This window comes from Thalassophryne amazonica, chromosome 19 (assembly GCF_902500255.1).
Source record: "Thalassophryne amazonica chromosome 19, fThaAma1.1, whole genome shotgun sequence".
In the NCBI taxonomy this organism is placed as follows: domain Eukaryota; kingdom Metazoa; phylum Chordata; class Actinopteri; order Batrachoidiformes; family Batrachoididae; genus Thalassophryne; species Thalassophryne amazonica.
The window spans coordinates 3,807,921-3,948,036 of NC_047121.1; the positions used below are offsets into that span (position 1 = coordinate 3,807,921).

At 41.5% G+C, this 140,116-nt stretch overlaps 4 protein-coding genes and 1 long non-coding RNA gene across 5 annotated transcripts in view; 2 read left to right on the top strand and 3 right to left on the bottom strand.

The window, feature by feature from the left end:
- Positions 1 to 3,835: 3,835 nt before the first annotated feature.
- On the top strand, positions 3,836 to 73,269 carry rock2a (rho-associated, coiled-coil containing protein kinase 2a). The gene is made up of 32 exons (XM_034195023.1): positions 3,836 to 3,840; positions 13,084 to 13,165; positions 13,283 to 13,383; positions 13,526 to 13,663; positions 22,919 to 23,179; positions 23,648 to 23,792; positions 23,961 to 24,099; positions 29,290 to 29,381; positions 34,532 to 34,691; positions 34,820 to 34,874; positions 35,538 to 35,626; positions 35,783 to 35,831; positions 36,155 to 36,290; positions 39,166 to 39,257; positions 39,892 to 40,138; positions 47,867 to 47,973; positions 49,499 to 49,658; positions 50,293 to 50,453; positions 52,322 to 52,506; positions 52,588 to 52,657; positions 53,078 to 53,181; positions 53,798 to 53,984; positions 54,417 to 54,510; positions 54,683 to 54,777; positions 55,845 to 56,036; positions 61,986 to 62,154; positions 63,447 to 63,517; positions 63,594 to 63,682; positions 63,796 to 63,874; positions 67,127 to 67,394; positions 67,558 to 67,771; positions 72,307 to 73,269. The coding sequence occupies exons 3-32, from the start codon at positions 13,294 to 13,296 to the stop codon at positions 72,308 to 72,310; spliced, it is 3,942 nt and encodes a 1,313-aa protein (XP_034050914.1). The 5' UTR covers positions 3,836 to 3,840; positions 13,084 to 13,165; positions 13,283 to 13,293; the 3' UTR covers positions 72,311 to 73,269.
- LOC117531845 lies at positions 45,777 to 65,327 on the bottom strand. Its single transcript, XR_004566746.1, has 3 exons — positions 65,237 to 65,327; positions 61,916 to 61,922; positions 45,777 to 45,786 (listed from the first exon to the last, which is right to left on the bottom strand). It is a non-coding gene; the product is annotated as an uncharacterized LOC117531845 (long non-coding RNA).
- A 5,327-nt stretch (positions 73,270 to 78,596) lies between the features above and the next one.
- Positions 78,597 to 98,802, bottom strand: slc66a3 (solute carrier family 66 member 3). Its single transcript, XM_034159830.1, is given in 8 exon segments — positions 78,597 to 79,003; positions 82,825 to 82,866; positions 84,483 to 84,603; positions 87,545 to 87,602; positions 87,688 to 87,757; positions 92,343 to 92,422; positions 96,109 to 96,303; positions 98,726 to 98,802. Coding segments are annotated over 8 exon segments (744 nt in total). The 3' UTR covers positions 78,597 to 78,902.
- c19h2orf50 (chromosome 19 C2orf50 homolog) lies at positions 98,292 to 107,830 on the bottom strand. The gene is made up of 2 exons (XM_034159831.1): positions 107,558 to 107,830; positions 98,292 to 99,024 (listed from the first exon to the last, which is right to left on the bottom strand). Exons 1-2 carry the CDS (start codon positions 107,786 to 107,788, stop codon positions 98,899 to 98,901), a joined length of 357 nt encoding a protein of 118 aa, XP_034015722.1. The 5' UTR covers positions 107,789 to 107,830; the 3' UTR covers positions 98,292 to 98,898.
- An 849-nt stretch (positions 107,831 to 108,679) lies between these two features.
- Positions 108,680 to 140,116, top strand: part of LOC117500687 (CAP-Gly domain-containing linker protein 4-like) — a 147,069-nt gene continuing 115,632 nt past the window's right edge. The window contains exon 1 of the mRNA XM_034159449.1: positions 108,680 to 108,756. The gene's annotated coding sequence lies outside the window, so the exon portion shown is untranslated. The remainder of the gene's footprint in view (positions 108,757 to 140,116) is intronic.

Below are 140,116 nucleotides of genomic sequence, written 5' to 3' on the forward strand. Positions count from 1 at the left end.
AAAAGTCAGGTTTTGCTGCCCCCTATAGACAGAGCCCTCAACTGCCTCTGAAAATTTGTAGTTTTCGGGACTCTTTCCATCATAGGGGTATTAATCAAATGAAGCTGGGCTGTTACTTATGAAGCGTATTACATTCACTGGATTAAAAAAATGAGACCCCTTCTCGTAATTACTGATGCAGTGAGATATTTCAACTTTAACAGCTAATTTTTTTAAGATGTCCAATTTTATCCTCTTCTAGAGGCCCTAATGCTTATTGTTATTGTCTGGTGTCTAATGTAGCACCATCATGACATTTAAGAAGTAGAGTAAAAATACAATGGAACCTTAAGTGCACATTAATATGCTGTTTGAGGGTTTCCAGCCACATTCCTAAATAGGTTTTTCATGACTGTGTAGCAAAAATGTATAGGCCAAAGGAGCATGGGACAGAAGTTTGTCAGATATGCACTTGTTATTCCCGGAGGGGACTTTGGCTGTGCTTTCTCTGAACGTCTGTATGATGCTGGCAGTTGTCTTGGGGCGTTTAAGGGTGCCATTTGGCATGGTCACCTAGCTCCACCTCGTCCACCATTTATCCCAGCTACTATTTTTAAACTGCTGGAATTTGATCACAACATCGACTTTCTGTTTAATCCTTGTAAAACTCAGATCAACGCTCCATGTTAGTTATTCCACATGCTTTGATAAGATATGTGCCCCCTCCCCAATAATATGTGGGTTATTCCTTTCAGTTTAACATTCCTGACTGATTCATCTGTGTGGCTTTTTATAGCATTGAGAGAGGAAGAGAAGAGAGAGAGAGAGAGAGAAAGAGAGAGGAGAGAGAGAGAGAGAGAGAGAGAGCGAGAGAAGAGAGAAGAGAGAGAGAGAGAGAGAGAGAGAGAGGAGAGAGAGAGGAGAGAGAGAGAGAGAGAGAGAGAGAGAGAGAGAAGAGAGAAGAGAGAGAGAGAGAGATAGAGTCATGTCAGCGGCAGGTTGGACCATAAAAACAGAATACTGGAATACACCAACCCTGCTTTAAAAACAAACAACAAAACAACTCTGCTGCCGTCTGTTTCTCTGCTTTTTCAACTGCTTTCTACGTTTTATATGTTGCCTGGAGATAAATGGTGAGGTGCTGTCTGATGAATGTAAAACATCTCCTACTGATAAGCCTGAATAGAGCTTCGTATCAGCTCAGGATGGCGGTGTTGTTGGAGGTCATTGTAAGTCTGACTCCGTAGGTTTGCATAAAAAACTCCCTGTATATTAAACTGGAGTATACAAACTGGTCCTGCCTTTTATAATGACTTCAAAGGACACTTTACTGTGAACTAGCAGGAGCAGCCGTGGTTCCCTGGAACATTTTCACGTACATTAACTTAAACATTCTGGTTTACGCTTCCCCGGACATTTGGTGCTTCATTAATATTTATAAATTGCTGCTTCAGCTAAAAAGCAGCTGAATGCTCTCCAGTGTCCTGGTGGTATTTATTTATTTATTGCAGTACTAATGGAAGAAAATTGAAAGTGATACTTGCAGCTATTTCTTGCAGAAAAATGTGCATTGATTGAATGGACTAGTCACTATTTGTACAATCACCTCCACAATCTACTTATTATTGCTCCATTGTTTCTGTGCCAACAGTGATAACATTCTACACCTGCTGCCTGCAGGACTTTACCAAATTTTACATCATCACTGTTCATCATATTTCATCAATGAAAGCCCCAGACAGCTTATTGAATAGTAAATCCCCTCGGCTGCTCCATTGTTTTCACTCAGGGTCGCCACAGCAGATCCAAATTGGATCTGCATATTGATTTGGCACAAGTTTTTTGTCTGATGCCCTTCGTGATGCAACTCCACAGTTACAAGGAGAAATGTGGCAGTGGTGGGGTTTGAACTGGAAAGATTCCACACTGAAACCAAGCATACAAACCACTTGTCCACCACCCCTGCGCTTTACTCAGCAAATTGAATATAGAATTTAAATGGCGTGTTTTGGCATATATACACAGCTACAAATGTAGGAAAACAGCTGTCTGACTAAGCAGATTTAACTATTATATATTATTAAATGATTATTTAACTATTATATAAAATTTAAATTCTCTCCATCTGCAGTGCTGCTTGAAAGTTTATAAACCCCCTGAGTGTTTTACATGTTCAAAAATTTTTTTGGACATCAACAACAACAAAAAAAATCACACTTTAAATATTAAATTTTCTAAAATGATGCCCCTTAAATTTACAGTGAAATGTAACCTCTACATCATCGATTAAAATAAAAAAAAAAAAAATCAAAAAGCCAAAATGATGGCGTGAATAAGTAAGTGCAGCCTTTAATATAACATAAATAATCACTTTTATAATCCAGTTTTCTTCACACAAGTCAGGGGATGAACACATGAACATTTCCAATGTGTGGCTTTATTTACACCAATTATGAAGAAACTAGCGTGTTTGTGGGGATCCATGGGCTCTACATTGGGTCGTGTTTATAAAATAGGTAGCTGACATTTTTCAAGGGTGGCAATAAATTGTGTGAAGTTTCTATAATGAGGTGAAATGGTGTTTGAGTCCATGATGATTTTAGAACCTTAGACCTTAACAGTTTTTAGAAGAGGAACTCAACCCTTTTATTTCCTGTTAATTACGCAATTTGTAATGTTAGTTTACTTAATGTATTTATAAATCGTTTAGGTTCTTATCATATACACACTGTTGTTGTTGTTTATTTTATTATTAATTCTGTTTTGTGAATTGATTTTTAAATAGATCACAATGGAAATAAGTGTTTTCACTTTCTTGTGTCATCCATGTATTTTTAACGTATTTACAATTATATTATGTACTTACATTGAACTGTGATTTCAGTTCTCATGGTTCTGCTCTGTAGTCTGCAGGCTCCTCTTGGACTGTCTGAACTGTTGCTCCTTAATACAGTCTGTTAGGTGGTAGCTGCTAGTGGTAGTATTTTATTATTTTCTGTGTTATTTGTGTTTATATTATGTGCGTTCTTCCAGACGTTTTGTTGTGAGGCCCCCATGTAACTTTGGCCTGCTGGTCTTCAGCCCAGGTGAACCTGTCCTTTAGTCTGCCCCTGGCGAGGGCTAATGACATCCCCGAGGGTGAAACCACAAGAGTGCACCAGAGAAATAAACCAACATTAATATAAATAGCAAGGTTGGTGGATAAGTGGTTAATGCACTTGGTTTCAGTGCGGAAAGCTCCCGGTTCAAATCCCACCCCTGCCACATTTCTCCATGTTATGTGTAGTTGCATCTGGAAGGGCATCCGGCGTAAAACCTGTGCCAATTCAACATGCACATCCACCTTGGATTTGTTGAGGCGACCCCGAGTGCAAACAAGGGAGCAGCCGAAGGGACTTACGACTACTAGAAAAGGATATGAGTGATTACATTCATACCAAACAGAAAACTATACAACCAATCCAAATGAAACCCAAAACCCACGAGGACGTGCACCTGCGCTCACAATAAGACATTTTGTCACTCAGTTGCTGTTACTTTATGATTCACTTTGATTAGCCTGCCAATCATAGGTGCACAATGAGACAGAATACAGAACATAAGATAGTAAAATTAAAAATAAAATAATCAAAATGTACAAAAAATTACGTTCACATTATTAGTAAACAGCACAATTTTGATTCACCTCTAAAAGGCTTATTTTATACAAGTGCTGACTGTTCACTGAATCTTGTGCTATGCTAATACTGTAAAATTTGGTTTCCTGGTTTCTTAATTATTTTACCAAATGCATTGAACATGTATTGAACAGTTATGATGAAGAAAATTGAATAAATCTCTGTAAAAGGCAAGTGTTTGCTGGTTGTTGGAAAGCTTATAATTTGGGAACTACTGGGCGTTGAAGAAATTTAAGCCCACAGTTGGAATCAGCACATCAATTCAGTAGTTTTACGCTATGAATAAACTACACCACACAGAGCTCATACCTCCTCCATGCAAAATCCTTAACAATCCTTAAAACTTGGCAATTGCCAGGCATAAAATATATATATGAATGAGTGAAAGCACTCAGAGATTAAAAGTGCCCGAGTGAAGAATAAATAAGCCAAATAATTAGGTGGACGTTAAACATTTTACGGGGTAATATTGGAGAACTTCAAAATAGAATTCTTAGAGAGTAAATTTTAGGCTATAAAGAAACTATACAACTCAAGTGCTCTTCTTTGTTACAGTCTATAACCACTGTGTCCTTAATTTATTTTTCCCCTTCGCCCTGTTGTTCCAGAGTTGTGTTTTCCCTTGGCGGGCTTACAAACTGCTGATTCCAAGGGTGAGCACAAATTCTGTTTTTTTTTTTTTTTTTTTTTATCTCTTTCTTCTTCATCTAGTACGATCCAACTTCTAAGCATTCTAACCAACCAACACTTGGTTTTGTTGTGTCCATCTGTCTGTGTATTACAGCGACAGTAATTGTCTGTTTTGCTGTTTGTATAGATCAGTACTCTGTCTGCAGTGTACCTATATTAAATCAAATAATGTAGCAACTAAACAAATGTCCAAAAACCTTAAAAACACCACTTGAGTGAAAAATTGGGTTATAGTGCACTTAACAAAAGCATTTGTCAGCAGAGAAGACCCTCACCTTATTTCAGAGAGAGATTTTTTTTTAAGTTACATAAATGACAAGTCAATAGTGAAGTGCTCACAGTAGCATCTCTTTGGTTTTAGTCCCATTTCCAGTTAAATAGTAGCAGGCTATAATGCAGGAAGCAAAGATCCTCTGCTGCTTTTTCTACAGTTTGCATGTTCATCTTCTTGTTATAAATTGTCCCATCCTCAGCATCTCTTTTTAGCTCTTGCAGCTGCTGTGTGGGAGCTAAGAAATGGGTTGCGTCCCTCTGCATCAGTCTTTTGCAGACCCAAGATATTGGGATGTAAGTTCATCTCAAAACCCTCTCATGTGAGTTCTTCAGAGGGCGTTGACCTTGACCTAACTTTTCTGGGTCAAACCAGAGAAGGTTCATATGTCAGTCGTGTGCTCACATACCTGTTCCTCTGCAGTATTGAACAGGAGCCGTTTCTCCCTCGGGGCAGGTCTCTGGTTTTAGTCACTCAGCAGTCCACGGTTATCAGCTGCAAGTTGTAATGCAGGAAACAAATGTTCTCTGCTGCATTTTCATTTGAATTCTGTTCATCCTCTTGTCATAAATGGACCCAACTCAAGATGAAATGCTGGAAAAAGTCATATCATAGTTATAGAGACCAAAATGATCATAATTAGCAGTATTATAGAATATTATAGATAGTATTTTTAGAATGTAGTGAAAATATGCAAAAATGGTCTGTATAAAAAATAGGGCAACCACAAGTTGGTGCAGTATGGAATCCAGTTACAACACAAAATGATTATTGCGTGTAAATAATTCCCTGGATTAAGGCGGGGTATTGATAAGGATCTCACGATATGATGCAAATCGTGATACATGAAGTTAGATACATATTACAGTACTACACGTGTTTTATTGCAAAGAAAAATAAAGCTGAGACTCCAACTTGTGTACAACATGGTTAGTCTAATATTTATGTCACATTAAAATGATAACTCAGCATAAAAAGGTTTTGTCACTTAAAAAAAAGAAGATAATCTGCATTCTGTTTGTATTTCCACATCAAAATATCCTTGATATTTGTTGTGTACAAGGTAGCCTAGTGAGAAACACTCGGGTGACACCGTACTGGCAACATTAAATAATTAACATCTTTCACTGAAGTTTATATTACTGGAAAAGGAGCCGCACACATAAAATAGAAAACAATTTTTTGTAAAACCATTTCAGCAGTGTGGGCACTGGGGGGGGGGGGCGAGGGGGGGATTACATTACTGCTGTCTGCTTCCAAGAACCAATTTTTCTGCTCTGTAGCTTTACAGAAAACTCACCTGCTCTGGATTCTCAAGTTATATATTGTAAAACGCTTGACAGGACGTGTGTTTTGGAGGTGCAGCTGACAGAGAGCAATCGGATCAAAAAATAAAATTCTCAGTGTGTGCCGTACAATCACAGACACAACAAAGGCCAAATTAAATACACTCTCAGAAAATAATGCAAATTAAATACAGGTGAGACTGCTGCTTTGACACATGACGGCTCACCTGCAGAGAAAAGTAAAAGAAAAGAAAATATTCACCTCTCACTCTGCTCGTGGTCAGAACAAAAGAAATGCAACGAATTACAGGATTATATTTGTTACTGGTGTCAGACATTGCTTTGGCCACAATGTGACTCACCATCTGACAGTTCATGGTGTTTCTGGTTGTCTGCTGTTCACTCATTGTTAGTGTCACATTGACAACTTGCTCAAATAAACTGCTGACAGAGACGGGTCTGATTCCCAACACGTGCTGGTGTCAGTCAACGGTGTGAAGTGGAATAAAATCATACCAAGATTATAAAGTGCAGTAATCAGGGATCCATAATTGTATGTGTGAGATGTTGGTATTGGCCGATTAAAAACTGAAAAACTTCCTTTGTTTTTCAAAGCAGCTCCATGGTGCCCCAACTTCAACAAAGGACACCAGCTGAGGGGTATATGCGATTGAGGTGTGTGTGTGTGTGTGTGTAATGAGCCTCATCACAGAATCCAACAAACATATAAAATGTTCATATAAATTATTTGTGAACATAAGGTCGCTTCTCGAACCTTAACTTTTCTAGCAGGTGACTAAGTTCTTGCTTCAGTTGTGTTGTGATGTTCAGTTTGTGTTGGACCACACGAGTGAGAAATGACTGGAAGCAGTTTCATGACACGGCGCTGCGGTGGGTTGGATCACTTCCTGTGCTGCTGTGCTCATAGAAGATCCTCGTGCGTGTGCACGTGTGTCAGAGCAGGCGGGACACCCCCCACCCCCCGCTGTGTGTGTGTGTGTGTTTTTTTTCCCTTAAATAGTAGTTTTGTCTGAGGTCAGTCCTTTCATGGGGAAGTGAGGTTTCGATGATGAAACTGTGTTCCGCTCACAGCAGACTGGCTGCGGCGATGGAGAGAGCAGGAACACATGCAGATAAAATGGAGGGAGCGTGGCAGAAGAGGGGAAAGATGAAGGTGAAAGACAGATGGTGGTAGAAGAGAGACGAGGCTGAAGCGTACCCATTTGGACCAGTGGGTCAGATTAGTGGTTGGCTGGGTTTCAGGGAGGTCCTCGCTGAAAGCTGAGGAATGTGTTGTTGACTCATGTTGATGGATAACGTTCTCCATGTGCACCGCGTACTGTCCTGACCTCGGCTTTGTCTGTTTCTGTCTCTTGCAATATTATGTCTCTGCATTGGCCCGAGTCGCACTGTGTTCAACGACAAAAGTAGCAGAAACACTCTTTGACACTGAAGTACACAGACACATGGATCTGATTAGACTCCCGGTTGATTCGGTGGAGGGGAGCGTTTTTTCTGTGTTTTATGTGGGGTTGCAGCTTTCTCAGTAAGAGGCGGCTGCGTGTTGACATAAAACAAAATGAAGACAAATTCAGTCCGTTACACATCGTGCATTCACCCATCACCATAACACTGAACCACCTGCCCACTATTGTGTTGTCCTCCTTTTTTGTCAGCAAAACAGCCCCGACCATTGAGATGTGGATACCATTGTGCATTGTGGGAGTTCTACCACAAGATGATTGCTATTAATAATTACAAGTAAATAGTGCTGAGGTCATCTCCAACACCACAGTTTGATATGATGTGATTGACCTATTAACAGATTTAATGACACAACTCTTCTCTGGTTTATCAGAAGTGCTGATACAAACTTTTCAGATAAATAACTGATTGTGCAGCATCACTGTTTAGGGCTGAAACAATTACTCAAATTCGTTCTATTAAAATAGTCTCCATCACTGTCGTTATGTGGTCTGCTCAGGTCCAGTATCATTCGGACACGTCCAAAAGCTGCGTCGACATGTTGTCTGTCTATCTGTCTCACAGCACGGTGATGACACAGACAGACAACAGCAGCACACACACACACCCCTGAGGTTTACACACATTACAAGCTTTGCTTGTCTTTCAAACTCCGTGTCCTCTGGCTGTGACACGGCCAGTTAGCGCGGCTATAGCCAACAGCTAAAACAGAGCTGCATACCCGCGGCAGCTTGAAATCAACACTAACGCTGTGCTGTTATTTTTCTTCAGATACACCTAATCTCTCTTTTTGAGGATGGGCTGACATTAAAAAAACGCTGATGAAACCTCCTTAATTCTCATTCAGTCGCAGTTTCCACATAAATACACAGTCATCATTATTCTCGCTCAGAGGATGCAGACCGGGGTGAATCCAAACTGAGAGAGGATTGACCCCACCCTATCGCCCAATACCACTCCTAGATTATGTCAGGTGACACATGAATCAAATGGGTTTAGTTTTGAAGCCAATAAGCCAAAGGTTCTGAGCTTTGAGCCAATAAAAATGTTGGAGATGTTATGATTCTTTTTGGGTATGACAAGAATGGACAGGATTAAGAAGGAACATATCAGAGGGACGGCACAGATAGGACGGTTTGGAGACAGTCAGAGATGCGAGATTGAAATGCTTTGGACGTGTAGAGGAGGGACCCAGGTTATATAGGGAGAAGGATGCTGAGGATGGAGTCACCAGGCAGGAGGAGAAGAGGGAGGCCAAAGAGGAGGTTTATGGATGTGCTGAGGGATGACATGCAGGTGGTTGGTGTGACAGAGGAAGACACAGAGGACAGGGTGAGATGGAGACAGATTATCTTCTGTTGCAACCCATAATGGGAGCGGCCAAAAGAGGGGAAAAAAGAAGTTTAATAGATACAAACGTCTTTTTCACAATCAGATTTCTATTTATGTTGCACAGTGGCCTTTTTTTTTTTTTTTTGAGTGCAAAATGTCCATGTTTTCTTGCGGTTCAGTTTGTCTATTTACTAATCCTAGATGAGTAAATAGACTAATCCTAAATTGGCGGCGCGGTTGATTAGGGGTTTGCGCTGTTGCCTCACAGCAAGAAGGTCGTGAGATTGCTTCCTCGATGGCGTTTGTATGTTTTCTCCAGGTGTTTGTGTGCGTTCCCTCCAGGTGCTCCAGCTTACTCCCACATCCACAGACATGCAGGTTAGAGGAATTGGGCACTTTGAAGGTCGTTTGGTGTGAGTGAGAGTGTAAATGCGTTTGTCTGTATGTGGCACTGCGATAGACTGGCGTCCTGTCCAGGGTGAACCTCACCTGTCACCCAGTGACTGCTGGTATAGACCCCAGCTCCACCTGTGACCCTGAATTGGAATAAGCAGGCATGGAGAATGAGTGAATCTTGGGAATTATCATGTATTTCTTTGTCCGTGGGGATGATGGTGATATATATCAATTCATTTCATTTGTATAATCACATAAACCTATTCTAGACATCAGTGTTTTTTATCAAGATAAATACCACTAATCTATATTTTGTTGCTGTAAAATATCTCCAACCAGGGTATTTTGAACTTTCGGTAGTTATTCCTACTGATATTTATCCATGGAGTTTAATATTCACATGCTCATCAACATATCATCAACTCCTCTTTTATTTTCTACCAAATTTATTCTCCAAAATTATCCAGTGACTTTGAACAAAGTAATTAAGACAGAGATGTGATGATATACACTCTTCATAAACTAATGTGATTTCAAAATCTGTCAAGAGCACTTTGAGAATAATCACAAGGACAACCATCCAGGCCTACCAGAATAGAGAACATTTACTTTAAAAAAACCACTTCTGTACAACTCAGAGGACGCTGTCTTCACACACTACAGAGTATTTCTGTGTGTCATTTCTTCATGTAAATGTGGAAATCATAGCTTTCAAATATTTTTCTCCACCAATATATCATTGATAAATCAGCAAATGGCCTCAAACCAGTTAGAAATTTCATCAGTGGAGTTATATTATGATGAAATGTTATGAAGGTGTATCATGTAAGAGACAAAGACGAAGTTGATCACAAAGAAGACGTCTCATGTGCAGTCACCGATCACAAACATCAAGGACTCACTCCAGTACTTCAGAAGTGATATTGAGGATGGTATTGTTTGTCAGTATTAAAAGGAAACAGCCGAAAGACAAAGAAGAAGTAATAATATCTATGCAAAATTCACAGTTATCTGATAAACATACATTTTTCAGATGCAGCAAACTTTTGCCAAATTCACTTGAAAACCCAGCACAAATCTTGCGGGAGCAGGCGGTCAGCACTTTGCTTCGGGCAGCTAAAAATAAACACTGCGGGAACAGAAGCGACAAGATGACTCAGTCAAAAAATGAGAATAGTGTAAAGTATGCGTGTCTACCAGACTCGCTGCGCTGTGTTTGTCTCTCTCTGTTCGCTGTTTGTGTTAAATTAGAACTGTCAAATGAAACTGTCTTTAAACTGAAAACAACCATATAGTAACGCTATTCCTGATCAGTGCGTCAAAAGACTTACAGGCCATCGTTGCGGGAGTGGGTGGGACTGTAACACACGCGTTGCGGGTGCAGGCGGGAATGGTCAGAATTTTTGCGGGTGGGAGTGAGACAGAGAATATAGTCCCACGCAAGGCTCTACTGCAAACTCCACACAGACAGGGTGGGAACCGATCCCACAACCTTGCTGTGAGGTGCCAGTGCTGACCACTAAGTCACTCCTTAACATTTTACAAAACTAATGGGTTCTTACCTGAACATTTTTGGAGCTCTTTCTGGAGCAAAACATAGCTCTGTGAAATGTTAATATGCTGAGATTGAAAAGTTACACAAATTGGCTTTTTATAAACTTTTATCTGTGGAGGATTTGTTGTTTGATATTTATAGTCCGTGGACCAAGCGGGATTTTTGGTACCGCTTAAGGGGACTAAACAACACTTACAATCCAGCCTCAGTGTACCATGACCTAAACAACAAGCCAATACCTGGCTGAGGTCCCCCACCTACTATGCTGATACAGCATGGTGACACATTAAATAAGCACATACTGATGCATTTAGCCAATTTTAGTGGTCTCCCTGTTTCGTGGTGGGGGTCAGTGTCAAGGTCAAATGCAGTTGGCTTAAGGGAGCTGAGATGAATGATTTACTGTAGGGGTTCGATGCAAATTTAAAAGAGAAATTTGGTCCTGAGAAGGCAAAATATCCCACAAAAGTCGATTTTATATCCATTTGCATGTTTGACCTTGACCCTGAGGTTTAAGAACAAATGTAACATGCTAAAGGGAATCAGGATACATTTTTTGCTGTAGGTGTACAATACAAGCATATGCTCTAGAATTTATATTTGAGAGGAAAAAGTGGTATTTTGGGGTAAGAAAGTTGCTGTCTTTGTTGTTACCTCAGATGACCATGGAAATCTGGGTCAAAGTCATATGTGTAGATGTCACATTTGTGCCCATTTACAATATGATACCAGTAAGTAATGCCTCAGAAAGGAGCAGCTGGGAAATCTTCTTCAACCCACCGTCATCTCACACTGTCCTCGTCACTCCCAAAGAGAATCATAATATTTATAGCTCTGCCTCCTGTCTTGTAGACTTTCGCCTTCACTCTTGCAGATATGCTTCAGTTACAAATTACTCCAGCCACCTTTCTCCATCCACTCCATCCTGGCTGCACTCTATCCTTCACCTCTCTACCACACATCTTGCTCCTACTGACTTTCATTCCCCTTCTCTCCAGAGCGTATCTCCAGGCTAGACTCGACCTGCTCTCTACTCTCACTACAAATCGCAATGTCATCTGTAGACATCATAGTCCATGGAGACTCCTGTCTGATCTCATCCATCAACCTGTCCATCACCATTGTAAACAAGAAAGGACTCAGAGCTAATCCTTGGTGTAATTAAACCTCCACGTTGAATGAGTCTGTCATTCCTACTGGACATCTCACTGCTGTCACACTGTCCTTGTACATGTCCTGCACCACCCTAACATACTTGACCTTTCTAACCCTAGATTCTACTACTCTTTGCCATAACTTCATGCTGTGGCTGATCAACTTTATGCCTCTGTAGTTACTGCAGCTGTGCACATCACCTTGTTCTTAAAATGGGAACCAGCACACTTCGTCTCTACTCCTCAGGCTCCTCTCACTTTTTAAGATTTTATTAAACAATCTGGTTAGAAACTCCACTGCCATCTCTCCTAGACATTTCCATGCCTCCAGTGGAATGTTGTCTGTACCAACTGCCTTTCCACTCTTCATCCTTTACCAGTCATACTGCCAGTGTTCAAAGTCCCGACTCTCACTTCCACCCTTCTAGTTTTCCTCTTCTCCTGCTGTCTCTGGACACATTCTCCTCTTCTTCTTTTTCACCCAGCAGTAGCCCAATGTCTGCCAGTACCCTTTTGGGCAACGACACCAAGGGCGACCGACCAATCTGGAATGGAAATTCGATTTGTACTCTGCCTGTTTGTGCTGGCTTGTTTTATGCCAGATGCCCTTCCTGATGCAACCCTGGTAATTTATCTGGGCTTCATAGGTGTTGGAAATATTCCTCAGAGATGTTGATCCATATTGACATGATGGCATCACACAATCATCCATTCAGCCAGTCTGTCCATTCTCCTCTGACATCAACAAGACATTTTTGTCCACACAGCTGCCGCTCACTGGGTATCTTCTCTTTTTTGGACCATTCTCTGAAGTTGTGTGAGGATTTAGGGCATCCAGTGTAAAACCCAACATGGACATGTCTGTACTTTTCTTTTTTTATGCAATAAAAGCGACAATGTGATGACAGAACTGTGTTAGTTGTGATCACTTGTTGATCTGGCTGTTTTGTTCTGACAAGAATGACTGTTCATGTTAAACAAATTAGTCTTTAGACCCATGTGACTTGAATCAGAAGTCAACTTCCACATGTTATTGTTTCTGCCACATGTTCATTTGTCCCTTCTGCTTCATAGATTTTCTGGGAGAATCCTGTAGTTGTGGTACATCATGCAGAACGTGTACTGTGAACTGACATTTTATATTTCTATGCATTTCACTCATAGCCGATGGATGATGTATGTTGGTATTCCAGAAAAAAACTGAATTGTGTTTTCTGTTTGTTAGTCCTGATGATGAAGTGTTTTTCTGTCTCTGCAGGATTCCATCAGTGCCCTGGTCCTGGACTTGGATTATCCTGCACTACGCAAGAATAAAAACATTGAAACCTTCTTAAACAGATGTAAGTATTTTTATGGTTTGAGTGAGAAGGGGAAGAATATTTATTTTTCTTTTGGAAGTTGCTGCTTTATGTTTACACATTTCCTTTTCAAACGCATTAAAACTCTTTTTACATCAGATGAGAATGTCATGGGACAAATGCAGGACCTCCAGATGAAATCTGATGACTTTGACAGGGTTAAAGTTATTGGTCGAGGTGCATTTGGGGAGGTTCAACTGGTGAGTTTTTTTTTTTTTTTTTTTCCTAAAAGGTAACATTTCTCTCTCTCTCTCAAAAGAATCACTGGTATAGTACATCTTGAAGGTTGCTGACCTGTTTCCATGGCATTCTAACTAAATAATTGGGTATATCACCTTTCAGGTCAGACATAAGGACTCTCGGAAGGTGTATGCCATGAAGGTGTTGAGCAAATTTGAGATGCTGAAGCGCTCCGACTCTGCTTTCTTCTGGGAAGAGAGGGACATCATGGCTTTTGCCAACAGTCCTTGGGTTGTGCAGGTACAACATTTAAGTCTCTGCTCGTTGTAATTAAACATAAGGTGCTGCCAGACTCTCTCAAAAGATATTTGCTGTCTGCGCTACTCCTTTTGTCATTTGTGATGTGGTTTGCTCTTTGTAAGCTAGGTACACTCACCTGCCACTTTATTAGGCACACCTTGATAGTACCAGGTTGGACCCCCTTTTGCCTTCAGAACTGCCTTCTTCATGTCATAGATTCAACAAGGTGTTGGAAATGTTCCTCAGAGATGTTGGTCCATATTGACATGATAACATCACTCAACCAGTCTGTCCATTTGCCTCTGACCTCTGACATCAACAAGGCATTTTCATCCACACAGCTGCAGCTCACTGGATATCTTCTCTTTTTTTGGACCATTCTCTGTAAACCCTGGAGATGGTTGTTGGTGTAAATCCCGGTAGATCATCAGTTTGTGAAATACTTAGAGCAGCCCATCTGGCACCAACAAACATGCCACGGTCAAAGTCACTTAAATCCCATTTCTTCCCCATTCTGACTCTGTTTGAACTTCAGCAAGTTGTCTTCACCACATCTAAATGACTGAATACATGGAGTTGCTGCTGTGTGATTGGTTGATTAGCTGTTTGTCGTAACAGGCAATTGAACAGGTGCTCCTTAATTAAGTGGCAGACGAGTATACGGTATGGTATGCAGGGTTCTAGCTAGCGCAGACTTGCGTTACGGCCCATTACGTTATAATTTTGGGCCGTTACGATTTTCAGTACAGCGTCGATAATCAACCGTTTCTGCAGCGCGACTCCAGTTTGAAGCGTGAATCGAAGCAATGCTTTGATTCAATGGTTCGTGGCTCTTTGATTCGCTGCTCTTCAAGAAGCAGTAAGTCCGCTTCTTCACCCCTCTGAAAGCCATTAAAATATCATGAGTCACTTTTGTGTGGATTAAAGTCATTAACTGGGACTCTTGTCTTGTTGCAATCAACAAACAAGAATCGTCCTCCGTTCCGTTGTCACAGCTTTAAACGCTGCGCGGCTCTCTACCGAGGTCCGCTCGAAATTAATAACTTCAAAACGAATTGCTGCTTTAAATAAAATGACACCTCTTACAAACGTTGCAATACAGACAAGAAACTACAATCGACTAAAAGTTTTTTCCTCCCAAAATGAGACGTCCTGCATTCTTTATGAACCTGACCTGCAGCACAGCTGCAAGAGCTCAGCTCAGAGGTATGGAAAGACATTCATGCCAATAATGTCTGAAAGGAAATGCTTTTGACAAAAACTAACAGATTTTATTTCTGTTTATGTCCAGAGATCAAGGATCCACCATGTAGAGTTTGTGTCCAGAGTTTAAGGATCCAGTAACCACTTTCATATTTATTTACTTTAAGACTCAATAAAATGTTGTTCAATTTCAACTTAATCAGCTTATAAAGCGCCAAATTAGAACAAAAGCCGTCTCAAGGTGCCTCACACAGAACAGTTCAACATAAAAAAAAAAAAAATTAAAATACCTAATTAAAAACAGAAGTAAAAGAATAAAACATAACAAAATAAAAACTACTCATAAGAAAGAGAATAAAAATAGGTTTTAAGTCTTGACTTAAAAATTTCCACGGACTCCGACTGTCTCACTGAGGGTCATGTACTGGTAACCCAGAATGAGATTGTCCACTCAACAAACTTCCCCAGCCTTCTGGACATGATGAAGGGACTTGGGCTGTCGTACCTGGCTTTTCCCCTTTGGGTACTTAGCGAGAACCCTGGTATGTATATGGTAAAATAGAGTGAGTGAACAGATAACAAGTTACTGAAGTTCAGAGATTCCCAATTTCTTATCTTTGAAGGGCCAAAAATGAATCTGGATGGAGGTTTACAGGCAAAGAAAATACTGATGTGTGTATTATATGCATACAGTTTCTTTATAATTGCAGTGTTGGCCTGAATATAAGATAACCCTGGTTATAAGACCTGTATTCAACACTTATTGAAAAAATGAGAGGGAGCAAGTGCTGGCTCAATTTAATTAAAGGGTAGTGCAGAAAAAAAAAGTTGTGCAATAATAAGTATTCACAGTGGAAACCTTCTGTGCTCACCACTTGCATTGTGACAAAGCAGTAAACTTCGATGGTATCAGATGAAGCCAATGCAGAAATGCAGTTCCCTGACTGGCCACTTGAGGCTGGCTCCAAAACAGAGCACTTTCCCATAGGAGTCCATGTTAAAATGTCCAACTTTAGAGCAGAAATAAACAGGTTTACAGCCTGGTACAAAAAACAGTTTTGGTGTCTACAGATAGTTTCTGCTTCCATTGCAGCTGTACAGGGGTGATTCCCCCCCCCCCCCCAAAAAAAAAGTCTCAGCTTAACATGTCTTAAGCACTAAAGTTTAAATTTGGGGGTGTGGTTGCTTTGAGAGACAGCAGCTGAGCTGAGTGTCTCGTCTCATCTTAGCTCTGAGTCAGCTCGATGTAGCTGGTTGTGGAGACTATATCTTCTTGGTTGGACTATTTTATTATTGACTTATGGAATAATGCGGTGTGTGTGCGGTGAAACGTCCCAGCGGATCATCTAAAATCTCTCTGTTGTAGTATTCACGCTGAGTGAAATTCTTGTCAGATTTAATATTGTATGCTAATGGTGTTTACATGTTTAGTAGTCACTGATAGCTTCAGTCATGACATCCCGTTAATGCACAATTACTGAGAAAATAAGCGGCTCATAACTTTTAATGCCCACATCAAAGTAAACTGATAGAACCACTACGCAGTCCCCAAATATATCATTTAATAAACACACAAACGCAGGTTAGGTGGTCTGGACGGGGTACACACACACACACACACACAACCTCATTTAAAAAAATCTGTGGGTTTAAATCTGTGGGAGGTGCTGTGGGAGTATGGAGTGAGGGGGTCATCCAGGGCCATCCAATCTCTGTACTCACAAAGCTGTGCTCGGCAGTAAGTCGGACTCGTTTCCAGTGGAGGTTAGCCTCCTCCAGGGCTGCACCTTGTCACCAATCCTGTTTGTGATATTCATGGACAGAATATGGAGGCATAGTCGGGGGAGGAGGGTTTTCAGTTTGGTGGGCTCAGATTCTCATCACTGCTTTTTGCAGATGATGTGGTCCCGTTGGTTTCATTGGCTGGTGACCACAAGTACTCAAAGGATCGGTTCACAGCCGAGTGTGAAGCGGCTGGGATGAGGATCAGCACCTCTAAATCTGAGGCCATGGTTCTCAGCAGGAAACTGATGGATTGCCTACTCTGGGTAGGGAATGTGGTCTTGCCCCAAGTGAAGGAGTTCAATTACCTCAGGGTCTTGTTCTTGAGTGAGGGGACAGTGGAGCGTGAGACTGACCGGAGAATTGACTCAACAGGGACGGTGTTGCATTCGCTCTACTGTACTGTTGTTATGAAAAGGGAGCTGAGCGAAAAGGCGAAGCACTCGATCTACTGGTCAATCTTCATTCCTACTCTCACCTATGGTCATGAGGGTTGGGTCATGACCGAAAGAACTAGATTGCGAGTACAAGCAGCCGAAATGAGCTTCCTTAGGAGGTTGGCTGGTGTCTCCCTTAGAGATAAGGTGAGAAGCTCTGTTATTAGTGGGGAGCTTGGAGTAGAGTTGCTGCTCCTTCACATTGAAAGGAGCCAGCTGAGGTGGTTCGTGCATCTGGTAAGGATGCCTCCTGGGCGCTTCCCAAGGGAGGTGTTCCAGGCACGTCCATCTGCAAGGAGACCCCGGTGAAGACCCAGGACTAGGTGGAGAGATTATATCTCCACACTGGCCTGGGAACGCCTCGGGATCCCCCAGTCAGAGGTGGTCAGTGTGTCCTGGGAAAGAGAAGTCTGGGGTCCCCTGCTGGAGCTGTTTCCCCTGTGACCCAATCCCAGATAAGTGGTTGTAGTTGAGTAATAAGTAAGTGAGTGACTGACTGCGTAAACTGCACTATACTGCTCCCACTACTCCCTGCCTGTAAGTTGTTTGATTGTGATCATCTTGTGTAATTATCATGTGTATTGTCCTTATGTATTTAGTGTATTGTACTTATTCTAAGTTTTTTGTGTCATTGCACATGCTACTGCAAATGTGCACTTTGTTGAATTGCACAGTTTATTGTTCTGTGTAGCACTTTGATCCTGGTTGAAACCTTTCACTTCACTGTGTACTGTATACTGTGGTACATGGTTGAAATGACAAAAGCTACTTGACATGGTGTTGTAGTGTATTCTTAACTCTTTACCATAACGTCATGTTGTGGCTGATCAGCCTCATACCTCTGTCGTTACTGCAGGTCTGCACATCACCCTTGTTCTTAAAAATAGGAACTGATACACCTCTTCTCCACTCTGTGGGCATCCTCTCACTTTCCAAGATTGTATTAAACAATCTGTATAAAACACAGCTGCTGACATCAGTGTCTGCTCAGCATTTCCATTTTGAGGCTTGTTCCAAAAAGGAACAGGTTCCCATGTTAAAATATCTATCTTGAGAGCAGAAATGAACATGTTCACTGAAATGTCATCTGCACCAGCTGCCTTTCTTCCCTTCATTTTCATCACTATCTTCACTTCACTTCTCTCCACATCATAAATCAATCTCTCTCCTCTCTCCTCTCTCTCCTCTCTCTCTCTCTCTCCTCTCTCTCTCTCTCCTCTCTCTCTCTCTCTCTCTCTCTCTCTCTCTCGTTTTCTTCATTCATCAACCCCTCAAAATACTCCCTCCACCTTGTCAGCACATGCATCCAGTATCACCCTAACCTGTCGCACATCCTTTCCAGCACAGTCCCTTTGTCTGGCCAACCAGTCCTTTTCTACTTCTTTAGTGTTCATCTTCATGTTCAGCTCCCTATATGCCTTTCCCTCATCTCTTTTCACCTTACACTATGGGTCCTTGTATTATTGTCCACTTCCATCCTCATCTCTCCAATGATCCCACTTCAACTTTGTTTAATCTGCTTATTCCTAAATTATTAATTTGCAGAAAATGTATTAGTTGTCACTGTGGGCCACAACAAAGGGAGTGTGGACCAACTGTGGTCCAGAGACTCCACATTGGGCAGCCTGGTTGAGACAGACCGAAGGATGGAAGAAGTGTGCCGGCATAGTCCACAACATAATCCTTGTTGTGGGGTTGTGTGAATTTGTGAGTGTTATTTGAATTTGAAAACGTAACCACTGTTAAACACAAAACTATGCATTTGCTGTCGTAAATTTATGTGTTAAGACTGTCTCTCACTCTCTTAAGGACCACATTCCTGTAATGGACTGGCATCCCGTCCAGAGGGAGTTTTACACTGTAATCCAGTTTTATTTCGGTGTTGGACAATAATTAATGGACCTAATGGTGCGTTTTAGGGTAAAAATGTGGTGAAAGAGATCAGTCCAAAAAGCAACTTTGTTTTGGGTCATTCCATGCCAAATCGGTCAAATTTTAAAAAATTCCCCACATGACCCCTTCCAAAAAAAAAAAAAATTGTACTTGTTCCCCAGCCAGAGAACTGGAAATACCCCAAGTTTTAATGAGCCAGCTGTAATACTTTAAGCACAGGAGCAGTTTCAAAATCGCAGCATTTTTGTTCTTATTTGAAAAAAGCACTTTCTGGCCAATTTTGGAGAGCAATATAGCCTAGCCAAATTGAAACCCTTCAAACTTACCATTTTAGGTAAAATCATACTGGAAAAGCCATATCTGGCATCAAAACAATGATATCTGGCTTAATTTTTTATCCAACTGTTCTTAAAAACTGCCAAAAATGGTATTTTTTTCTAAACGAGGTCTGACTTTGAGCATGCACTGTGTCAAAATAGATTAATGCCCACGCTTCTCCTTACAGACATAGACTGTCATGAATCAGTTACAACACCAGAATGTTTCATTTTTCCATTTCAGCCAAAATTGTGCTTGTGAGGGAAAAATTGAAATCGTGCAATTTTGATTTTTCGCAAAAATACCCTCTAATTGACCACAGAAATCACCAGGTGAGCAATTGATTAAAAAATTGAAATTTCAACCATGCAATTATATGGATGTAAAGATGATATATACTAAATTTCAAGTTTGGGCAAGAAATATTTATATTTTAATTATTTTTTTACAATAGGCAATATTGTGTGAAATCGCACATTGACTATATGGTGTTAAGTCTTAATCAATGGGCTAGAAATGTGAATATATAGTTATTACATAATAACTATAATAATTATACAGTTATTTTAACTTGGTAAAAAACTGTATTGCTGATGGATGCAACAGCACAGGGTACCCAAATGAATGATAATTTTGACAATTTCCCAGAAAAAGGTCAGGCTATATTTAGAATTTCCCAGAAGGTGGGATTAACTGAACAACCTAATTTCAACCTGGTTTCCCAGAAATAGGTCAGAGAATTTCTGGTAATTCTGACCATTGCCTAATCATATTCTCATCAATCATGGAGGCAAAATGTGCTCTAGGGTTGACTTTGCAAGATGAATATCATCGAAAGACATTGTGTAAGACAGTTGGCTTTCACAGTTTTGTTGATTTGAGTGATGCTGGAGCTCGCAAGTACAGTCTGAATGACAGTGATCAGAACAAAGTTGAGTCACTTCTCCCAGGGTTTTTGCACACATAACATGCATACTGATGACAAATATTATTATAGTAGCTGATTTACTTTTAGCCTTTTTGCGTGTTCTGTGTCTGCAGAAAACACGTTTTCCTGAACATAACCCAAGAACATAGTTTTCGGACATGATGGCTTTGTTTGGTATACATGGTATACCTAGAATAAGAGCGCTTTGTTTGCAAATGTGTGCATTTTAAAGATTATGTAGGAAATATTACTTGTTCACTGTGTATTTTACTATTAAATATAAGAACTGAATCATTCAGGTAAACCTTGAAAGTATTTTTAGATTACATGACATTGTATATCGTGTTGTTGGATCTGTATTCATAAAAATGACTTTTCAGAAAAATTAAAAATATATAAATATTTCTTGCCCAAACTTGAAGTTTAGTATATATAATCTTTACATCCATATAATTGCATGGTTGAAATTTCAAATTTTTTATCAATTGCTCACCTGGTGATTTTTGTGGTCAATTATGGGGTATTTTTGCTAAAAATCGAAATTGCGTAGCTTCAATTTTCTCTCGCAAGCAAAATTTAAGCTGAAATGCAAAATTGAAACATTCTGGCATTGGAACTAGTTCATGAGAGTCTATGCCTGTAAAGAGAAGTGTGGGTATTATCCATTTTGACACAGTGCATGCTCAAAGTAAGACCTCCTTTAGAAAATATACAGTTTTTGGCAGTTTTTAAGAACAGTTGAATCAAAAATAAAGCCAGATATCATTGTTTTGATGCCAGACATGGCTTTTCCAGTATGATTTTGCCTAGGATACTACGTTTGAGGGGTTTCACTTAATTTGGCTAGGCTATATTGCTCTCCAAAGTTGGCCAGAAAGTGCTTTTTTCAAATACAAACAAAAATACTGTGATTTTGAAACAGCTCCTGTGCCTAAAGTATTAGAGCTGGATCATTAAAACTTGGGGTATTTCCATTTCTCTGGCTGGGGAGCAAGTGCAGTGTTTTTCAATTTTTCTGGAGGGGCTCATGTGGGGACCACTGGCTGATTCTCACAAATCCAACAAGACAACAGCCCAATTTCATAGCCTTAACGGTAAGTGCACAATCAGGTGTTACCATTTTAATAATGCAATGTTACCAACCTATATCTCATAAAATAATGCCATTAGGGACATTAGAAGCTATTGCTAAGGACCCTTGGGCATACCTTTATCTGTTCCCTGCTTTTTACAGTTTGCAAATGCATAAAAAACCTAAAAAATGGTGAATATACGTATGGTGAAAAAATGCAGTTTTTTTGCATGTTACCTCGTTTCATGTGAAATTTGCTCATTATAAAATAAAGCTGATATTTATCCTCTCGAACCTTTCAAAGAACTACACCAATCAGTGACATTCCCAGTATTTCTCTGGTCATGACACAAGTTATGAAATCAAAATATCTTCACTTGGAGCCAAGCAGCGGTCATGTGAGTAAAATAATAGGTTTGTAACCAGAATCCAAATTTGTCAATTCATTTGAGAAAACACTATGTTCTAAACATAAATCCTTTGATTTCATAATTCCTGTTTATTAGATTTGACACCTAAATGGATCCCCTACAAAACAGTGCTAGTAATTTGTTTCAGTTTTATTGCTGGAACTTCTGGGAAATTCACATAATCAGGGATGTGGATGTCCCCCAAAATATTGTAGTCTCCGTAGTAGCATACTCACAGAGAGGCAACACTAGGTGCAGGAATGATACCAATATATTTCACTAGAGTGTCTTTGTCTCAACCATGATCTAGAAATTGGAAGTGATATATTTATTTTTAGTACCTCAAGAATGACAATTTGTGCCAAATGTAGTCTCTGTAGAGCCTTGTAGTCTCCGTAGTAGTAGCTCTATACTGGAATCACTTGTAAAACTATGATGGAGGTTTTACAGCAGAAATTTTGGTCCAGTCTTTTGACTCACATTATAGGACACAGAAATAACACCATTTCCAATGCTTTGGTGTGTAACTTTTGGAATAAAAGAGTTCTTCACAAACCTAATGTAGTCTCTGTAGTACCTGTTTTTGTTCACAAGGATCAAGCACTCGGTCTGTCACTGAAAAAAAAAATCTAAATGGTATTTGCTCATGAAATTCTGCATGAAGATCCCTTGGGATGTTGTTATCATTGTGAAACAAACTATTAAGCATTATACTGAATTTCATTTTTCGCCAAAAGTGAAACACTAGTGGTACACCTGATTGTGCAATTACAGATAAGAGTGTGCATATCATGAATGCTTGGTCTTGTTGGATTTGTGAGAATCTACTGAATCTACTGGTACCTTGTTTCCCATGTAACAATAAGAAATATACTCAAAACCTGGATTAATCTTTTAGTCACATAGCACTACTATTATTCTGAACACTGCTGTATACCTGTCTGCCACCTGCTGAACATGTCTGGACATATTGCAGTGAATAATCTTATAACATTTGGACAGCGGTGGACATTAGGAGCAGGTTTGGTTGGAGTTGCTTGAGATAAGCTTAAATTTGTCAGTTTTTCATTTCTGAAATATTTTGAGATCTTCAGCATAATTAATTTGAATAATAATCTGACAATCTAAGAAAAAGTGATACAACAAATGACAGTTTTCTTTGTGACAAACTGTTTTTTTTTTTTGTTTTTTTTTTTGTGCTCGTGTATCCAGTTGTGCTGTGCTTTCCAAGATGAACACTATCTCTACATGGTGATGGAATACATGCCAGGAGGCGACCTGGTCAATCTCACCAGCACCTACGATGTGCCGGAGAAATGGGCTAAGTTCTACACCGCAGAGGTGGTGATGGCCTTGGACGCTATTCACTCCATGGGCTTCATTCACCGTGATGTCAAGCCAGACAACATGCTCCTGGACAGACTGGGACACCTGAAGCTGGCTGACTTCGGCACGTGCATGAAGATGGACGCTGTGAGTTTTCTCACATCAGTGAACCCTCAGCATATATGAACACAGTGCTTCTGAAAAATACTTCATGATCACCAGGACCAGGCTTGACAGAAAATAGACTGCTCTGAGGATGAAAAAATAGCCACACGTAGCTACACAGTAACTGGAAGAAATGCTTAGTTCAGATCATTCATAGAAACACTGTATAGCTGTTACAACACTGTAAAGACTATAATTTGTATAAATGTGAAGTGGTGATGCTCACAACAGGTTGTTCTGCTTGTTCTCCTGAAAAATGTGCATTCATATTTTAGTTTACAGATCTGTTGTATCAGTTTAAGATCTGGGATTGGAAGGATAACTCAATGAAAGCACTTTATTTCAAGCTGATGCATCTATAATTTGTCTTATTTTATGACAAAAAACCCTTTGGACAGTATCCTTCAGGGGCTGTGAAGGTTATTGAGTAGTCCTGTGTTTCTGTTGCAGACTGGCATGGTGCACTGTGAGACAGCGGTCGGCACCCCGGACTACATCTCTCCAGAGGTGCTGAAATCCCAGGGAGGCGATGGGTTTTATGGTAGAGAGTGTGACTGGTGGTCTGTCGGGGTCTTCATCTTTGAGATGCTTGTTGGTCAGTAAACATTACTTACGGCCAAAAGAATTTCACCAGACAGCTGTGGAAAGATTGTGTACTTAACTCCCTCCTCATTTGTGTTGTGAAATTCATTTTGGAACTATATCAAGAACAGTGTAGAGTTGTAGTTTATCATTCCTAAATGTACGGTTTAATCTTTACCAGGTGACACGCCATTCTACGCCGACTCTCTAGTGGGAACCTACAGCAAGATCATGGATCATAAGAACTCCCTCAACTTTCCTGATGATGTGGATATTTCCAAAGATGCCAAAAATATCATCTGTGCCTTCCTCACTGACAGGTGTTATGATTTATAAAAGAAGTTTGAGTCCCAAAAGTCCTGTTCTCACTTTTTGGGATATACATCCCAGAGGCTCACAGTCTACACAGGCACGATAACTTGGACAGTTCATGAGATCGATGCAAACCCGAGGAGGGAATTGTTTTGGTTATATGGTAGTGGTGTAACAGATCACAGCCGATCCATAATCCATACACATAACATCAGCAGTGCGCGTCTGTCTGGCTGTTTTCTGATCACGCAGACCCGCAGAGCCAATAACAGCAATTAAAAACAACCAGCGCACCTGCTTTTCTCTTCTTGTCTGTTCTGCAGCTTGCACACAGAACATGCAGCCCTCAGGTGCAGGGCTGTAACGACAGGGGTGAGGGCTACAGGCAAGGTTTCAAACTACAGACCTTCAACGGTGTATATCTGTGAAAGTGAAAACAGCCGTTAACCCTTTACCTACTGAGGCTATAAATGGACGATTGGTTATAATTTTTTATTGTAGCAATAAATTTCAGAAATAATGTTCTATGTTTGTGTGCTTTGGTACCCTTTTCCAAGAGTACCTGAATTTCAATTATATTACACCTGATTAACTATTTATACACATTATTTGTAAGTTTTAGCATTTAAAATGAGAAAAAAACACAAAAACAAACTTGATTTTTTTTTTCAGTTTTTTAGTGAAAAATGATTATGTAAAGGAAGTTTGGATTTCACATTTTTAACAGGAAGCTCTAAGTGTTTACAATCAAAATAATTAATTTTGTGTGTCTAGAACCCAGAAACAGTGCAGAAACAGTGCAAAAGTAAACATTTTGCAAGGCGAAAATATGCAAAAAGTAACCAATTTTAAAGTGCAGAACCAAACAATATGAATAACAACAAAGTGCAAAACTATATATAAATATATCAATTATCTGTATTAAAATGTGTAATAAATCACTCATTTGATCACTCATTTTGTGCAAAATTATACAATATGAATAAAACAAAGTGTCAAACTATATACAAATGTATAACCAAGAATCAAAATTAGATCTAAACTCCATCAGTCAGTGTGGTACTGTTTGTAACAGTTTCTGTCTGGCTGAAGACAGGCCAGTTTTACAAAGTTTGCACATCCAGCAGGTTGACCTCTTGCAAACCTTGCAAGAACGCCGCCCCTTTGTGGATCGCTGGCAAGGTGGGTTTCTGCTTATTGGCACCGGGCAGTGGCTTGTGGCTGATGGAGCCATCACACCCACACAAACACGCACACACACCTTCACAAATGACACTAACACCCTGCCTTTTCCTCAAAAATGACTACATTTATGTTTGCTGTCTGTCTCTGTACTTTTCTGTCACTTTTGGGCTCTTTTTCATACTTTTCCCTCGTTTCAGAAGTCACCGAATGCACTTTACCGTAATATATGCAACATATAGCATACTGTTGGAAAGCACGGGTTCTTGGCTTGCTGTCAGTGTTGAAATTTTTCAGATTGAGGGCTTACATGAGAACTTACGGTAATGAGAATCAGCGGCACACTAGTGTGAAACTTCCGTGTTTTTCCTCTGCGTTATGATGTCACAGGCTTACGTTTACCGTAATACACCATATATCATTGGAAAGCCCTTGGTGTTAGCTTAACAGTGCACTTTGAATCATTCGGATTGGACAAACTATGGCGGAGTTACGGTAAACAAAAATACGCATATGGAAAATATGGAGTGGGCGCCATCGCCGTAGAGAAAGGGTTAATATGATGCTTTTGTCTTTCACTCTGTCATGTTAAAAAAAAAAGCCTCTAATTTCTTCAGGTTGATGTCACTGCTGTTGAACTGCACACATACGAGGTCTGTTAGAAAAGTATCCGACCTTTTTACTTTTTCAAAAACCTGATGGATTTGAATCACGTGTGCTTGCATGAGCCAACCTTGAACCTTCGTGCGCATGCGTGATTTTCTTCACGCCTGTCGATTGTGTCATTTGCTTGTAAGCAGCCTTTGTGTGAGGTGTGTGTCGTGCGCTCGGCGTTTTTTCATTCCAAGGAAAAAGACGGAACAACTGGAGCAGTGCGACTGCATCAAATTTTGCCAGAAACTGGGCGACAGCCAGGTGGAAACCACGTGTGCTTGCATGAGCCAACCTTGAACCTTTGTGCGCATGCGTGATTTTTTTCAGGTCATTGACCAGGTCATTTCCAAAGTGAACGCTCTGGTGATGTGGGACCGTCGTGTGACTATCTGAGAAATTGTGGAAGAGGTGGACATCAGCACTTTTTCGGCACATTCCACTGTGACAGAAACTTTGGCCATGAAAAGAGTTGCAGCGAAATTCATGCCGATGGCTTCGGCACGAAGCTAACGGCGGAGCAAAAGTGCCTTTGTGTTGTGACATGTCCACCTCTTCCACAATTTCTCGGGTAGTCACACGACTGAAAAACCACCTAAAGCTGTCTGAATCTTCCAAATGGTGGAAGAGGTGGGCATCATTTTTCGGAGTCCAGCATGTCCTGTGAGGCTTCAACACGAAGGTGCTTTTGCTCCATCAGCAGCGGCACGAATTTCACAGCTACTCTTTTCTTGGCCAAATCTTCTGTCACAGTGGAATGTGCCAAAAAAGTGCTGATGTCCACCTCTTCTGCAATTTCTCGGATAGTCACATGACGGTCCCACATCACCACAGCGTTCACGTTGGAAATGATCTGGTCATTTCAGCATGTTGATGCTGATCGGAGCACGGCTCGCTCTCCACCGTTGTGCGGCCGTCTTTAAACCAGTTGTACCGCTCCTTAATCTGTGTGATGCCCAGAGGATCGTCACCAAAAGCCGTCTGAATCATCCGAATGGTTTCCACCTGGCTGTCGCCCAGTTTCTGGCAAAATTTGATGCAGTCGCACTGCTCCAGTTGTTCCGTCTTTTTCCTTGAAATGAAAAAACGCCGAGCGCACGACACACACCTCACACAAAGGCTGCTTACAAGCAAATGACACAATCGACAGGCGTGAAGAAAATCACGCATGCGCACGAAGGTTCAAAGTTAGCTCATGCAAGCACACGTGATTCAAATCCTCAGGTTTTTGAAAAAATAAAAAGGTCAGATACTTTTCTAACAGACCTCGTACATATCTTTATTAATCCAGAGGTTGTAATCAACATAATACACTTGAATTTCAGTTGATCGTTTGGGGTCGTTTTGACCGTTGGGGTTTTTTATAATTATTGTATGGCCTTGCCTTACAATATGGAGCGCCTTGGGGCAACTGTTTGTTGTGATTTGGCGCTATATAAGAAAAAAGTTGATTGATTGATTGATTGATTGATTGATTGATTACTTTCTGTGTAGAAAAGGTTTAAGTATGTGTTCTTGACTGCCAACTTGTGATGTTCATGGTTGGACATGAACGTGATCTTGTGCACAGTTTGATGACATAGCATGGCAGACTACCATGTGCCATGGGCAAAAACAGCCTGAGCCGAAGCATAGCACACTGGTGGTATAACATCAGTGCAACTTTGGTGCTAATGGTAGCACAGGTAGCTGGCCTGCCAAAACAGCCTCTCTTCCACCAATGCAGTCCGGGATGGTATGGTACGGTTCGGAACAGTTCGGTCTGGCTTGACTTGCGTTTCCACCGCCAGCAGTACCCTTTTGTTTAGTAGGCAGAGCATGTAGATATCAACATGTACGTCATCAGGAGGGTGTACGCTGTCACGTGGCCTTGCCCCTCCACACGGAGGCCAAACAGTAATTTAACTTTTTTTCCCCAGTTTTATGTTTTATTTTTATTCTGTGGCGTGCAGAATACTGAAGAGTTGACGGATGTCTGTGGTAAATGCCAATGTGATTGAATGAGGTGCTGTGACTGTTTCAACTTTTAAAATAAGTTAATTGTCTTGTTGGGGGACAAAATGCTCGGGTCCTCTGGTTGAGACTGAGAAATGCACAAAACACAGAGGGACTTCTTTTAAAACGCTACGTTTCTTCAGCCACCACAAGGAACTGAAATATTTCTGGACGACGTTTTCCAAAATCAGGAGGCTTTATGTGGATAAGTTTTCGTGAGGCTGTGATGATGAATCCGACTGAAACAACGCAATAGATCAGATTAAGACTTTATATTTACTCTGTGTGTGTGAATGGTTTTAATATTTAATAACATGTTACGCTGCTAACGTACAGAACACTAACTGTATTCAAGATGGAAACAATATTTTAATAATAGCTGATTTTTTCAGTCCCTCGTGACATTTTGCCGATTTAAAATGTATGTACCTGTTTCTCAGAAAAAAATCATGAAAAAAATCCACACTTCCTCATCGCTTTTTTTTTTTCTGATATCACAGATAGCAAAACTTTTTTTTATCAGTTGATTACAACCAAAGAGCTGGCAAAAAATAAAAACAGTTTATCATCTCCGCTTGCATGCCGAAATCACCTATACATAATTTATTTATTTTATAATCATGTTCTGAACTCTGCCAGTATCGTCAGTGTTGTCAGACTGAAGGTTTTCCTCCAAGGTTAAGTCTCCCTCATTGTGGTCTAAATAAGGCTGAAAACCATCAGTCTGTGTCCTCCACAGCTTCTTCAGAATCACCTTCAGACTGGACTTAAAAAAAAAAAACAATCCAAAAAAGCTCCACATCCTCCGAAAACAGCTCAGCTGCCACTGTGTTTACAGTTGATTTGGGCTTGAATCAGCAGGTGGCGTTACGGTGATGACATAGCAACAATATGGCCGAGGCTGAGGGCTGAAATAGAGCGCAGGCTTCAAACAGCTGTTGTTTATCCTTCACCTGTGCACTTAACATCGACTTTTATTGTTCAGGATTATTTAAAATATTGACATTTTATCATTTTCAGTGATTATTTGTGCACATTTTTTGGTGTCACCTACACTTTAATCTGCATTATCTCAGTCCCCCATCTGCAAATGGGTTCCAGACCTGACATGGGAAGTCACGTGTTGAAGTGGCGTTCCATGCAAAGGGGAGTCATAAATCCAGAAGTAACCAGTAGCCCTCAGGACCTACATAGGACTTTAGTACTACTGATCTTGTCAGCTGCTCAAGTCAGAATTAAAGTCTGCATGTCTCATTATTGGATGTATTATTACAGTATTTTAATGTCTGTATCTGTAGGTCATCTTCTGTTGCTTGTAAAATGTTTTCAGTACACTTTTGCACAGCTCCCCTTTAATTCTCTGTTTTCAGGGATGTACGATTGGGCAGGAATGGAGTGGAAGAAATCAAGCGACACCCTTTCTTCAAGAATGACCAGTGGACATTTGACACCATCAGAGAATGTTAGTATTTCCACATGTCAACAGGGCAGCCTTATCTAAAACTGTGTCCACGTTAATGCAGCATGCGTGCATACTGCACTTTTTGCCTTGATTCCGCCTGTCATTGTTGCACGAGCCTTTTCCCATTTGCAGTAAAGTGCAGAACAGTAAACCTGCCAATTTCTATGCAAAGAAAAGATGAATGATTTCTGGTATCTTTAACATTCTAATTGAGTCGCTTCATAAAACATGAGATTGTATTTAGTTTTTGTCTGATGCAAATTTGTCCAGAACTGTACAAACCCATCCTGGGCACGATGGTATCCAGGACTATAGATGGTCCTCCAGCCTGTAGATAAATCCTTTTTTGGGGTTTGGTTTTGGGATGGATGTTCCAGCCAAAGCTCGACACTGTAAAGTAGGATCTTTTGTTTCCACACTCCATGTGAGTAATTCTGCTGCCTTCACGTATTATGAAAGAGGTGGGGAAAAGGTGTTTGAACAGAACCACTGGAGAACAGCAAGGGTTTTGTCTCTGGTAGGTGGAATTTGGTGCATTGCTGAGGCACCTGAATCTTACTTTGTCTCAGTAAGGAAATAATCTAACATTGCTGTCAAGGTTGCTTGGAAAGCACCGTGTTGCAGTGGCTGCAGACACGGAAGTGGTCGGTTCTCGTTGGATGGATAGACCTGCCTTTAGTCTTCTGATGGTGTCAGATATCACCTCTGTCAACACACGCATTATGAGGTTTATACTTTGACAGTTCTGTCTGTTGTATGTATGACCACATGCACTGACAATGCTAGTTATGAGAGCTGTGTCCAACCCCATGGATCTAACAGTCACGGTGAAAGTGGCTCAGTGCTGCTCAACTTTGCAAAAACTCAGGGGCTATGGACCAGTGGATCTTTGTGTCTGTTTTTATGATGCTCTTGTCAAGTTACCAAGCAAGAAGTACAACTGAATTCTCGCTTAGCCCTGATGTTCCTGGTCTTACTGGGTTTCTAATTTTCTCACACCTTATTTCTGCTCTTAAGTCTGACAGAAATTTTCTTCAGTGTTAAATTTACACTAAACTTCAAAAATTTTCAGAAGGTGATGAATACAACGTAGAAGCAGGGTTCCTTCTACAACCCCTGGCAAAAATTATGGAATCACCGGCCTCGGAGGATGTTCATTCAGTTGTTTAATTTTGTAGAAAAAAAGCAGATCACAGACATGACACAAAACTAAAGTCATTTCAAATGGCAACTTTCTGTCTTTAAGAAACACAGTAAGAAATCAGGAAAAAAAATTGTGGCAGTCAGTAACGGTTACTTTTTTAGACCAAGCAGAGGGAAAAAAATATGGAATCACTCAATTCTGAGGAAAAAATTATGGAATCATGAAAAACAAAAGAACACTCCAACACATCACTAGTATTTTGTTGCACCACCTCTGGCTTTTATAACAGCTTGCAGTCTCTGAGGCATGGACTTAATGAGTGACAAACAGGACTCTTCATCAATCTGGCTCCAACTTTCTCTGATTGCTGTTACCAGATCAGCTTTGCAGGTTGGAGCCTTGTCATGGACCATTTTCTTCAACTTCCACCAAAGATTTTCAATTGGATTAAGATCCGGACTATTTGCAGGCCATGACATTGACCCTATGTGTCTTTTTGCAAGGAATGTTTTCACAGTTTTTGCTCTATGGTAAGATGCATTATCATCTTGAAAAATGATTTCATCATCCCCAAACATCCTTTCAATTGATGGGATAAGAAAAGTGTCCAAAATATCAACGTAAACTTGTGCATTTATTGATGATGTAATGACAGCCATCTCCCCAGTGCCTTTACCTGACATGCAGCCCCATATTATCAATGACTGTGGAAATTTACATGTTCTCTTCAGGCAGTCATCTTTATAAATCTCATTGGAACGGCACCAAACAAAAGTTCCAACATTATCACCTTGCCCAATGCAGATTCAAGATTCATCACTGAATATGACTTTCATCCAGTCATCCACAGTCCACGATTGCTTTTCCTTAGCCCATTGTAACCTTGTTTTTTTCTGTTTAGGTGTTAATGATGGCTTTCGTTTAGCTTTTCTGTATGTAAATCCCATTTCCTTAGGCGGTTTCTTACAGTTCGGTCACAGACGTTGACTCCAGTTTCCTCCCATTCGTTCCTCATTTGTTTTGTTGTGCATTTTCGATTTTTGAGACATATTGCTTTAAGTTTTCTGTCTTGATGCTTTGATGTCTTCCTTGGTCTACCAGTATGTTTGCCTTTAACAACCTTCCCATGTTGTTTGTATTTGGTCCAGAGTTTAGACACAGCTGACTGTGAACAACCAACATCTTTTGCAGCATTGCGTGATGATTTACCCTCTTTTAAGAGTTTTATAATCCTCTCCTTTGTTTCAACTGACATCTCTCATGTTGGAGCCATGATTCATGTCAGTCCACTTGGTGCAACAGCTCTCCAAGGTGTGTTCACTCCTTTTTAGATGCAGACTAACGAGCAGATCTGATTTGATGCAGGTGTTAGTTTTGGGGATGAAAATTTACAAGGTGATTCCATAATTTATTCCTCAATTGAGCGATTCCATATTTTTTTTTCCCTCTGCTTGGTCTAAAAAAGTAACCGTTACTGACTGCCACAATCTTTTTTTCTTGATTTCTCATAGTGTTTCTTAAAGCCAGAAAGTTGCCATTTGAAATGACTTTAGTTTTGTGTCATGTCTGTGATCTGCTTTTTTTTCTACAAAATTAAACAACTGAATGAACATCCTCCGAGGCCGGTGATTCCATAATTATTTCCAGGGGTTGTAGATAATGTGATTTATCTCATCATCTGCTGCTTTTGGGGAAAAAGTCCTTTTTTTTGTTGGAGATGTTGGAAAAACAACACACAGTATACAGCAATAAGAACATCACTGGTTTATTAACACACAGTGGCTGCAGAGTGGTACATGAATAATCATCATATCTCTCTGTTCATGCTCCTGCTGTTCTGACATGAATCTGTCCAGGACAGGAATATTACTCTGGCTAAAGAGTATGCATAGCCATGACAGCTTTCTCTCCATTCCTCTTGTCACATCCTGTTCCCTGGCAAGCAGCTGTAATGTTTTGCATCCAGAGTGCACATGTGAAAGTTGTTGGTGAGAGACGTTGTCTGTGGAGATGTGGTACATATGCCAGTGATGAAACTCTTCCGGAAATGACCAGAAATCCAGGTTTTTGCCCACGTGGTGAACATTTCCAGGTTGTTTTTGGTAGCATACATCAGATTCCATTCATTCAGTTCCACGCCCAAACAGTTGTTGGCAGTTATGCACTGTGCTCGTTTGCAAGCCACCAATAATCTCCAAAGAAGAAGAAGGGTTGTTTTGTTTTCTGAGTTTATTGTTATATTTTTTTGGGACTGCACAGTTGTTTTCCTAACCGGTTACTTTGTTGTGGACATTAAAAGTTATGAGTTGTGTATTTCTTCCAGTAATGATACATTAAGTGGAAATAATGGATTATGCTTCCAGTAGTGGAGCAGATAACTGTAGCAGTTGTTCAAATCTGGTTACAAGCACCAAAATCAAATCAAAGTCAGTTTGAGTTTGTACAGGGGTCAAAAGTTAAAGTTGCTCTAATTTTTGTAAAAAGTGGTGCAAACTATTGGTTGCGTTGATAGGATTAACAAATTGAATCGTTCTGACTGTGTTGAATGCTTGGTCTGTAAGGTAAAGGTCAAACGATGTCTACGTCTATTGGATTCTATGGCATGTTACCTCGTAACATGACAACTAAGTATGACACATGGTGCAAACTATTCCTTTTTACAACCCTATTAACTGTCATGTGGGCTGGAGCCGATGCTGGCGGTCACTGGGTTTGAGAGGGGTACACCCTGGACAGGAGACTGGTCTGTAACAGTTCTAACAATATTTCAGCCTTTACTAGTGTCATACCTCATGCTGGGTATTGACGAGGTCCTCACACTACATACAGCACGTACTACAGTATCACGATACAGGAGCAACGCTGTGATACTTACTGTGATACATTGCAATGTTCCGCATCACTTTTTTGCAAATTTACAAATGGAGCAGAGAATACAGCTTTGTATTGTACCACCTGGATAGTCTCATGTTGACACCACATTATGCCGGTAACTTGGCCAACAGATTGACTGAAAACGCTTGTTTTAAATTTCCACTCCAGTTTATTTAGCAGCTAAACTCTGCCAACAGAAGGCTCTGTATTCACATTTTGTCAGTGGAAAAACAGCAGCTTTAGAACGGAAAGATGCCTCTTGGCTTCTTTACTTGCAGAAAGTTTATCCAAATTGTGGAATGCTTCTGTATTTTCATTCCAGCACCTTTTTTTTAATTTATTTCTTGGAGAATGAGTCCGTATCAGCTCCTGCACATAAACCAAGGATCTATTTTGGACATGCAGTGTTGGTAAACAGCTTCAGTTGTAATATTTGCTTATTTTTGAGAAACTGTAAGTCAAATTGTTTAAGTACAGATAAATATAATCAAGGTGTCACATTGGCACAGTGACTTTCACAGTAAGTCTTTAGAATGCAGCTTCTGCTTTGACATTAAATGCTCTTAATGTGAAGGTAAATTCAGTGAGTTCCCATCAGCCGTGTTACGTTTAAGTTACTGCCTGCAGCCAGGGAAGATGGCAAACATTACACGCATGACAGGAACTTCTAAAAGAGTAATGGCATCTCAGAAAGTGTGGAGAGTAAAAAAGGTAAATGATAGTGGTCCCACTGGGCCATAACGCTTCAGCCATATTAATGTGTCCTGTCCCGTCCTAGTCTGCCAAGTTTTGAATCGGATCGACTTATACTTGGATTAATTTCAGAATTACACACATCTCCTTTGTGTGAACTTCCAAACAGTGGTCCAACATTGTTTTATGGCTTTGACATGATGTCAGAGACCATCTGAAGGTCTGTCTCTGTGTGGTTAGAACATGGTTTAATGATGAATGTGGCAGCACGCAGCACCGGCACACTCTCCCAAACCGGACCTGAGCTATTGGAAATGCAGGAACAGACAAGAAAAAGACCCTTAAAACTTGTGGAAACGTCAAGTTTCTGCTGATACCTGATAGACTGTTTTCTACAAACCTAACAGATTCCAATGCCGGATGTTTTGTGTGTCCTCAGCGGTTGCTCCAGTTGTCCCAGAGCTGAGCAGTGACATCGACACCAGTAACTTCGATGAGATAGAAGATGACAAAGGAGATGTTGAAACTTTCCCCACACCGAAGGCCTTTGCTGGAAATCAGTTACCCTTTGTTGGCTTCACGTACTTCAAAGAAGACCAGTAAGTCCCATCTCTGTTCAGTCCGAATCTACAGAATACACATCCAACTCTTTTATACCCCACATACCCCCGCCCCCGCCCACATACTGTTTGTTTATGGTTTGACTTTTCTTACTTCATCTTCTTAGGCTTCTAAATGCATCGAATAATTCAGCAGTTATTCATGAGAATTCAAAAGGAGAGGTAGGTGCTTTTTATATCCTTTATTTACCATGTGACTGTGTCATCATGTCTTAAGCCCCACGAGAATGATGTCACCACATACTGTGGCACTGAAACATCTGCATTATTATTGTTACAGGGTTTTTAAATGTAATGTAGGATCACGTTTAAAACGCACAAAAGAGGATTTCCAGACGTCTGTGTTCTTAGCCACACGGAAAGCACTTAAGCAGCTTTTAGTGTAAGCGGCTGAGCTCAGGGCTAATCAGCGTTCGATTACAGTTGGACTAAAGTGATTCCCCCCAAACTGGCAAAAATGGACACAGAGTGAACAGTAGAAACTAGATGAGTATTTGCTTGTTTATTCGTAGTGTGCCAAGTATCAGAGTAGGTGGCCCTGTGGGATAGCAGTTAGGCTACCTGTATATTGACGGGGTTTCACTTCATGCTACCTGTCGTTGTCTTGACAAGAAACCTCACCTGGATCATCTTAGTCCACCCAGCTGTAAATGGGAACCAGCCTTGGTTAGGGAAGTAACCTGCATTGGACTAGTGTCCTATCTAGGGGGCGTGGTCCGCTCGGACCTGCTTCATGCAGTAACATCCGGGGTTAAGGGTCAGGTCGAAGGGCCTCAGTAGGCTGAGTGATAGTTAAAAGTGTGATAATTACTTTTTCCTCTACAGTCGGCAGCACTGCAGAAGAAACTTCACCACCTGGAAGTCCAGACGAATAATGACAAGCAGGTCATAGATGATCTACAGCAAAAATACAGGTATAACAGCTGTACCGACGTCATGTTGAACACTGGTGGACCTGACAGGTGTACTGTACCCGTACGTCTTCATGAAACGATGCTCACCACTGCACACCATCTGCATGAAGGTCAAAAAGTTCATACAAGCATCCTGTCGCTTTTCTATTTCTGCAGAGCCGCCACGAGTCGTCTAGACAAAATCTCCAAAGAACTTGAGGAAGAGGTAGGCTTGTCTCTCTGAAACAGTTGTCCAGATGTCTGCTCCAGGGACACAGTCTGCTGGTAGAGATCACTGGAATATTTTTGAATTTTGTCATATTTCTGTTAGTTGATGGTTTTGTAACAAAATGTGCCTTGGGACAGATCCAGTCAGGCTCCCTGGAAGCTCTGATGAACTCAAGCAGCCATATATTCAAAGTCTGCATTAGTGTTGGTCCCTCCTTAGATTCTCAGGACTCTTATCCCAAAAGTCTATTTACAGAATTGCAGCACTGAAACCAGCCCTGCAGAATGTATTGACCGAATATTCTAATGGTTGATTTTTAGGTGAACAGCAGAAAGAATCTAGAGTTGAATCTGAGGCAGCTGGAGAGGGAGAAGGCCCTGCTGCAGCACAAGAGCCTGGAGAGCCACCGTAAGGCCGAGAACGAGGCTGACAGGAAACGCTGCCTGGAAAATGAAGGTACAAAGGCCTGTTGCATCATACGTGGAGTTTGTGGTATGAAATGTTACATTTATGTACTGGTTTCACATTTACACATTAGGTTAGGAATCTTTAGGCACCTCATGATTCAGTACAATTACCATTCAGAGGGGCTGTAATTCAATTACAAAACAATTAATTATTTCCAATATATTATATACCAGCTTAGCCATATTTGCACCTATGTGTGAATTCTATAACCCAAGGGGGGGGGGTCTGTTGGCCGTGTCCCCCCCCCCCCCCCCCCCCCAAAAAAAAAACCGTCTGTGTAAGTGTGGGTTGAGACTGGCTCTGTGTTTGGATTATTACCACTCCAACAAAAACACTTCAGACTCGTATCGGCAGCTTCTCCCTGTCTTTATATTCACATCATCTCTGTGCACACTGGCTGTGCTGCACTAATGCACTTTGTGTCAGAATAATTAAAAAAGGAACACGTGTTGTTGATGGTTTGTAGAAAACATCACACCTGGCATCTGTTCTCATCTTGTACACAAGTATTTTCCTTTTCATTGCACTTTGGGTCCAGTGGGCAAACTGTGTGCACATCACCACAATGTGCCACAACACACATCGAAATGGAAATAGTGGTGGACACCATTTTAGGTGATCTGCAGTGATTAGTCAGATAATCCATTTGGATTATATTAGCTCTTTATGAAACAACAGAATTAATCTGCTTTCAGATGAGCCATCAGCTGCACCTTTAACGTGCTGATGGAGGGTGAAGATAAAACTTGATATTTTCTATAGCCCCAAACAAGCACTGCCTCATGTAACTTCTTTTTCTTTTTGTTTTTTTCTCCCATTTCTTCACACATGTACTCGGCACCTGTACGTGCACCGTGTCCAATCCATTTTTACAAAGACAGTGGCTGTAACGAAGCAAATGTAAAATGTACTGGCATAAAAAGAACATTTTGGATTTAAAAAAATGACGAGTAAAAGTAGGAACACAGGTTTACGCAAGGAACATGAAAAGTGGCGAACACCTGTGTTTTTAATTCCCACAGTTGACATTTGTAAAATTGACTATTGACATTTGGGAATTAATTCAGAATCACTGCATTGCAATGCAGAAAGTCTCCCTCTCTATTATAACATCATAAAAAAAATTATCACTGCAAAATAAATGCTGTACTGTTCCAAATATCACAACTCCAGTTATATGGTGACACTCACATATTTTTGGAAATAAGACTTTCTGAAGACAAGTTTTCTTATATATATATATATATATATATATATATATATATATATATATATATATATATATATATATATATATATATATATAATATTTTTTGGCTTTAATATAGAAAATGTTTTTACTTGAAATTAATGCCAGTGAAAGCACATTTTATAGGCAGCGCCTCATTTCTTTTTCTTTTTAGCTGTGTATTGACACACTCATCTGTCAGTCTTAGAAACAGACACTTTAGGAACACTGTAATCATTTAAGTCTTTTTGTTCTCTCCATCTTTTGACATTACACTGTCACACTTTTTTTTTTTTTTTTTTGGCTGTATGGGAGTTGTTTGATTCTGCTACGTTTATCACCATGAGCTTAAAGGACATGTTGCATGTTTTTTAATGTCCCAGTTAGCAACACAACATCAAAGTATTGTAAGTCTGTCTGCACACATGTGCTCATAATGAGTGGTCTCTGATGTTTTTTTTTATTGCTCTCCCTGAGCAAGTTAACAGATGCATTTCTGGAAAACTCCTCACTCAGCATTTCTTGGCATGTGACATACATATTAGAATGAGGAGAAACATCTGATGGGTGACAGAGTGAAATGAATGCAGTTCTCTCTGATAATGAAGCTTTTGCACTTTTCTTTGGAGGTGATGACTCGGATTTACAGAGGAGATGACACACTTCACCCAAAAACTCTTAACTTTTTCAGTGTCTGTCAGATTTTGGAACGTAATTGTGGTGATGCTGCGGTTTGTGATGCAGGGTGCTGTTTTACTGCTGCTGTGAACATGACTTGAACTGTCTATATCACGCTGTTTTTAAAGGCTTTCCAGACATGCATCTCATATTGGAAACCCCCACTACCGACTACTTCAGTCCTGGGGGACACATTTTTGTCATGGATATTTGGTGCCTCCTACTGTTTCAGATGTATTGACATGCAAAAGTCTAGACTTTGAATACAGGACAACCCTGTTTTCTTCAGATGTATTTCCAAGGGAAAAACAAAAAACAAAAAGCACAGTAGAATGCAGTAATAGCACAGTACTACTGTAACACTAACAAATCTAACACTGATAAATAAAAAAATGTTGTGTTGTTAAGGGCAGCAATTGTGATGCATCATATAGATGTTTCGTCAGAAGCCCTCAGTTCATGTTGCATGGTCACATTGGCCATTGATGTCGAGAACAATTGTATATTTGAAGTAGAAATGTACTACAGTGTTTGTTGTTGTTGCCATCTGTATGAATGTCATGGTCGTACTTTCACACGTTTGTGTGACATTGTGAAGACGATAAGTAATGACAGATTTCAGAGATTCTCATAACGTTCGATAGGCAGTAAAAAAAGTGGAACTATGAAGCTAGTGATTATTAGCACTGGGTAGGATTGTAACACACACACACACTAATGTGTAGCAGAAATGTTCTCATCATTGTGTAAGTGATTGCTGATAAGAAAATGTTTAAAATCTTTGCTTACAGTTTGTATCTGTTCTTCCTTCAGCTGTGGCAGGTTTTATGTTCATATATTTTTTACTCCTGCCCCGTGTTGTTGTGGGTATTTTGCCAAGTGGGATTCGACCTGAATACATGCTGTGAGACAGAATTCATCATGCATTTGCAATCTGTCGCCTTCTGTGTTGTGCAGTCAACAGTCTTCGAGATCAGCTGGACGACTTAAAGAAAAGAAACCAGAATTCCCACATTTCCAATGAGAAGAACATTCATCTGCAGAGGCAGGTCAGTCACTAACCCACCAACGCCATCTTACTCTGTCGGCACCAAATGTGAGCCAGATTTTACTGAACAAATACAAAAGCAGTTGGTGACGCAAAAATAAAATAAAAAACATAACCTTTGACCTGTTATATTTGTGCTTCTTTTTTTTCCTCTTTTTGTTTTAGTGGATTTACGACATGGGTTCTGAATTTGTAAAAAAAAAAAAAAGTGCCATTGTGAGCATGTGCCGTTGTGAGCATGCCCAGTAGCTCTCATATCATGGCGCTGCCTTCAATGTCACTTGTAAGTGGCAGTAACCCTAATGCTCTTCATTACTTGGAATAGTTTGCCCCACGTATTTAAATTCCTCTACTTTCACCACCTGTACTCTGTGAAACCTCACTACTGCACCACGCTTCCTCTCTTTCACACATGGACTCAGTCTTGCTCCTACTGACTTTTTCTCTCCAGAGCGTATCTCCACACCTCCACGCTAGTCCCAACCTGCTCTCTACTCTCACTACAGATCACAATGTCATCTGAAAAGTTTGCTAGACCACGATAGTTAGATATTGTCTGCCCCTCAAAGAAGAGATAAAACTCATTTAAAAAAGTGTCCATTTTTACATGAAGTGCCGTTATTGTCTACCATCAGCTGGAGGAAGCCAACACGCTGCTGCGAGCGGAGTCTGAGGCGGCAACGAGGCTCCGTAAATCCCAGACGGAGAGCAGCAAGCAGCTGCAGCAGCTGGAGGCCAACGTGCGCGAAGCGCAGGACAAGTGCTGCCTGCTGGAGCGCAGCAAGCTGAGCCTGGAGAAGGAATGCATCAGTCTGCAGGCCGCGCTGGAGGCTGAGAGGAGGGAGCACAGCCAGGGCTCGGAGACCATCAGCGACCTGATGGGTGGGTGAGGCAGAACTGGCCGTACTACAATTCTGAACCTGAGCGGTGCAGTTGAACCCAAAGGGGGGGGGGGGGGGGGGGGGGGGCTGACCTTGACTTAGCACTGTAAGTTGAATATACGTACTTTTCATAGAAGTGCAAAGTATTTGGTAGGCGACGGCAGATGGCGAGCAGTATGAGCGTTCCTGTATGTGCTGAGGGGGATGACAGAAGAGGCTTTTGAGTTCGTCATAAGACGTTGACCCTTCTGCACAAGCGTAGCTGGAATCCATCCAGGAAGTGCGCGTGTTTGTGTACCACAGAGGATGGTTTGATATGTGTGTCGAAGCGTTTATCAGCACACGCTCGTCTGCGAGGGCTTCACAGAACCAGAGAGGCCGTGAGTCCAGAGGTAAATGCGTGTGATCTGGCCTGTGCTCACGTTGGCAGAAGGTCTGAGACAAATCACAGTCTGAAAGAGAAACTCTGAGAGAGGAGGAGGGGGAGGAGCTTATGTGGAGCCGGTCAGTGAGCAGATCCCAGCATGCACCTCTGAGACGACATTTGTTTACATTTGAGTGAATCACCGGTAGAACTCTGTCATCAAACATCTGGATATAAGTGTCAGTCTGTTAACACAGCCAGGTCCATAAGTATTTGGACTGTGACTTTTTGTAGTTTTGCACCTCATATTTCACCCCTTGGACTGTAACTAAAGACTTTCTGAAAAAGATATTAAATTTCTGCTGCAGGCAGATGGGAAACTAACCTAACTTAACCTAAATCTGATAAAAATGTTTCTGTTCCACTCCACCGTGAAGCTGTGATCTCAGTCACAGAAGCCTGTAAGTCCTCCAGAGATGACTGAGAGTCCTGGTGGCTTCCTCCTGCCTCCTGTGGACAGATTGTTCACACAGTACCATCCTGTTCATATTCATTAATTGAATGAATGAATTAATTTTATTCAGCACACACAGGTTGAGAACAACAAAAAAACTTAAAATGAAAGAGATAAAGAACATAGTCCAACAATGCACCCATGTGCCCGAAAGGGTGTAGGCAGAAGCAAAAGCTTGTAAACGCCTACCCCTTTAACCAAAACTAAAAAATTATACATATGTATATAAAATTATACATATACTCATCATAACTAATACAAAGTATACATTGATCCATGAATTTGAATAAAAAAACAAACAAAACACAAACATGCAAGCAGCAGTGCACAAAATCAATAAGCAGAATCAATAAATCTAATTTAACATGCCATAACAAGTAATCAAATAATTTTTATAGAGCCTTTTACAACCAACCAAACTTTTATATTATCCGGGCAATTATTACAAATATTTACACCTTTAACAGAAATGTAATGACTTTTTACAGTAGTTCAGATCTTGGATTTCTGAAATAACAGTGTTCCTCGTAAACTGGAGTACCTCATTTTAAACAAATCCTGGACGTGTTGTGGCAGAAGCCTATTTTTCACTTTGAACATAATTTTTTATATTATGATGTAATCAATCAAGTCCCAAAATTTTAAAATATGCAAACGGACAAACAAAGGATTAGTTGGCTCACGATAAGGTTTCTTACTAATAATTCTTATAGCTTTCTTTTGAAGTAAAAATATAGGATTTGTGTCAGTTTTGTAGGTGGTTCCACAAACTTCAATACAGTAGGTTATGTATGGAATAAGTAGTGAATTATATAAGGTAACTAATGAGCGTTGGGGGAGGACATCTTGTGCTACATACAAAATGGCAATGATCTTTGACATTTTAGATTTAACATAATTTGTGTTTTCCAACTTACATTATTGTCAATAAAGACCCCAAGAAATTTAGTTTTATTGATGAGTTCAATTTCAACATCACACATTTGTAAGTTTCTACATGTGTTCCTGGGCTTATTACTAAATATTATACTTTGTTTTACTGAAGTGAAACGACAATTTGTTAGAATCAAACCATTCCTTAAACTTATGTAGTTCCTTCTCCTATCGTGTCCAGAACCTGCCCCAAGTAATCCCCACTACAAAACGCAGTTTTATCATCAGCAAATAAAATACAACTCACAAACTTGGAAACCAAACATATGTCATTAATATATAAAAGAAACAGCAAAGGTCTAAGGACTGAGCCCTGGGGCACCCCACAAGTGCACATCAAAAGTTCTGAATTCATCCCACCCAAGTGAGCATACTGATACCTATTGTACAAGTAGTTGGCTATCATGTGCCCTGATGCTGTACTTCCATAATTTATCCAATAATATGGTATGATCAGTAGTATCAAAAGCTTTCTGTAAGTCGATAAACCCCTACGGTGTATTGTTTGCTTTCAATTGCATTTGTGATATGTTGCACAAAATCAGTTACTGCCAGTGAAGTAGTACGGTTTTTCCTAAATCCATATTGCTGCTCATTCAGTATGTGATGTTTAGATATAATTAATGAATGAAGTAAATGAAGTTTAAGACAACTTGAGAATGTTCTTGTATCCATCCCCTGAGTTGTGTCTGTTAGAGTGATGACGTATAAAGAATAATCTTACATTTAGTTATCATTTAATTATTTATGGACTCTGAAAACAAAGGGACTGTGTATATTTAAAAAAAAATTGGGAGTAATTCTGAAATGGTTAATCTGAATGTTTCTTTTTTTTAGTCCCTTTTGACTAAAGCTGAGAGTCTGCGCTAAAAACGCATTATGATTGTTTAATTTAAACTCTGTTGTGGTGGTTTTTGTACAAAGATACAACTGAATGGTTAGTTGTCATATTACTATATTTATAAAGCATCCAGTGGTGTCTTTTTATATTAACTAATTGCTGTTGTATAATTAATCAGTTAATCATTTAAACCATTCATTTATTTATTTGGCAAATGTTAGAAAATAGAAAAAGAATCTTCTCAAAACCTAAAGAAATTTATTCAGATTACTTTTTGCACAAAAGCTTTTCAGAACTGTCACCTGGGTGAGTGAGTGAGCGCAATATACCATGAGGACATTTTTGAGCAAATGAGTCAAAGATTTAGCATACAGGTCAAAGGTCAAGGTTGCGAGTAGTGCAGTCATATGAAGTCCCGTCACCTTCTCCCTTTGTTTGTTTGAGGTTACAACGGATCTGAGATGGATCTGCGTATTCATTTGGCATGTTTTGCACCGCATGTCCTTCCTGATGAAACTCCATATCACATGGAGAACGGGCAGGGAACTGGGAACCTTTTGATCTGGAATCGAGCACTAACCGCTTGGACACCACGCCTGTCCTAGTGCAGTCATTATTTTTCTGGATTTTCATGAGAAGCTGGTTGTCCTCTCTCATATTTTTAAATCCTATAATCCCATGACTCTTCCAAGGCTGCAAGAGATAAAAATATGGTGTGTGTACCGGAGGACAGGGGAAAGTCTGTAATTTTCCATCGGAACCTTTATGACCTTGATCCTCAAATGACCAAAAATAGTTGCTTATATGTCTAAAAAGATTTAAGATCTCACCACCAAAGCAAAATTAAAAGAACCTCCCGTCTATTGATAGACTTTGTTTCGTCCACTCTGGGCCGGCTTCTTGAATTAGACTCCACAAGACTAACACAGCAAGCAACAAGGCCTAAAGACTGACGCTGACACACGGGAACGCCGGAAACCTTTGTGGCACATATTACCAATTCATTCCAGGATTATTATTATGTTGATTTGACTAAATATTCATGTTGTAACACATACACAGTAAAGTGTAATTAGGTTGTCAGCAAAATCCAGAATACTGACAACACACAAATACAGTGAAGGTTACTTATGTAACCTAAAATCAGAGGAACGCCTCCGCCGACTTTATAACAAACGAAGCACACTGAACCTTGTTACTTACATTAGAAAAAATGCACAAAGAACAATGTAGAAACCAGGCTGAGAATCAGATTTTACTTCCTTGGCTGATGGACATGAAATAGGTGCTGCATGTTACAAAAAGGTAGAAATAAAGAAAATAAAGTCAAAGCCAAAATGATGAGTTGCATAAGTAAGTGCAGCCTTTAGTGCAACACAAGGAAGTCATCACTTTTACAGCCAGTTTTCTTCAGACAACTCTTTACATCAATAAATACAAACCGTGTGGTACTGTAGGTAAATCTGTCTGGACGTGCAGTTCTTAAAAACTGAGTGACCAAGCAAGGAGATGAAGGGTCAGGAAAACCACCAGGACACCTGGACAACCACTGAGGAGGAGTTCTAGGCTTCTGTGGTTGCAAATGAAGAAAATTTGCACAGTGCAAATTTTACAGTTTGCATCTCCAGTTAGACACCAACAAAGTCTGTCTGGAGAAACTCAGGTTCCCAAGGCTTCTCTATGATGACAGGCCCGGCACAGGTCTGGTGAATGGCACAGAAACTGAAGCCTTCGATGTTCTATCAGTAGTAAAGTAGTGCTGCGTCATCCCCCCAGAGCTCTTCATAATCTTCATGGCATCAGTCCTCCACCTGATCAAGGACAAGGTGCCACCATTAATTCTCATCGTTTACAGAATGGGTGGAAAGCTCTTCAACCTGAACCGACTGAGAACCAAGAGAAGAAAACCACCATCACTTCACTCCCAGACTTCCAGTATGCTAGTATCGATAGTTGTGTGTCTTCTTTTCCAGAAGAAGAGCTTCAGAAAATCCTTGAAACCTTCGACAAAGGCTACACCAAGCTGGGCCTTTACATCAACCTGAAGAAGATACAGATCGTCTACCAGCCTCCACACCAACAGGGTCAGTCCAGACTTCCTCCTGTGAAACTGCATGGACATGTCCTGAAGAACGAGACCCACTTTCCATACCTGGGCACCCATGTGGGTTCACATTCCGACTGAAATGAGCAGGAACTCCCTTCGGCATTTAACACGACAAAAATCCTTGTCTACAAAGCTGTCGTCATGCCAACCCTGCAGTACAGATCTGAGACCTGATCATCTACCGCCACCACCGGAAGACCCTCCAGCAATTACACCAGCGCTGCCTCAGAAGTATCCTCCACATTAGGTACTGTTCCAACATCAGCATCCTGGCTGAAGCCAAGCTACAGAGCATCGAGTGTGTCATCAAGAACCGGCACTGGTGGGTCACATTGTTAGGATGGATGACGGCCCACGTCTCGAACAGATCTTCTGCTCACAGCTGAGTCGAGGAAAATGGTCCAGAGGAGGGCAGGAGAAATGCTACAAGGACTTCCTGAAGTACAACCTCTAGGACTGCTCCATTGACTGGAAGACCAGCACAGAACACACCAGCTGGCAAGCAATGATCCACACCGGACAGGAAGTTTTCAAAAAAATGCATACAACACAGAGGAGAATGGGAGCAAGAGAAAGAAGATACTGACCAGTAGGAGCTTCCTTCAGCAACCACATGCAGCTTTTGTCAGTAACATTGCCTGTCAAGAATGGACCTGTTCAGTCATCTCCGACTCCATCATCCTTGTCTGGGAATCAACTGAGATACTGTCCTCCTCACCACTGAGGGATTGACATGATGATACAGGTTCATGGTCAAGTGGTATGGAAGAGGATTTTCTTAAAGCCGACCTGAAAGTTCAGCTAGTTTTCCAGAAGGCACATGGGAGAACCAAGCTTAGATTTAATATACTATGAAGCTTTAAGTGGTGACGCAAAAGTCAAAACTTGCACTACGCACAGTTTCGCCAATCACAGCCACAGAAGCCTAGATCTTCTTTAGGGTTGTCTTGGTGGCTTTCCTCACTTGCCTCCTCCTTGCCCGTTCACTCAGTTTTTGCGAACTGTGTCCTCAGATTGATTTACCACACAGTACCATATTCTTTTATGTCATGTTCCAGAAATTAGTTTGCACTGTGAATTTAAAGGGTATAATTTTAGAATTTTTATATACAGAAGCCTGACCTTTTTTTGTTGTTGGATGTCATTCCAGCATTCAGGCGTGTAATAGCTCAAAGCTTCACATTCTTTTTCATGCCACTGTGTGAAAGTAAGTGGAGCGATGACTGGCTGTTGTGACTCACGGTACTGTGGGAACACTGGTGTATGGTTAACGTTGACTGGACAAGGAAAATAGAATTTAAGTGCCATTACATGGCTAATACAGTTTAAACGTACCAAGAAGGACTTAATGTTAGGTGACTGTTGGTGCCCCAGGCTAATATTCAGGGGTTACAGTTCTTCGTCGGTACAATGGATTTATGTCTATGGGGCTGCAAAAAACTAGCTTTACCACATTCAAAACATTCAAAAATCAATTTTCATAATAACGTCTCTGTTTTGTTTTTGTTTTTTCTCCTGGCAGTGAGTCATGTCCTGTCTGTGTGGTGGGGGGGGGTATTTGAGTGTCTCTCAGCGCACATCGAGCAAAGACCAGAGTTTTACAAACATTTAAAAAAAATTCCTTTTAAAGTCTGGTGTGATTGCCTCGCTGTGGTTAAACCAAAAACAGCTGCAGACCTGCGGCACACTATCGACAAACACTAACGCTTTTTTCCTCCCAAAATATGCCTAAAATCTCTTACTGAGGATGGCATAATATAAATACACTAATGAAACCTTCTTACCTCAAACAATTTCCACATAAATACAGAAATTCTAGATTGTTCCTGTTAAGAAACTGCAAACCAGGGGTTGCATCCAGATGGAAAGGGGGTGTTGTGTGGGTGACGTGCCCACAACACCCCTTGATTAAAGGCCCACTTTTGAAGACATTTTTCATTCTACTACTACTTAATAATAATAATAATGATGATGATAGTTTTAACTACTAAAATGTTTAAGTCCGTATTACTCTGGGTCTGTGTTTTACTGGGTCTACTTTTAGTGCTGGACTGTTCAATTGATGAGCCACATAAAAATAAGTTTAGTTAATTTAAGTTTTCTGCATCACTAAAGTGGGATGTTAATATTTTTATTGTTTTTTTTTAATGTAACGTCCGAGTTCAGTCTTACTGGGTCTGTTTGGAGTTCCAGCTTTAAAATTAGGTCAGTCTGGTTAGTAATCTGATCAAACAAACATGTAGGTTGTGATATCAATTTTGATTAAAGGCATAGAAAACTTGAAAATATGCAAAAGAAAATGCAAACGCACACATTAAGCAGAACAACTAAATTGGGGGATCAGGGTTAGAAAATAGTCATCAAAAACCCTCCATATTGCATCCCAGGACATCAAAAACACCCCCCCCACACGCACACCAATTTCAGATCCTGGCTACAGGCTTGAGATTTTAATTGGTGGTGAATGAAGTAGAAGCCGTCCCCTTAAAATGTGTTTATCCTGAAGTATTTAAATAATGTGCAGGTTAAAGTCTTTCTGTAATATGATGCTGCGTTAGAAACGAGCACAGATGGTTACTGAGTGAAATAGAATCTGTCCAGCAGGAGAACAATTTGCTCTTTTCTTAACCGTCTCCACCTGGTTTTATCATAAATTGTAGGACTCGATCACAAAAGAGTTTCTATGGAAAAGGTCGATGGTGAACAGATTATGATTTGTCGTGAAAACAAAATTTCAGTCAGAAGATTTATTTATTTATGTATTTTTGCTTTAATCCCTGCATAATGTTGACCACAGAGTATTACTCACGAGTGCAGGCAATAAAAGTAATAAAAATCAAAAGCCATCTTGATGTGAATTTCATTGTGAATGTCTGTACATGAACAACATATGCTGCTAGAACAAAGAAACACTGAGGCGAGGACTGTTTGTCTCTGAGGCCTGTTGTCTGTGGTGGATTTGGTTTGCAGGACGTATTTCTGGCCTGGAGGAGGAGGGACGCCAGCAGAGACAGGCTCTGTCCAAAGCTGAGACGGAGAAGAGACAACTTCAGGAGAAACTCACTGATCTGGAGAAGGTAAACCGCAATGTTAGACGACAGTCGGATTTATTCCACAATATGTGTGTGAACATAAAGTGTATCTTGGCCAGCGGCCGTCTGGTTAAGGTCACTGTTTAAGGACTCATAAACACTCAGGGACGGAGAAAACTGACCGACACAAGCGTTTCATTAGATGTGACTCAGTCTATAGAGGTTTAATGTTAAAACTGATGATGTGGTTTGTGGTGGAGCTCCACAGCAGAAGACTGAAGGAACAACAAACTGGTGTCACATTTGACGTAACATTGTAACTTCTGTGATCTGACCTCGTCTGCATTGATTTGTTTGGAATAATTTGAACATGGGAGGTGCTTATTGTGCAAGGAGACTGATGCCACATTGTTTTAAACGCAGACCTTTTTTTGAGTTATGTAAACCCAAAGCATGTCAAGCTGACCTGAATTATCGCCGACCAAACCAGATACCACAGTGGTTTCTTGTACAACTGTGGTTAAACAGGATTTGTGTGTGTGTGTGTGTGTGTGTGTGTCATGAAAACTCAAGATATTTCTAAATATTGGTCTGAAGCTTCAGCACCATCTATAGGTTACAGAGTGTACAAACAATACCATATTTATCGGACTGTCTCTCACACCAGCAGATTAGTTGGGGTGACCAGATGTCCTGTCCTGGTCATCATTTGAGTAACTCATTGCCGGGCTGAGTGTCCTGAGTTTTGGTAATCAAAATATGGTCACCCTAATATTAATCACATTTAAAAATGTCATAAAGAGGGGAAAAAATCTTATAAGAATACAAATCATACCTGTCTATAAGTTGTATTTATTTTTGAAACTGTTGCTGCTTCACGCAACAAAAACCAAAATACATTTAATCAGTGGTCAGTTTATAATGCAAACACTGCATTAGTGAGCAGAAGCTAACAGCCCGATTACTGTGATTGTCCAAGACACAAAGAGTACTAAAGAGTAAACCACTTCTTGCCTCAAAACAGACATTTTCATCTAATGTAATTAAATATTTTAGTTTGCCTTACCTTAGCCTAGCTGTTCTCATTGCTGTTTTGGCTGTACCACAGAATGCAAAAACATGGATTGCTGAGTCATGTGAGGGTTTGAGTTTTCCCTCTCTGTTTGGTCTTTCTGTTTTGACAGCATTTCTTAATGTCACTTCTTCTGTTAAGACCCAGCATGTCCTCCTCATGCAGATGTTCTTGTTTTATCACGTTTGGCATCCAGGTTAAAAGTACAGTACCACCACCTTCTGCTTCAGTGTGAATCACAGTACCTCGTTCAGATCAGTACACAGCTGCAGCTTGTCATGCATGTAGATGATAGATGATTATACAGTATTTTTTTCAGGTATAAGTTACTTCAAAATATGTTGTGAGACCAGTGAATAAATAAATAATCATAATAGTAAAATAAAAAAAGGAACTGGGGGTGACGTATTGTCTGGAAAATATGGGGTTAGGGTTAGTAATTGCTCTGTGTTAAACTGCCTTTCTGAAATCTCTCTCGCTGTGTGTCTGTGTTTACAGGAGAAGAGCAACAAGGAGATTGACCTGACCTACAAGCTGAAGGTGCTGCAGCAGGAACTGGAGCAGCAGGAGGTCTCCCATAAGGCCACTAAGGCACTACTGACAGATAAGAGCAAGATGAAGGAAACCATTGAGGGGGCCAAGTCAGAGTCCATGAAGGGTAAGGTGCTCATGGACCATTTTTTTGGGGGGGGGTTAAGTGGCTCATTAATATGAGCAGAACTAGAAAGTCCAATTTTGAAGAGTCATATAGAACCTGTTCACTCACAGGCACTGAAAAAGTGATTACTGTTTGGGGAGTGGATCCCAAAAACCAATATGTGTGAGGGTTGTTATTGAGTGGGTTGCAATATGAAGCCTCACCACTAGATGTCCCTGTAAACTACATGATGCCCCTTTAATAATGGGACAACACATAGACATATTGTTAGTTGGCCAGTCGTCTTTAGTTTTGATATTGTTGTAATATTTATGTGCGACCATTTTTATAATTGATGTATTTTTGGTGTTGTAGTTTACTCAGATCTCCGTTACTCCACCCCCCATCCTCAGAGACATACCGCCCTCCCATATTAGATCACAGTTGTTTAATCTCCCGTCTCGATGGTGTCTGCTGCATTATGATCGTTAAAAAAGACCAAATATTCTCAAAACTGATTAAATATTCTAAGTTTTGCAAATTGTGTAATTTATAACTTTAGTAGATTAAGAGTATAATTGGTTTCTGATAGGTCTGCTTTCTCCTGCTGCCCAGTATTCATTCATTCATTCAGTGTGTATTTACTGGTGTTCAGAGCTGGAGCAGAAGCTGGCCGAGGAGCGAGCGTCCAAACTTCGGCTGGAGAACCAGATGTTGGAGCTGGAGAAGCACAGCAGCATGATGGACTGCGACTACAAACAGGCTCTGCAGAAGCTGGATGAGCTGCGCCGACACAAGGACCACCTCACTGAGGAGGTGAGCGCGCGCACACACACACACACAGAGCTCAGTGCCTGCATTCAGCACAGAGCACAAATGTTTTAAAAGCACGTTATCCTGCTGCTTTAGATTCGATAATCACAGCACATCTCTAGTTTAATTGCACACATCATCAGCAGCGTGTTTGCTGTTTCAGAGTGCAGCCCAGAGGCAAGAATAACAGGCAGCAGCCCCCCCCCAGGGTGAAAACTTAAAATAAATAAATGATATTTTGCTCTCCTTTGTGTGTTTCTCTTTGACACTTGATGGAAACTTCTTAGCATAGTGCTTTTCACATAAGTAAACAAATGTATCTGTGTGTGGGTTTCCTTCCTGCTCACAGAGTGTGACATGGGCGCAGGCAGCGGGACGAGGGGCAGGAACAGCCCCTCCACCCCCTTAGAGCGTAAAGATCCACTTTTGTAAACATGTTTCATACATTTTGTGCATAACTTCTACTGATAATAATTGAGATGCTTTCTGCAACTTTCTTCTGCTGGATACTAAGATTTTAGATACATTTGTAGAGTGTGGAAAGAGCTTTATATACGACACTAAAACCAGCTCCCTCGCTGCTGTATGTTCTGAGATGTGGTCATTTAAAATTGCAAGGTTGAGCTAATTAGCTGAAACTTGCATCTCATGCATCTCACAAATTAAGAGGACATGAAGAAAAATATATCCCACAAAGAGATTTGTGGGAGATACCTAACCTGCATGTCTTTGGAGGAATCCAGAAAACCCGGAGGGAACCCACACAAACATGGGGAGAATATGCAAACTCCACACATAAAGGCCACAGGTGGGAATTGATCCCATGATCTTCTTTCTGTGAGGCAACAGTGCTAACCAGTAAGCTATAAATAAACAGATAAAAATCTTACATCTCAGAACATCCACAACAGTTTGGTTTTCTATTATACTGGATTCACTTTTTGTGTGGTTTAGTTTGTCCTTTTTCAAAAACACAAAACATTGTTTGGGTTCAATTATACTCACTGACAGACAGCCAGAGCGCCGTCTCCACACATCCACAATGTCCACTTCAACTCCAGTGGACATTAGAGAGAAAGACCTTCTCAGGATGAATGGGTCACTCCGTGTCAAGCTAACACAGAATCTGATGATATCTCTCAGAATTTTGTAACTCTTTTAGGTGGATTGGAAACTTTATAATTGTCCAGGTCGCCCTTGTGAAAGAGATGTTGATCTCAACTGGACTGACTTGGTTAAATAAAGGTTAGATTAAATTAAATTTACACTCACCTGCCACTTTATTAGGCACACCTGCACACCTTGAAGTTATTGGGTTTTAACCCCTTTTGCCTTAATTCTTCACGTCATAGTTTCAGTAAGGTGTTGGAAATGTTCCTCAGAGATGTTGGTCCATATTGACATGACATCACGCAGTCGCCCACTCGACCAGTCTGTCTGTTCTCTGACCTCTGACACCAACAAGACATTTTCATCCACACAGCTGCTGCTCACTGGATATCTTCTCTGTTTTTTGGACCATTCTCTGTAAACCCTAGAGGTGGTTGTGGGTGTAAATCCCAGTAGATCAGCAGTTTCTGAAATACTCAGACCAGCCCGTCTGGCACCAACAGCCACACCATGTTCAAAATCACTTGAATCTCTTTCTTCCCCATTCTGATGCTTGGTTTGAACTTCAACAAGTTGTCTTCACGTCTAGATGACTAAATGCACTGAGTTGCTGCCGTGTGATTGACTGATTATCTGTTTGTGTCAACAAACAGTTGAGCAGGTGTACCTAATAAAGTGGCCGGTGGGTGGTGTATGAAAAAACACCAATCAGCCTGTCTGTAGATGTAAACCCTTCATCTTCATTTCCTTTGCTCCTCCAGGTGAAGAATCTGACGCTGAAGATTGAGCAGGAGACCCAGAAGCGTAACCTGATTCAGAACGACCTGAAGGCCCACAACCACCAGCTCAGCTCACTGCGAACCTCCGAGAAACAGCTCAAGCAGGAAATGAATCACCTGCTGGACATTAAACGCAGCTTAGAGAAACAGAACCAAGAGCTGCGCAAGTCAGTTTTGCCCGCACTCCTCTACTCTCACCTTTGTGTTTCAGCAGGAAGCGGAATTTATTTCATATGTTTTGTCCACAGAGAAAGACAAGACACAGACGGACAAATGAAGGAGTTACAAGACCAGCTGGAAGCCGAGCAGTATTTCTCTGTGAGTTTAGAGCTCATTACAGTGTGGCTTGTTTTTCAGTTTGTTCCTGAAACACGTCTTTTAATTCCACCAGCTAATTTTTCTGTCCGCCATACATCATGTTACCGTGACTTCTATCTCTGCTGCCAGATTAGGATTGTGCTTTGTGAGCTCAATCCCATGTGTGTATAATATAATATATACAAAAATAATAGCTAACTGTAGTATTGATGGAAATTGGAGTTTTTTAATAATCAGTTTATCATAAATCTTTCCTGAGAGCAGTTATTCAGTCACCGGTGTGGAAATCTTAATGCCAGCTGTTCGCTGACGTGTGCGTATATATATATATATATAATATATATATACGTGACTCGAGACTGTATTGATTTGTTTGTTTATGTGTGTGTTGTTTTTTTTTTTTTTTTTTTTTCTCTCCAGACGTTGTATAAAACTCAGGTTCGGGAACTAAAGGAGGAGTGTGAGGAGAGGAACAACCTCTACAAAGATGTGCAGCAGTCTCTGCAGGAGCTGCAGGAGGAGCGGTAATGTCCTGATTAGAGGGAAGTGGATCACAAAACCCACAGTTCAGATTGGGGCAGGAAGATACCGCTTTACTTTCCATTTTTAAAAAGAACTTACAGAACAATGCAAAACATTTCTGCCTGTGGTCCTGGATGGAAACAAGGTGTGCAAAGTTTAAATATTTAAGAATAAAGTCATTAGTGTGATTTGCAGCGGCAAAGCGGTGCAGCAGGCTGTTGTATCAGTCCTGTGTGTGTTTGTCTGTGAACAAGATAACTAAGAAATAGCTGGATGAATTTCCACCAAACGTGGGTGGGAATATTAAGTGGGCAGGTAACTCAAAATGATTAACTTTTAGAGATGATTGGACAAAGGCCAAGCTCAACATGAACATGGTGTGAAAAACATATTTTCTGCTGTTTCTCTGCAGCCAATAGGACTAGAGAGGTGATCTGAACTTTATAGTGATCAGCAAAATGTTTGTGATTGAAGTGGTGTCTTGATGACATCACAAGGAAGTCATCTGGATCAGCTGTAGTCCGTTACACCACCATCAAGAACAAAGTCAAGTACATTTAAAAAAAATATTTCACAACAAAACTGTACTTTTTGTGATACTTTCTGCATATGTTTTAGGGAGTCACTAGCAGCCCAGCTGGAGATCACGCTGACGAAGGCCGACTCCGAGCAGCTGGCACGCTCCATAGCTGAGGAGCAGTACTCAGACCTGGAGAAGGAGAAGATCATGAAGGAGCTGGAGCTGAAGGAGATGATGGCCCGCCATCGTCAGGAGTTAGCTGAGAAGGACATCACCATCAATTCAGTGAGTCCCGTGTCCTAAAGAGCAGCTGATCAGGATTATGAACTGCAACACTTTGTACTAATTTGCAACAATTTGGTTGATGGTGCGTTTAGTCAAAGTTAAAGACTGGCTGCTGACACGGGTCACATTCCACCGCGGTCAGCTGTTTCCAGAGTCAGAGATCAACTCGTAATGGTTTTCCTTTGGCTCCACCCCTTTTTACCCCCAATGTCACCATGTGTTGATTTGGCACAAGTTACTTACAGAAAAAAGAGATCATCCACTCAAAAAGCAGAAGAAACAGAGATATAAAATGGACCTGATCACCTGCGTGACAGCTGGAGTTTCTTATGGACATGACGCAACACTATCTTCTAAACATACAGACTCACATCTCAGACAGTGTTCATGATTACTTATAATGCAGCTCATGTTTGTTTTTGCCCCACACAGCTCGAGGAAGCTAATCGCACCCTGACCAACGACGTTGCCAACTTAGCCTACGAGAAGGAGGACCTGAACAACAGACTGAAGGAGGCAGTCGACGGTAACGTGCGCAGCAGCAACACACCAGCAAAATACTGACAGAAATGTTGACACTGACCTGTGTGTGTGTGTGTGTGTGTGTGTGTGTGTGTGTGTGTGTGTGTGTGTGTGTGTGTGTGTGTGTGTGTGTGTGTGTGTGTGTGTGTGTGTGTGTGTGTGTGTGTGTGTTTCAGAGATGGAAAAGTCAAAGAATTGGGAACAGCAGATCTGCCAGATGAGGCAGGTTTTTGAGAAGCAGCTGCAGTCAGAGAGAACCCTGAAGACTCAGGTGGGTGTTTAAACCCAAGCAGGTGCTTCCAAATCAATTTCAGTTTATTTTCTTTTATATAGCGCCAAATCACAACAAGAATGCCTCAAGGCACTTCACACAAGTAAGGTCTAACCTTACTGACCACGAGAGCAACAGTGGTAAGGAAGAACTCCCTCTGAGGAAGAAACCTCAAGCAGACCAGACTCAAAGGGGTGACCCTCTGCTTGGGCCATGATACAGACACAAATTAAAGAGCAATTCACAAAACAAACATGTTGCTGGTGCACAGGACGGTTTCCACAGCAGAAACAGTTCTTCCGAACAGTTGCCCTTTCCTTTGGAAATCAGAAGAGTACCAGTTTTAGACAAAAATACAAAATTTTGGTATTTATTTTTAGGTTGCAGCTTGGGATTTTGCACCCAAAGGACAAGTTTGACTTCAGCTTCAGGTGTCCGTGCTTCTAAAATAACACAGATAGACGTGGTTCCCCATGGGTCTGAGCTTTGTGCACATATACCTGTTCCTTTTTGACTACATGTGTAAGTCTGAGGATGAAGGGCGGCAAACACAGAGACACCTGTGTGACTTCATCCTGAAGAACTGTCAAGATAACCAGGTGTTTAAAAACAGACCTTTGTTCAGCTTTTGTGAAGCAAAATAACAAAACGTAACAAAAGGCGATTGAATGACATCATTAGAAAAAGTCACTCTTTTAAAAAATATTTTATTGTAAATAGGTGGTGACAGTGAAGAATAACTTTGGGTTTCTCTGTAGCAAAAAAAATTAAAAGATTCCTGGTCATACTCCTCCCACCACTGAAGTTCAGTCGACTTGCTTTAGCCTGGATTTTAGTCATTAGCTTCCCACATGCAAGAAATAGAGCCTGAAACAAATAATTTTGTGGTAGATGGCGTTTTAATAATGTGCCATGATGTTCTGCATTGTGGACTTACACTGCCCTCTTGTGGCTGACATGTTTTTGTGTGAATTTAAAAAGTCTGTGTATGAAGGCATTCAGACTGTGGAGGACTAAATATTCTCCCATCAGAAAGTTGACTGAGTTGTTGACTCTTGTGTCTACAGGCTGTCAATAAGCTGGCAGAGATCATGAACAGGAAGGAAGTGCGTGGTGGAGGCAGTCGCCGCGGTAACGACACAGACATGCGGCGGAAGGAGAAGGAGAACAGGAAGCTGCAGTTGGAGCTGAGGTCGGAGAAGGAAAAACTCAACAGCACCATCATCAAATACCAGCGAGAGATCAATGACATGCAGGCGGTCAGTGACGCAGTCAGACACAACTGGGTTTGCCTGTTTCACAGAGAAACGTACCACAGTCTCTCATTTCTCACATAAGTTCACCTTTCAAGACATTTATATCTGCAGGGTTTGACCAGGCGACATATGAGACCTGTCCTGTTTTCTTCGAGAGCCACAACAATGAAATGACTTCTAATATATTTGCCAACTATTTTGACATTCCATTAATGGTCTTGTGTGTGTGTGTGTGTGTGTGTTTTTTTTTCATGTTAAAATTCTCCCTTTTTTTCTTCAAGAATGTGAATATTTTATGGGTTCTTTATTTTCTTTGCTGCTCTCTGACAATTAATGGAATATCTTTGGTTGTGGACAAAACTGGACATTTAAGGACATCATTTGGGGTTTAGGAAACACTGAATGACATTTTTCACCATTTTCTCACATCTTATGGACCAAACAACTAAATAATCAACAGACTAATTAATAAAAAATAATTAGTTACAAGTCCAGTATTTTCATTTTCCGTTATTGTGCAAGTTACATTAACTGTATCATTTTAAGTGTGTTTTGCTTTCTGGAACATGCTGTCAAAAGCTAATTTGGTCTTTTAGTTAGATCCTTAAAGACCTAATTTACCCCTAATTGTTTTGTAATTATGCCAGTTAGGCATTAAGGGGGATTATGTAAGTAATTCCATTGATTTCTGAAAAGCATATTATTGATCCACAAACCATCTGACATAGTGAAGAAAAACTTAAATAAATCCATCTTGTACCTATTGTTGTTATTTTTTAATAACTATGGAAATAAAGTAGACATTGTGCAGTTGAGGCGAATTGAGTTGGGAGGTTTTTAGGCAAAGATGTGCACAAAAAGGGCTGTTCATAGAAACACATCTGTATAAATGTCTTTTTTTATTCATCGGTTTTAGGACTCGACAGTCAGACTTGCTTGATTTGTGAGTGAAGGATGCTCTTGGACTAGTGCTCTATGCCCCTAACTTGCCCGGTGGGGCAAGGTCATTTTCAGCCATCTTTGGAATGAAATCTGGTCAAAAACCAACGTATTTCAGTGATTAGCCACATGTTCTCCTTGAATTGCTGGCTGTCTGAGTGGTGTCCAAAAAATGAGGTGGGCTTCATAGATAATTGGCAAAGCTTCTGGGGAAAACCTGGTCTTGTTAGGAGAGACGGCATCCATCCCACTTTGGATGGAGCAGCTCTCATTTCTAGAAATCTGGCCAATTTTCTTAAATCCTCCAAACCGTGACTATCCAGGGTTGGGACCAGGAAGCAGAGTTGTAGTCTTACACACCTCTCTGCAGCTTCTCTCCCCCCTGCCATCCCCTCATTACCCCATCCCCGTAGAGACGGTGTCTGCTCCCAGACCACCAACAACCAGCAAAAATCTATTTAAGCATAAAAATTCAAAAAGAAAAAATAATATAGCACCTTCAACTGCACCACTGACTAAAACAGTTAAATGTGGTCTATTAAACATTAGGTCTCTTTCTTCTAAGTCCCTGTTGGTAAATGATATAATAATTGATCAACATATTGATTTATTCTGCCTAACAGAAACCTGGTTACAGCAGGATGAATATGTTAGTTTAAATGAGTCAACACCCCCGAGTCACACTAACTGTCAGAACGCTCGTAGCACGGGCCGAGGCGGAGGATTAGCAGCAATCTTCCATTCCAGCTTATTAATTAATCAAAAACCCAGACAGAGCTTTAATTCATTTGAAAGCTTGACTCTTAGTCTTGTCCATCCACATTGGAAGTCCCAAAAACCAGTTTTGTTATTATCTATCGTCCATCTGGTCGTTACTGTGAGTTTCTCTGTGAATTTTCAGACCTTTTGTCTGACTTAGTGCTTAGCTCAGATAAGATCATTATAGTGGGCGATTTTAACATCCACACAGATGCTGAGAATGACAGCCTCAACACTGCATTTAATCGATTATTAGACTCTATTGGCTTTGCTCAAAAAGTAAATGAGTCCACCCACCACTTTAATCATATCTTAGATCTTGTTCTGACTTATGGTATGGAAATAGAAGACTTAACAGTATTCCCTGAAAACTCCCTTCTGTCTGATCATTTCTTAATAACATTTACATTTACTCTGATGGACTACCCAGCAGTGGGGAATAAGTTTCATTACACTAGAAGTCTTTCAGAAAGCGCTGTAACAAGGTTTAAGGATATGATTCCTTCTTTATGTTCTCTAATGCCATATACCAACACAGTGCAGAGTAGCTACCTAAACTCTGTAAGTGAGATAGAGTATCTCGTCAATAGTTTTACATCCTCATTGAAGACAACTTTGGATGCTGTAGCTCCTCTGAAAAAGACAGCTTTAAATCAGAAGTGCCTGACTCTGTGGTATAACTCACAAACTCGTAGCTTAAAGCAGATAACCCGTAAGTTGGAGAGGAAATGGCGTCTCACTAATTTAGAAGATCTTCACTTAGCCTGGAAAAGAGTCTGTTGCTCTATAAAAAAGCCCTCCGTAAAGCTAGGACATCTTTCTACTCATCACTAATTGAAGAAAATAAGAACAACCCCAGGTTTCTTTTCAGCACTGTAGCCAGGCTGACAGAGTCAGAGCTCTATTGAGCTGAGTATTCCATTAACTTTAACTAGTAATGACTTCATGACTTTCTTTGCTAACAAAATTTTAACTATTAGAGAAAAAATTACTCATAACCATCCCAAAGACGTATCGTTATCTTGGCTGCTTTCAGTGATGCCGGTATTTGGTTAGACTCTTTCTCTCCGATTGTTCTGTCTGAGTTATTTTCATTAGTTACTTCATCCAAACCATCAACAGGTCTATTAGACCCCATTCCTACCAGGCTGCTCAAGGAAGCCCTACCATTATTTAATGCTTCGATCTTAAATATGATCAATCTATCTTTGTTAGTTGGCTATGTACCACAGGCTTTTAAGGTGGCAGTAATTAAACCATTACTTAAAAAGCCATCACTTGACCCAACTATCTTAGCTAATTATAGGCCAATCTCCAACCTTCCTTTTCTCCTCAAAAATTCTTGAAAGGGTAGTTGTAAAACAGCTAACTGATCATCTGCAGAGGAATGGTCTATTTGAAGAGTTTCAGTCAGGTTTTAGAATTCATCATAGTACAGAAACAGCATTAGTGAAGGTTACAAATGATCTTCTTATGGCCTCGGACAGTGGACTCATCTCTGTGCTTGTTCTGTTAGACCTCAGTGCTGCTTTTGATACTGTTGACCATAAAATTTTATTACAGAGATTAGAGCATGCCATAGGTATTAAAGGCACTGCGCTGCGGTGGTTTGAATCATATTTGTCTAATAGATTACAATTTGTTGATGTAAATGGGGAATCTTCTTCACAGACTAAAGTTAATTATGGAGTTCCACAAGGTTCTGTGCTAGGACCATTTTATTCACTTTATACATGCTTCCCTTAGGCAGTATTATTAGACGGTATTGCTTAAATTTTCATTGTTACGCAGATGATACCCAGCTTTATCTATCCATGAAGCCAGAGGACACACACCAATTAGCTAAACTGCAGGATTGTCTTACAGACATAAAGACATGGATGACCTCTAATTTCCTGCTTTTAAACTCAGATCAAACTGAAGTTATTGTACTTGGCCCCACAAATCTTAGAAACATGGTGTCTAACCAGATCCTTACTCTGGATGGCATTACCCTGACCTCTAGTAATACTGTGAGAAATCTTGGAGTCATTTTTGATCAGGATATGTCATTCAAAGCGCATATTAAACAAATATGTAGGACTGCTTTTTTGCATTTACGCAATATCTCTAAAATTAGAAAGGTCTTGTCTCAGAGTGATGCTGAAAAACTAATTCATGCATTTATTTCCTCTAGGCTGGACTATTGTAATTCATTATTATCAGGTTGTCCTAAAAGTTCCCTGAAAAGCCTTCAGCAGCTAGAGTACTAACGGGGACTAGAAGGAGAGAGCATATCTCACCCATATTGGCCTCTCTTCATTGGCTTCCTGTTAATTCTAGAATAGAATTTAAAATTCTTCTTCTTACTTATAAGGTTTTGAATAATCAGGTCCCATCTTATCTTAGGGACCTCGTAGTACCATATCACCCCAATAGAGCGCTTCGCTCTCAGACTGCGGGCTTACTTGTAGTTCGTAGGGTTTGTAAGAGTAGAATGGGAGGCAGAGCCTTCAGCTTTCAGGCTCCTCTCCTGTGGAACCAGCTCCCAATTCAGATCAGGGAGACAGACACCCTCTCTACTTTTAAGATTAGGCTTAAAACTTTCCTTTTTGCTAAAGCTTATAGTTAGGGCTGGATCAGGTGACCCTGAACCATCCCTTAGTTATGCTGCTATAGACGTAGACTGCTGGGGGGTTCCCATGATGCACTGTTTCTTTCTCTTTTTGCTCTGTATGCACCACTCTGCATTTAATCATTAGTGATTGATCTCTGCTCCCCTCCACAGCATGTCTTTTCCTGGTTCTCTCCCTCAGCCCCAACCAGTCCCAGCAGAAGACTGCCCCTCCCTGAGCCTGGTTCTGCTGGAGGCTTCTTCCTGTTAAAAGGGAGTTTTTCCTTCCCACTGTAGCCAAGTGCTTGCTCACAGGGGGTCGTTTTGACCGTTGGGGTTTTACATAATTATTGTATGGCCTTGCCTTACAATATAAAGCGCCTTGGGGCAACTGTTTGTTGTGATTTGGCGCTATATAAAAAAAAAATTGATTGATTGATTGATGTTCCTGGGCCTTTTTCTTAATTGATCAGTTTAGGATAAATGAAGCCCACTTTTCTAAAATCCTTACATCTCGTTTAGTCTCACACTTGAGTGAGCAGCAGGCAGGAAGCACTGCGTCTGCATTCAGCACAGAGCACGCTGCACGTTTTAAAAGAACATTAATAAACTGCTTCGCATTACATCAGCAACAACTCTGTTTCTCTATTTTATTTGCACACAACATAACGGTGCATGTCACTCTCTGTTTCGTAGCACTGTGACGACGCAGTAATAACAGGCAGCGCACCCGCATCGAAAGCTTTAGAAAAAAATGTCTCTCTTTATTTCAGATATGCACCATGTGTGTTACTGACACATGACATATGTTATGTAAATGTCCTTCTGTAGCACTTTACACATACATAAATGAGTTTTTCATGTGCGTTTCCTTTCTTCTATGAGAGACAGAGGCAGGCACGTAGCCAGAGGGTGGAGGGGTGGGGCAGCTACCCCAACCCCCCTGAGAGTAAAGACCCATTTTTAAGGACATTTTTGCACTTAATAATGATAATAACAGTAATGATAATGAATGTGTTTTTCAATAAAGCATATTGACCCATAGTTTGTTCATGGCAAGTGACCACTGGGGCTGAGTGTATAGCAGCTGCACTTCCACTCGCTCCCCTCGGGATGCGAACTCATGATCTCAAGTATGAGAGGCGGATGCTCTTTCCAGTCGGCTAAAACCTGGGATCTGGTCTGAGTGGCCAGAGTCCTTTGAGGCCTGTTGATTACTATTCCACAGCGCCTCCTGCTGGCTTCCATCACACTTTGAGCCCTGTAGTGTTACAACCTCTGCCAAAACTGGTAACCATGGAATCTTCTGAAAATACACTTCCTTTGTTTTGTTGCTGTAAGTAAAAGGCATTTTTCTGTCTGTCCTTCACAATAAAAGCATCTTTATATCAAAGCAGAAGCAGCTCTTTCCTGTGAAAGGGTCAGATATTGACCCTGGGCTCAGCCAAACCTTTTCCCAAAAACAGACTTTCAGCAATATCACCGTGTTTTGTCGCAAAGTCGGTGAGAAACGCTGCATGTCTGAGGAGGTAGAATAAAGGAGAACAGAAACACTGCAGTTATACAGACACAGAGTAGAATAAAGGAGAACAGAAACACTGCAGTTATACAGACACAGAGTACTATGAATATCTCTGACTTTCACTGTTTTCAATCTGCAGCAATTATCTGAAGAGAGCCAGATGCGCATCGAGCTGCAGATGGCTCTGGACAGTAAGGACAGTGACATCGAACAGCTGAGGAATCTTCTGCAGTCTCTCAGTGTTCAGTCAATGGACTCTGCCAGCGTCAGCAGCGGGCCGGAGTTTGACGCTGATGACGCTTATACGGGTAAGAACTTCTCTCTGTGGTGTGAATAGTTCCCAGCTTTCTCCAAACCAGCATAACTTTTTCTTTTTTACTGTTGTGTTTGTGTGTATCGATGCAGTTTGAGTCACAGCAGCCTCATAACATCAAGCCGATGCAATTTATGATATTGTGTGTCATGCACAATGGTTAAGGTTCCGTTATACTTTCTAATATGTTTTTACACGTGCAATAATTAATTGTCTGAAATTTCAGATTTATTTATTTTGAATCAGCGCACAAACATGCTCAGTTATGTGGCTGGAGTCTGCCGTCATGGAGCACTTTCAGCTGTGCCGCATATGAAACTGCAAATAAAATATTCCTATTAATTCACAAATCTCAAGGAAATGCTTTAAATACTAAGGGTTAAAGAGCTGCATCACAACTGTGAATAAAGTGTACAAACAATGAGATCAAGTCAGTAACCAGAGGCAGATCAGTGCACAGGCTTGCTTGTGCTGAAGACCAGCGGCCCAAAGTCAGATTGTGGCCTACATCAGTGTCCACCAAGACGTACTGCAGAACACTGAATAATAAAAGTACTGTCACTAGCAACAAATAACACACCTACAATTATGGACAGATCGCTGCTCCATTGCATGATGTGAGCTGATGACCCGCAAGATGTGGCAATTTTTTTATTAAAGCAAAAATTAAAAATCATACACAGTGTCTGCATAAAAGAGTGTTAAAATATTTGGCTTTCTTGGGTTTTTTTTACAGTAATATGATTGAGAGCCTACATTCTGTGATTTTTTTGTTTGTTTTTTTTAATAGGTTTTTGGGGCCCCTGACCACAACTCAACATCAGCCAACATAAGTGTCCACCTGCCACACGTGCTGTGACTGAAATCAGAACAGATAGCTCATTTCTTCTCTTCATAAATATTGGGTAGTAGTACTTTCATTTGTTGGACAGAAGAAATGACTTGGTGTGTGTGTGGGACAGTTTGTAAAGACAACATTAGTGTAACGATTAATAGTCAGTTCAATTTCATTTAAAAATGGGGCAGCATTTAAAAAACCACAGTGAAGGTGCACTGCTTTATCCGAAACCTTCTGCTTGCTATGAGAACTCTGTGGACGTGCTGGAAATACAGCTGCTGTTTGTGTTATTGCTTTTCTGGTATTTTTGTGTTTCTCTGCATGCAGCACGTGTCCAATCAAGTATTTATCAGTATGCATGTAATTACTTATCAAATTGCCAGCATGCTGGCGTTTTTAGCATTCCATGTTTGTCCATGTTTTTCTGTGTTCTCTGCTCCCGGGCTTAGAAACCAGACTTGAGGGCTGGCTCTCCCTGCCTGTGAGAAACAACACCAAGAAGTTTGGATGGGAGAAAAAGGTACAGATCAGAGCAGCACAGAACGATGTGGCATCCACAAACGTGCGTCCTCACGGTCTCTGTCCTCTTCCTGCAGTACGTCGTCGTGAGCAGCAAGAAGATTCTCTTCTACAACAGTGAGCAGGACAGAGAGCAGTCCATTCCCTACATGGTGCTGGACATAGAGTAAGTCCAAAGCTTGTGTCCTTGTCTTCGTTCCACTCGGTGGAACTGCACATTTAGTGCAGCCAACATGTTTTGACTGAACACAACAAGCAAGGCTGGTTTCCTTCCCGCAGTAAACTGTTCCACGTGAGGCCTGTCACTCAGACCGACGTGTACCGGGCTGACGCCAAGGAGATTCCGAGGATATTCCAGGTTAGTGTTGCTTAAACTTAACAGCTGTTTTATGCAAATAATTCAGTGATTTGTTTAATTTCAACCATGAGATTCCAGAGGAGATGTTTCTTCATAATCAGACATGAGCATTTTATTCACAAGGTTTAGAAAGCTGTGCACGGTTCTGTCAAATAAACAAGAACAAATCTTACTCATTGTTAAATTGCGTACCCTCACAGGAACCTAATTTTCACTCACACTTGTCTCAAACACGGACGTAAACACACAGTTATTCACCTCTTAGCATATGGAACACTGGCAGGAAAGACAAAGGCTTTTACCTCATCTTCTGGAGTGTAGGTCAGTTTGTTTTGGTTTTCTTTGGTTTTTTGCTAGTTTTGGAGATCTTGTGCCTTATACTCTGGTGCAACTTATATACCCAATAAATAAAAATAAATCATGCGTTCTTTATGAGCAGTTATAATTACTATTTATATGGAGCTTTCCCAGAGTCAAGGCTTTTTTGATTGGGGGGGTATTTTCCCACCCCATCTTTAAGGGGCATCTTTTGACAGGTGTGACTTATACTCCAGCAAACACAGCCATCACTGTATATACAGGAGCTCTGTGGGTAGGGTTCCATTCCGCCCCATGACCAGGGGGTTTGGGGCACCGGGGGAAACCTTCTGGGCCTCTGGAACATCTGTCTGGGGTCTGTGGGTGAACCTTGGTACCTTGTGGGACCTCTCTTGTACAGCCCCCGATGGACAAAATCTCACCAGTACATCTACTTTTATTGTATGCTGTGAAGTCCTGATGTTTACTGTAGTTTTTTTTTTTTTTTAGTTTTATTCTTCTTTAATTCCTTCAGTCCTCACATGTTGCCATGTTACCTGGTGCAGGGGTCACTTTACATGAAAAATAAAAAAATATACTCCAGATTTCAAAATCAATAAGAACTAGATCTACAAGCAAATATTAAGTGTCCAAGCATGCCCCCCCACCACCACCACCACCACTGTGGACCAGGTCTGCCCCAAACAGGGACCACTGAGAAGCTTTGTAAGACTCTCAGAAAAGATCTGCATGAATTTTGCAGCATATTACTGCTCTGAAAACTATAAAATTATGCATTGCAGCGCCATTTAGTAGCTCCGTTCCACCAGATTTAGCACTCTGGCTCTAACAGAGGCCGTACATGCACCTGCCAAATCTCATACCATTCAGTTAATGAGAAAACCCATCATACATTAAATAATGTAGCTCTGCACAAGGTCCAACTCAAAGTAAATAGAGCAAAATGTTTGTATGCTTTTGGCCCAAATTTTCAGAGTCATGAAGAAGAGAACATTTTGACACCAATCTGGCCTTTCTTTGTGAATAATCCAGAGACTGGTTCACATTTGCATCTTTTGGAATTTTGTGAAAAAAGTATCAAGTCACATATGGGTGTGGCCTATACCTGTGGAAAGAGCTCACTCCACTGATCACAACAGTATGATAGGATTCCTATGTGTGACTGATCTATCACAAGTTATTAGAAGTTGTTTTTGTCCAAATGTATTTCTTGTTTATAGCGCCACCTAGCGGTTTTTAGCGGGCATTCTCTGTATATTGCTCGGTGTTTTTGTGTTATACCCACCTGGAAGATTTCATGCCATTTGGTGATCTCATTAATGAGAAAACCCATCATTAATTAAATAGCATCACATATGGTCAAAGTCAAGAAACTTGTAAACAAAGTTAAAAAAAAAAAAAAATCAAGGTTTCTGGTCCAGTTTTTCAGAGTCACTCTAGAGAAGGTTTTGACACCAATCTGGACTTTCTGCGTCAAAAATCCAGAGACGAGTTCGTGCCTATTGTGCATATTTTGCAAATTGCGAAAAACCTGTCTTGGCCTATATAGGCGTGGCCTATAGCACTGGAAAGAGCTTAATCCATTGATTGCAACAGTATAAAGGTTTCCGATGTGCAACTGACGGATCAGAATTTATTAGAAATAGTTTGTTTCTCAAAGTAGTTTTATTATTTATAGCGCCACCTAGCATTTTTTTTTACTGGCCATTTTGGGGAAACAGACGGTTTAAACTGTGCTCTACACACCATAAGCAGGAGTCTGGTGGAAGCTGGCAAATTTGCCAACATTTGGTCCTTCCAGGATTGAGAGAACATCGTGAGGTGTAACAGAGGCCGTGCGTGTAACTGGGTGATTTCATGCCGTTCGGTGATCCCATTAATGAAGTAAAGAGCATCATACACGGTCAAACTCAAGGCCATGAAAACTGTGAACAGACCAACAAATTTTAAGGTTTCCGGTCCAATTCTTGAGATTCACGAACCAGAGAAAGTTTTGACACCAATCTGAGTTCATTCGGGGCAATTTTGCATATTTTGCAATATTGCAAAAAAAAACTGTTGAGGCTCAAATGAGTGTGGCCCATACCGCTGGAAAGAGCTCACTCCACCGATCGCAACGGTATGAGGTTTTTCTCTGTTGGACCCCATGGATCAAACAGTATTAGAAGTTGTTTTTGTCAAAAAGTTTTTAATTAATTACAGCGCCAGCTACCGTTTTTCACCAGCCGTTTTTTGTTTACAGCGAGTTTTTCCTGACATCTACCAACCCAGTAAATTTCACATTTCAGCTCCACCTGGTTTTTGCTGCTCAAACACCTTTTTTGCTTAGAAAAAATTAATAAAAATAAAAATCAGCACAAAGATAATAGATAATAATAGACAAGATTGTCCGCTTCGTCGAATAATTTTTTACGCTGATGATGTCCTCCTGGAATTAAGATATTTGGCAATATCTCTGGCTTTAAAATTGATACCGTATTTTTCAGTGTGACTTTTATACGGGGAAAAAAAATCACTTTAAGACCACAAATTTTTTTCCCATTTGAAATGAGAAACACCATTAAACTGTCTTTTCATAAAAAAAAAAAAAATGAGAGGTGGAAACTTGTAACAGGGCTTGATTACTTTCACCACACGTTTAAACAGTCTAAAGAAGAGATCGTAATAGTGTTATGCTGCGTTTACACGTAACGACGGCAAGTTACGAATGCCACGAAGTATACATTCTTGGCCGCTGATCATGAATGCAATGATTGGCGGCGGAGTCGTCAGGAGTCCTCAGGAACTGTTGCAACCTGTTACCACACTTTTCGATTAATGGCACCTATCGCTGGCAAATTATCAGGAACCATTACGCACGGTCAATAATAATGTTTTGAAGGGGAAAAAAGACGAGGTTTCATCATCTCTGTTCTGTGTTTTACCACCTCCCAGATTCTTTATGCAAATGAGGGTGAAAGCAAGAAGGAGCCCGAGTTTCCCGTGGAGCCGTTGGCCATTGGAGAGAAGTCCAGTTGCATCTGCCACAAGGGTCACGAGTTCATCCCCACGCTGTACCACTTCCCCACCAACTGTGAGGCTTGCACCAAGCCACTGTGGAACATGTTCAAGCCGCCGCCTGCTCTGGAGTGCCGGCGCTGCCACATCAAGTGCCACAAGGACCACATGGACAGGAAGGAAGAGATCATCGCTCCTTGCCGAGGTAGGACGTGTCCTTTTGTCAACTTCATGTCTGATGTGCCGGCTGAACGGAACCAGTCGTATCAGGTGGACTGGTGCAGATTAAGGTGTAAAATCTGTTGTTGGTCAGTAGTTACCACAGCAGAAGGTTAGAAATGACCCTTCTGCTCCTCTCCCACCTACAGTGAACTACGATGTGTCTACGGCAAAAAACTTACTCCTGCTGGCCGCCTCCCAGGAGGAGCAGCAGAAGTGGGTTAGCCGGCTGGTGAAGAAGATTCCAAAGAAGCCTCCAGCATCGGAGCAGTTTGCCCGTTCCTCGCCACGCGCCTCCATGAAGGTCCAATCTAGCCAGTCCATGAGGAGACCCAGTCGACAGATCCCTTCCGGCAAGAGCAGGTACGAAACACAGCCAGCACATCCTGCTTTCTGAAAGGTAGTAATACTACTACTATTACTACTACTACTAATAAAGAGAACACGAAAAACGGTGACTTAAAAATGAGCATGAATTAAAAAAACCTGAAATTAAATGACTCCCATAATATGTTTTGCAAACAATTTGAGTTAATAGAGAAAATCAGAGATGTCTGTTGTAGCTGCACACTTGTATTTCAGTTCTGAATGACATTTAGTTTGTGTGTAAACTGGTGTCAAACTAATACCTCAAACTACAAAGTCAAAATTATATTAGGCAAAAAAAAAAAATTACAGAGTACTTTATTCATTTCTATTTTATTTATTTATTTTCTTTGCTTTTGGGGGGGTGTTGAGCACTTACAGTATATTTTCTGTACACAGATGATCAAACCTCGTGTTATGTTTCTCAGTAAAATTTACCGACTGCTCAGTACTGTCGGCACATGCTTTGAACAAAGGTTATTTCCCTACAGATTCTGTACAAGAAACCTTGTGTACTCTGTCTGTCTGGTTTTACTATTTTCCGGACTAAGAAAAATCATGTCAGAACTGTCTACAAGTCACATTTTGTAAGCATGATGCTACCGCTTCATGCAGTAAGAAGTAAAATGATTTAATCAAAACAATATTTATGTATATTGCAAACATCTTGTTAGCTAGCAGAGGCTAGCATTCTAAGTGATGTTACTGTATGAGGCACAAACAATAAACTGCTTCTTGGTACTTGATGGTTTCATCTGTTCCAGAGCTAAACATTTGCACTTTTAATTATACAATTTTAATTGAATTTTTTTTTTTAACATTATAGTTAGCCTTACCTTAGTCTAGCCATCCTCCTTGTTGCTGTTCTGGCTGTCCCAAAAAGTGTAAACAAGTAGAGTGCGAAGTAGTGAAGACTTGTTTTATTGTGGTATAAAACAACATAAAAGCATGATTGTCCATTACTGCCACGTTCTGCTCTGGGTTGTGGATTGAATGCTACCTTGCAGATCAGTATACTGGAGGATCTTACCACATGTGTGGAAGGTGACATTTTGTGGCCATAGATAATAATGTGGTATATTTTTGACATATGCAAGTTGCTTCAAAATGTAAATCGCAGGATCAACAAAACACAAAGCATGATTTGTAGTCTGTAAAATACAGTATGTACAGTTGTATCCGTCAGGGTTCCAGCGGAGGCTTAAAAAGTCTTAAAAGGCATTGAATTTCTTTATCTAAAATAAGGCCTTAATTAATATTAAAATGTCTTAAATCAGCCTTTCAGAAGTCTTAAAACATGCCAAGACATGAGATGTAGGATTTTTTTTTTTTTTTTTTTTTTTTTATCTGACATTGCAGTTAAAAATATCAATAAATGGCAGTTTTTTAATAATTCAGTGAATCCAAACTGAGATTGCAGAAAAGCTCAGAATGGACACAATTTCAAGTTAGTTAGTTAGTTAGACGCCACTCACGTAATGACAAGACTAGAAAGAAATGGTTTGAGAGAGGGGTCAAGGAGGCATTCTGTGTGAAACAGTTGAAACCCAGCCTTAACCAGGGAGGAGGTCTGAGACACACTTTGTCCTCTGTTTACAATGGGGTACTCAGGTCAAAGCAGTTTCAGTCTTTTGTTGATGGTAATGAGTCATTCATGTCATCAGGAGAGTTGTCAAGGGAGCCATCAGGAGAGGCTTCCGTCCCATCATTAGGAGGGGCAGCTGCCCTGTCATTAGGAGGGTTCTAACTAGAGCACAATAAGTGCTAATTAGAGCTTTTGTTTAGTCACTAGCCTATAGCAGTCGGCCTCTCTGTAGAAGGGGACTGGTTAGGTTTAAAACTTCAGCTTTTGTGGCTTCTTCTCTACAAGAGTCAAGACAGAAGTCAGACTACCAGAGCAAGAATTTTAGCTGAGGAAGCTTCTGTGATTTGAAGCAAAACGTCCTTGCGTCAAGCAACCCAGTCCAGTCGAAGATTCAAGCTTCTCTATTAAACACTGGATCTGTAATATTTCTTAAGTGACCCTTAAAATTCTTCTATTGGGGTACCCTAACTAGTTTAATGGATTGTCTAAGTCTGCTCCTGCTGGTCAGCAGTAGTTTATGTCAAGGACTTTTATTGTGAAAGTGCAGAATGGAGGGGGTGTGTCTCCTCAACCACCTGTCCAAAAAATGAGCTGGAAACAAGAACAACACTCAAATAGAAGAACTATTTGCAAAAACAAGCTCATCTGTCAAATACAATTATTTCTGGTACTGAAATGTAGTAGACCTTGGTTTGATTCCTGGTCCTGTCTGTGTCCTCCTTCATCCGCACTGTCCCAGTCCCCAGATGTAACTGGGTACCAGCCTGTGTCGCGGACATAAGCTATAGAACCCGAGGATAAGACTTGACCCCAACAGGCCTCAGAGACTTTACAAAAAAGGATGATACGGACCAAAACCCGCTGCTTTGATCAGCGTGTCGTCCACAGTAAAATGATTATTTACTATGTAGACACAAAATCGTCCCCAATCATTCGGCGGCAGTTTAAGTCATCTGACATCAATTCTGTTCTTTTTCATCCCATTTTGCTGAATCTGTTGCAGAGTAAAAACCTCTGCAGTGTCGGTTGATTCCAGCGTCGTGCAGCTCTCATGTCCTGTCTGGTCTCATTGTGAGTATCTCTGAACACTGCTAACCCCTCCTGACTTCACGCCCTCTGACCTCAGCCCTCGCAGGTCAAATGGCTTCAAGGTGAGGCGAGAAGAATCCAGAAGTGGACAGTGGTACAAATGATGACCTCCAGTGACCTGATGTTTCCCTTTAAACAACGATTTTCTACAATGAGTGTACGTGGGGACCCCCCCCCCCCCCCCCCCCCCCCCCCCCAACCAGAAAACAGTTTTTGTGCACAGTCCGGCTCGTCGGTCTGAGGTGGTCGTGCGTGTTGTTTCAGTTTCGTGAAGTGTGTGAGGAAGGTGGGATCACTTCACTCGTGGGTGTTAGAAGCATGATAATCCCTCTTAATGTCAGTTACACACACACTCACACACCACATCAGTTTCTCAGGACTGCAGCTGAGACCAGCTGCACATGCAGGAACGCACGCAAAAAAAGACAGCAAAATTCAAATTCTGTCAACAAATGATTTAATATAAAGTATAAAAATCACAGATTTTAATTTATTTTTCCCCTTGATTGGCCAGTCAGCCTAACTGCTTTTATTTGATTGATTTTTTTGGTATTTAGGACGGATCCATATCAGGCAGTGTGATCGTATTGTGTTACTTCAGTTTTTATTAACCCTTTACAGTCACATATGGATTAATTTAAACATTTCCAAATGCTCAAAATTCTCTGATTGTGCAAGAAGAGATTTTTCTGCCGCATGCAAAATAAAAGCCTGAAACACTTCTTTTTGGATACGCCCTCCTCCTACTTGTCCTGAGACACGCCCACTCTCACACCTCCATCACACCAATGCAGCTTCCTGCAGAGATTTGGAATTCTTCAAAAATAAATAAATGAATAAACAAGCTACATTCTGCACATGAACTGCAAGATTCTCACCAGTCGCTGTCCATATGTTGGCTTTGTACAGAAGCCCAGGCTGTGTGTGCAGGGACGTTCCTGGGTACAAAATGCCAATGGGCCAAAAACAAGGCCACTCATCATAAAAACAGGCCTTTTCCAACAGTTTGTGCACAGCCATTCATCTTCTCTATTGATGTTTGAGAAAAAACATTATGTAAAGTGTTTTAAGACTTGAACCAAGCCATCTTCATCTGTCTCAAACAGCATCCAGTATGTTGTCCAACACACATCTATTGTCCACCTTATTTTTGGGATTTGTACACCCCACAGGCTGAGGGCTTCCTGCAAAAAAAAAAAAAAAATCACTCTTCATGTCTCCATCTGGTGATTCCTTTTATCCAAACTGTCAGCTAACATCCAATAATTTGTCCGGTGCACATTTATTTTGTATGTCTTTATTTTTTATGTAAAAGAAGTTGAGTAACAGCACATACTGTGGTGTGAACATGTGCTACAGAGTTGGTCTCTTGTTAAACTCACCCCCAAGGACCCACTGTGCCAAAAAGTGGGTTCCACATACACAAAAAAACCCACTTATACTCTAGTAAAACAGAAACGCCAGTAAATACTGTGTATAAATGGAGGAATAACAAAACTGGTGAGACCACATTTGTAGCCACAAGGATCTGCAAACTGCCGTACAGCATCCGTCGACCTAATCACATTAAACACAGGAATTTCACAAATACCCGTGTATGTGTGGACGACATGCACGACATATAAACAACAGTTATATGACTTATCACAGCTGTGAGAGAAGCATGACCTGGGAATGGGGCGTGTTTGTGGGTGTGTCACCTTGCTGTGTGGGTGTGTCACCCGTTAGTGTGGTGGTGCTGGCATGTTGAGAAGGTGTCTGATATTTAGAGGTGAACTGTGTGACCACTTGGTCGTTGAATCTGCAGGTTTTGTATTTTCTGAGACTAATGCGGTTTCTTTTTGTGTGTCTCCTCCAGTTAACCCTGCTGGGAGCGTGTTTGAACTTCAAGGTGGTGGGGTGTGTTGTTTCCGCTTAAATTCCAGACTGATCCACAGCTCCACTGGTACCAAAGCCCACCCTGCCCCGCTTCAGCATCTGATTTGTGGGAGTCCGTCTCAGCCCGTGATGGTTGCGGCGGGTTGGACGGCTTCGTGGCTCTTCAGCGGGCCTTCGATGTGCGTCTGGGAGCTGGCGTCGCTGCTTCAGCTGACCAGAAGAGGAGAACACTCTGAACTCTTCCTCACCACCTTGGAGCTTATTTGTGGCCAAATGCAAAAGACATTCCTGTGTTTAATGATTGTGACGACTATGAAGGTGGAACACTACAGACAGGAAGGAACAAATTCTGACACTCTATTGGCTGAAATCAGATGAGGTTCTTAAACTTGATCCTGGATTCAGGATCTTGAAGTTTATCAAACGTAACACTTGATTGTAGCTTCCCGCGGTTCTGTTTCCAGGTTTGTTACACGCGCTCAGATCCTTAAGATGCCCAAGCGCCTGTTTGTCCCATTTGTGGGTCCAACTTGCTGTCAGTGACGGAGATGGTTCGAAGTGTCCAGAAAGTTGGTGTGAGGGGTGTTAGACAGTCACACGCTCACGCACCTGCACGGTCGGTGTTTACAGCTCGCGGTTGCACCGTCGAGGCTTTCCTGCTCCTGTATCCTTTGAATGTACATCTGGGCTTCACCGGAGACGACACGCACGCATTGTATCACGTCTAAAGTACTTTATCGCCGACCCGTGTGAACGTGCACGCCACCACCTGGTAGCACTTGGTTTTTAAGTCATTCAGCAGGAAACAGTCCGGCTGTAATCATATTGCACCAATCACAACTCGGCAGCACCAACCCAAGTTGGGTTTTTTGGGGGGGGTTGTTTGTTTTTCTGCCTAAAAGTGTCTGTTCTGATATTTTTGTATTAAAAGAAACCAAATTGTGTTTGGGCACATTGTTGTGTGTATGTGTGTGTGGCTCACACATAAGTTATGTGTGCTTGCTCTCTTTTATCCAAGAAGCATGTTTATATACATACACATGGTTGTGTTCTTAAGTTTACATACCTTTATTTTTTTGGTCATGTTTCAGAGAATATAAATAACGCAGAACTTTTTTTCCCCTCATGGTTAGTGGTTGGGTGAAGCCATTTATTGTCAGACAACTGTGTTTACACTTTCTAAATCAAAATGGCAACAAAAACTACCCAAATGACCCTGATCAAACGTTTACATACCCCTAATACCATGTGTTGGCTCCTTTAACACCAGTGACAGCTTGGAGTCTTTTGTGGTTATGGATGAGGCTGTTTCTTTTCTCTGATGGTAAAGCTGCCCATTCTTCTCCAGTTCCTGTAAATTCCTGGGCTGTCTTGCATGACCTGCACGTTTGAGATCTCCCAAAGTGGCTCAATGATACTGAGGTCAGGAGACTGAGATGGCCACTCCAGAACCTTCACTTTGTTCTGTTTTAGCCAATGCCAGGTTGACGTGGCCTTGTGTTTTGGATCGTTGTCATGTTGGAACATCCAAGTACGTCCCATGCGCAACTTCTGGGCTAATGAGAGCAAATATTCCTCCAGTATTTTCTGACAACATGCTGCGTTCATCCTGCCATCAATTTTGACCAAGTTTCCTGTGCCTTTATAGCTCACGCATCTCCAAATCATCAGTGATCCACCTCCATATGTCTCAGTAGGAATGTGTACCTTTCATCATAGGCCTTGTTGACGCCGCTCCAAATGTAACATTTATGGTTGTGGCCAAAAAGTTCAATTTTAGTTTCATCACTCCAAATGACTTTGTTCTCTGTGCTCTTTGGCGTATTGTAAACGGGATACTTTGTGGCATTTGCGTAGTGACTTTCTTCTGGTGACTTGACCATGCAGCCCATTTTTCTTCAAGTGCCTCTTTATTGTGCATCTTGAAACAGCCACAACACTTTGTTTCAGAGCGTCCTGTATTTCAGCTGAAGTTTACTTGTAGGTTTTTCTTTGCATCCTAAACTATTTTCCTAGCAGTTGCTGAAATTTCTGTTGGTCTGCAACCCCTGGCAATAATTATGGAATCACCGGCCTCGGAGGATGTTCATTCAGTTGTTTAATTTTGTAGAAAAAAAGCAGATCACAGACATGACACAAAACTAAGGTCATTTCAAATGGCAACTTTCTGGCTTTAAGAAACACTATAAGAAATCAAGGAAAAATAATTGTGGCAGTCAGTAACGGTTACTTTTTTAGACCAAGCAGAGGGAAAAAATATGGACTCACTCAATTCCGAGGAATAAATTATGGAATCACCCTGTAAATTTTCATCCCCAAAACTAACACCTGCATCAAATCAGATCTGCTCGTTAGTCTGCATCTAAAAAGGAGTGAACACACCTTGGAGAGCTGTTGCAGCAAGTGGACTGATATGAATCATGGCTCCAACACGAGAGATGTCAATTGAAACAAAGGAGAGGATTATCAGACTCTTAGAAGAGGGTAAATCATCACACAATGTTGCAAAAGATGTTGGTTGTTCACAGTCAGCTGTGTCTAAACTCTGGACCAAATACAAACAACATGGGAAGGTTGTTAAAGGCAAACATACTGGTAGACCAAGGAAGACATCAAAGCATCAAGACAGAAAACTTAAAGCAATATGTCTCAAAAATCGAAAATGCACAACAAACAAATGAGGAACGAATGGGAGGAAACTGGAGTCAACGTCTGTGACCGAACTGTAAGAAACCGCCTAAAGGAAATGGAATTTACATACAGAAAAGCTAAACGAAAGCCATCATTAACACCTAAACAGGAAAAAAAACAAGGTTACAATGGGCTAAGGAAAAGCAATCGTGGACTGTGGATGACTGGATAAAAGTCATATTCAGTGATGAATCTTGCATCTGCATTGGGCAAGGTGATGATGCTGGAACTTTTGTTTGGTGCCGTTCCAATGAGATTTATAAAGATGACTACCTGAAGAGAACGTAAATTTCCACAGTCATTGATGATATGGGGCTGCATGTCAGGTAAAGGCACTGGGGAGATGGCTGTCGTTACATCAATAAATGCACAGGTTTACGTTGATATTTTGGACACTTTTCTTATCCCATCAGTTGAAAGGATGTTTGGGGATGATGAAATCATTTCTCAAGATGATAATGCATCTTGCCATAGAGCAAAAACTGTGAAAACATTCCTTGCAAAAAGACACATAGGGTCAATGTCATGGCCTGCAAATAGTCCGGATCTTAATCCAATTGAAAATCTTTGGTGGAAGTTGAAGAAAATGGTTCATGACAAGGCTCCAACCTGCAAAGCTGATCTGGCAACAGCAATCAGAGAAAGTTGGAGCCAGATTGATGAAGAGTCCTGTTTGTCACTCAAGTCCATGCCTCAGAGACTGCAAGCTGTTAGAAAAGCCAGAGGTGGTGCAACAAAATACTAGTGATGTGTTGGAGCGTTCTTTTGTTTTTCATGATTCCACAATTTTTTCCTCAGAATTGAGTGAGTCCATATTTTTTTTTCCTCTGCTTGGTCTAAAAAATTAACTGTTACTGACTGCCACATTTTTTTTTTCCTGATTTCTTATAGTGTTTCTTAAAGCCAGAAAGTTGCCATTTGAAAAGACTTTAGTTTTGTGTCATGTCTGTGATCTGCTTTTTTTTTCTACAAAATTAACTGAATGAACATCCTCCGAGGCCGGTGATTCCATAATTTTTGCCAGGGGTTGTACCTGACCGTGGTTTGGTTTCCCTCATTTTCCATTTCTTTAGAGTTTGAACACTGCTGATGGACATTCTCAGTCTCTTGGCTATCTTTTTACATCCCTTTCCTGTTTTATACAGTTCAGTTACCTTTTCCCGCAGACCCTCTGACAATTCTTTTGGCTTTCCCTATGACTCAGAAACCAGAAACATCAGTGCAGCACTGGATGAAAGATGCAAGGGTCTGGCAGGAGCCCAGAAACTCACTGACCTTTTATACACACCCATTGATTACAAGCAAACGGATCGCATGTGAGGGTGGTGGCCTTTTGTAGCCATTCAAACCTGTTTGTGTCAACTTGTGTACATTTTATCAGGCCAAAATCACCAGGGTATGTAAACGTTTGATCTGGGTCGTTTGGTTAGTGTCTGTTAATATTTTTAAGCGTAAACACAGTCGTTTGACAATAAATGGCTTCACACAACCACTAACCATGAGCGGAAAAGTTTTTGTTACTCATATTCTCTGACAAATGGCCAAAAAAAAAATCTAAAATAAAATTCTGCCAGGAAATGTAAACTTATGAGTGCAGCTACTCGTGTGTATATATATATATATATATATATATATATATATATATATATATATATATATATATATATATATATATATATATATATGAGACATGGACATACAGAGTATCCATTTTTCACACAGTGCAGTGCACATATTATTTATACAGCCTTGTCCACTTTGTATTTTAAGGCGTGACGTCCGAATTGCATGTTTGCTCTCAAACAACTCGTACATAATAACCACTTCAACAATAAAAATGTGGATGTGCTTTTGGTTTGGGGTTTGTTTTTTTCCCCTCTGAAAAAACAGACTGAGTGCATCACTTTGAAACAATGTTTGATCTATCAATGGTCTCATTTTATCCAAAATCATGGATTTCCTGCACTTTAAATCCAGAATCAAGGCTTTCTCGCTCTTTAAAGCTACAGTGTGTAAGATTTAAAGGTGTTTTTTTCACGTTAATGGAATGTAGCCGTCTGTTCATTATATAAATTACCTCCAACGTTGAATCTGTTTGCGTTTGGAATGAACCCTTCGTATCTGCATGGAGCGGGTCGCCATGGTGGTACAGTAAGCCAAAAAGAACGTACTTATTCCACCTTCTGCTTTTTTTGTGTGTGTGTGTGTGTTACATGGTTGCTAGCGCAGGCTAACAGGTGTAAGAACTTATATTTTTGCTCATCAGGTGAGAAGGCAAAGGAGTGTGAAGCCCCGCCCCCAGATAAGAAAACGTGAAGGGAAATAAAATCGTGACTGCCAGTGACATAATGCAACCCACAACCTCATCACTAGATGGTGGTAAATTCTACATGAGAAAGTGCTGAAAGTGGCCCCGCCTCTCATATGCATTTGAAGTCATTACAGGTTGTAATTGGTACCTTAAGTCACACCTGACTGTGGCTAACATACAGATATGTCTGATGATACTTAATCATATCAGCTCTAACACATTCAATATATTCCAGCAGATCTGTGCGGGCAAAATATCGACACGCATTGAATAAGAAGTGTCCAACACACATCAAGCAAGTTAGTATATTTGTACACTGTATAACCAAAGTGTCTTCGATACTCTCAAATGTACTAGGAGGAAAAAAGTCTACAACCAAATATCTGTAAAATCTAATCCTCTAAAACTGCACCGTGCACTCTGAGGTCGCAGTGTTCACGTGTCTGCCAAATGTCAGTTATTTTGTTTGCAAAACATATATCAATGGGTGATTCTTAGACTACGGGCACTTATGTCCTTTGATCATATTGTATGAAAAACAGAAAAAAGGGGAAATTTCACACTTTTATAGTTATCTTTACAATGAAAGTGTTTTAAGAAATTTGTTCTAGTAGTCTGACTTTTTCACCTTTTTTCAGCATCATTATATGCAAATATTGCCGTTTTGTGCTTGTCCCACACCCAGACTTTTGATCTTCAATGATAAAAATGAATGGTAAAGAAATGTTTTTTCTAATGTTTTAAAATATCTCTGAATAAAATATCAGTAAAATAATCAAAACAATTGGGGTATTCAATGTCATACAACTGCTGTGATTTTTTTTAAAACAAAATGTAGTTGTCCCACACTATTGCCGTAATTTCCACCACAACACTGTAATGTCCCTTTAAACAGTTTGTATGAAAGATTGTTTGGGTAGTTTCTGAGATAAACAGTGACATCAGAACACATGTATATAGCGCCAAATCACAACAGTTGCCCAAGGCGCTTTATATTGTAAGGCAATGGTGTGGTGGAAATTACATTTACAAGGCCAATAGTGCCCGTAGTTAAAGAATCACCCCAATATGAAAAAAGACACCAATCAATCTTAAAATCCAGTCAGTGTGTCTCCCTGTACACCTACGGTGTGAGTGTCAAAGGTTACCAGTGAACGTTAATGTGCTTTGTTGGTTAACAAACATGATCAGAGACGAGCAAAAAGGACTATTTTGATAGACTTATTGTGTTGATAGATGGGACTAACAGGTCAAAGGCCAGACAGAACCAAAGATGAAGAGACGTTTATTGTAAAGTATCTTAAAGTCATTTAAAGTCGTCTTTGATCCTGTGTTGGATTGATCCTGCTGATCTGTGATCATTCAGGCTGCAGACAAAAGAGCAAGTTTCAAGCACCACGTTGGAATGTCGCAAAAACCACAAGTGGAAAATATTAAAAACAAAAACCAAACATGTTATAAGTCTGTTAGAGAGCCGGGCTGCACCCGTCTTTTTGGTCATTTTCCTTTTTTGCACTGCTGGCTGAGGAAACGTGAAGCTGGTTGCCATGGTAACGGAACCCCAGCTTGAAGCTTCAGCTGTGTTTCTTGGAGCTGCTGCCGTGTTTCTGGTAGTGAAGGATGGTGAGCAGGACCCATAGGTTGAGAAACGTCATCACCACAAAACGCACCAGAACTATGACAAATAAAAAACAAAAAAAATCAAAGTCTCCGTGTTGATTCTTCGAGTGACACATTCAGCGCATTTAGTCAAATGATCCAGAACTTGGTCTCTTCAAATGATTTTAAAGTTCTCGTGAAGCGGGTCACAGGATAAACCAGAGACAGAGTAAATACAGCAAAAAAAAAAACAAAACCCGACACACAGAGCAGCTTACCAGCAAGTTAATAACAGACATTTTAAGGTGAAAAACCAACTTGCATTTACTCTGTTTTACGTTTTAGCCCCTTGGGGGCAGTGTTGCATCATGTAAAACCTGGGTTTGGTTTATTTTATATAAGGACGATGACACGGAAGAAATTTTACCTGGTAAATACATCAGGAGCTTCTGAAGGAAAATGACTAATCCAGAAATTACAGACATTCTGTTAGCGGTTAAACAGGGTTAGCAGTTAAAAAGGGACACTGTTAGCAGTTAAACAGGGTTAGCAGTTAAAACTGACAGTTAGTGGTTTAAAAAGGGACACTCTTAGCAGTTAAACAGGGTTAGCAGTTAAAAAGGGACGCTCTGTTAGCAGTTAAACAGGGTTAGCGGTTAAAAAGGGACGCTCTGTTAGCAGTTCAACAGGGTTAGCGGTTAAAAAGGGACGCTCTGTTAGCAGTTCAACAGGGTTAGCGGTTAAAAAGGGACGCTCTGTTAGCAGTTAAACAGGGTTAGCGGTTAAAAAGGGTTAGCGGTTAAAAAGGGACGCGCTGTTAGCAGTTAAACAGGGTTAGCGGTTAAAAAGGGACACTTTGTTAGCGGTTAAACAGGGTTAGCAGTTAAAAGGGACACTCTGTTAGCAGTTAAACACACTGTTAGTGGTTTAAAAAGGGACACTGTTAGCAGTTAAACAGGGTTAGCAGTTAAAAAGAGACTGTTAGCAGTTAAACAGGGTTAGCAGTTAAAAAGAGACTGTTAGCAGTTAAAACTGACACTGTTAGTGGTTTAAAAAGGGACACTCTGTTAGCAGTTAAACAGGGACGCTCTGTTAGCAGTTAAAACTGACACTGTTAGTGGTTTAAAAAGGGACACTCTGTTAGCAGTTAAACAGGGTTAGCGGTTAAAAAGGGACTCTGTTAGCAGTTAAACAGGGTTAGCAGTTAAAACTGACAGTTAGTGGTTTAAAAAGGGACACTCTTAGCAGTTAAACAGGGTTAGCAGTTAAAAAGGGACGCTCTGTTAGCAGTTAAACAGGGTTAGCGGTTAAAAAGGGACGCTCTGTTAGCAGTTAAACAGGGTTAGCGGTTAAAAAGGGACGCTCTGTTAGCAGTTCAACAGGGTTAGCGGTTAAAAAGGGACGCTCTGTTAGCAGTTCAACAGGGTTAGCGGTTAAAAAGGGACGCTCTGTTAGCAGTTCAACAGGGTTAGCGGTTAAAAAGGGACGCTCTGTTAGCAGTTAAACAGGGTTAGCGGTTAAAAAGGGACGCTCTGTTAGCAGTTAAACAGGGTTAGCGGTTAAAAAGGGACGCGCTGTTAGCAGTTAAACAGGGTTAGCGGTTAAAAAGGGACACTTTGTTAGCGGTTAAACAGGGTTAGCGGTTAAAAAGGGACACTCTGTTAGCAGTTAAAACACACTGTTAGTGGTTTAAAAAGGGACACTGTTAGCAGTTAAACAGGGTTAGCGGTTAAAAAGGGACTCTGTTAGCAGTTAAACAGGGTTAGCGGTTAAAAAGAGACTGTTAGCAGTTAAACAGGGTTAGCAGTTAAAAAGAGACTGTTAGCAGTTAAACAGGGACGCTCTGTTAGCAGTTAAAACTGACACTGTTAGTGGTTTAAAAAGGGACACTCTGTTAGCAGTTAAACAGGGTTAGCGGTTAAAAAGGGACTCTGTTAGCAGTTAAACAGGGTTAGCAGTTAAAAGGGGTTAGCAGTTAAAAAGGGTTAGCGGTTAAAAAGGGCAGTGGTTTAATCCTCGACTGTGGGGTGGTGACAAAGTGCTCAAAGCTCATGGCGGCAGAAAAGACTATTCTTCTCGAGTGGACTGAAAGCGAGTTAAAACAGCGATAATGAAGCTCATAGCGCCACTGAGCCATCTGTCAGCTGATAAACGTGACCTGCGTCCAAACCAGAAATGGATCCCGCCTCACATCTGGATCCAGCTCCCAACAAACCGGTTTTTGTGTGTGTGTGATTTTGACACAGGCGGCTTCGGGGAAGGCGGGGGGGAGTGACAGCCTGTGTAGTAAATGTGCAGTTGTATATTTTAAAGTAGGTTTCGGGTGCCCACTCCTCAGGTGGGCGGTACAGCGGTCTGCTCGTCGTTACTGGTGTTGCAGTGTGCCACGATATCACCCACGCTGCACCGCGACGAATCAGACCAATGGGAACCTCAGTCAGGCCAGAAATGTTTAAATAAAAAAACAAAAAAAAAAACTACTGAATATCATTAATGGTTTCAGTACCGCCGTGCTGTGAACCAACCCCCCCCCCCGGTTGTTTTCCCTGTTCTGCTGCTATTTTCTTATCAACATGTGGCTATCAAGTCATTTTCACTTGAGGTTTAACCCTCATGAAAATGGTTAAACTGTGACTGTTGTATGAACCAGCGGACTGATGTGATTTAACCTTTATTTAATCCGCTGAGATCGAGACCTGGACAATTACAAAGTTTCCAGTCCATCGAACCTGCGTGACTTTGAATGTGGGAGGAAGCCCACACAAACACGGGGAGAACATGTAAACTCCACACAGAAAGACCACAGGCGGGAATCGAACCCATGACCGTCTTGCTGTGATGTAACAGTGCTAACCACTCATCCACTGTGCTGCCATCTTTAAATTAAATTGAGCTAAATTTCATGAATTCTGTTAGAACACACTAAATTATTTGTGCAAATGTTTCTGATGATCACAAAAAGGTGAAAAAAACCCCCATCTGGGTCCACTTAATGTAACAGAAAACGATGGGACAAGTGGACAGATTTCACTGTTTTTAGAGCTCGCAGTCGCTGTGTTACTGCAGCTTATGTTACTTATTCCAGGATTATCCACTAACAACACGTACGTGAGGCAAAAAGGCTCAGACACTCTGCAACGCCGTTTGTTCGGGTCAGCGTTGAAATTAGCTCTGTAGGTCCGAGCTAACCACCTGAAGGTCACACGTGAATTAAGAGTCGTCTCACTTCACGGCTCGCCAGCACCCCGTCTAGGTTTACGTTTTCTGTCCTACAATATGGCGGCACACTAGGAATCATGGGAAACCAGGCTCAGAATGGAAAGGACTCTGGTGGCAGTTTAACACTAAGAAATTAAGATGTGCTCGATTGCGCCGGCGGTGCCTCTGGGATCAGTGATGACATCATTTCTCTGAGTGAGACGCTGAAAAATCTGCAGGACTGATGGGGGCGGGGCTACAGCCCCATCAAGCTCCGCCCTGAAGCCGCCTGTGATTAGTGAGGAGACCTTTAAAACCAGGTTCAGCTGGAAACAAACCAAATCAGTCTGACCAAACAAAAATGTAACAGGATCTCAAAACAACCAACACCTAACTTTACACCAAAAGATTAAAAAAATAAACGGTTCATAAGTTTTTGAATAATGTTAAACAGCCAGCCAGCAGAGAAAAGGGCCTCCGTCGGTAATTAGGTTTTAAAAAGCTCATTTTCCAAAGCAATTACACCTTGAAGAGCAACACATTTGACCCAAGATCGTTTATTTCCCAGAAAGCTAATTAGGAAACATTTTCCAAATAGATGTTTTTGAAATGTTTGTAGAATTCATTAAAAAAAGAAAGAAAAAGAAAAAAAAAAAAAAGAGTCTTATCTGAGAAGCTACACGTCCCAGAGTGACTCACCCTGAACGTCTCCGCTGGTCGCCGAGGTGGTGTAAATACGCACTGAAACACACACACACACACACACACACATCATCTTCTGTCCCGACGGGAGCTCATCATTAATAAATTAATTTATTCACACGCCAAGAAAATGAACGGCGACAGCGCAGAGATAAAGACAAGGGGGGGGGGGGGTGCTGCTCAGGTGCACGTGTGCTTGATGAGGTACTTTAAACGGGTGGTGTCGTGCATGGAGCCGTAACACCTGTAGCGCCACAGGCCGTCGTGCAAGATCCGTCTTATTGAACTTTTACAGTTACGTGCACAAAGTCCCACAATGCAACATCTGCACAGACCAAAATCACCCCACAATGTCAATCAATCAATCAATCAATTTTTTATATAGCGCCAAATCACAACAAACAGTTGCCCAAAGCCGCTTTATATTGTAAGGCAAGGCCATACAATATTATGTAAAACCCCAACGGTCAAACGACCCCCTGTGAGCAAGCACTTGGCTACAGTGGGAAGCTGTCAGGTCCGGTCTGGGGGCACGTGATGGTGCTGCATGTAGTTGCATCCACAACACCACGGAACCACCTTGGGTCCTGGATGGCAACTACTCAGGCAGATAACCAGCCCATTCCCACATCTCTAAAATCGCCATCAGTCTGCCACAGCCAGGTGACACCCGGACGTCCCCCTGGACGTCTGTAGCTGGCGGGGACCCGCATGCTGGATCGGGCACAGGGAGCTGGGCCACAGGTCCAAAACGTCACAGCTGATGCTCCCTCATGGTGCAAGCGATCCTCCTCCTCTTAGTCTGGGTTAGCGCTCGTTTGATACGACGTCAGTCCAGCGGAACTAAAGGATCCTCCACAGACACCTGGTACCAAAGACAGCCAGTCCTCACCTTAGGTCACTGGTTAGGGTCCAAGCCTCACAACCACCAGAACCCCCACAGACTTGGACCTTCACTCTCCTGCAAAGACATCGGCATCACCACACACCTCTGACCTTTGACCTCATGACTCTGAAAGACCAAAGAGTCAGATACACGTACGTCACCGCTGGGATGAGTGAACAGGTTCACCTCTTTCACCTGATGGCTGAATCCAGGAGGTCTTTAAAAGCCCAAATCTTAGACTTGATCTCGGACAATCCTGCTGCAGTCAGGTCCATATTATTTGGACAGCTGCATGAATTCTGAGTGTTTGTGTTGTAGAGCCGCTGTGGGTGCGCCGTGTCCCCGACTGTGGAATCGGGACGTCTGAGTGTTGTGTTGTAGAGCCGCTGTGGGTGCGCCGTGTCCCGACTGCGGAATCGGGACGTCTGAGTGTTTGTGTTGTAGAGCCGCGGTGGTCCGCCGTGTGCCTGACGGTTTCTTTACTCACTCATTAAGTCTAACGTGACATTTACTGCAGACTGAACACTGAGGATCAGCTCCCCTTTAACTGACAGATTACTGGCTCTGAACACCGGCTGGTCCTGTTCCACCGAGTCACTGCTGATGTTTCCACCTGATAACTGCTGAGAGGAACACGACACCCTGGGGGGGGTTCTCACGACCTGAGAGCGCAGGGAAAAAAAACTGAAAGTAGTTTCACACTCAAACCTCTGACACGTGATTTTTACAGGTGTTAATATTCTAACACGCATGACACGAACTCACTCACCAATGCACGTGTAGGTCGACAAAGCCCAGGAGAGGGCGCTAACCTGCCCAGAGTCCTTGGAGCTCCACAGGCACTGCAGTTGGGCCAACTTACTGGCGGCGCTGATGAAGGTGCAGAGACTCTGAGAAGAGAGAGGACAGGTCAGTCTGAAGCTGCACACGGACAACACGCAAACTCCACAGAGACAGGACCCAGGCCAGAGGGCGGGGCCAAAACCACAAACCACCACCATGCAAACCACCAGCTGTCCGAAGGCTGAACACATGACGCTAATTGAACTAGAAGTCTGAGTGAACTCTCAGATTCACAAAATGACCCCCCCCCCCCCCCCCAACAAACAACAACAAAAAACAATAAAAATGTTTAAATACAATTCAAGTGGTCAACTTCTGTATTTTAGAGCCCAACAGGTCCGTTTATACACGTCATTTACAAATAAATAAAAAAATGTTGTTAAGCAAACTGAAGACAAAACAAACTAAATATAACGCTGTTAGATTATAAATCAACTGAAAACCTGAAGTCATTTTTAAGACTATTTAAAAACCTAATCTAAGATAACAAAATGCAAAGCTAAAAGAACAGATAATAAAGCAAACTGAAGCTAAAATAACTAAATATAAAATCTCAAGCTTGCTAAAAGCTAAGTGAGTTTTTAGCACTATTTTTTTAAAATAATCTAAAGCTAATTAAAATAACCAACAGGATATAAAGCAAATGCAATTTAAGACTCTGAATCTACAGCGAGCATATACTACAAATAAATCTAACTAAATATAACAACATCAGACTATACGAGGTCTGTTAGAAAAGTATCCGACCTTATTATTTTTTTAAAAACCATATGGATTAGAATCACGTGTGATTGCATCAGACAAGCTTGAACCTTCGTGAACATGCGTGAGTTTTTTCATGCCTGTCGGTTGCATCATTCGCCTGTGAGCAGGCTTTGAGTGAGGTGTGGTCCACCCCTCTAGTCTATTTTTTATTGCGAATAAATGTTCTGAACGATTTGGATCTTTGCTGCATCAATTTTTTTCCAGAAACTGTGAGAGACCTCCAGGTGGACACCGTTCGAAAAATTAATATGGCTTTCAGGGACGATTTTAGGGGGATTAAACGATTACGGGGTGTTACTGCCGCTTTAAGGACGGCCCACAACTGCTGAGAGCGCGGCGCACTCCCAGCCCCCATCGACAGGCTGACACCCCGCTGGAACAACCAGATCATTTCCAACGTGAAGGCTTTGGTGATCCGGGACGTCGTCTGACTTTCAGAAAAAGGCAGAAGACGTGGACATCAGCACTTTTTCCGGCACATTCCACCGTTACAGGAGTTTTTTTCATGGAAAGAAAAGCGGAGGGACGCGCCACAGAGCCGTTCATTACGCGGGACAAAACCACCTCGGTGTTGGTCTCTCAGGACAGCTTTCAGGTGGATTCCGGTTGCTTTCCAGTCGTGTGAATATCTGATTGTGATTGTGCATGAGCTGGACCTGCCCAACATGTCCTGTGAGGCTTCATCACGGCGTTTGCTTTGCGCCGAGCGGCTGCACCGCGACGCGCGGTGGAGCAGCTTCTCTTTCCATGACAAAAACTCCTGTAACAGTGAAATGTGCCGTTCATTTTTAAACTGGACGCTGTCTTGATCCGGTATGTCTCTGACTAGCCACAGGAATTGTGAAAAGACGTGGACATCAGCACTTTTTCCGGCACATTAAGACAGACGTGCGGAGGAGTTCCGCGCATCGCGGTGCAGCCGTTCGGCGCAAAGAAACGCCGTGATGAAGCCTCACAGGACATGTTCTGGCATGTCCAGCTCATGCACAATCACAATCGGATATTCACACGACTGAAAAGCAACCAGAATCCATCTGAAATCCACCTGAAAGCTGTCCTGAGAGACCAAACACCGAGGTGGTTTTGTCCCGCGTAATGATTGGCTCCGTGGCGTGTCCCTCCGCTTTTCTTCCATGAAAAAAACTCCTGTAACGGTGGAATGTGCCGGAAAAAGTGCTGATGTCCACGACTTCTGCCTTTTTGTGAAAGTCAGACGAGGGTCCCGGATCAACAAAGCCTTCACGTTGGAAATGATCTGGTTGTTTCAGCGGGGTGTCAGCCTGTCGATGGGGGCTGGGAGCACGCCGCGCTCTCAGCAGTTGTTGGCCATCCTTAAAGCGGCAGTAACACCCCGTAATCTGTTTAATCTCCATAAAATCGTCCCTGAAAGCCATATTAATTTTTCGAACGGTGTCCACCTGGAGGTCTCTCACAGTTTCTGGAAAAAAATTGATGCAGCAAAGATCCAAATCGTTCAGACATTTAATGCGAATAAAAAATAGACGAGAGGGGTGGACCACACCTCACTCAAAGCCTGCTCACAGGCGAATGACGCAACCGACAGGCGTGAAAAAACTCATGCATGCGCACGAGGGTTCAAGCTTGTCTGACGCAATCACACGTGATTCAAATCCATATGGTTTTTTAAAAAAATAAGGTCGGATACTTTTCTAACAGACCTCGTAAAACTAACTGAATTACAAAAAAAAAAAAAAAAAATTAAAAAAACTCAATTAATAGAATAAAAAGCTAAAAGTGCATAAAACTACCTGCATATGAAACAAACAAACAAAATGTAAGAGTATAATGCTTACTAAAAAGCTAATAATTTTTTAACGATTAAAAAAAAAACCCTGTATCTCAAGCTAGCAGAAGTGAACCTAGACAGGACCGCCGCCTGTTCTCAGTTACATACGAGGCTATGACATCATCATGACATCAAAATAACAACGTGACATTATTTCAACATCACGATGACGTTAACAGCCGCGTATCGAACTGTGGCGGCCTAATTTTGGCACCGGTCTGGTACAGGTCCAATATCAAACCGCCACAGTAACATCACCCACCCACAGCTAACGAAAAACCAAACGCAACATCAACTTAACAGCATTTCAAAGTGACTTTTGTGGTTTTGAGTGGAGACTTGGGTTGAAACGTTGCATCACAAAAGGTGTGTTTGCTTTGATGTGATTCGTGTCCCCACATCTGGATCATCATTACCATGGCTGTGTTCAGGAGCCACTGCTGCAGGCCGAGGATCCACCAGCAGCCGACAAATCTGAACACGTTATGTAAGGCAGGAGAACGTCATGCAAAAAACAAAAAACACACTACACGATCAGCACGCCGCAGTGGAAGGATACGCGGCGGTGTAGAGGAGGCTCTGCCGCAGGCTGCTGCTGTAGTGAAGAATCAGAAGAAGAAGAATGGCGTCTGTGAAAAAAGGAGCAGGTTAAAGCAAACAGACAGAGATGGTCACACCTCAGAAAAACTACAGCAGGGAGGACGTCCGGCAGTCTGCAGGACTTCAACCAGACGTCTGTCTACTTCTCAAGGAACAGACTCGAAGGAAAGCTTTTGGTTCTGCATGAAGACATTTTTCTCTTTAGCTTCTACTGAGCAGTCAGCACTTTTTTCTGTAATATATTATGAAGAAATCTCCATTCAGAGTTTTATAAGACATGTAGTATTATTGGTGCGATACACAGTAACACACATAATACACAACATACTATTTAACTGTATTGGTGAAGCAAACCTGGAACTGAAACCTCTGGTCTGGATCCAGAAATAAAAACATAACAGAAGCTACAGAGCATCCAGAAAATATTCACAACGCTTCACTTATTCCACATTTTGTTATGTTGCAACCTTATTCCAAAATGGATTAAATTCATTTTTTGCCTCAAAATTCTACACACATAATGACAACGTGAAAAAAGGTTTCAGAATTATTAAAAATAAAAAAACTAAGAATTACATGTACAGTGGACCAAATAAGTATTTGGTAAGTGGAGGTGATTCCAAAAGCTCTATTCTGGTCTCATCTGACCACATGACCTTCTCCCATGCCTCCTCTGGATCATCCAGATGGTCATTGGTGAACTTCAAACGGCCTGGACATGTGCTGGCTTGAGCAGGGGGACCTTGCTGCCCTGCAGGATTTAAACCATGACAGCATCATGTGTTACTAATGTAATCTTTGTGACTGTAGTCCCAGCTCTCTCAGGTCATTGACCAGGTCCTCCTGTGTAGTTCTGAGCTTTCTCAGAATCATCCTATCCCACAAAGTGAGATCTGCATGGAATCCCAGACCGTGGGAGACTGACAGTCATCTTGTGTTTCTTCCCACTTTCTAATAAATAATCATAACAGTTGTTGTCTTCTACCAAGCTGCTTGCCTGTTGTCCTGTAGTCCATCCCAGCCTTGTGCAGGTCTACAGTTTTGTCCCTGGTGTCCTTAGACAGCTCTTTGGTCTTGGCTATGGTGGACAGGTTGGAGTGTGATTCATTGAGTGTGTGAACAGGTGTCTTTTATACAGGTAACAAGTTCAAACAGGTGCAATTAATACAGGTAAAGAGTGCAGAATAAGAGGGCTTCTTAAAGAAAAATTAACAGGTCTGTGAGAGACAGAATTTGTGCTGGTTGGTAGGTGTTCAAATACTTATTTCCCTCACATGTCCATAAGTTCACAGTCTTTGCCATGAAGCTCAAATTGAGCTCAGTTGTCTCCTGTTTCCACTGATCATCCTTGAGATGTTTCTACAGCTTCATCGGAGTCCACTTGGGGTAAATTCAGTGGACTGGACATGATTTGGAAAGACACACCTGTCTACATATAAGGTTCCACAGTTGACAGTCAGAGCACAAACCAAGCATGAAGTCAAAGGAATTGTCTGTAGACCTCAGAGACAGAATGGTGTTGAGGTACAAATCTGGGGAAGGGTACAGAAACATTTCTGCTGCGTTGAAGGTCCCAATGAGCACAGTGGTCTCCATCATCTCAAAAGTTCCCTAAAAAGCCTTCAGTTAATTCAAAATGCCTGCAGCTAGAGTACTAACGGGGACTAGAAGGAGAGAGCATATCGCACCCATATTGGCCTCTCTTCATTGGCTTCCTGTTAATTCTAGAATAGAATTTAAAATTCTTCTTCTTACTATAAGGTTTTGAATAATCAGGTCCCATCTTATCTTAGGGACCTCGTAGTACCATATCACCCCAATAGAGCGCTTCGCTCTCAGACTGCAGGCTTACTTGTAGTTCCTAGGGTTTGTAAGAGTAGAATGGGAGGCAGAGCCTTCAGCTTTCAGGCTCCTCTCCTGTGGAACCAGCTCCCAATTCAGATCAGGGAGACAGACACCCTCTCTACTTTAAGATTAGGCTTAAAACTTTCCTTTTTGCTAAAGCTTATAGTTAGGGGCTGGATCAGGTGACCCTGAACCATCCCTTAGTTATGCTGCTATAGACTTAGACTCCTGGGGGTTCCCATGATGCACTGAGTGTTTCTTTCTCTTTTTGCTCTTATGCACCACTCTGCATTTAATCATTAGTGATTGATCTCTGCTCCCCTCCACAGCATGTCTTTTTCCTGGTTCTCTCCCTCAGCCCCAACCAGTCCCAGCAGAAGACTGCCCCGCCCTGAGCCTGGTTCTGCTGGAGGTTTCTTCCTGTTAAAAGGGAGTTTTTCCTTCCCACTGTAGCCAGAGTGTTTGCTCACAGGGGGGTCGTTTTGACCGTTGGGGGTTTTACATAATTATTGTATGGCCTTGCCTTACAATATAAAGCGCCTTGGGGCAACTGTTTGTTGTGATTTGGCGCTATATAAAAAACAAATTGATTGAATTGATTGATCATCTTAAGACGGAAGCCACTCCTTAGTAAAAGTCACATGGCAGCCCACCTGGAGTTTGACAAAAGGCACCGGAAGGACTCTCAGACCAGGAGAAACAAATTCTCTGTTCTGATGAGACAAAGATTGAACTCTTGGCGTTATGTTTGGAGGAAACCAGGCACCATCCCTACAGTGAAGGCATGGTGGTGGCAGCATCATGCTGTGGAGATGTTTTTCAGCAGCAGGAACTGGGAGACTAGTCAGAATTGAGGGGAAAGATGAATGCAGCAATGTACAGAGACATCCTGGATGAAATCCTGCTCCAGAGCGCTCTTGACCTCAGACTGGGGGCGACAGTTCATCTTTCAGCAGGACAATGACCCTAAGCACACAGCCAAGATATCCAAGGGGTGGCTTCAGGACAACTCTGTGAATGTCCTTGAGTGGCCCAGCCAGAGCCCAGACCTGAATCTGACTGATCATTTCTGGAGAGATCTGAAAATGTCTGTGCACCGACGCTCCCCATTGAACCTGATGGAGCTTGAGAGGTGCTGCAAAGAGGAATGGACCAAACTGCCCAAAGATAGGTGCACCAAGCTTGTGGCATCATATTCAAGAAGGCTGGAATTGCTGCCAAAGGTGCATCAACAAAGCATGAGGAAAGACTGTAAATACCAATGTACATGTGGTTTCTTAGTTTTTTTATTTTTAATAATTCTGGCAAAAATAATAATAAACCTTTTTTCATGTTGTTATTATGGGATGTTGTGTGTAGAATTTGAGGGAAAAATGAATTCCATCCATCTTGGAATAAAGCTGTAACATAAAATGTGGAAAAACCGAAGCGCTGTGAATACTTTCCGGAGGCACAGTAAGTTTCCATCCTGCTGGATCCACCCAGAAGGTCAACATGTTGATGTCAAAGGATGTGCAGGGGTGGAACTAAGAATGTCATTGTCAAGGAGCTGGAATTAAAAAAAGAAAAAAAAAATCCTTTATTCTGTTAAGATGACATCCAAAAAAAAGCACACTCTGTTATCTTGGTGAAAGTAACGAAGAAATGCTGGTGCTTGGTTCGGAATAGACAAACAAACAAAACTGACTTGATATTTTGATAGGTCCCAGGATGAGACCATAAGCAGCACTAGTCTTGAAGACCAGCAGACCCTCAGCTTTCAAAATGGAAGAAACAAACACACAAGCTGATTTTAAGTTGCATAAAAACCATCAAAACCACACACGCCATGAGAGAGAGAGAGAGAGAAAGAATGTCTGTTTGGACCACATCCCTGCAGCATTGTGTGGACACAGTGAGTGTGATGTTAAAGTTTCACAATATAACTGTTTTATTACTAAATTTCTGCGGGAATCTGTGTTTGTGTGTGTGTGTGTAGCTAAATGACCCAAATCCTTTCCACTGAGTTGTGTGGATATATTATTGCGTTTTAGAACATCCACTGTGCAACAAAGTAACACTTCTCTGAGTTAGATTTCTGGGAGGAAACTCTCTCACTGACAACCACAACCTGCTCCTATTCATCATCAATCTTGCCAGAAGAGAACATTGTCCAGTGGGCTCAGAAAAAAACAAAAAAAACAAAAGAGCAAATTGTTCATAAACCATCACTAGTTACCCCTGGATTCAGATGACAAACCCAGCCATGTGAATGACCAAATACAAAAATAATAAATAAAAATGCTCCCGAGGACGATTACGGCACCAAAGTTCCCACAAACAGAGGTTGTTGGTGTGATACCGGTGTGACCACAGCGCTCTGCTCATGAAAATGCAAACACATTCTGTTGTTGAGCTGTGACTGTTGTTCTGTCGGGGTCCCAGCGTGTGATGTGTTCAAGTTCCACTCTAACAAACCAAACCTCACAGAAAGACTTAGAGCCAAACTTCATCTGACGCAGTTTGAAGGATTTTCTCTGTCAGCGCAGGTGATGATCCACAGAACACTCTAAGTAAAGTGGCGGTCCTAAATATGTCAGATTCAGTCATTGAGTTATTCATGTAAGAAAATGTGTCCGGACCCCCCCCCCCCCCCCCCCCCCCCCAAACACGGCTGGCGGAGAACAGAGAAAGTGATACTTCTGTTAAACAAAGGACATAATCAGACAGTGAGGTGACACGTCTGAACCCCCAGTTGGCCATTAGATCATCTGTCCCAAAACAACTCACCTTGAGCAATGAGATCGGATATCCAGGTACGTCAGAGGCGGTAGTCGTAGTGCATCTGGTACTTTACAAAAACAATGAAGCTGTAAAGGAGACGGCGTAACGTTAGTGCGTTGTACTGCAAACAGGTCAGAGAGAGAAGAGATGATCTCCTTCAACACCAACAACCGCCCAGCATCAAACCTGTTCACCTTCCAAAGACCCAACTCAACATCTCCCATCTGTCGCCATGACGACACAGTACAACCGCCACCATAAACAGACATCCATCACGATGCCTAAAGGTTTTAAAAGAGCCGTTTGGCACTGACAGACTCCACCTACTCCCAAATGTGGTGGTGCCCAAGAACCCCCCCTCCCCCTCTCAGATTTACAACATGAGTTAAAGCTAACTTTGGTTTGGGTGTTAATTAAGTCATTGGAAATTAATGCATATTTTACAATATATACAAACAACATGTGCAAATTACATACAACAAAAATTTCAGTCAACATAAATAGATGAGGACAAAATTATGACACCCCCCCCCCCCCCACTCATTAAATTTAAAGTTTTCCATAAAATTTTCCTAAGTGCTTTTTTTTTTTTTTTTTTTTTTTACAGAGGACCATGCAAACAAAGTGTGTCCTTTGGTCAAATGAGACAAAACTACACAGTAAAATCACCAGTATTAAATTAACACTATCAGTGTTAGTTTAACACTGGTGAATTTACTGTTTAGAGCTCGATGGACACAGAGACATTGTTTATGTTTGGAGAAAGAAGGAAGAGACGTCTAAGTCAAAGAACACCGTCCCTGCAGTGAAACACAGCAGCAGGAGACGCTTCAGTGCATCTGGAATTGAGAATCTCCTCATGGTGGGAAAGAATCATGACGACAGAAGAATGTGTGCGATTCAGAAAGAAAACCTCAAGTAGTCAACAGGACACTGGGTCGGGCCGTCACTTTGTCTTCCAACAAGACACCAAACCCAAACAAACATGGCTGCTGGTGAAGACCTCCTCCAGAAGACCAAAGTGAACGTACTGACGGTCTGGACAAACAACTGACCTGAAATACTGAAAACTGTGGAGTGAGCTGAAGACCAAGTCCCACCAGAAGTACCATCAAATCTGGAGCGTGTCCCAGCAGTCACAGGGAGGAGGTGGTGGACACCCGGACGGGACACCAGACTATCTCAGGCCCTACAGTCATCACAAACAAGGAAACAGCTGCAGTGACCGAAACGCTTTGGTTTTTTTTGTGCCAGGCTGAAGACGTGTTTTTGTGAAGTTGGGCATTTTAACATGAGATCTATGAGGTGTGACTCTCTTGTTGTGCCAGCCTCAGTGGCCATTAAAGAACTGCAAGATTGTTGCATTCGCTGGTGGCTTCAATTTGAAAGCACTGGAGGTTGGGACTCGTACTACATGTACCATGTAGCCGTAAAAAAAAGACCAAAGAACAGAGCACCGATTCTTCACGTGATGGTGTGAGCCGACAAGTTGACGTTGCTGTCGAAGGAGTTGGCCGTAATTCGGCAGAACAAGTGCAACTTTAAGAATGCTGAATTCTTTCTTATTTTTTTACTGCTGTACTACTTTATTTATCTGATTCTGCACGTTCTCTCATTTTAACTGATGCTGGTGGGGAAAAAGAACTTTGAAATGAGTATTTAAACTTTTGCTTTTTTATTTTTGTAAGACAAACTTCCACCGCTACTAAATGCTACTAGAGTTTATCTGGTACATTTTATGACCGGGTGGATATCAATAAACTGAACTGGGAATCATCATTACGTGTGGCTGAGTGGTTAATGCGCTTATGCTGCGGTTCAAATCCCACCCCCGCCCATACTCCAACATGGAGTCATGTTCAGGAAGGGCAGACGGTGTAAAACTTGTGCCAAGTCAACATGCTGATCCACCTCAGATCTGCTGTGGCGACCCCGAGGTGGAAAAAAACAAGGGAGTTTGCCGAAGGAACTTACTGATGGAAATGTGAAGATGGATGCACAGATTTACATACGTTGTGGATTCGTGGACGGACTTCTAAACGTGACACTGTTAGACGACTTACTGCATTCAGCGAGCTAAAGCAGTGTAAACGTTGATGTTCCACTGACAGATCCTTCAATAGTGTCACAGATAGTCACAATAACCTGATCCAAGAGTATTCTTGCGTCAATTCAAGGAGAGAAGCTACTTAGTGATCAAATGGTTGTACAGCCTGGACAGGATACGGGCACTTATATCTTTCTTTATGTATATTCTCTACATATAGCTAAATTACACATTTCCAAAATCTTTTGACCTTTGACCTGTGGGGGGGGGGGGGGGGGGGGGTCAGCAGTTTCCTTTGACAGCCATGACAAAATAATAAGGATAATCCTGTGTTGAAATAACAGTGTGGCTGTAAAAGTGCAGCATCTGTCCTCAGACCAGCACAACATGTGCAAGTAGATTTAATAAATTAACAAACGTTCACAAAAAATCCTCTGATAACTGGCTCAATTACAATCTACTGTCATGACAAACAAGCAGCCAGCAAATCGTTTTTGCAAGAACCGTAAAATAGTGACCAGAATTCTGCCAGCTTACGTCGATTTATATGTCGTCTGTATAATCTGGCCAACTTGTGCTTTGTGATCTGCAGATGCAACCTTAGTTTGGGTACCGGAGGTTAATCAAGGTCAGCCGGGCAAATTCAGCATGAACAATCTTTCCTCCGGCTCGCCAATTTGTTCACCAAATTGTCACCACAAGTCTTTTGATGTACGCAAGAATGGATCCAATATGAACTGGGAATTTTAAAATAAAAACATAATAATGAATGAATGAGGGTCAGAGAAGCATCCCCAGAAACATGGTGTGTTTGTGTTTTCCTAAATGAAATTGAAGACGATATTTGACTGTAGGGGGCGCAATGACAACATGAAATCACTCACTGGACAACAGAAAGACTACTGCCAGGCACAGAGAAACCAAGCAGCTGTGCAGAAACAAGCTGCACAGTCCCCAAGTAAAAACACACTCCGGCAACCATTCATAGGAAAACAAATGTCCATCGACAAAGGACTTTCCTAACAAGATCAGTTTGTCGTTTGCCAGAAGGCACATAGGAGACTCACGCCTACAATTGATAGGTTTTCTTTATGAAAATCCTAATCTGTGCCACTCCAGCATCATGTGACGGCCTGCAGCAGACAAGAGTCACACGGTGGAAATTTCTTCAATCACACCCACATAAACCTTGGCTGCATGTCTTGGTGGCTTCCCTCACCACTCTTCTTCAGCTCCTACCCAGAAAGCTTTTAGGCTGCAGTACCAAACATTTGGGGAGACTGTGTAAAACTGGGCGTTAACTCCAAATGAGTTGATGCAATATTTGGTGGAACTCCTTAAATGACCCCTGACAGTCTGCACCAGGAGCAAGCAATCTGCCACAGCTTCAGTCCAGCTCCACTGAGGTGGAGCCACAAAAGCAAAACTGCAAGTTTCCTTTACGACAGATGTGTCAGAAGACAATTAAAAAGACACCAACCTTCTTTAAGTACTGTATAGTTTTACCAGTGGCCAATATTAAAATCATTACAGATTCTTCAGACGCTGGAGGTCAGATTTAAACCACGTGGGAGAAGAGTGAGAAAAAAAATCAAGAAACTCTGAATAACAATTGTTGTTTCTAAGTTCTGCAGGATTCGATTCCAGTTAAATACTATAGAACCAACAGCATGTTTTACAGATGATAAACCGACTTAGTTTCATCCAACAACGTAAAAATCGTACCCGACTAACTCGAGCAGCAGGCTGCTGAGACTGACTCCGGCCGACGACTTGGAGCGCATCAGCGCAAAGATCTGCGGGAACTTCAGCACCATGCACACAAAGAGTGTGCTGAAATAAACCCGTGCAGAAAGTGTTCGACTGCATGACGCGCAAGTGAAGACCAGCCCGAATGTGGAGCTCGAACGGATCGTCGAACTTCACAGGAGCGCTGGACGGCGGGGAGCGTCAAAGCGCAGAGTTCAAGGAAGGAGCCCGTTCAGAAACTTTCAAAATAAAATGCAGGACGACACACAACACACACACACACACACACACATATATATATATATATGTATATATATATATATATATATATATATATATATATATATATATATATATATATATATATATATATATATATATATCTGAGTAACCTGGAGTACAAATAACTTACCAGTATGATGTTACAACCTACCTACAGTGCCTACAGCCTAACCTAAGTGTCCACAGCCTCAATTGTGGAACTTCAATACGCTGATAATGCATTTCTAGAAGCCTACAATGACTTGGTCTATCACTTACTGCACCTAAAACAGAAGTTCTGTATCGATCTCCCTCTGATACCATCTCCCCACCCGTCACTCTAGCCTGAAATAACTGTTGATGGACCCATACTCAAGGTAATTTCACACTTTAAGTATCTTGGTAGCTACACGGCAAGTGATGTTTCCCTTGATTGTGAGGTAAACAACAGGATCAGCTCTGCTGCAGCAGCTTTCGGCAAGCTACGCAAGCGTGTCTTCAACAACCACGATCTTGAGCGCAATATGAGTCTATCGAGCTGTCATTTTACCAACACTTTTGTATGGCTCTGAAATGTGGACTACCTATCGTTATCAAGTGAAACAACTTGAGAAATTCCACCAAAGATATCTTCAGACAATCATGAATGTGAAATGATATGATCATATCACCAATGCTGTAGCTCTTGACCGAGCTTGCCTGACACGTATTGAGGCTATGTTACACAAACAGACTGCGATGGTACGGACATGTGGTGAGAAGGATGCACAACGTCTTCCAAATCTTCAGTCAACTTTCTACGGATTGCATTGTGTTGTGCTCCTAAGAAGAGTGACAAGGATGTCCTTAAAAGAAGTTTTAAAGACTGTGGGATTGCTGACTGGGCTGACAGTCCCAGCAGATAGAATTGGTTTGGAGAGAACGGTTTGTGATGGCGTCAAGACCTTGAGACCAAAAGATGGAAAGCTGAAGAGGAAAGACACGCAAGATGGAAAGCTGCTGAGCTCTGAAAAACAGTTGGCAGCCCGCCTAGTCAGATGCCTGGATGAATTTCTTCTGGACCACCATGCTTGGGTCCTAGTGGCAGTAATGATGAGGATGATGATAGATATAATTCCACACAACCATTCTTTTGTGTCAATCAGGTTCTGTCTTCGTTTTTTGTTTTTAGTTAGGTACAGTTGATTTTTGTTGCCCGCTATCCTTCAGTACTACAATTCTGTGGACAATGTTGTTTGGGCCACAATAGAAACAAGCATTTAATTTATGTTATTGCTCATTTGTGGTGCCCTGTATTTTATGTATTTACGTGTTAATACATTTGTGTACTATTTTATGCCTGTTTACATTCCTATACAAATTATGAAAATCAATCAATCAACATACTCATAAAAACTTTGCTGGTTACCAGAAAAAATTAGGCCTTAAATTGACACCTGTGGGGTACAGACTCCTTCTGCTTTTTCACAATAACCACAAATCTGTAGACAACATAAAAATTTAGCTGAAAACAAAACGTTGAATAGAACAGTGATGTACTTTACCTCCTAATGCAGTAAAACTATTCTGAAAATAGATTGAAATTATACTCTAATTATATTTATCGCCCTTTGTGAGCAGTGTTTCAGCTGGTGAATGAGAACACAAGTTTTACTCTGAGAAACTCACCTGATTCGTTTTAAGGCTTTTATTTTGAAGACCCACTCCTTCAAATATTTTGTTGTTGTTGTGTTGACACATTTTCCTGTCAGCCGCTTCAAAAAGTCACTTCCGCATTCATCTACTGAAACTCTGATTGCTGGAAGTACAATCACTGTTTTGAAATCATGTTTTTCACCAGGAAAAACTCAAGAAGTAAGAAAGAAAAGTTTATTTGTACAGCACCTTTCAAGATAAAATCACAAAGTGCTTTACAGGAATTTAAGAGCACAGAAATAAAAACACAGAAACTAAAAGCAGCAATAACATAAAACTAGTTAAAAGCAAGTATGTACAAATGGGTCTTGAGCTTCTTAAAAGTTCCTACAGAGTCCACGGAGCGTAGGTGTGGTGGCGGCACATTCCACAGTTTGGGTGTCACAACCTCAAATGCACAGTGTCCTTTGGTCTTCAGCCTTCACCTTGGCACAACCAACAGGTTCTGGTCCTCAGACTCTGGTCCTTGTTAATAAAAAAATGCTAAATTCCATAACTGTTCAACCCTGACAGATGTATGTGCTCATCAGGTGCCCTTCTAGTTTAAAGATACGGCTTCTTTATTGATGTCTAAATTACTCGTTCGTGTCTTATATCACATTTAAACTCTCTTTGGCTGAGTAATGAAAGGTGTCACAGCTTGTGAGAGCCAGCTGGACTCCACGTAATGAAAGTGAAAGTTGAGACGTCTGTGTAACGGAGGCCAGCTCGCATCCCGAGGGGAGCAAATGGGCGGAGTTATAACAACACATCTGCTCACATGTGACTTGACTTTGAGAGCAGAATCTCTGGACCCGGCCTGCCTTGTGGTCAGGGACCAGAGTGACAGCCTTCCAGTCTCATCAGTTCCCTCCCTTGCAGCGTGGACAGGCTGCTTCCAAACATCTGGTTGGCGGTGTTGGGGAGGGCGCTCAGAGAACAGAGACGTGTTGCTGGCTAAGGCTTCTCTGGCTTCAGTCGTCCCTGCAGACGGGGAAAGTCAAATGTTTAGTGGCAGCGTTCAGTTGAATAATGAGCTTGCAGATGAGAATTCGGCAGATTTGAGTTTTTCCTGTTGCACTTGGTCTGATGATCAAACAGTCAAAGCTGCTGACACATCTCATTCATTGTTTACTCTTCTGGAACTTCAGCGGGTCAGAAGTTGACACTTGAATTTCAGGGAGACGGGTCATAAGTAAGTCAAATAGGACATTGGAAAAGGACAGGAAATGTTATATATGAGCTGCTGTGAGACTCTAGAAAATATTCTGATCGGTCGAGCTTTCAGGCTGCAGTTAATGTTAAAATAACACCAGTGTTGTGAAAGTGTAGGAACACGGACCCACAACAGGGGGCGCAAATGAACGGACAATGGAGAAGGTAAATAACAAGGTTTTACTGTTGTGGAACGTGCACAACCAATACAACAATTGACAATTTGGGGTTAAGCCGAATTCCATGGTGTCGTGTGGGCAGGCTCGAAGGTAGGAGACGTCCGTCCAAGTCGAACCGGAACCACCCAGATTTCCTCTGCCACCGAACCCTGGAAGTACTGGAACCGCCAAGTCCCGAATTCCCAGGTGGCCACTGCCTCCGCTCGTCGGATCCGGTACTGCTGGCAAGAGAACAAACACACAGGTGTGGATGCGGCTGCACCCAGTAACACAGAGAGGGGAGAAGCCGTCTCCACCTCACGTCACAATACTGCAGGAAGGTGAGTACTTATCTTTGAGTAGACAGCTGTCCTGCAATGCTCAACAAGAAAGGCAATATAATATAGCAGAGAATTGTACCTCTATCTAAGGCGATATCTCGGCACTGAGGTGGAGACGCCGTCCTACTGATATACCTCCGTGCTGAGTGGAACAGCTGTGTCCAGTGATGGGTGACAGCTGTCACCCAGGCTACTCCCATAAGGTGGCAGCGCCCTCTAGTGCCTGGAGCCCTCACTCCAGGCAGGGCGCCCTCTGGTGGTGGTGGGCCAGCAGTACCTCCTCTTCAGCGGCCCACACAACCAGAACACCATGGAACTCAGTCATGTCCATAGGTTCCAAAAACAGCATTTTCAGTTTTAGAAGTACTTACATCTCGTCTCGCTAGCTTGTACATCATATATGAGAAACATGTATATAAACACACAAAACGAAGCAGTTTTGAAGAAACCAGCAACTGATGTCACAGTGCAGCTCTACTCTAATTGGCTGTGACCCGCGTCACTCAAGCACAAAACGGATCAGATTATAACAGAATACGACTTTTTAAATATCTTAAAAGACCTCTTAAAATATGTCAAGGTTAGCCATCTTCAAACTTGTCCAGTGTCTGTGACCCAAGAATGTTCCCTGTGACGTTGAAGACTGTGGCAGTAATAGGACTGGACTTATGTTGAACACAGACAGACAGACAGACAGACAGACAGACAGACAGACGCCAGGTCTTCACAATACCCGATGGCCATATGTTGACCTCGGGTAAAAAAAAAACCTGTATTACTGTCTAAGTACTTATGATCCTGACTGTATACGAGGTCTGTCCACAAAGTAATGGTCCTTTTTATTTTTTTCAAAAACTATATGGATATGATTCATATGTTTTTACGTTAGCCAAGCTTGAACCTTTGTGCTCATGCGTGAGTTTTTCCAGCTCTCATTACCCCATCCCCGTAGAGACGGTGCCTGCTCCCAGACTACCAATAACCAGCAAAAATCTATTTAAGCATAAAAATTCAAAAAGAAAAAATAATATAGCACCTTCAACTGCACCACAGACTAAAACAGTTAAATGTGGTCTATTAAACATTAGGTCTCTCTCTTCTAAGTCCCTGTTGGTAAATGATATAATAATTGATCAACATATTGATTTATTCTGCCTTACAGAAACCTGGTTACAGCAGGATGAATATGTTAGTTTAAATGAGTCAACACCCCCGAGTCACACTAACTGTCAGAATGCTCGTAGCACGGGCCGAGGCGGAGGATTAGCAGCAATCTTCCATTCCAGCTTATTAATTAATCAAAAACCCAGACAGAGCTTTAATTCATTTGAAAGCTTGACTCTTAGTCTTGTCCATCCAAATTGGAAGTCCCAAAAACCAGTTTTATTTGTTATTATCTATCGTCCACCTGGTCGTTACTGTGAGTTTCTCTGTGAATTTTCAGACCTTTTGTCTGACTTAGTGCTTAGCTCAGATAAGATATTATAGTGGGCGATTTTAACATCCACACAGATGCTGAGAATGACAGCCTCAACACTGCATTTAATCTATTATTAGACTCTATTGGCTTTGCTCAAAAAGTAAATGAGTCCACCCACCACTTTAATCATATCTTAGATCTTGTTCTGACTTATGTATGGAAATAGAAGACTTAACAGTATTCCCTGAAAACTCCCTTCTGTCTGATCATTTCTTAATAACATTTACATTTACTCTGATGGACTACCCAGCAGTGGGGAATAAGTTTCATTACACTAGAAGTCTTTCAGAAAGTGCTGTAACTAGGTTTAAGGATATGATTCCTTCTTTATGTTCTCTAATGCCATATACCAACACAGTGCAGAGTAGCTACCTAAACTCTGTAAGTGAGATAGAGTATCTCGTCAATAGTTTTACATCCTCATTGAAGACAACTTTGGATGCTGTAGCTCCTCTAAAAAGAGAGCTTTAAATCAGAAGTGCCTGACTCCGTGGTATAACTCACAAACTCGCAGCTTAAAGCAGATAACCCGTAAGTTGGAGAGGAAATGGCGTCTCACTAATTTAGAAGATCTTCACTTAGCCTGGAAAAAGAGTCTGTTGCTCTATAAAAAAAGCCCTCCGTAAGCTAGGACATCTTTCTACTCAACACTAATTGAAGAAAATAAGAACAACCCCAGGTTTCTTTTCAGCACTGTAGCCAGGCTGACAAAGAGTCAGAGCTCTATTGAGCTGAGTATTCCATTAACTTTAACTAGTAATGACTTCATGACTTTCTTTGCTACAAAATTTTAACTATTAGAGAAAAAATTACTCATAACCATCCCAAAGACGTATCGTTATCTTTGGCTGCTTTCAGTGATGCCGGTATTTGGTTAGACTCTTTCTCTCCGATTGTTCTGTCTGAGTTATTTTCATTAGTTACTTCATCCAAACCATCAACATGTTTATTAGACCCCATTCCTACCAGGCTGCTCAAGGAAGCCCTACCATTATTTAATGCTTCGATCTTAAATATGATCAATCTATCTTTGTTAGTTGGCTATGTACCACAGGCTTTTAAGGTGGCAGTAATTAAACCATTGCTTAAAAAGCCATCACTTGACCCAGCTATCTTAGCTAATTATAGGCCAATCTCCAACCTTCCTTTTCTCTCAAAATTCTTGAAAGGGTAGTTGTAAAACAGCTAACTGATCATCTGCAGAGGAATGGTCTATTTGAAGAGTTTCAGTCAGGTTTTAGAATTCATCATAGTACAGAAACAGCATTAGTGAAGGTTACAATGATCTTCTTATGGCCTCGGACAGTGGACTCATCTCTGTGCTTGTTCTGTTAGACCTCAGTGCTGCTTCTGATACTGTTGACCATAAAATTTTATTACAGAGATTAGAGCATGCCATAGGTATTAAAGGCACTGCGCTGCGGTGGTTTGAATCATATTTGTCTAATAGATTACAATTTGTTCATGTAAATGGGGAATCTTCTTCACAGACTAAAGTTAATTATGGAGTTCCACAAGGTTCTGTGCTAGGACCAATTTTATTCACTTTATACATGCTTCCCTTAGGCAGTATTATTAGACGGTATTGCTTAAATTTTCATTGTTACACAGATGATACCCAGCTTTATCTATCCATGAAGCCAGAGGACACACACCAATTAGCTAAATTGCAGGATTGTCTTACAGACATAAAGACATGGATGACCTCTAATTTCCTGCTTTTAAACTCAGATAAAACTGAAGTTATTGTACTTGGCCCCACAAATCTTAGAAACATGGTGTCTAACCAGATCCTTACTCTGGATGGCATTACCCTGACCTCTAGTAATACTGTGAGAAATCTTGGAGTCATTTTTGATCAGGATATGTCATTCAAAGCGCATATTAAACAAATATGTAGGACTGCTTTTCTGCATTTACGCAATATCTCTAAAATCAGAAAGGTCTTGTCTCAGAGTGATGCTGAAAAACTAATTCATGCATTTATTGTTGTGAAAGTGTAGGAACACGGACCCACAACAGGGGGCGCAAATGAACGGACAATGGAGGAGTCAAATAACACTGTTTTTACTGTTGTGAAATAGGCACAACAAACACAACCGATTACAATATTGAGATTGAGTCCAATTACAGCGGTGTCGTGTGGGCAGGCTCGACGATAGGAGACGTCTGTCCAAGTCGAACCGGAACCAACCCGATTTCCTCTGCCACCGAACCCCGGGAATACTGGAGCCGCCAAGTCCCGAACTCCCAGGTGGCCACTGCCTCCGCTCGTCGGATCCGATACTGCTGGCGAGGAACAGAAACAGTCAGGTGTGGGTGCGGCTGCACCCAGCAACACGGAGGGTGGAGACACCACCTCCACCTCTCGTCAAAAACAATATGGAAATGTAGGAAGGTGAGTACTTATCCAAATATGTCCAGTCCAGTAGTCAGCTGTCCTACAAACAAGCAACAAGTATTACGGCTTCAGTTAATAGCACGTTTGGCTGAGATCGTTACCTCTTTGATAGAGCGATATCTTGGCAATGAGGTGGAGATGCCGTCCAGCTGATATACCCCTCCGCTGATGGATGTCAGCTGTTTTGGTTAATGGGTGACAGCTGTCACCTTGGCTGCTCCTGTGAGGCGGCAGCGCCCTCTGGTGCCTGGAGCCCGCACTCCAGGCAGGGCGCCCTCTGGTGGTGGTGGGCCAGCAGTACCTCCTCTTCAGCGGCCCACACAACATTTATTTCCTCTAGGCTGGACTACTGTAATTCATTATTATCAGGTTGTCCTAAAAGTTCCCTGAAAAGCCTTCAGTTAATTCAAAATGCTGCAGCTAGAGTACTGACAGGGACTAGAAGGAGAGAGCATATCTCACCCATATTGGCCTCTCTTCATTGGCTTCCTGTTAATTCTAGAATAGAATTTAAAATTCTTCTTCTTACTTATAAAGTTTTGAATAATCAGGTTCCATCTTATCTTAGGGACCTCATAGTACCATATCACCCCAATAGAGCGCTTCGCTCTCAGACTGCAGGCTTACTTGTAGTTCCTAGGGTTTGTAAGAGTAGAATGGGAGGCAGAGCCTTCAGCTTTCAGGATCCTCTCCTGTGGAACCAGCTCCCAATTCGGATCAGGGAGACAGACACCCTCTCTACTTTTAAGATTAGGCTTAAAACTTTCCTTTTTGCTAAAGCTTATAGTTAAGGCTGGATCAGGTGACCCTGAACCATCCCTTAGTTATGCTGCTATAGACGTAGACTGCTGGGGGGTTCCCATGATGCACTGAGTGTTTCTTTCTCTTTTTGCTCTGTATGCACCACTCTGCATTTAATCATTAGTGATTGATCTCTGCTCCCCTCCACAGCATGTCTTTTTCCTGGTTCTCTCCCTCAGCCCCAACCAGTCCCAGCAGAAGACTGCCCCTCCCTGAGCCTGTTCTGCTGGAGGTTTCTTCCTGTTAAAAGGGAGTTTTTCCTTCCCACTGTTGTCGTTTTGACCGTTGGGGTTTTTCCATAATTATTGTATGGCCTTGCCTTACAATATAAGGTGCCTTGGAGCAACTGTTTGTTGTGATTTGGCGCTATATAAATAAAATTGATTTGATTTGATATGGAAGTGGAAAAAACAATGCTGCTGATTTTGTGTCAGGAGTGTAAACAACACAAGTGGCTAGTCAAGGAACTGCTACTTTTTCTTTTTCCAGGTGGGCTTCATCTGAGACCATCTGACCTTAATTACCCCATGAGACTGAAACACGTTTGGGACAAGCTTCAAGTGGCCATTGAAGGAAACTGCAGATTTTTGACACTTCTGCATTGGCTTCATTCTTCAGCAGCAAAGCCACTTGGTAGTCCAGATATAGTCTTCTGTGACGTCACAGGCATGACCTTCTCCTGTAGTTGAATACGTGATGCAAAGCAAGGTGGGGGTGTTGCTCTTATTCATGAATCTAGGTTTAGCTTATTAGCTGTTGGGGTCAGGAACATAATTTGTTTGGGCATCTGATCTCCGCTCTGCTCAGGATATTACACATTGCCAAGGTCAGAAGAATAAAAATCAGCCGTATTACTTTGTCACTGTAGGCCTCCTGGCCCATATTCTGAATTCTTAGATGAATTTGGTGTGTTCATCTCTAACTTGTCAACTAGTGAAAAGAACATTCTGATTATTGGTGACTCATATAAATAAACCTTCTGATCCCCTCTGCAAATCATTTATGGAAATTGTGGATGCATTAGATTTCAGCAATGCATTCAGGATTTAACGCACATTAGTGGAAATACCCTGGATTTGGTTCTCACATGTGGTATTGCTGTCACAAATATTGACATCATGCCTCTTATATCAGTGGTCTCTGATAACTCACTTATTAAATTTATAGTTCTGCTGCCGTGTTTAGTGTAACAACAACCTTATATATCACTACGGCGATGCATCAAGTCCTCAACTAAGACTGAACTTAAAGCTAGACTGCCTGATATCTTCGCTTCACATTTGGCAAATACCCAATCAGTAGACAGCCTTGTGGATAGTTTAAACTCAGCTCAAAACTACACTCGACATGACTGCGCCACCTGTGTTAAAACTGCGCTCCCCCAAAACACAGTCACCTTGGTTCAATGATTACGTGAGTGATCTCAAACATAAGGCAAGAGGTCTGGAACGGAAATGGCGTAGTTCAAAATTAGAAGTATTTCACCTTGTGTGGCGTGATGCTATCTTAGACTATAAGCATGCGTTATTGGCTACAAAGCGGACCTACTACTCTGATTTGGTCAACAAAAACAAGCATAACTCAAAGTTCTTGTTCGACAGGGTGGCAACACTTATTCATGGACAACCACCTGTAGTTCGCTCTCCTTTTACAGCACAAGATTTCCTGGATTACTTTGGGAAGAAAATAGAAGACATTAGGTTAAACATATCCTAGCGTGCCTTAACCCAGCCACTACACCCTGCTATTGAGGCGGGCGCCATTACTGAGGTATTAACTAGATTTACAGAATTTGATAGTATCTCTCTAGGCATGCTGACAAAACTCATAACGTCAACAAAAAGCACAACCTTTTTATTTGATCCTATACCAACAAAACTGTTTAAGGACCTGTGGCCCACTCTTGGGCCGACTGTGCTGGAAATTATTAATCTCTCATTAAGTTCTGGTTCTGTTCCTAAATGTTTCAAATCTGCAGTGATTAAACCATTACTTAAGAAACCTAATTTTGACCCTAGTGTACTGAAAAACTATCGGCCGATATCAAATCTATCATTTTGCTCTAAAATTCTGGAAAAAGGTGTCACAGCAGCTCGTAGACTATCCTACTGAGAATAATCTCTTTGAACCACTGCAGTCTGCTTTTAGAAAATATCATTCCACAGAGACGGCTTTCACTAAAGTAGTGAATGATCTTCCACACAGGGGTCCGTCTTAGGCCCCCTGCTTTTCTCCCTTTATATAGCACCCCTTGGGCACATATTGTGGCGCTTTGGTATTACCTTTCACTGCTATGCTGATGATACTAAGTTATACATCCCGTTAACTGCTGGTAATCTCATCCACCTAAAATCCTTAGAAGATTGCCTTGCATCAGTGAGAAGCTGGATGTCTAGCAACTTCCTACTTTTAAACTCTGATAAACTCTGATTTTAAACTCGGCATCAATTTGACCAGTTAACACTTAGGTTCTTGTGTCGTACGTCACACTGACAAAGTGAGGAACCTTGGGGTAATTTTTGATCCTACATTTAGTGAAGCTTAGGGCTAGCGGCCGGCGATCACCTTAGTATTTCCTGTTTTTCTTGTTGTTTAATGCTGACAAATTATACTGTATTTCTTGTCTTTCTGATGCCTGATCCTTTTTTTCTCTCTGTTTAAGGTGCAACTCCATCCAGAGATGGGCGTGGTGTCTGTTTCTGAAACCCTCCGGTCCTGTGTACCAACAGCTTTTCCTGTATGTTCATTTTGTGAATTGTTCTGTAATTTGTGTCCAAGCAGAGGGTCACCCCTTTGAGTCTGGTCTGCTTGAGGTTTCTTCCTCAGAGGGAGTTTTTTTCTTACCACTGTTGCTCTGGGGGTTAGTAAGGTTAGACTTGTGTGAAGCACCTTGAGGCAACTCTGTTGTGATTTGGCGCTATATAAATGAAAATAAATTAAAATAGTTGTGTGTGTGTGTGTGTGTGTGTGTTGTCAGCAGCAACGCTGCAAAATATTTTGCTGTAATCTGCAGATTTATGCAGCTCCTTTTTCTAACCAGTACATTTTGTGCACATAAGGTCGACGATATGATTGATCAAGTATCTTTTTCTTACCATTCTCTGCCTCCTCTCAGCTCGCTGTGCACCGCCTCTCGCCACATTTGGTCCTTTTTAACCGGGTCGGTCTTGTCCGCACTCTGCAACTTTGACGCGTCTCTTCTGCCATTAAAGCGCGTGTTGTCCGATCGTGCACGAGCTGGTACCGGTACCGGCCTGGAACTTTCGGATGGTTCCGGTGACCGGTAGCCCGCAGAAGGCAGCCGCCTGACGTGGCTTAAGTCCATTTTAATATTTCGAGAAATGTCAAATGACACAGAATTTAAATAAATAAATTAGAAAAAGAATCTGTGGGAATCCCGCTGGAGGACGGCGCCGTCTGGTTTATGATCTCCATGGCAACGGCATCAAGCCGATGACAAGTATTTCCGCTTTCAGAATAAAAGGCCGATGTTAGAAGGTTGGAAAATTAGGATTTCCTTCGTTTCCGCTGGTAAGTGTGTAAACGTAGTGCATGCGATGATAGTGGCATATATATATATATATATATATATATATATATATATATATATATATATATATATATATATATATCAGTGCAATTTGTGCAACAATCAACAATGCCACATTAAATGATGCAATATTAGCTGCCATGTGTACGTCAAACATTCATGATTTTTGGCATTCATTTGAATGGCTAAGATTCCACTGCACCAAATTTTAGGACATTTATTTACAGTATAATATAGAACAAACTTTCTGTTAATCAAAACAACATAATATATAAAGAAATCTGCTCTTTTGATAGCAGCAGTAGCAAAGTAGCAGAACTCACATCCAGGTTTTATATTTTTATTATCAAATTTGATTTCATTTTATAATACTTAATGTGTTTTTGTGTAATCTGTATAATGATAGGCGTGGACTGAAAGGATCATTGATATTAGTTATACTAGCTAAGTTGATATATTTCTGCATGTGTTGCTGGTGATCAGTGAACAATATTGTTGGCCATTAAATTTAATGCAAACATTGATATGTTGTTCTGCGCTGCAGGATTTAATACGGTGTGATGGTGTAGCTTAGACTTTTCTCTCAGCATCTTTGTACTGCTGACCTATAGATGGCAGCAATCAGCTTTTGCCGCATCTCATCTGTTACTATTTTCACCCGAAGAAGAAGAAGAAGAAGAAGAAGAAGAAGAAGAAGAAGAATGTAAAGCTCCTAACGAACCAAACGACCTCTGCGGTTTAAGGTAAACGCGGTTATTAATCACAGTTGTTTTATTTTTTTAATTTTGAAATGTTAGCGGTTCGCTTGTGTTTGGAATGTCTGTTAATTCGGGCATGTAATGGATATTTTAAGCCGCTTAAACGCTTGGTGCTGGCATTAACTCACACAGATACTACTGTTAATTACAAGAGAACACTTTACTGGTTTCTGACAGTTTATACTGGACTATCAAGTAAGTAAAAGAAAACGTGTCGTTTATCAGCTGTTTACTTTCGGCTTCTGAAGTCAAATTTAACTCCCAGTAGACTGTATGCTTATTCACGGGCAGAGCCAGGATTTTGGGGGTGGGGGTGGGGGTGGGGGTGGGGGGGGTTTCTGTGGCACGTCTTTCTAAGAAGGGAAGTTTATTGTCGGCTTACATCATAAAATTTGTAAATTTAGTCTACGTAAATTCTTCCCTCCATTGTAAGAGAATGGTCTGTGACCCGATTGTACCAAGTACACGTCTTTCCCAGGGGCTTGACCACTGTCCTCTCAATGGCACATGGACTCACATGTTCATTGCTCTTTTCATGCCTTTTATATGCCTGGTCAAAGTTAGACAGATCCCCAAAACCCAATTTTGACCAGACAAGACACCCCTGAGATGGTTTCATCCAGAGGCATGGCCAACAGTAGATTTTCTTTGCCACAGCACTTCCAGTCAGCCAGCTAACTTTGTCATACCAGGAGAGCTGAGAAGATCTGTTACTTTTCCCTACTTTTTGCACCAAATCAGTCTTAGGTGTTGATCTGTCCTGCTGTTTAATTCTTAGTTTCTCCTCATAAGGAAAACTATCAAATGGCTGACAAAATCAGGTCGACAATATTAACATTGTCTGCCATCAAGTGTGCACCTTGTTAGCTTCCTGGTTCACTCCAACCTTACCAACATTATGAATGATTGCTTGAACAAGACCCAGGACACGCTGGAGGGACTACATGTCTCGGCTGGCTTGGGAATGCCTTGGGGTTCCCCGGAGGAGCTGGGGGTGGTGTGTGGATCGGGAGGTCTGGGTGGCTTTGATTGAGCTGCTGCCCTCGCGACCTGACTCCGGATAAAGCGGAAGAAAATGGATGGATGGATGGATGATTGAACAAGCTAATGAAACAATGCTAAACTCCAAATAATGAAATGTTAAAATTATTGCATCAGATGAGTGGGTTCTTATAACAATAACTCAGACTAAGAGATGACCTCTGCTCTCATCCTCCCAAACACAGCACGATACAGAGACCATGCCCATTAAACACTGACCTTGTATGCTTGGTGATCAATCAATCAATCAATTTTTTTTATATAGCGCCAAATCACAACAAACAGTTGCCCCAAGGCGCTTTATATTGTAAGGCAAGGCCATACAATAATGATGTAAAACCCCAACGGTCAAAACGACCCCCTGTGAGCAAGCACTTGGCTACAGTGGGAAGGAAAAACTCCCTTTTAACAGGAAGAAACCTCCAGCAGAACCAGGCTCAGGGAGGGGCAGTCTTCTGCTGGGACTGGTTGGGGCTGAGGGAGAGAACTGTTATGTGTCGGACGCAGCTCGGAGAACCGACCAGCGTTTGAAGGACCCAGTATGAAATAAGCAGAGCACGGTACAAAGGCTAACTGAATTTAATACATAACAGTGATAATATAATAACAAAAAGGTGCGGCCTGGCGTGGTGCGCTCCCAGCAGCGCTAACGGTCCGGAGCCAGAAGCTGTTTCGGACCCAAGGACCCCGCCGACACCCCCCAGGTGGCCGCAACAACCGAGTCTGTGAAAGAAGGAACCATTATGTGAGTCCACACTCTACACACAGAACACTTAAAGGTGTACAAACAGCAAACACTTCCTGGCTTGATTACTGATCAGCTTCCCAACCTGCAGGCATGGAACATCCAGTTCACAAAACTCCACTGCAGTGGAAGCTGATACATGACTAACAAACAGCTCAATACAATTAGGTGTGAGGGACACCACATTTACTGACTGTATAACTTAGTCACAAAATCTAACGTACCTCAGGAAGTGTGCTGACGAGCGTGAAACCTCACCCCCTCCTCTTTCACAGACTGTGCATCAAACCTGGACGTTCTCAGCATCCGCTGTTGATGAGATGGCTCCCGAGACGACGATCTCACCCGTCTGGTCACAAGGTCGAGTCTCTGGCAAATACACACTGTGCACTCCAGTCTTAAATGCCAACATGTTCCACTCCATCCAGAAGCACCACAGCTGTGAGTCCTGACGAGTCGCAGGTGATCAGGGTGAGGTCCTGACAGCCTCAGCAACACAGCCACTCAGTCCCAAATGCACACCACCTGGGAGGAAACCAAAAGACAAACAAACCGGCAGCCAGGCCCCCCCAGCCATATAACAAGAACCAGGAAAAAGACATGCTGTGGAGGGGAGCAGAGATCGATCACTAATGATTAAATGCAGAGTGGTGCATACAGAGCAAAAAGAGAAAGTGTATCATGGGAACCCCCCAGCAGTCTACGTCTATAGCAGCATAACTAAGGGATGGTTCAGGGTCACCTGATCCAGCCCTAACTATAAGCTTTAGCAAAAAGGAAAGTTTTAAGCCTAATCTTAAAAGTAGAGAGGGTGTCTGTCTCCCTGATCTGAATTGGGAGCTGGTTCCACAGGAGAGGAGCCTGAAAGCTGAAGGCTCTGCCTCCCATTCTACTCTTACAAACCCTAGGAACTACAAGTAAGCCTGCAGTCTGAGAGCGAAGCGCTCTATTGGGGTGATATGGTACTACGAGGTCCCTAAGATAAGATGGGACCTGATTATTCAAAACCTTATAAGTAAGAAGAAGAATTTTAAATTATATTCTAGAATTAACAGGAAGCCAATGAAGAGAGGCCAATATGGGTGAGATATGCTCTCTCCTTCTAGTCCCCGTCAGTACTCTAGCTGCAGCATTTTGAATTAACTGAAGGCTTTTTAGGGAACTTTTAGGACAACCTGATAATAATGAATTACAATAGTCCAGCCTAGAGGAAATAAATGCATGAATTAGTTTTTTCAGCATCACTCTGAGACAAGACCTTTCTGATTTTAGAGATATTGCGTAAATGCAAAAAAGCAGTCCTACGTATTTGTTTTAATATGCGCTTTGAATGACATATCCTGATCAAAAATGACTCCAAGATTTCTCACAGTATTACTAGAGGTCAGGGTAATGCCATCCAGAGTAAGGATCTGGTTAGACACCATGTTTCTAAGATTTGTTGGGCCAAGTACAATAACTTCAGTTTTATCTGAGTTTAAAAGCAGGAAATTAGGTCATCCATGTCTTTATGTCTGTAAGACAATCCTGCAGTTTAGCTAATTGGTGTGTGTCCTCTGGCTTCATGGATAGATAAAGCTGGGTATCATCTGCGTAACAATGAAAATTTAAGCAATACCGTCTAATAATACTGCCTAAGGGAAGCATATATAAAGTGAATAAAATTGGTCCTAGCACAGAACCTTGTGGAACTCCATAATTAACTTTAGTCTGTGAAGAAGATTCCCCATTTACATGAACAAATTGTAATCTAGTAGACAAATATGATTCAAACCACCGCAGCGCAGTGCCTTTAATACCTATGGCATGCTCTAATCTCTGTAATAAAATTTTATGGTCAACAGTATCAAAAGCAGCACTGAGGTCTAACAGAACAAGCACAGAGATGAGTCCACTGTCCGAGGCCATAAGAAGATCATTTGTAACCTTCACTAATGCTGTTTCTGTACTATGATGAATTCTAAAACCTGACTGAAACTCTTCAAATAGACCATTCCTCTGCAGATGATCAGTTAGCTGTTTTACAACTACCCTTTCAAGAATTTTTGAGAGAAAAGGAAGGTTGGAGATTGGCCTATAATTAGCTAAGATAGCTGGGTCAAGTGATGGCTTTTTAAGTAATGGTTTAATTACTGCCACCTTAAAAGCCTGTGGTACATAGCCAACTAACAAAGATAGATTGATCATATTTAAGATCGAAGCATTAAATAATGGTAGGGCTTCCTTGAGCAGCCTGGTAGGAATGGGGTCTAATAAACATGTTGATGGTTTGGATGAAGTAACTAATGAAAATAACTCAGACAGAACAATCGGAGAGAAAGAGTCTAACCAAATACCGGCATCACTGAAAGCAGCCAAAGATAACGATACGTCTTTGGGATGGTTATGAGTAATTTTTTCTCTAATAGTTAAAATTTTGTTAGCAAAGAAAGTCATGAAGTCATTACTAGTTAAAGTTAATGGAATACTCAGCTCAATAGAGCTCTGACTCTTTGTCAGCCTGGCTACAGTGCTGAAAAGAAACCTGGGGTTGTTCTTATTTTCTTCAATTAGTGATGAGTAGAAAGATGTCCTAGCTTTACGGAGGGCTTTTTTATAGAGCAACAGACTCTTTTTCCAGGCTAAGTGAAGATCTTCTAAATTAGTGAGACGCCATTTCCTCTCCAACTTACGGGTTATGTGCTTTAAGCTACGAGTTTGAGAGTTATACCACGGAGTCAGACACTTCTGATTTAAAGCTCTCTTTTTCAGAGGAGCTACAGCATCCAAAGTTGTCTTCAATGAGGATGTAAAACTATTGACGAGATACTCTATCTCCCTTACAGAGTTTAGGTAGCTACTCTGCACTGTGTTGTTATATGGCATTAGAGAACATAAAGAAGGAATCATATCCTTAAACCTAGTTACAGCGCTTTCTGAAAGACTTCTAGTGTAATGAAACTTATTCCCTACTGCTGGGTAGTCCATCAGAGTAAATGTAAATGTTATTAAGAAATGATCAGACAGAAGGGAGTTTTCAGGGAATACTGTTAAGTCTTCTATTTCCATACCATAAGTCAGAACAAGATCTAAGATATGATTAAAGTGGTAGGTGGACTCATTTACTTTTTGAGCAAAGCCAATAGAGTCTAATAATAGATTAAATGCAGTGTTGAGGCTGTCATTCTCAGCATCTGTGTGGATGTTAAAATCGCCCACTATAATTATCTTATCTGAGCTAAGCACTAAGTCAGACAAAAGGTCTGAAAATTCACAGAGAAACTCACAGTAACAACCAGGTGGACGATAGATAATAACAAATAAAACTGGTTTTTGGGACTTCCAATTTGGATGGACAAGACTAAGAGACAAGCTTTCAAATGAATTAAAGCTCTGTCTGGGTTTTTGATTAATTAATAAGCTGGAATGGAAGATTGCTGCTAATCCACCGCCCCGGCCCGTGCTACGAGCATTCTGACAGTTAGTGTGACTCGGGGGTGTTGACTCATTTAAACTAACATATTCATCCTGCTGTAACCAGGTTTCTGTTAGGCAGAATAAATCAATATGTTGATCAATTATTATATCATTTACCAACAGGGACTTAGAAGAGAGAGACCTAATGTTTAATAGACCACATTTAACTGTTTTAGTCTGTGGTGCAGTTGAAGGTGCTATATTATTTTTTTCGTTTTGAATTTTTATGCTTAAATAGATTTTGCTGGTTATTGGTAGTCTGGGAGCAGGCACCGTCTCTACGGGGATGGGGTAATGAGGGGATGGCAGGGGGAGAGAAGCTGCAGAGAGGTGTGTAAGACTACAACTCTGCTTCCTGGTCCCAACCTTGGATAGTCACGGTTTGGAGGATTTAAGAAAACTGGCCAGATTTCTAGAAATGAGAGCTGCTCCATCCAAAGTGGGATGGATGCCGTCTCTCCTAACAAGACCAGGTTTTCCCCAGAAGCTTTGCCAATTATCTATGAAGCCCACCTCATTTTTTGGACACCACTCAGACAGCCAGCAATTCAAGGAGAACATGCGGCTAAACATGTCACTCCCGGTCTGATTGGGGAGGGGCCCAGAGAAAACTACGGAGTCCGACATTGTTTTTGCAAAGTTACACACCGATTTAATGTTAATTTTAGTGACCTCCGATTGGCGTAACCGGGTGTCATTACTGCCGACGTGAATTACAATCTTACCAAATTTACGCTTAGCCTTAGCCAGCAGTTTCAAATTTCCTTCAATGTCGCCTGCTCTGGCCCCCGGAAGACAATTGACTATGGTTGCTGGTGTCGCTAACTTCACATTTCTCAAAACAGAGTCACCAATAACCAGAGTTTTATCCTCGGCGGGTGTGTCGTCGAGTGGGGAAAAACGGTTAGAAATGTGAACGGGTTGGCGGTGTACACGGGGCTTCTGTTTAGGGCTACGCTTCCTCCTCACAGTCACCCAGTCAGCCTGCTTTCCCGGCTGCTCGGGATCTGCCAGGGGGGAACTAACGGCGGCTAAGCTACCTTGGTCCGCACCGACTACAGGGGCCTGGCTAGCTGTAGAATTTTCCACGGTGCGGAGCCGAGTCTCCAATTCGCCCAGCCTGGCCTCCAAAGCTACGAATAAGCTACACTTATTACAAGTACCATTACTGCTAAAGGAGGCCGAGGAATAACTAAACATTTCACACCCAGAGCAGAAAAGTGCGGGAGAGACAGGAGAAGCTGCCATGCTAAATCGGCTAAGAGCTAGTAGCTACGCTAAGCTAGCGGATTCCTAAAAACAAGCAAAGTGAATAATGTGTAAATAATTTAGAGGTGATTCAGCAGAAGGAGTGCTTTAGTTAAGGCACGTAAAGATTACACTGGGAAACAAATCGTAATCTAGATAACTAGATCAATCTAACTGCGCAGATTAAACAGCTAACAGATACAGAAAAACACCGCTGTGCTCCGGAACAGGAAGTGATACAATACCGCAGTGAGAGCCAACCACCAGTAGAGGCAAGCAAGTTCCTTGCTTGCCTCTACTGGTGGCAAGCAAGGAACTCATGATGGAAGGGTGACCTTCCATCACTTCCGTGATGGAAGGTCATGAGCTGTGCTAACACTCACACTTATGGTATGGCAAAACAAATACTGCATGTTACAACAGTAACTCAGAAGGTTGCATAAAAGACAGAACAGTGACGGCAATGAATGTAATCCACATAATGTTCAAGAAATGGCATTAGCTGGTATTTTATCAGCAAACAAACTAACTAACAAATGTGCATAAATAATCACTAAAATGATGAAATGTTGATATTTAAAAAAAATCCTGAACAGTAAAAGTCGATAAGTGCACAGGTGAAGGATAAACAGCAGCTATCTGAAGCCTGCGCTCTATGTCAGCCCTCAGCTGCAGCCATATTGTTGCTACGTCATCACAAGAATGCCACCTGCTGATTCAAGCCCAAATCAATTGTAAACACGGCCGAGGTCGAGGTGTTCTGACATTTTTTTTTTCTCTCTAGATTGGAGCTTCTTTTTTTTTTTTTAAAGTCCAGTCTAAACATGTGTCTGAAGCAGCTGTGGAGGACACAGCCTTATGGTTTTGAGTATTATTTAGACCACAATGAGGAAGACAAAACCTTGGAGGAAAACCTTCAGTCTGATAACAGTGACAATACTGGAAGAGTTCAGAACACAGAATGGTGATTATAAAATAAATAAACACTGCAGGCAATTTCTGCATGTAGGCGATACATTTTTTTGCAAGCTCTTTGAATACAGTTCATGTACTGTATGTTAGTAGCGTACGGAGCTGTGGAAGTGTCATTGTAAAATGTTTTTAGTAGCACAGATGGACATTGTGATCTGTAGTGAGAGTAGAGAGCAAGTTGAGACTAATCTGGAGATGTGGTGATACACTCTGGAGAGAAGGGTAATGAAAGTCAGTAGGAGCAAGACTCTTTATGTGTGTGAATGAGAGGGAGCCATCAGGAATGAAGAGAAGACGGAAGGCAAAGAGGAGGTTTATGGATGTGCCTAGGGAGGACATTCAGGTGGTTGGTGCTACAGAGGATGCAGGGAACAGGGTGAGATGAAACGGCTGATCTGATGTGGCGATCCCTAACAGAAGCAGCCGAAAGGAGTAGTAGAGCCAGGCTGCCTGCTTCCTGTGCAATGGGAAAGTGGAAGAGCAAACAGAATTAATGAAAAAACAGAACCAAAAGTGCTCATAATGCAACATCAAAGCTGAAATAGTTAAAGAAAAAAGTAGATTCAGGATGCGGTATTCTTTGAAAAAAAAAAAAGGAACATATTGTCAAACATGGTTAACCGACTTTGCATACTAATGTATTCAAAATCAAAATATCAAAGAGAAGAACTGATTACAAAAAAATGACCTAGAAAATTTGAATTGATACATTCTTCTAAAAATGTTTACCTTTTTCCTCAGTAACTGTACAGCCAATGTGTATTCTGGGCCTGTGTCTATCAATTCCACCCACTTGTTCTCCCACTTACTTTCCTCCAACTCATTTAAAAAATGCAGTTGTTATTTTCCCTGCTGGGAACTGTATATAGCACACACTCCATGGCTCAAAAGTGACAAAAGTGTCTCAAATCACGAATGAAATTTGACAGCTAAGCTCTCTGTAGAGGCTGCTGTGTGCGGAAGCCGTGTGCTTTCATTGACTGAAGTGAGATCTCATTTTTTCCAGTACAGTGCATTTTGAGTGTTTTGTTGCATTTTTTTTGTAAACTCCAGTTATTTGTGACCTGCCACACCTTGTAAATTTGAATTCACTATGTCAAAATTTAAAATGCATATTATAATAGCTAAGGGGCGTGTGTGTGTGTGTGTGTGTGTGTGTGGGGGGGGGGGGGGGGGGGCTTTGATCACACAGAAACTGGGGAGAGCTGACACTTGCTGTTTGGTATGCTTATGTATTTTCGGTCAAGGGTGAACACTTCGAAAACAGAAAGTTGATGAGACAAATTTTTTGGAGGAATTAGCAAGTAAACAGTGGAAGTTGTGCTGCAATGCATCATGGGAGTTTGGAGTTTTAAATATTATTGTGGTTCCTGTTAGTTTAACAGTGTTGTTAGTGTTTATTTATTTGCTGTGTTTTTGTAGTTCACTTCGTTTAGTCAGTTTAGTTACTTAGTTTAGTTTATTGCTGGTACCATAAGTGAGAAGTGTATTGTGTTTGATGACTTCCGCCACTGTCTCTGTTTTTGTCTAAAATTAGAACCACCTGCTTGTGGCAGAATGCGAAAAAGAAAAAAAAGCTGTGTGTGTGTGTCTGTGTGTGTGTGTGTGTGTGTGTGTGTCTGTGTGTGAGACTTTGATCAACTTAACATAAGTTTGGTATGCTTATGTATTTTGGGTCAAGGATGAATGGCGCCAAAACGGAACGTTGACAGGACAAATATTTTTGGAAAGCTACGGATATTAGCGCACATTGCTAACTATATTCTGGACTCATTCCAGCAGGGGGACGATAAATCATCTTTATATTAAAAGCATGCATGTGTGATTTTTATTTAGTAAGTTCAATGTAAGTGCACAATATGATTGTAAATGTGTTAAAAATACATGGGTGACAATAATAAAAACAAAAATGATAATAATAATATTGTGTATATGATACAAGAACCTAAACGATTTATAAATACATTATGACAGTAAATAAACATTAACAATTATGTAATTAACAGGAAATAAAAGGGTTGAGTTCTTCTAAAAATAGTTGAGGTCTAAGGTTCTAAAAACATTCTGGACTCACACACCATTCCAACTCATTTTAGAAATTTGGCATAATTTATTACCACCCTTTTATTACCTACCTATTTTATAAACACTGTCCAATCTGGAGCCTGTGGATCCCCATGGGCAACATGCTATTTTAAATAATAATCCACCTTTGGCAGCAATTACAGCTTCAAGTCTTCTTGAATATGATGCCTCATGCATGGTGCACCTATCTTTGGGCAGTTTGGTCCATTCCTCTTTGCAGCACCTCTCAAGCTCCATCAGGTTGGATGGGGAGCGTCGGTGCACAGCCATTTTCAGATCTCTCCAGAGAAGTTCAGTCGGATTCAGGTCTGGGCTGGGATGGTGCCTGGTTTCCACCAGACATGACACCAAAGAGTTCATTCTTTGTCTCATCAGATCAGAGAATTTTGTTTCTCATGGTCTGAGAGTCCTTCAGGTGCCTTTTGTCAAACTTCAGGTGGGCTGCCATGTGCCTTTTACTAAGGAGTGGATTCCGTCTGGACACTCTACCATACAGGCTTGAGTGGTGGATTGCTGCAGAGATGGTTGTCCTTCTGGAATGTTGTCCTCTCTCCAGAGAGGAATGCTGGATCTTTGACAGAGTGACTATCAGGTTCTTGGTCACCTCCCTGAAGGGTGGATCTGAACTTCTTCCATTTACAGATGATAGAGGCCACTGTGCTCATTGGGACCTTCAAAGCAGCAGAAATGTTTCTGTACCCTTCCCCAGATTTGTGCCTCTAGACAGTCCTGTCTCTGAGGTCTACAGACAATTCCTTTGACTTCATGCTTGGTTTGTGCTCTGACTGACAACTGTGGGACGTTATATGTAGACAGGTGTGTGTCTTTCCAAATCATGTCCAGTCAACTGAATTCACCCCAGGTGGGTTCCAATTAAGCTGTAGAAACATCTCAAAGATGATCAGTGGAAACAGGAGGCACCTGAGCTCAATTTGAGCTTCATGGCAAAGACTGTGAATACTTATGGACATGTGATTTCTTAATGTTTTTTTTTTGTTTGTTCTCATTTGTAATACATTTGCAAAAATCTCATAAAAGCTTTTTCACATTGTCATTATGGGTTATTGTGTGTAGAATTTTGAGGGGAGATGAATTTCATCCATTTTGGAATAATACCAACATAAAAAGTGCAGCACTGTGAATACATTTTGGATGTATTGTATATTGTTTTAGGGCTTTGAGAATGTTTAACATAAAAAATACACATTTACTTAAACTGTAAAACTTAGATAAAACCAATTTTGTACAGTATTTCCTGTTTAAGTTAGTGGACCCAAGTGATGCACAAATTGAGGACAAAATCTTGGCTGAAGTTGCATTTTTGTATAGTTGAATTTGTTGATTCACATGCAGAATGGCAGTTTGCATTCTTGAAACGAGTCATGACTAAGCATCTTATTACCGTTTTACATTGCGCTCTTTGAGTTTGGTACTGCTTTCCCTGTTAGTATTAAGAATGAGTGGTTGGCTCTCACTGCGGTATTGTATCACTTCCTGTTCCGGAGCACAGCGGTGTTTTTCTGTATCTGTTAGTTGTTTAATCTGCGCAGTTAGATTGATCTAGTTATCTAGATTACGATTTGTTTCCCAGTGTAATCTTTACGTGCCTTAACTAAAGCACTCCTTCTGCTGAATCACCTCTAAATTATTTACACATTATTCACTTTGCGTGTTTTTAGGAATCTGCTAGCTTAGCGTAGCTACTAGCTCTTAGCCGATTTAGCATGGCGGCTTCTCCTGTCTCTCCCGCACTTTTCTGCTCTGGGTGTGAAATGTTTAGTTATTCCTCGGCCCCCTTTAGCAGTAACGGTACTTGTAATAAGTGTAGCTTATTCGTAGCTTTGGAGGCCAGGCTGGGCGAATTGGAGACTCGGCTCCGCACCGTGGAAAATTCTACAGCTAGCCAGGCCCCTGTAGTCGGTGCGGACCAAGGTAGCTTAGCCGCCGTTAGTTCCCCCCTGGCAGATCCCGAGCAGCCGGGAAAGCAGGCTGACTGGGTGACTGTGAGGAGGAAGCGTAGCCCTAAACAGAAGCCCCGTGTACACCGCCAACCCGTTCACATCTCTAACCGTTTTTCCCCACACGACGACACACCCGCCGAGGATCAAACTCTGGTTATTGGCGACTCTGTTTTGCGAAATGTGAAGTTAGCGACACCAGCAACCATAGTCAGTTGTCTTCCGGGGGCCAGAGCAGGCGACATTGAAGGAAATTTGAAACTGCTGGCTAAGGCTAAGCGTAAATTTGGTAAGATTGTAATTCACGTCGGCAGTAATGGCACCCGGTTACGCCAATCGGAGGTCACTAAAATTAACATTAAATCGGTGTGTAACTTTGCAAAAACAATGTCGGACTCTGTAGTTTTCTCTGGGCCCCTCCCCAATCAGACCGGGAGTGACATGTTTAGCCGCATGTTCTCCTTGAATTGCTGGCTGTCTGAGTGGTGTCCAAAAAATGAGGTGGGCTTCATAGATAATTGGCAAAGCTTCTGGGGAAAACCTGGTCTTGTTAGGAGAGACGGCATCCATCCCACTTTGGATGGAGCAGCTCTCATTTCTAGAAATCTGGCCAATTTTCTTAAATCCTCCAAACTGTGACTATCCAGGGTTGGGACCAGGAAGCAGAGTTGTAGTCTTACACACCTCTCTGCAGCTTCTCTCCCCCTGCCATCCCCTCATTACCCCATCCCCGTAGAGACGGTGCCTGCTCCCAGACCACCAATAACCAGCAAAAATCTATTTAAGCATAAAAATTCAAAAAGAAAAAATAATATAGCACCTTCAACTGCACCACAGACTAAAACAGTTAAATGTGGTCTATTAAACATTAGGTCTCTCTCTTCTAAGTCCCTGTTGGTAAATGATATAATAATTGATCAACATATTGATTTATTCTGCCTTACAGAAACCTGGTTACAGCAGGATGAATATGTTAGTTTAAATGAGTCAACACCCCCGAGTCACACTAACTGTCAGAATGCTCGTAGCACGGGCCGGGGCGGAGGATTAGCAGCAATCTTCCATTCCAGCTTATTAATTAATCAAAAACCCAGACAGAGCTTTAATTCATTTGAAAGCTTGACTCTTAGTCTTGTCCATCCAAATTGGAAGTCCCCAAAACCAGTTTTATTTGTTATTATCTATCGTCCACCTGGTCGTTACTGTGAGTTTCTCTGTGAATTTTCAGACCTTTTGTCTGACTTAGTGCTTAGCTCAGATAAGATAATTATAGTGGGCGATTTTAACATCCACACAGATGCTGAGAATGACAGCCTCAACACTGCATTTAATCTATTATTAGACTCTATTGGCTTTGCTCAAAAAGTAAATGAGTCCACCTACCACTTTAATCATATCTTAGATCTTGTTCTGACTTATGGTATGGAAATAGAAGACTTAACAGTATTCCCTGAAAACTCCCTTCTGTCTGATCATTTCTTAATAACATTTACATTTACTCTGATGGACTACCCAGCAGTGGGGAATAAGTTTCATTACACTAGAAGTCTTTCAGAAAGTGCTGTAACTAGGTTTAAGGATATGATTCCTTATTTATGTTCTCTAATGCCATATACCAACACAGTGCAGAGTAGCTACCTAACTCTGTAAGTGAGATAGAGTATCTCGTCAATAGTTTTACATCCTCATTGAAGACAACTTTGGATGCTGTAGCTCCTCTAAAAAAGAGAGCTTTAAATCAGAAGTGCCTGACTCCGTGGTATAACTCACAAACTCGTAGCTTAAAGCAGATAACCCGTAAGTTGGAGAGGAAATGGCGTCTCACTAATTTAGAAGATGTTCACTTAGCCTGGAAAAAGAGTCTGTTGCTCTACAAAAAAAGCCCTCCGTAAAGCTAGGACATCTTTCTACTCCTCACTAATTGAAGAAAATAAGAACAACCCCAGGTTTCTTTTCAGCACTGTAGCCAGGCTGACAAAGAGTCAGAGCTCTATTGAGCTGAGTATTCCATTAACTTTAACTAGTAATGACTTCATGACTTTCTTTGCTAACAAAATTTTAACTATTAGAGAAAAAATTACTCATAACCATCCCAAAGACGTATCATTATCTTTGGCTGCTTTCAGTGATGCCTGTATTTGGTTAGACTATTTCTCTCCGATTGTTCTGAGTTATTTTCATTAGTTACTTCATCCAAACCATCAACATGTTTATTAGACCCCATTCCTACCAGGCTGCTCAAGGAAGCCCTACCATTATTTAATGCTTCGATCTTAAATATGATCAATCTATCTTTGTTAGTTGGCTATGTACCACAGGCTTTTAAGGTGGCAGTAATTAAACCATTGCTTAAAAAGCCATCACTTGACCCAGCTATCTTAGCTAATTATAGGCCAATCTCCAACCTTCCTTTTCTCTCAAAAATTCTTGAAAGGGTAGTTGTAAAACAGCTAACTGATCATCTGCAGAGGAATGGTCTATTTGAAGAGTTTCAGTCAGGTTTTAGAATTCATCATAGTACAGAAACAGCATTAGTGAAGGTTACAAATGATCTTCTTATGGCCTCGGACAGTGGACTCATCTCTGTGCTTGTTCTGTTAGACCTCAGTGCTGCTTTTGATACTGTTGACCATAAAATTTTATTACAGAGATTAGAGCATGCCATAGTATTAAAGGCACTGCGCTGCGGTGGTTTGAATCATATTTGTCTAATAGATTACAATTTGTTCATGTAAATGGGGAATCTTCTTCACAGACTAAAGTTAATTATGGAGTTCCACAAGGTTCTGTGCTAGGACCAATTTTATTCACTTTATACATGCTTCCCTTAGGCAGTATTATTAGACGGTATTGCTTAAATTTCATTGTTGCGCAGATGATACCCAGCTTTATCTATCCATGAAGCCAGAGGACACACACCAATTAGCTAAACTGCAGGATTGTCTTACAGACATAAAGACATGGATGACCTCTAATTTCCTGCTTTTAAACTCAGATAAAACTGAAGTTATTGTACTTGGCCCCACAAATCTTAGAAACATGGTGTCTAACCAGATCCTTACTCTGGATGGCATTACCCTGACCTCTAGTAATACTGTGAGAAATCTTGGAGTCATTTTTGATCAGGATATGTCATTCAAAGCGCATATTAACAAATATGTAGGACTGCTTTTTTGCATTTATGCAATATCTCTAAAATCAGAAAGGTCTTGTCCCAGAGTGATGCTGAAAAACTAATTCATGCATTTATTTCCTCTAGGCTGGACTATTGTAATTCATTATTATCAGGTTGTCCTAAAAGTTCCCTAAAAAGCCTTCAGTTAATTCAAAATGCTGCAGCTAGAGTACTGACGGGGACTAGAAGGAGAGAGCATATCTCACCCATATTGGCCTCTCTTCATTGGCTTCCTGTTAATTCTAGAATAGAATTTAAAATTCTTCTTCTTACTTATAAGGTTTTCAATAATCAGGTCCCATCTTATCTTAGGGACCTCGTAGTACCCTATCACCCCAATAGAGCGCTTCGCTCTCAGACTGCAGGCTTACTTGTAGTTCCTAGGGTTTGTAAGAGTAGAATGGGAGGCAGAGCCTTCAGCTTTCAGGCTCCTCTCCTGTGGAACCAGCTCCCAATTCAGATCAGGGAGACAGACACCCTCTCTACTTTTAAGATTAGGCTTAAAACTTTCCTTTTTGCTAAAGCTTATAGTTAGGGCTGGATCAGGTGACCCTGAACCATCCCTTAGTTATGCTGCTATAGACGTAGACTGCTGGGGAGTTCCCATGATGCACTGTTTCTTTCTCTTTTTGCTCTGTATGCACCACTCTGCATTTAATCATTAGTGATCGATCTCTGCTCCCCTCCACAGCATGTCTTTTTCCTGGTTCTCTCCCTCAGCCCCAACCAGTCCCAGCAGAAGACTGCCCCTCCCTGAGCCTGGTTCTGCTGGAGGTTTCTTCCTGTTAAAAGGGAGTTTTTTCCTTCCCACTGTAGCCAAGTGCTTGCTCACAGGGGGTCGTTTTGACCGTTGGGGTTTTACATAATTATTGTATGGCCTTGCCTTACAATATAAAGCGCCTTGGGGCAACTGTTTGTTGTGATTTGGCGCTATATAAAAAAATTGATTGAAATTGATTGATTGAGTAAGTTGTGACATCATCTGTTACAAAACCAGGGCGAGCTTACTGAAAAACTGGGCCGCTGTCCCAAATCTGTGCAAATCTCTAATTTGTAATGTCTGCAGAGCTAAGAGCTGACTGCAGAGTTTGTGTACTTGTTCCTCTTGGGATGACGACATAAAGGTCAGTGTTGAGAGACAGTGAAATTTATTTTCACTTTTCAATAGGAATTTAAGTGAGTTCAGGATAATTATTGGTACTCTTTTGTAAGTTATCCCCCAGCAGATTTTTGGTTCGGACTGAAAAACCAAAACCAAACTTTGCTGATAAATTCTGTGCTTAACAATTATTTTCATTTTTGATTAATCTGTCAGCTATTTACGTGATTAGTTGTTCAGTCCAGAAAATGGCGATGAGTGTTTCCTGAAGCCCAAGACGATGTCCTCTGATGTCTTGTCTGCGATCAAAAGGTGCTTAGGTTATCAGAGAGGATGAAAGAAACTAGTAATATAAAATAAAAGTTGACATTTAAGAAGCTGAAATTTATAGAATTATAAAAAAAACCCCAAAATGAATAATCAATTATGAAAATAGTTGGTGATTTAATCTACTCATACTCATCTTCAACCGCTTTTCCAGGTTTGGGTCGCAGGGCCAACAGCTCCAGCAGGGGACCCCAGACTTCCCTTTGCCAGGACACATTGACCACCTCTGACTGGGGGATCCCAAGGCGTTCCCAGGCCAGTGTGGAGATATAATCTCTCCACCTAGTCCTGGGTCTTCCCCGGGGTCTCTTCCCAGATGGACGTGCTTGGTATACCTCCCTTGGGAGGCACTCAGGAGGCATCCTTACCAGATGCCTGAACCACCTCAGCTGGCTCCTTTCAACGCGAATGAGCAGCGACTCTACTTCGAGCTCCCCACGGATGACCGAACTTCTCACCCTATCTCTAAGGGAGACACCAGCCACCCTCCTGAGGAATCCCATTTTGACCGCTTGTACCCACGATCTAGTTCTTTCCAGTCATGACCCAGCATTCATGGCCATAGGTGAGAGTAGGAACGAAGACTGACCAGTAGATCGAGAGCTTCGCCTTTTGGCTCAGCTCCCTATTTGTCACAACAGTATGGTAGAGTGAATGCAACACCGCACTTGCTGCACTGATTCTCCGGTCAATCTCATGATCCATCGTCCCCTCACTCGTGAACAAGACCCCGAGGTACTTGAACTCTTTCACTTGGGACAAGACCTCATTCTCTTCCTGGAGTAGGCAATTCATCGGTTTCCTTCTGAGAACCATGGCCTCAGATTTAGAGGTGCTGATACTCATCTCACCCGCTTCACACTCGGCTGCAAACCGATCCAGTGAGTGTTGGAGGTCACCGGCTGATGAAGTCAACAGGACCACATCATGTGCAAAAAGCAGTGATGAGACCCTGAGCCCACCAAACCTGAAACCCTCCTCCCCCCGACTACGCCTCCATATCCTGTCCATGAATATCACAAACAGGATTGGTGACAAGGTGCAGCCCTGGGGCCTGTACTACGAAGCGGGTTACTGGCTTATCAGGGTAACTTCGGGAGTAAGTTGATGACGTGTGGAGTAACTTCCCGGTTAACCCATACATGAAAGGTGGATAGGTTTTGATCGAGGCATGCTGCCATGGCAATTTATGCTGTGTGCCAAACCTGCTCCGAGCAGGTTATGTTCTAGGTTAGCTTGAGGTTTTCGCTTAACCACTCCCTTTATAAGTACCCCACATCCACCTTCAATCACTCCGAAGACCATGCTGGCCTACCTGGATGATCCATTTGATATTGGGGCACAAATTGTGAGGGGCTCTCTTCGCAGGGCGAGGGTTTTTAAAGACCGCCAGAATCTGCTGACATACCCGGACGATATTCTCTATGAAAGATATAGATTCTTAGCCGAGGGAATTCGTTATCTTTGTCAGCTGATCGGGCCAGAAGTCTGTAACATCACCCATCGTAGCAATACCCTGATGATTGAGCAGATAATGTGCCTTGCGCTTAGATATTTTGCCAGTGGACAATTTATGTATTCCATCAGTGATGCTGAACATCTGAGCAAGAATACTGTATGTCATATGATTCGCAAGGTAGTACTTGCTGTATCTAAACTGTTGGATGCATTTGTCGTTTTCCCTGGCCATTTATCCGCAATGCAAATCAAAGAAGGGTTTTATGCAATCGCGGATAATTACTAATATCAAAATAGGTCTAATGCATGTCCATTAATTAGGCGAAGTGGGGCTTATCAATAACAATTTCTCCTAGGTTTCCCAAGAGTAATAGGAGCCATTGATTACACGCAAATCCCAATCAGTGCACCCCTGGGAGAGCACAAGGGCGATTATGTCTTTCACAGTATCAATTTGCAGGTATAGCCGTTCTATTTGGCCTATTTCATATACCCATTATCGTGTAGTCCACTCTAAGCTCACCTTCTTCTCACTTATTTCAGCCACATAAGGGTTGCTTTGGTTTGGGTGATTTTTCTAAATATTCCAATATGCAATTACTATAATTACATATTTCACATTCTTTTTCTCCCCACATGGGGCTGTCCTGTTGGATAACCTTCATGCCAAAGTGATATATATGTAACTATGTTAACAGAATAACCATTAATGGCTTTAAATCCTTAGATAACATGTGAGCATTTACCCAATCAGCAATACGTTGCCAACAAGCCTGTCTTGCTTTATTGGCAGACGATGTGTTTGGTTTCCCCCTTAACGTTAATTTAAATTCCTCATAGCTCCGCATAATAATCGTGCATTCTTCTTCGGTAAAGTAAGGTGACCGCACCATCATTGAAAAATGGTGACGTGTGCTGCAACCTGCCCCTTTTATGTGAACGTGCACAAACTCCAATTAGGTTAACACAGGTTCAGCAAATCAACATCTTACTCAGCGTTGTAGTACCGATTAACACCACTTGAGAAAACCAAGTTTTTGTCAACCCCGGTTTAAGAGGTTGACCCTGGGTTACATCTGAGTAAGTTAAGCCCCCTTCGTAGTACAGGCCCCTGGAGGAGGCCAGCCTCCACTGGAAACAAGTTCGACTTACTGCAGAGAACCCGAACACAGCTCTCGCTTTGCGAGTACAGAGATTGGATAGGTCTGACAAAGGTACCCCATAACTCCATACTCCCACAGCACCTCCCACAGTATCTCCCGGGGTACCTGATCATTTAATCTAGTACTACATTAATCATTGCACCTGTATTGCTGTTACTTGAAAGTGCCTTTTGCAGGGTTGGAGAGATGTATCTACATAACCACGTGTTGCAGTGAGGGAGTAATGTTTAGTCAGTGCACAAACTCCACTGAAGAGCAACCTGAAGCAAAAAAAAAAACAACAAAAAACCCAAAAAACAAAAAAAAAAAAAACATTGCCTGTCATCTAAAGTGTGGGAAGGACGGGTGCTGAAACCAGATTTTCAGTACTGGAGAAATGAAGGAATTAAAACGAGGCATTTTCACTATTCCCATAATTTAGCAACATTGCTGCAACCAGAGGCTTAGTAAATACTCAGTAATGTCAGATTGTATGTCATTAAAACACCAGTCATGATTATATTGTAGATAAAGGGTCACTGTGACCCTTAATTGGAATAAGCGGGTAGATAAAATGACTTCTGTGCTGTTGTAGTTTATAATGTTCATGTGCTGTTGATATTTGTCACATGTCCACATACTCCTGCATTATTCTGCAAAGAAAAGTTTGAATGCCTCGGTTCATGGCAGTGTTTCATGTTTTGAGCATCAATTAAAATTTTAGCTCCTGATCAGCTAAATATGCTTAGTATTAGAACCAATTTCATACTGCACTGCCGTGCACGACACACAAAACTGTGAAATCTTATTAGGCATTGATTGTTTAAGATGCTTTAATTGTCCATGTGTGTTTTGCAGATCGTTAGCAGTGCTTCTCCAAAGCTAACACTACATGTGAACTGTCTGTTTGTGCATCTGTTGCCAAAAGGCTTCATTGTCTCCATCATAGCTCCACAGCTGATGCAATGTTCATTGCACCAGCAATGGCACAATGGCAGGAAGACACACACTGTTTGTGCAGTTTGGTTCATTTCCTTGCAGTGTGTTCTGTGTAGCTGGACGTGTCCCACAGTGTGTCACATGCTCTCTGTCTTGCTCTCGCTGATTCTCGCTGACATGCTTCTCTGTCTCGCTCATTGTGTTCCAGTCACTGTTTAATATCTTCAGTTGTGGAAAATGAAACAAAATGATTACAGATGTTATTGTCCCTCGCCCTCCAGAAAAACGCACATTAAAATGTCTTGTGTGCGTTTGTCCATCAGGCCCATCACGTTTCCACATTAGCTCAACACTAATGATTTCATATTACATACACATGCTCTCTGGACCAGAATTGTGCACATACGAGGTCTGTCAATAAGTAACGGTCCTTTTTAATTTTTACAAAAACTATATGGATTTCTATGTGTATTCTATCTCGGCTTTCAATGCTTACCAGTCCAGTAAGTATCAGTGAAATTGTGGAGAGCTGGACATGTCCAAACTTGTCCTCCGACACGCTGAAACGGAGGTGTTCCTTTGTCTCGCTTCCAAAGCGAATCAGTCTTTACGCGCGAAGCCTCCGCACGGCTTTCCATGACAAAATCTCTCTTGTTAAAAGTGAAATCTGACGGAAAATGGCTGATGTCCAGCTCTTGTGATAACCAGAGAAAGAGCACACGACGGTCTCGTATCCACAGAACCATCAGTTTAGAAATGATCTGGTGGTTTCTGCCTCGTCGTCGCAGCTCGGAGCGGGGCGTGCCAAGCGCCGAGGTCCTTAAAGGGTCCTTAAAGCTGTAGTTACAGTCCTTATTCTCTGTGAAGCCCGTAAAATTTTCACCGAAAGCCAGATAATTTTTCGAATGGTTTCAGGTGCCAGTTTCTAACAGCTTCTGAAAAAATTCTGATGGGAAAAAAAGTCCTTTTCATTCCGCCATTTCCAGACAATGAAAATCCGACGAGGGGGCGGGACCACTCCTTCCCAAGGCGTGCTCACAGGCGAATGACATCACCGACAGGCGTGGAAAAACTCACGCATGCGCACGAGGTTTCAAGTATGTCTGACATAAAAACATATGAATCAAATCCATATAGTTTTTGAAAAAAATAAAAAGGACCGTTACTTTATTGACAGACCTCGTATTCACATGTGAGTGTTCTGTGACTCTTTTTGACCTAAAAGTAGATCATGGTCAAAACTTTGTCGACACCATTACTCATAAACATGCACTAAATTGAGACACTTATTGTATGTATATGCTGTTGTGTACTGTATTAACATTTTACACAGGTGGGGGGCACAGAGGTGTCCAGGTTAGAGTGGTTGAATTAAAAATGTGGCCGAACTATGTTTCAGTGGCAAAGTAGCAAAGAGAAACAGAACATCAAAGAACTGAAGGAAGTGTGACAATTTCTCACACACACACACACACACACACACACACTGGATTAGCAGGATGCATCATCATTTCAATTTCAATTATTTTCATTTATATAGCACCAAATCACAACAGTTGCCTCAAGGTGCTTCACACAAGTAAGGTCTAACCTTACTAACCCCCAGAGCAACAGTGGTAAGAAAAAACTCCCTCTGAGGAAGAAACCTCAAGCAGACCAGACTCAAAGGGGTGACCCTCTGCTTGGGCCATGCTACAAACATAAATTACAGAACAATTCACAAAACAAATATACAGGAATGCTGTTGGTGGACAGGAGGGTCTCCAGCAACAAATACCAACACCCATCTCTGGATGTAGCTGCACCTTAAACAGAGAGAAAAAACAGAATCAGTCATCAGAAAGACAAGAAATACTGTATAATTTGTCAGCGTTAAGCAACAAGAAAAAACAGAAGAAATACTAAGGTGATAGCCGGCCACTAGCCCTAAGCGTCACTAAAAGACCCAGAATTTAGGTAAAGTTGAGGCCGCGGCATGCTCCGTTACTAATAAAATGAATTAAAAGAGTAAAAAGTGTAGAACTATACTATGCCAGTATGCTAGCCATACAAAAGGAAAAATAAGTGCGTCTTAAGTCTGGACTTGAAAATCTCCACAGAATCTGACTGTTTTATTGATGCAGGGAGATCATTCCACAAAATAGGAGCACGATAAGAGAAAGCTCTGTGACCCGCAGACTTCTTATTCACCCTCGGGACACAAAGTAGTCCTGCAACCTGAGACACAAAGCCCAGGATGGTACGTACGGTTTAATTAGGTCAGCTAGGTAGGGAGGGTGCCAGTCTGTGAAAAATTTTATAGACTAGTAGCACAACCTTAAAATCTGCTCTCACCGGGACAGGAACCCAGTGAAGAGACGCCAAAATGGGTATAATGTGGTCAAACTTTCTGCATCATGTCAAAGTCTGGCTGCAGCATTTGAACCAATTGGAGAGCCTAATGCTAGACTGCAGTAAACCAGAAAATAGAACATTGCAGTAGTCCAATCTAGAAGAGATAACGCATGAATCAGGGTCTCAGCATCAACCATAGACAGGTTGGGACAAATCTTTATTTTCGCTATATTTTGCAGATGGAAGAAAGCAGTCCTAGTAATATTTCTAATATAGAGACCAAAGGACAACGAAGGATCAAAAATTACCCCAAGGTTCCTCACTTTGTCAGTGTGATGTATGACATACGAGCCTAGGCTAAGCATTAACTGGTCAAATTTATTGCCAATGTCTCACTGGACCAAGAACCATCATTTCAGTCTTATCAGAGTTTAAAAGTAGGAAGTTTCTAGACATCCAACTTCTCACTGATGCAAGGGAATCTTCTAAGGATTTTATGTGAACAAGATTACCAGCAGTTATCGCATGTATAACTGAGTATCATCTGCATAACAGTGAAAGGTAATCCCAAAACGCTGCAATATGTGCCCAAGGGGTGCTATATAAAGGGAGAAAAGCAGGGGGCCTAAGACAGACCCCTGTGGAACACCAAATTTCATGTCACTAATTTTATAGGTAGTGTTACTGTACAAAACGCAGTGAGAACGACTGGTCAGGTATGACGTCAGCCATGCAAGGGCACTCCCAGTAATCACAAAATGATTTCCAGCCTATCAAGTAGAATATGATGATCCACGGTATCAAGTGCAGCACTGAGTCAAAACATTTACACTTTTAGCCAAAAAAAGAGTAAAGAACATGGTATTCATCACTTTTTCTGACATCTCTATTCTAAACATTGCACCCTGGATTTGTACATTTAATTTTGTTGGATTTTTAGAAAAACTGAGCTGCCTGGTGGTGATAATCAGCTATGTGATAACTACAATAAATGTGGTCAGTAGATTTAAATCCTTTAAAGGCAACAGGGGTTTCGTTATTGTCCTGTAAAAAGAGAAAAAAGTGGAAAATTGTGAAATGATGGAATAACTGAAGCCTAGAAAATCCACAAATTATCCACATATGGGAGTTTCTGATTTTATGTGGAGGGGACGCTTGCTTCATGGTGAAGCCCATCTTCATCACAGTTGTTTCTTTCCACAGCGTTTCATCTGTGTTGTGAGTCTTTTTATGGCTAATTCACCAGACTCACCCACTGCTAAACGACAATAATCTTCCTGTGTTGGGCAAAGTTAAAACTATATTTCCACTAAAAGCTTGCCGGCTGTAAATAGTCACTGGGCCTGGCAGCCTGGAGATCAACTGGACATCAATCAATCAATCAATTTTTTTATATAGCGCCAATCACAACAAACAGTTGCCCCAAGGCGCTTTATATTGTAAGGCAAGGCCATACATAATTATGTAAAACCCCAAACGGTCAAAACGACCCCCCTGTGAGCAAGCACTTGGCTACAGTGGGAAGGAAAAACTCCCTTTTAACAGGAAGAAACCTCCAGCAGAACCAGGCTCAGGGAGGGGCAGTCTTCTGCTGGGACTGGTTGGGGCTGAGGGAGAGAACCAGGAAAAAGACATGCTGTGGAGGGGAGCAGAGATCGATCACTAATGATTAAATGCAGAGTGGTGCATACAGAGCAAAAAGAGAAAGAAACAGTGCATCATGGGAACCCCCCAGCAGTCTACGTCTATAAGCAGCATAACTAAGGGATGGTTTCAGGGTCACCTGACTAACACATAACTACAGAGAGGTCGGGGATTATTTGAGTTTAGGGAGGGACTTATTAAGGTGTGGAAGTTACACTGTGGGCTCACATGAAGATCGATAAAGACAATGACGACAACAACAATGAGTGTTGCTTGGTTAGATTTGGGCTCAGTCCCACTGCTTTCCCTTCACCCTGCCCATCATTTTGCACATTTGCATGAATGCGCAAAATGTGAATTTATCAGGGTCTTGATGGTAACGTTTCTCCGCCGACACGGGCAAGCGAACGGTGGTTATGGGACTAGTGCGTGTGATGTTCTTGTCTTTCAACCAAGACAATCTGCATTCTTGCATCCCCTCTTGCTTGCCTCTACTGGTGGTTGGCTCTCACTGCGGTATTGTATCACTTCCTGTTCCGGAGCACAGCGGTGTTTTTCTGTATCTGTTAGCTGTTTAATCTGCGCAGTTAGATTGATCTAGTTATCTAGATTACGATTTGTTTCCCAGTGTAATCTTTACGTGCCTTAACTAAAGCACTCCTTCTGCTGAATCACCTCTAAATTATTTACACATTATTCACTTTGCGTGTTTTTAGGAATCCGCTAGCTTAGCGTAGCTACTAGCTCTTAGCCGATTTAGCATGGCGGCTTCTCCTGTCTCTCCCGCACTTTCTGCTCTGGGTGTGAAATGTTTAGTTATCCTCGGCCTCCTTTAGTAGTAACGGTACTTGTAATAAGTGTAGCTTATTCGTAGCTTTGGAGGCCAGGCTGGGCGAATTGGAGACTCGGCTCCGCACCGTGGAAAATTCTACAGCTAGCCAGGCCCCTGTAGTCGGTGTGGACCAAGGTAGCTTAGCCGCCGTTAGTTACCCCCTGGCAGATCCCGAGCAGCCGGGAAAGCAGGCCGACTGGGTGACTGTGAGGAGGAAGCGTAGCCCTAAACAGAAGCCCCGTGTACACCGCCAACCCGTTCACATCTCTAACCGTTTTTCCCCACTCGGCGACACACCCGCCGAGGATCAAACTCTGGTTATTGGCGACTCTGTTTTGCGAAATGTGAAGTTAGCGACACCAGCAACCATAGTCAATTGTCTTCCGGGGGCCAGAGCAGGCGACATTGAAGGAAATTTGAAACTGCTGGCTAAGGCTAAGCGTAAATTTGGTAAGATTGTAATTCACGTCGGCAGTAATGACACCGGTTACGCCAATCGGAGGTCACTAAAATTAACATTAAATCGGTGTGTAACTTTGCAAAAACAATGTCGGACTCTGTAGTTTTCTCTGGGCCCTCCCCAATCAGACCAGGAGTGACATGTTTAGCCGCATGTTCTCCTTGAATTGCTGGCTGTCTGAGTGGTGTCCAAAAAATGAGGTGGGCTTCATAGATAATTGGCAAAGCTTCTGGGGAAAACCTGGTCTTGTTAGGAGAGACGGCATCCATCCCACTTTGGATGGAGCAGCTCTCATTTCTAGAAATCTGGCCAATTTTCTTAAATCCTCCAAACCGTGACTATCCAGGGTTGGGGACCAGGAAGCAGAGTTGTAGTCTTACACACCTCTCTGCAGCTTCTCTCCCCCTGCCATCCCCTCATTACCCCATCCCCGTAGAGACGGTGCCTGCTCCCAGACTACCATAACCAGCAAAAATCTATTTAAGCATAAAAAATTCAAAAAGAAAAAATAATATAGCACCTTCAACTGCACCACAGACTAAAACAGTTAAATGTGGTCTATTAAACATTAGGTCTCTCTCTTCTAAGTCCCTGTTGGTAAATGATATAATAATTGATCAACATATTGATTTATTCTGCCTTACAGAAACCTGGTTACAGCAGGATGAATATGTTAGTTTAAATGAGTCAACACCCCCGAGTCACACTAACTGTCAGAATGTTCGTAGCACGGGCCGGGGCGGAGGGATTAGCAGCAATCTTTCCATTCCAGCTTATTAATTAATCAAAAACCCAGACAGAGCTTTCATTCATTGAAAGCTTGACTCTTAGTCTTGTCCATCCAAATTGGAAGCCCCCAAAAACCAGTTTTATTTGTTATTATCTATCGTCCACCTGGTCGTACTGTGAGTTTCTCTGTGAATTTTCAGACCTTTTGTCTGACTTAGTGCTTAGCTCAGATAAGATAATTATAGTGGGCGTTTTTAACATCCACACAGATGCTGAGAATGACAGCCTCAACACTGCATTTAATCTATTATTAGACTCTATTGACTTTGCTCAAAAAGTAAATGAGTCCACCCACCACTTTAATCATATCTTAGATCTTGTTCTGACTTATGGTATGGAAATATAAGACTTAACAGTATTCTCTGAAAAACTCCCTTCTGTCTGATCATTTCTTAATAACATTTACATTTACTCTGATGGACTACCCAGCAGTGGGGAATAAGTTTCATTACACTAGAAGTCTTTCAGAAAGCGCTGTAACAAGGTTTAAGGATATGATTCCTTCTTTATGTTCTCTAATGCCATATACCAACACAGTGCAGAGTAGCTACCTAAACTCTGTAAGTGAGATAGAGTATCTCATCAATAGTTTTACATCCTCATTGAAGACAACTTTGGATGCTGTAGCTCCTCTAAAAAAGAGAGCTTTAAATCAGAAGTGCCTGACTCCGTGGTATAACTCACAAACTCGTAGCTTAAAGCAGATAACCCGTAAGTTGGAGAGGAAATGGCGTCTCACTAATTTAGAAGATCTTCACTTAGCCTGGAAAAAGAGTCTGTTGCTCTATAAAAAAGCCCTCCGTAAAGCTAGGACATCTTTCTACTCATCACTAATTGAAGAAAATAAGAACAACCCCAGGTTTCTTTTCAGCACTGTAGCCAGGCTGACAAAGAGTCAGAGCTCTATTGAGCTGAGTATTCCATTAACTTTAACTAGTAATGACTTCATGACTTTCTTTGCTAACAAAATTTTAACTATTAGAGAAAAAATTACTCATAACCATCCCAAAGACGTATCGTTATCTTTGGCTGCTTTCAGTGATGCCGGTATTTGGTTAGACTCTTTCTCTCCGATTGTTCTGAGTTATTTTCATTAGTTACTTCATCCATACCATCAACATGTTTATTAGACCCCATTCCTACCAGGCTGCTCCAGGAAGCCCTACCATTATTTAATGCTTCGATCTTAAATATGATCAATCTATCTTTGTTAGTTGGCTATGTACCACAGGCTTTTAAGGTGGCAGTAATTAAACCATTACTTAAAAAGCCATCACTTGACCCAGCTATCTTAGCTAATTATAGGCCAATCTCCAACCTTCCTTTTCTCTCAAAAATTCTTGAAAGGGTAGTTGTAAACAGCTAACTGATCATCTGCAGAGGAATGGTCTATTTGAAGAGTTTGTCAGGTTTTAGAATTCATCATAGTACAGAAACAGCATTAGTGAAGGTTACAAATGATCTTCTTGTGGACTCACCTCTGTGCTTGTTCTGTTAGACCTCAGTGCTGCTTTTGATACTGTTGACCATAAAATTTTATTACAGAGATTAGAGCATGCCATAGGTATTAAAGGCACTGCGCTGCGGTGGTTTGAATCATATTTGTCTAATAGATTACAATTTGTTCATGTAAATGGGGAATCTTCTTCACAGACTAAAGTTAATTATGGAGTTCCACAAGGTTCTGTGCTAGGACCAATTTTATTCACTTTATACATGCTTCCCCTTAGGCAGTATTATTAGACGGTATTGCTTAAATTTTCATTGTTACGCAGATGATACCCAGCTTTATCTATCCATGAAGCCAAAGGACACACACCAATTAGCTAAACTGCAGGATTGCTTACAGACATAAAGACATGGAGACCTCTAATTTCCTGCTTTTAAACTCAGATAAAACTGAAGTTATTGTACTTGGCCCCACAAATCTTAGAAACATGGTGTCTAACCAGATCCTTACTCTGGATGGCATTACCTGACCTCTAGTAATACTGTGAGAAATCTTGGAGTCATTTTTGATCAGGATATGTCATTAAAGCACATATAAACAAATCTGTAGGACTGCTTTTTGGCATTTGTGCAATATCTCTAAAATCAGAAAGGTCTTGTCTCAGAGTGATGTTGCAAAAACTATTCATGCATTTATTTCCTCTAGGCTGGACTATTGTAATTCATTTATCAGGTTGTCCTAAAAGTTCCCTAAAAAGCCTTCAGTTAATTCAAAATGCTGCAGCTAGAGTACTGACGGGACTAGAAGGAGAGAGCATATCTCACCCATATTGGCCTCTCTTCATTGGCTTCCTGTTAATTCTAGAATAGAATTTAAAATTCTTCTCTTACTTATAAGGTTTTGAATAATCAGGGTCCCATCTTATCTTGGGGACCTCGTAGTACCATATCACCCCATAGAGCGCTTCGCTCTCAGACTGCAGGCTTACTGTAGTTCCTAGGGTTTGTAAGAGTAGAATGGGAGGCAAGAGCCTTCAGCTTTTCAGGCTCCTCTCCTGTGGAACCAGCTCTCAATTCAGATCAGGGAGACAGACACCCTCTCTACTTTTAAGATAGGCTTAAAACTTTCCTTTTTGCTAAAGCTTATAGTATGGGCTGGATCAGGTGACCCTGAACCATCCCTTAGTTTATGCTGCTATAGACGTAGACTGCTGGGGGTTCCCATGATGCCACTGTTTCTTTCTCTTTTTGCTCTGTATGCACCACTCTGCATTTAATCATTAGTGATCGATCTCTGCTACCCCTCCACAGCATGTCTTTTTCCTGGTTCTCTCCCTCAGCCCTAACCAGTCCCAGCAGAAGACTGCCCCTCCCTGATGCCTGGTTCTGCTGGAGGTTTTCTTCCTGTTAAAAGGAGTTTTTCCTTCCCACTGTAGCCAAGTGCTTGGCTCACAGGGGGTCGTTTTGACCGTTGGGGTTTTACATAATTATTGTATGGCTTATGCCTTACAATATAAAGCGCCTTGGGGCAACTGTTTGTTGTGATTTGGCGCTATATAAAAAAATTGATTTGATTGATTGATTGAATGTTCCTGTGGTGGCAGAAGCACTTTTCTGTCACCGACTGATTTAGGATAAATGAAACGTGAATGGCTAAAACCTCGTCTCACACGTGTAGTGTCAGTGGAGGTGAGCAAGACACACACAGCTCAGCATTCAGCACAGAGTGTTTTAAAATCGTCACTGCGTCACATTAAATACGTAACACACCTCCAGTCTAATCACACATACCCTCAGCAGTACGTCTGCTTTTTCAGGCAGCAGTGCCAATGCAGAAATAATAGCAGCGCCCCGGGGGTGAAAACTATCAAGTCATATCTATATTTCACTTGTGTGTTTCTCTTTGACACATGATGGAAAGTTCTTATTATAGCGCTTTGCACGCAAGAAACCAAGTTTATCCATGTGAAGGTTTTCTTCCTGCTCATACACTGTGATATGGGCACAGGCAGCAGGCCGGCGTGGCAACAGCCCCCCAACCCCCTTACAGAGACATTTTTAAGACATTTGCACATACTAGGTACTACTACTACTAATCGTAATAATGAATATATTTTAACAAACTAATATGTTGAGTCAGTATGATGCTGAGTGGTCTGGTTTTACTCCTACAGTTCTGTGCTATGTGGAGTTGAGGAACAATATAAAAAAAATGGTTTACTTAACTTTTGGGGGGGGAAATGGAAAAGGGTAGCTTTTATTAAAGGTGGTTTTATTTATTTATTTATTTTCCACTTAATGTATGGCACAGCTGTTAGCTGGTCAAGTATATACAGTGGATTGGTTTTTAATGCGCTTGCATTATGTTTCTGTGCAACATCTAGGAAAGTAATAGTAAAATAAAAAAGTCAATAATTTCCTTCATGATAAAGAAAGTTGATCCTTTATCTTTAAGGTTTGGACTCTGTGGGACAGAGTCAGTAGATACTCAATATGAGATATATAGCAGCACAGTGGCTTAGCTGCCTCAGAGCACAAAGGTATTATAACCTACAATCCCTGGTTCTCAAGACCAGGCACCTAAGTGGCTCTACTTTATTTTACTCTTCTATTCTACTCTTCCTTTTTTAGATCTTTAGATATACCTTAGTATACACTAGTAGAGTTCTACCTTAGAAATGGAATATATTCTAGAGAGTGGTTGGTGGGGAAAACTGCCTGAGTGGCTGGTCCGGAGAGAGCTGTCCGGCAAGGAAACATTGTGGTTGACCGGTGAGGCAACTAAAAGTAGTCGGGTATAAGCAGGCGGCGTGCTAGCAGCTTAGCATAAGTAACAGGACCGAGCTTATTAACCATTATGGGGCCAAAAAGAGCGGCACAGAGACATCAGAGTCAAACATAAGATCAGTCCCTTTAAGCATAAGTCCAACCATTGAAAAGGAGCTAGAGGACATTAAGAAGTCTCTGAACTTTATAACACTGGACATGCAAAACATATCGAACCAACAAAAAACAATTATAGACTTAATGGCCCAAGTGAATGAACTGAAACAGCAAAATATGGAGAAAGACGTGAAGATTAAAACTCTTGAAATAGAGTATCAGAGCTTGAACAATATTCCAGGATAAACGATCTTATGGTTACAGGCCTTGACATCAAACCAAGATCTTATGCAAGAGCAGTAACCAACGAAGAGGAGCCTACTGACAAAGACCTGGAATCAATGGAGCAGCAGGTGGTCACCTTCTTTGCTACCAAAGGAATTAGAATGAACATGCAGGATATAGAGGCATGTCATCTGTTGCCCCGAAAAGACAAGCAACAAAAATCAGCAATAATAGTAAGGTTTGTTAATAGGAAACATAAGTTAACCATATTAAAGCAGGGAAAGAAACTTAAAGGGACCAAGGTATACATAAACGATCATCTGACCAAAAAAATGCAGATATAGCTAGAAAAGCCTGTCTACTAAAGAAACAAAACAAAATCCAAGGAACATGGACCTCTAACTGCAGAGTTTACATAAAACTATTAGGTACACCAGAAGAAGCTAAGGTATTATGCATCAAAGAAGAACATGAACTGAACAAATACAATTGAAAAATCAAATATAAATAAAAAATCTAGATAGTTTTACCTTCAATTCAAAATGACAAATTAAACATTAACAATTCCTTGCCTATAGAGGACAATGAAAGTACAAAACCAAGAAATGCAATTTAAAACTTTTGAATGTAGTGAATCTAAAATGCAACATGTTATAGATGAAGTCGACCCGGATATAAACTTTTATAATGACATAAATGATGACTGCATGTATTATCAAGACCAGCAAATACCAACTCAGAATAAACCTAATGAGATGTTGTCAATTGTCCACTTCAATAGTCGCAGCCTTCATGCAAATTTTGAAAAGATAAAAGATTACTTGAACCAATTGGGTACTTTGTTTAATGTATTAGCAATTTCAGAAACTTGGATAAAAAAAAATGATGAAACAAACAACTTTGTTAGAAGATTATGAGATGTTTGCACAGAGCAGAAACAAAAAAAAATGGAGGTGGTGTGGCATTATATGTGGATAAAAACCTACATGCAAAACAGATTGACAACATGACATTGGCTATTGATGATATTATGGAGTGTATAACAATTGAATTGATAATGGAAAACAGAAAAAATATATTGATT

Bases quoted from the DNA above. Each gene is read 5' to 3' on its own strand.
- rock2a (XM_034195023.1), top strand. From the start codon at position 13,294: ATGGGACAAATGCAGGACCTCCAGATGAAATCTGATGACTTTGACAGG. The intron at 49,659-50,292 runs GTAAGGTGCTCA...ACTGGTGTTCAG, and splicing joins CAAGTCAGAGTCCATGAAGG to AGCTGGAGCAGAAGCTGGCC. The intron at 54,511-54,682 runs GTAACGTGCGCA...TGTGTGTTTCAG, and splicing joins ACTGAAGGAGGCAGTCGACG to AGATGGAAAAGTCAAAGAAT.
- c19h2orf50 (XM_034159831.1), bottom strand. From the start codon at position 107,788: ATGGACTTAAGCCACGTCAGGCGGCTGCCTTCTGCGGGCTACCGGTCA. The intron at 99,025-107,557 runs TAAGAAAAAGAT...GAGAAGCCTTAG, and splicing joins TGAGAGGAGGCAGAGAATGG to CCAGCAACACGTCTCTGTTC.